General features: G+C 40.0%; 1 protein-coding gene across 3 annotated transcripts; it reads right to left on the bottom strand.

Annotated features, from left to right (window-relative positions):
• Positions 1-4396: 4396 nt before the first annotated feature.
• LOC140486450 (single-minded homolog 2) lies at positions 4397-97816 on the bottom strand. 3 transcript variants are annotated; one of them, XM_072585630.1, is made up of 11 exons: positions 97275-97816; positions 60325-60407; positions 59904-59993; positions 50651-50759; positions 33936-34021; positions 29239-29438; positions 26509-26615; positions 24388-24535; positions 15536-15701; positions 8047-8455; positions 4397-5568 (listed from the first exon to the last, which is right to left on the bottom strand). In XM_072585630.1, exons 1-11 carry the CDS (start codon positions 97447-97449, stop codon positions 4844-4846), a joined length of 2298 nt encoding a protein of 765 aa, XP_072441731.1. In that variant the 5' UTR covers positions 97450-97816; the 3' UTR covers positions 4397-4843. The 3 variants fall into 3 exon arrangements, with proteins under 3 accessions (XP_072441731.1, XP_072441734.1, XP_072441732.1); XM_072585633.1 differs by lacking the exon at positions 97275-97816 and adding an exon at positions 62446-62539; XM_072585631.1 differs by lacking the exon at positions 97275-97816 and adding an exon at positions 60830-61289.
• Between the last annotated feature and the right edge of the window lie 27483 nt (positions 97817-125299).

Here is a 125299-nt window from a genome sequence, read left to right as displayed (position 1 = left end):
CAGACTGAGAATTTCCTCCGTCATGTTCTGTGGTGCTATCACCATGATAAATGAGACAGGCCTAAAGCAGACTTAGCAACTGAAGACTGGGCATTGTGATAATATTGTGGCTTTAAGAATTATACTTTGTCCTGGTTTTATTTTGAAGAGAGGTTTTATGGCAAAGGTGGGAGCAGTCTACCAGAGCCACTAGAGTAAACAGCTTGTGAGGCTTTGGGTTTTTTTCACATAGAAGCAGCCTGAATGGGTGTGGTCAAACTCACAGAACCAGGATCTTTAGTATCAGTTTTCAGCAGTTGCTGTTGGGGTCTTGAAGAAGTGGAAGCTATTTTTCCCCTCTCAGTTACAGCCAAAAGCTTGGGGTTCTCTTCCTGCTGCTGGAGTTGTATTTGAGATAATCCGGTTTCTCTATCTGCCTTTTGCCAAGGGTATGTTGATATTGGAACACTTAGATAGTAGTAGTTAGTGTATCTATTATTCGGTTAAGTTTTCCAATAGAGTGAAGTTATTCCAATTTCTTCATTCTTTTGTTGTATTTTAACTACAATGCATGAGTAAAGTGTGTTTTGCTTTAAATCTGATAGTTCGGCCAATTGAATTGCATTTGGAATGCAACACCTTGTATTTACTTTTTTTTTTAGATTACTTACAGTGTGGAAACAGGCCCTTCGGCCCAACAAGTCCACACCGACCCGCCGAAGCGCAACCCACCCATTCCCCAACATTTACCCCTTTACCTAACACTATGGGCAATTTAGCATGACCAATTCACCTGACCTGCACATCTTTGGACTGTGGGAGGAAACCGGAGCACCCGGAGGAAACCCACGCAGACACGGGGAGAATGTGCAAACTCCACACAGTCAGTTGCCTGAGTCGGGAATTGAACCCAGGTCTCTGGCGTTGTGAGGCAGCAGTGCTAACCACTGTGCCACCATGCCGAAAACTGAGAAAAAGTTAGGATCTAGGATATCTTCTTAATACATTTTGACAGAGTTTGGTCTGATCCATAACAGCATCGAGAGGCACTGTGGGCCATTTACAACAGATTTGTACGCCAGCATAATCTGCAACCTTATAGACCAGCATAGCCCCCACTCAACCATTACTATCAAGCCACGGGATCAACCCTGATTCAATGTAGAGTGTAGGAGGGCAAGCCAGGAGCAGCACAAGACATACCTAAATACAAGATGCCAATCTGGTGAAGCTGCCAAACAGGACTACTTAAATACCAAATAACATGTGCAACTAAGTGATAGACAGAGCTAAGCAATCCTGTAACTAATGAATCAGATCTAAACTCTGCAGTTCTGTCATATCCAGGCATGAATGATGGTGGACAGTTGCTGCAAATGTTTCAGCTTTCAGCCAGAAGTGCTGCATGGTTGATCCATCTTGGCCTTCTTCAGTCATCCCCAGTATTAGAGGTAACAGTCTTCAACCAATTCAATTCACTCCACATGATATCAAGAAACAGTTGGAAGTACTGGAAGCTGCAAAGAGCTATGGGTCCATACAATATTCCAGCAAAAGAACTGATGACTTGTGCTCCAGAACGTGCTGCCTCCCTAGCCAAGCTCATCCAGTACGGTTACAACACTGGCATCTACCCACTATATCCTATACACAAAAAGGACAAATCCAACTCAGTCAATTACTGCCCCTTAAGCTACTCTCAACCAAGAGTGATGGAATGTACCATCAACAGTGCTATCAAGCAGCACCTGATCAGCAATAACCTGCTCAGTGACGCCCAGTTTGGGTTCCGCCTGGGTCACTCTGCTCCTGACATAATTACAGCCTTCGTTTAAACATGGACAAAAGAGCTGAATTCCAGAGGGGAGAATAACATCAAGGCAGCATTCTATCAAGTGTGGTATCAAGGAGCCCTTTCAAAAATGTAATCAATGGGTATCAGGGGGGCAAACTCTTTGGTTGTTGGTGTCATATCTGTTGTGGAAGATAGTTGTGGTTGTTGGAGGTCATCTCAACTCCAGAACATCCTGCAAGAGTTCCTCAGGGTAGTTCCCTAGGCCCAACCATCTTCAAGTGCTGTGTCAATAACTTTCCCTCCATCATAAGGTCAGAAGTAGGGATGTTTGCTGATGATTGCACCATGTTCAGCAGCATTTGAACTCCTCAGATAGGATTACACCCGAAACATTGACTTCTCCACCTCCTGATGCTCCTGGCTTGCTGTGTTCTTCTAGCCTCCTGCTTTTCTTCCCCAGATACTGAAGCAGTCATGCTCAAATGCAACAGGATATGAACAATGTCCAGGCTTTGGCTGACAAGTATTAAGTAACATTCACACCACACAAATGCCAGGCAATGACCATGTCCAATAAGAGACAATACAATCACTACTGCTTGATATTCAAAGGTGTTGTCATCATTGAACTCCCCCATTGTTACCATTGACTGGAAACTGAATAGACTCAACATATAAACAATGTGCTACAAGAGCAGGTCAGAAGCTAGGAATACTGCAGCGAGTAATTCACTTTCTGTCTGTCCACCATCCACAAGGCACAAGTCAGAAGTGTGATGGAATACTCCCCACTTATCTTAATGAGTACAGCCCAAACAATACTTGAAGCTTAACAACATCTAGGACAAAGCAGCCCACGTTATTGTCATCACAACCACAAATATCCACTCCCTCCATCACTACTACTCAGTAGCATCAGTGTACATGATCTACAAGATGCATTACAGAAGGGCCTTGAAGATCCTCAGAGAGTACTTTCCAAAACCCAGAACCACTTCCATCTAGGACAATGGCAGCAGATACATGGGAACAGCATCACATTCAAGTTCCCCTCCAAGCCACTCACCATCGGGACTTGGAAATATATCGCTGTTCCTCCACTGTCGCTCAGTGAAAATCCTGTAATTCCCTCCCTCAGGGCATGGGGGTCAAACTACAGCATGTGGACTGCAACAGTTCAAGAAGGCAGCTCACCACCACCTTCTGAAGGGCAACTAGGGATTGGCAATAATTGCTAGCCAGCCAATGATGCCCACGTCCCACAAGTGAATAATAATTTTTAAAAACTCACCTCTACAGCCCTTTATGTTCATAAATTCCACAGATTGACTACAGTCTAAGAGAAGAAATTTCTCCTCAGCTCTGTTTTAAATGAGTAGCTCCTTATTCTGAGATTCTGCCTCTGGACCTAGACTCCCACAAAGGGACACAACCTTTCAGCACCTACCCTGTCAAGTCTTGAGTGTTTCAAAAAGGTCATCTCTCATTATCCTAAATTCCAGACAGCACAAGCCAAACCCATTCAACCTCTCCTCATAAGAAAACCCCTTAAGAACTGGAATCAACCTAGTAAGCCTTCTCTGCACTGCCTCCAATGCCAATACATCTTTCCTTAGATAAGGGGACCAAAACTGTTCACAATATTCCAGCTGAGGTCTGACTCATGCCTTGTATACTTTTAGCAAGACCTTCCTATTTTTATACTCCATTCCATTTGAAATAAAGGCCAACAGTCTATTTGTCTTCCCTTTTTACCTGCTGAATGTGTAAGCTAGTTTTTATTTTAACAATTGATAGTCTTTTTCTATTTAAAACCAGTGGAAGAAAGGTCAAGAGGTAATTATAAGGAAGAGCAAGTGCTGTGTGCCGTCACTTGTAGACAAATCCAGTTCAATATGCTCAGGTTAAGAATCTTAATTATTTATACATAAGTATTAAGAACTTAGTGGTCCAGAGCGACCAGAACAAAAATGACTATTTAACATTGCTATTTCACTTTTAAAGTGTTCTGAGATGATTATCCACATTCCTGAATTAAATTGTTGGTGTGAATTGACATTAGTAAGGCAAATATTTGATAGCTAAAATTAAGCTTACCTTTTTTCATAAGTAGGGAAGTTAACTTGATCAGTCCATGTTTAATTCTCATTTATTTATTGGAATTAACATGAAAATTCAGGGTTCTCTCTTCTTCTGTTCAGTCTGTGAATAAGTCCTTATCGTTTACTTTCGAGTAATACTGGTGGAAAATACATCTGTATTTTAGACAGACAGCACATGTACTGTATGTTTGTTTTAGGTTTTGATCTACTGGAGACTACACTGTGAAACTGCTCAGATGCGATAAGGGTAAGCAGTGATCAATTAGCACAGCATCCTCTGCAAGTATTTTTCATACCTTGCACATACAAAGTTATTTTGTCAGGTTTATGATTTAGAAATAATTTAGCTTGACAAAGCAACTTGGATCTCATTGAATTTTGCAGAAGGAGGAGTTTGTTATTTAAAATTCTCAGATATAACTACTGAGTAATGCGTAGGTTGCGTTTATCAACTTGTACAAACTGCTGAGCAATAAAGAACCTTGCTTTTGATAATTCAAACCATTTAATATATAGTGTTATTCCTTCATGAATCTGAAATAAAACCTTACAATGCAGGCAGGAAATAATTTTCTGTTTGGCATTGATAATGTCCATTATATATAAGTCAATAAGATAATAGATTTTAGTGGGGGAAAGCATATTGTCAATAATGCAAGTGAGAAGTAATGCAACATTCTGTGAATGGTTCCATGTGCACACATTGCAGATATTGCACAAGTGATAACGATTTGTGTTTTTGACTTCTTGAGAAGATGAAGCTTCAGACTTTAAACTCCAGAAACAAAGAAAGACATCAGCAACTCAAGACACTAGAAAATGATTTTTGAGCTTCAGAATATGTTATACATGAGTTTCCAATATAGCTGCAAGTCTGGAATACTGTTGTACCCTGAAATGCAACAGAAGTTCTTGTTTAGTTACTTAGTAACAAATGTGCTCTGTATCGACATGAATAAATCCCATGTCACCTCCCATTTGTTATTATGACAGATGTTCCTATGTAATGAGGAAGGACAGGTTCTTGGTGCATATCTGGTGAAGAGTTCAATGCTGGACTTGGGTTTCTGTAGCCAAAAGAATTCTTCTCATCAGCAGCATATCCTCGGTGTTCCATGATGTAGCCTGTAACAGCACAAGGTGATCTTTGGAAGGTGTGCTTTGCAAAGAACTGGCCGTAGCTTAAGGATCCAAGCTGGGTTTGTCCTGAAGTCCCCATGCACAATGGCTCCTGCTGTTCACGTACCCTCCCTTCATTCAGTTTTGTTGTGCCCCGAACATTATTCACGCTGTCTGGGCTGGCTTTGTGAGGATTTCCACGTTCATACTGGAGCTCTTTCATACAAATCCTCCTAGTTTGTTCATATGGTGTTTGGACTGGTAAAAGCTGTTGGTTTACCCTTGCCACTGACTTGGCTGCATCACAGTCTGATTTAGCTAACAAAGAATTATTCAAAGAGGGTGAAAAACACTTCCCATCATTGCATAATTTCTCCTGAGAATTGTGTTTGAACAGTACCTTACACTCTTCCTTGACAACATGCTGTGTGGCCTGCAGTACTTCGATTTTGTTTTGCTTTACAGGATGAATGTAAGGTTCTTCCTTATATTTGTTGTTTGGTCTTGATGATGCACAATTTGAGAAGGTTGCAGATGTTCCTCCTTCACAATGCCGACTGTTAGTCAATGCACCTAAATGAAAAAGAAAGTATTAAGAAAGTGTTAAGCACAATGTGATGGGAATGCAATGGATGTTGAACGAGTACTAAATTGGTGACTGCTGTTTCTAATTAGCTTAGTTTGTTTGGTCAACGTTCAATTATTTTCAGCCTCCCATTTAGGTGCTAGCAAATCAATATTTCAAGAGTCCTAATAAGAATTCCACTTAATTTTGCAAAATGAGACAAGTGTTTGATTTATTGTTAAAACAGAAACTGTACCATATGTTGTCTCTGGTATTTTGGAACACTGGGAATAATAAAGGGAGCTACCATGCCCATTTAATCTTTATAGACAAATGTACCTTCCATCACTGTTTAAACCTAGCTTGTGAATTCCATCGACATATATAGGATAACAGATGATCTACAATCAGTTATAAACTAGTAATTAAACTGAGATGTTCTGACAATTGAAAGCAATGATGACTCTAGTAATCCATGTCAATACACAAGATTGAAAAGCAGCTATGGTATCAATTATTAGGCTTAAATTAGGCTACTGGTTTTGCAAAGTGATAGATAACATAAACAATCAGTAAACAAAGGTTATCAATTTAAATGTTTGTTGCATAATATTTAAAAAGTGCTGTAGTACCTCGTTCTGCCACAAAGAACCCAAGGGATTTTAAAAATATTTAAAATAAGTATCAAAATACTTTAAATAAATTAAATATTAAAACATTTCAAACAAACATTTTATGCATAAAATATTTTGGGAAAATTGCTTCATTTCTGGAAAGTGTCAGTTAGTTGTTAACATTAATAATACCAGAGAATGTCAGTGACACACAACACTCTGTTTAATAGCAAAGTACTTGGGCTATGCCCAGCAAGTCCAAGAATAGAGATTAATTATTGTAACTTTCTTCCACATTTGAATGCAAAGACTAAAATAGCCACTTGCAATCCTAGCAGTTATCACTTAACATTGTGTACAGTTACACAGTGGGATAATCAACAGTAGACAGCTATTCAAATCATGACATAAACTATTTTTAAACTATATTTTGAATATAAACAGGGCTAGAACAGTAAAATGCATTTTAAACTGATATTTTGTTAAATGTTGTGCGTGAGCTATTGGGGGAAGTTGAATAGACTGGAGCTATTTTCTCAGAATGTCGGAGGCTGAGGCGTGACCTGGTAGAGGTTTATAAAATCATGAGGGGCATGGATAGGATAAGTAGACAAGGTCTATCCCGCAGGTTGGGGAGAGTCCAAACTTTGAGGGCAGAGGTTTAGGTTGAGAAGGGAAAGATTTAAAAAAGACTAAAGTGACAACTTCTTCATGCAGAGAATGGTGCTTGGAGAGAATGACCTGCCAGAGGAAATGGTGGAGGCTGGTACAATTACAGCATTTAAAAGGCATTTGGATGGGTATATGAACAGGAAAAGTTTAGAGGGATATGGGCCAAATGCTGGCAAATGGGACTAGATTTATATTAGGTCAGCTGGTCGGCATGGATAAGTTAGACTACTGTGCTTTTCCACTTTAATCTCCAGCATCTCGACTTTAATCTCCAGCATCTGCTGTCCTCACTTTCGCTGAGTTGGACCAAAGAGTCTGTTTCTGTGCTGTATATCTTTATGACTCCATGGTGAGCAATTAGAGTTTTATTTAGGGATGTAGATAATCAGACATAAATTAACAGGAACATTTTGATTGTGAATCTTTTTTGACATTTCATTATCTGAACGTTTTAATGTTTTCCTTTAAAGCATTCTATTTTAATGAATTTTATAATGTACAATGTGGCTTTAAAGTAACACCATTTAATAACTTTTAGAAACTATGCTTAAGACTTTCATGAAAGCAAACTACTGACAGGAACTCGGCAGTGTAGTGACTCAGTGATTAGCACTGCAAAAGGGACCTGGGTTCAATTCCACCCTCGGGCAACTGTTTGTATGGAATTTGTACATTCTTCCCGTGTCTGCATGGGTTTCCTCCGGGTGCTCCAGTTTCCTTCCACAGTCCAAAGTCCAAAGATGTGCAGTTTAGGTGAATTGGCCACGAGAAATGTAGGGGTAGGATGGGTCTGGTTGGCATGCTCTTCAGAGGGTCAGTGTGGACTCAATGGGCCAAATAGTCTGCTTGCACACTGTAGGGATTCTAAATACAATATGCACTGTCAGATAAGAGATTATAAGAAGGGTCCATTCACCTATGGATAATCCCTTGGCATTGTTCAAAGAGCAGAGTGGAATTCTCTTTGATGTCCTGAACAGTAATCTCTCTTAACTAGCACCACTAAAAATGAATTAATTTATCACACACTGCACTTGCCATTTGTGGGATCCAGCTATATATAAAACAACTATATTAAAGCATTGCTATATTTGGCTGTACATCAGAGATTGCACCTAAAAGAAACGACTTGACAGCAAATGAAAACTCTGTGTAAAATATACATTCTTAAGTGGCTGTTAGTGGAATAGCATAACTTACACTGATAATTCTGTACAGAGCTGTACTGGGATTCACTGATAAGATGATCCTGTAGATTCTTCGAGGGAGACTGACTGTGAGCTGATGATGAGCTTGTCAGATGCCAGCAGTTGTCACTAGTTGCCTGAAATGCACCCACATAGAACCTTGCTGTTTCACAAGGTGACCTTTGACTTTGAGCTATCCGATGAGGCGTCATCTGTTTTTTGCTGGCAAGCACTTGGGGGTCCAATGGGAAGTGTCCATAGGTATAGGTGAGGGGGTGTCCATGTGACGAGGCATAAAGCAGTTCATTGTTCTCCTGGCGAGAAATGTCTTCCTGGGGTGATACAACGTTCAGCATACGGCTTCCTCCCCAACTACTGGTGTGGCCACAATCAGCTTTCTCAGTGTGGAATGAATTATATTGCTGAAAATATGAAGGAAAGAAAAGGAATGTCAATTTTAAAGGGGGTCAAAAGAGGAATTTAATTTCATTTTATAACCTTCTCTAAAGCTATATAAAAAAAGAGGATGCATACAGTTTTGTCAATATTTGTATCATCCACATTTTCATTTCCATGAAGTTGATTATATTAGATTTTCTAGAGAATATTTTTAAATGGTTCCCAGAATATTAGCCAATCTTTGTAAATTCTAATACCTACGGGAGCTCATTTCCTTCTTTCCCAAGTCCTGGTGAAATCAGAGACATTTATAATTTTTCAACATTAGTACCACACAGAAGAAAGCTTTCTTTTCATTTGTGCAAGGATCCAACAAATCATTGGCATAAATCAGCTCTGAGCTCTGCTAGAAAAGACTTTAAAACCAAGTTCTGTGATTCTAATTATTTTACTTGATTTTAAAAGGCACAAAGGGAGTCTTCATGAAATTTTAACAAATGTCCTTATTCTCCTTGCAAAATGCCATTGAATCATCCTTCTACATTGCATCTTTTCATCTGATTTTTATTTCTTTCAAGCAGTCGGCAATCTGTTGCTATGTCATTTAACGTTAAACGTGTTGCCAATGGGAAACAGCCAACACTCAATTCAAAGGATGTATGGCGTTTAGCACAGTTCAACTCTCAAAACATGCTCATTTGTATCCTTTTGCAAAAGTTGGCTTCTAGAGTATTCACAAAGTTGATTTAATTTTTTAAATTTTTATTGATACAATTTGATACTGTTATTCTGAGTAAGAAACATTAAGTCACATTTTGCTTCACTTGACTTCCACAGATATTTTAGGCCAAAACTTTGGTCCAAACAGAGGGATGACCCCACAATTGGCAGAGGAGACATTACATTAAGCCTTATTGCCTGTATGCTGGGTCCAATAATTCCATAGGCAACATTAATATATCAGATTAACTTGTTATTTATTTCATTGTTTTTGGGCCCTGGCTGAGCACAAATTGGTTGTTGCTTATGTTTATATTATAGCAGTGACTGTACTTCAGAAGTATATAAAGGAGTAGTGGTAGCATGGCAGTATTGTGGTGGACGAGCAAGCCAGAGCATTAATGATGACCAGATAATCACTATCAGTTGTTGTAAAAAAAATCCAACTGATTCATTAATATCCTTTAGGGAAGGAAATCTACCATCCTGAAGTGATTCCATGCTGTGGGCCATTAAAGGAAAGATGAACTAGCCATTGACACTCACGTCCCATTAATGAAAAAAATATTGGCTGTGATTTCCTTTGACAGACAACACAGAAAGCCAAAATCAGTTCAAGTTTGTTTGTTCTTCATTCATTGTTATGGAAGGATAAGGAGGGAAAGGGTTCAGCTACGGTCCAGTGGTGTTCTAATTGGGGTGGACTGCATCTGAGAATGCCTCGTAGGAGCAGGTTTAGGATCAGAAATTGTGCCCTCCAAAGTAAAATAGTTGGCATTCAGGATTTGAGCTTGAATATAGTGAGGTATTCGGGGACTGTTGAGGCTCATGTAATTTGTTCTACTAAGGTTCAGTGACTGGTTTGTAAGTTTACTGTGTTTAGTTTTTTCAGTTTTAGTGATAGTGGAGAACAAAACACTAGGGACATTTGAAATATTGACAGATGCTATAATGTGCAAATTGGACACAATGAACTGAATAGCCCTTTCTCTTTACTGACATCTTTGATCATCTGAAAATTCAGATTGACACATTCAATCAGAGTTTTAACATAGGTCATTATCATTGTGAGACTAAAGAATAATTTATAAGGATGAAGAGATATACCATGAGTTAAGACTTACCAATTTGCAGGACAATGAATGCTCTTCTGCCATTAGCCTGGTATAACCACTAGTTGCCACCAACCTCCCCACTAGTTTCAAAAAATGGCATTATTACACTATAATTATGAACTAAATTCACTGTAGAAAGTTAGGGAGGCTATTTCAAGGGATTAATAGCCAGTTATTGGAGTAAATTACTGGTCCTGACATATCACTTAACCCTGGAAGACCTAAACAGGAGATATTTAAATTGTGGAGTGTCACTCCCACAGGTAGCAAATTGTTTCTGTAAGTTTATAAATATTAATTTATAATTTAAAAGTTTTAAAAATATGTTTTGTATAACCTTACCTTTTTCTTTTTCAATCCAAGCTTTCCCTTCCTTCAGTTTCTCCTTCTATACCTGATTTTCATTCATTCAGCACATTTCCTTCCCCATTGTTCTCTTTATTTTTTCCCTACCTTCAATATAATTGATGAATCTCAGACCCATCATTTATCAAGGTCTCAAATGTTGATTTTGTTGTTCTATTATTAGCTCACATTTCCAGCATTGTTCACCTGTTTATTAAGGTGTTACAATTGCCCTTTGAGATCCAAATGGTGTCCACAAATCTCAATGCTATCCTTTTGATGTCTTGAAAACTTGGATCAAGTCATCTTCAAATTTCTCAATTCTAGTGAAGAGAAACTTATTTTGTGTCATTTCTCCTCACAATTTAGTTTTGGAGTCCAGGACTGAAAAATTGGGGTCGTTCTTGTCATTTTTTTGGATGCCTTTGGAGATCCAAAATGATGTCCATGATGTGCACTCACACTTAGGGTGAATAGGAACAAATGCCATGTTGGTAAGGACATTAACACATACTCATTGAATAGCTGTTGGAACTACCTGGGTCAGACAGGTTATGTTATTAATCAGCAATGCAATGCTAATGTGTTGCCAGTGTCATCCTGGAGCTCAAAGCTCAAATAAACATCTTCCATAACCTCAGACAGCTGAACACACATTCTACAGGAGGAAACTCCCCACCAAGTGCTATTGAAAGCAATCATTGACTACTTATATGTTAGCTGCCTGATTGATTTCTTCCGGCTGTTGCTACCATTCTAAAAATATTTGTGCTTTCGATAGTTTTTATACTTGCTAAATCTGACAAGGATTGGTGTGACAAGTGTAAAAGGACATTTCATTAACTGTAAGTTTTTATGCAAACCAGTTGCCCCCAGACATGGCTGAATTAGTTGACATTCTCATCGGTATAAAACACTATCTAGAATTTTTGTTTGTTTCAGCGACTGGAGAAGTGGTTACAGATCGATGTCAAGGTTAACAATCCATTCAATGGCTCCAGATACCACAGGTTGAATGGCTGTGATCTCACTGGATTCTTAGAATAGGAATTTAGCAAGAGGGCAAGCTCTGACTTGGATGACCACGATCATTAACTAGCTGTACTTTAGTGTTCACATCATCCCTGAATCATTCCCAAGCATTTTAGGGTTGTCCAGATTTCCTTTGTAAGTTTGAAACCTGGGATTCTCCACTGGGGTAGGTGACCTTTGCAGTCAGTCAGGTGGCACACCAATCTGAGGTCGAGCTGCTGACAGTTTGTGAGAGTTTGGAAGGAGTTAAAGTTGAGGCTGTGAATTTTCAAATGCGTACGTGGGGCTTCTGAAGTCCTCTGTTAATGAGAGTGATTGTGAGCTATCAGTTGGAGACATTCTTTGAATAGGATGTTGTTCTTGCTGACATTTAGAGAATGAACAGAGACAATGCAGAACAAGTCCACACTCCTCTGTCCCGAAGCACTGATCAAAGAAGAAGATTCTATCTCAAGTGGTGCAAAGGAGCCAGGTAACTTTCTCTGTTACTGATGTATCAGTACCTGCAGCTCTCGGAAACTCTGAGCTGAAACTCCTCTTGCAGCAATGTTTTCCCTGGGTCACACTAGCATCCAGAAGCTTCCATATGCGACATCACCCACCCTGCCATCCTCAATGTGATTTAATTTACTTCTTAATTATTTTATTGAATTATTTATTCTTTTAAGTATATTTTATAACCCTCATCACTATTTCCCATGCTACGTTAAATCCTTGGAATAGAATAGACCTTAACCACTTACCAGATACTCATAAAACCTCTTCTCCTTTAGGAAATTAAGAATAATGCTCAATATAAACCCCTGTGCTGAGTTGATGCCAGACGCCTCCAAGCTCCTTGATGTTGACAGTAGGTTTTCTGACAGGTTTCTATATTCTTCAAGAATTTCCAGGGTACAGGCCCATCAATTTGTTTTTACAGATTGCCTTACAGAAGTGATTATCTCAATATTCTGCAGTAGAACTGTGACTGAGCTGATAAGTTGGCACTTACTATATATAAAACGAGTACCCTAGTTTCAGACCACTTGGGCCCAATGTCTCAACAGATGCAAGAACCGCCTCTATTCTATGCTATCCTTCAATTTACATGGAGTACCAGGGTCTGGCCTGATGGCTGTTAGTGTTAAAAGGTTAAATGTACCTGCATCCTCAATATCCTATTATTCTTCCATCACTGCCTGAGTATCTTAAAGGAGAAACACATAAGGGTAAGATTAGGTTGTGGGATTGAGGTGCATAGTAGTAAAGGTGGGGAAGAGTTGCAGACTTGCATCATCTACCGCTTATCAGTCTGAAGCGTGTGTGAAATGAACAATGTTAGGATGAAAGAAATGAGCTAGGTATGAGGGTGCTGTCATTCTTGATGGTCTCAGACCTTCCATAAGTCACATCACAGTAGGGGAATGCACTGTCTCTTTCATAGGGTTTATGACGTGCAGTCATTCCTGAATCTCCTGCTGCCGTTGTTTCTCTGTCATCTTGAACTGGAATAAGAGGAAAGGGTGTCAGTGATTGTGGTGAAACTTTTTAGGTGGTGTGATGGCTATGGCTGAATAGTTGGTTTTTAGTTGTACACAAGCTGTGAGAAATAGGTGATAGGCTTGCAACAGTGCTGAGTCTATAAAGGTGAATGGAAACATATGAATGTCAGGATTGAGCCCTGATGATTGGGAATGTTGGGAGGTGAGTGATAGTGTGGGAGCAAGGCAGTGGTGAATTGAGAAGTAGCAGAGGATTGTGGTGTATCTGGAAAGATACGTCATTTGAGAATGCATCTACTAACTTTAGTCACTGAACTTCTAGATATACTGTATCCAGCTCCCTTGACTTAATTCCTAACATTAATTTTGACATATATGTGTTCTTATTGCCTTTGGACAATTTATCTGGCCTGTAGGCGCAGAGTATTTGTCCATTCCACCTCCTTTACCAAGACCTCTAATTGCAAGGTCCATGAAGCTTTGAGCCAATGCTTTCTCATGACATTTTTCAATGTCTCCTCAGTCAGATTCATTTATCACATGAGTGCCAATGTTTGGTCCAACCACAGTCTATTTGCTCTTTCTAAGGTGTAAGCTAACTTTAAACAATGCAGGCTAACTTTAACTAGTGCTGGTTAATCATGGTATTGAGCCCTGCTAACATACCCAGTGAATTAGTATTGTGGTTAACACTGGCTGGATGCAGTAATCACTGAAATGGGAGGCATCATGACATTGGCATGCTTCTTGAAATGCAATCAACAAGTTGGTTAATCATGCTTTCTGCGCATTTTCATGGGTTATTGACTTTAGTCTCCTCTAATGTTTTTGAAGCCATTACCCTGCCTGGTGAATTATTCCAATATGTAAAATTACTCACTATAAGATGACTTATGACATTATTCAAAGATTGTCATGTTACGTGGCTCTATTCAACTTACATAGTTTAACTGTTTTCTGTATTGCTTCCATCAATGTTAATTCACTGGTCCAATATAGTACCAAGTTGTAGAAGGATAATATAGTACAGGAGACCTTCAGCCACCATGTCTGCGTTTGCCAATTAGCCTGACTTACCTAGTTTTCCTATAGCCTTGCATATGTTTCCCCTTCAAGTTGTTTATGCAATTTCATTTGAAAGTTATTACTGAATCAGCTTACACCATCCTTTCTGGTGGTACTTTCCAGATCAAGACAGCTCACTAGTTAATAAACAAACACCAGGAGTTTCAGACTCTCCAGGTTTTACTTGGAAGTTTTCGATGCAACATGAGTGGAGTGCTGCTAACTGCCTCCAGGACTGAAAAGAACAAATATCATCCAGGGTTCAAGTTCCTTTATACTATCCAATGAACTACATTGCAAAATGTAGTGCCTGCTCTTTCAGTTAAAAAAAAATCCAGTCTCTAATCTAATCTCTCTATGGTTCAAAAGCCTGCAGCCTGCCAGTACACATCAGTACACACCAGTAGACGATGGACATTTAGATGAAGTAGAGTAGGTCACTTGCTGTGAATGAGTTTACTGTCTTCTGGCGAGGAGCATAAAAATGACAATAAGTATCAGAAACTTAAAATGATCAGTTTGGAAGAGTTACTGAAAAAGAACTAGGCTACTTTTCAGTTCAGTTCTCAAACCATTAAGTGTTTAATTTTACATTAAGTGGAAGTCCAATGTATGACTATAAATTGGAAATAGTTTTTCATTAAGAGATGCATATACAGTACTTCCCTTATTTGACTCTCCGGAATTATTACTGAGCTGAAAAGCAATGAGAATTTAAAAGTAAACATGTAGTCAAAATCTTGCAGATGTCATTTCCATCTCTAAATTCATGTTTGAATATGTAATAAAGAATTCAGTATGTGCTGGTTTGGATATCTTATGCTACTGTAAAACAGCACTGTGCGTGGCAATAGCCCTTTGTGTATCGTGTTCTAATATGGTCAGATGTAGGTTTGGGCTTATTACTCTCCACAGTTCTTGCCCTCGGCCAGGCTGTCAGTGAGAAGTAGAAAATACAAGCCAAGTGCATCCCCATAGGGAGTAAGTAAAAGTCAAATGAGTCATCCTGGATGATTTTTGTACACTTCCTATTGCTTTAATCAAGAAAGGCTTTGCCAGAGAGGCCCACAAACAGCTCATCTGCTTTTTTTCATCACATCCTTCAATTTGCACCACACCACATTCCAGTGGGACATGCTGCTAGGAAATGGGCCAGAGTAACTCATGGTGACCCTTCTTATAAGAAAACATCTGCCCTCTGTTCCAGACCTCTCCTTCACAACTATGCTGTGAATACATGCAGACATTAATTTTCATACTTTATGCATAGCAAGCTCAATTCTTCAACATCCTACCATATCTGCACAAATGGGTCAGGGTCATAATATTCCATAATATGCACCTGCGGATAAGGAGATGTCTTTAGTTTTGATTTCAACTTGGCAATTTTGGGCTTCAGTTGTTTTTGGCTTTCATGTGAGGTAGGCAGCAGCATCTTATATGGGAATGAGGACTTGGTGGCTGTAGTCTGGTCCAGTGACAGTTGTAGCTCTTTGTATTCAATATCCCTGCAACATAAGATTCAATAGCATTCTAATATGTGGTGATAATTTTAAAACAGCATTAAATGTTAGATTATCCAAAATAATCTTAAAAATCCAGTGATCATTTAATGCAAATTCATTGACTTTGTCTTTGAAAATAGCTCATGAAGGAAATTAAATCCACAAGTGTTCAAACAGCAGTATTAACTGTAAGTAATTGCCAGCTGTATATCCGCTTAATATCCCAATCTGTCTCTTTGTCAGGCACCAGCTGATAGACTTGTCGTGGTCATTTCCTTTTGACCAGGACTGCCTGTCAGACATCTGGAATGTGCCTGGTGTACTATTGATTTCATCAGATCAAGAGTGCTCACAAAGCCCGTTTTTGCATATTAAAAAAAATTAAACTGAAAATTTGTTGTACTTTGATGTTCAGCAGGAACTGCCTGTTGAGGAGATGACTTGTTTTATTTCCTGCTGCGTAAAATCACAAGACTGTGAATTCACAGAAAATAAAGCTTGATGAGTTGTATTATCTTATCAAGAAAAGCTTTTAATGACTTTGTCTTACACTCATTATTTGTGATTCCAGATGATTTAAAATATTACATTTTGTTAAATGCAGTTTCACTTGCAGGAGGGGGAAATAACAACTTATCATGAAACATAATCTAACAACATTTCTCAAACACTAGGTAAAACATTTAATTGGTATAGTTAATGAAAAGATGAGTAATACAGCTGCATAGTAATAGTACTGTAGATTTTATTAAATTGGCCTGTTCAGACATACTATGACACATGCTATGGAGCTGGTGGGACTTGGGTCCAGGCCTTTCAGTGCAGGCTTGCTGCAGTGGCCCAGTGAAACTCAGCACAAGCTGGAAGAACAGCATCTCATTTACTTCTTGGGAACCCCGCAGCATCAGGACTCAATATTAAGTTCAATAATTTTCAGACCTGAACACCTTCTTCCCTGTGCTTTACCCACCCCCATACCCCATTCCTGTCATCACATGAGCTGTTTTCAGCACGGCCAACCCATTTTCACCTACTTATGGTTCCCATTATCAGTTTTTCTTTCTCCCTAGTAAAATATCATCCATCCTTTTGTCTCCCTGACTATTGTCCCCCCCCCTCTCTCTCTCTCTCTCTCTCCCTCCCCTCTGGGCTCCATCTCTGTCTATCCTTCATTCCTTCCTCCCACCCTCCCATCTTGTCCTCAGCATATACGCCACCTTTTCTTAGCTACTGTCAGTTCTGAAGAAGGGTGACTGGACTCAAAAAACATTAACCCTGCTTTCTCTCAACAGATGCTATCAGAGCTGCTGAGTTTCTATGGCAATTTCTGATTTTACTTTATCTGCATTGCGTTGAAGGTGAGCAGGAAACTACCTTGGAGCTATTAGGTACCTTATTATAATATTCAACCTGGTCTTTACCTATAGTGTTACCGAACTATTCTGCTTTAACAGCCAGTGCATTGCTTTCCTCAATGATCAACAACCCACTAGGGTCACTGAAATAAGTATATTGCTTCTGAGAAACTGGCAGGCTGGGAGGGCTTTGAGTAGAAGATCTCCAGCCAGGCCTGAGGCTGCTACTCACAGCAGTCCTTCTCAAAAGATCATTTTTTAAATTCATTCATTCATGGGTTATTGGCATCGGTGATTGGGCCGTATTTATTCCCATTCCTGGTTGTCCTTGAGAAGATGACGGTGAGCTGCTTTCTTGAACCATTGCAATCCGCGTGTTGTAGGTAGACTCACCATGTTGTTAGCAAGAGAATTTGACATTGCAACAGTGAAGGAATGGTGATACATTTCCAAGTCAGGATGGTAAGTGGCTTGGAAGGGAATTTACAGGTTGTGATGTTTGCATGCATCTGCTGCTCTTGTCCTGCCAGATAGTAGTGATCATGTGTTCGGAAGGTGCTATCGAAGGAGTCTTGGTGAATGTCACCGGCTGGTCATTGCTAACTTCTTGGAACCTAATTAGTTGACTTGTCTTGTGCTTCATTCAACACTTCTCTGCTGTCATCCTTTAACAGAGTGGAGTAACTTATGCAATTCAACCTTGTATCTCTGATGAAAAACAGGAGCTGCAAAAGCAGCATCGACCACTAAGTGTCAGTAGCACCAAGAACAACATCAATAGCTGTCACTGCCTTCTGCTCATCATGTGTTGAAAAGTGACTTGGGATATCTTGAGAACATCCATGGTTTGATTTGGTGCTACATAGATGCAAGTATCTAGTCCATCATTCTTTTTTACTTCTTGCTTTCAGAATCAGTAGGTGTAGGTCTGGGGAGCAGAGCCACACAAAGGAACTCTGGTTTAGTTTAGATTAGATTAGATTAGATTAGATTCCCTACAGTGTGGAAACATGCCCTTCGGCCCAACCAGTCCACACCAACCCTCCAAACAGTAACCCACCCAGATCCATTTCCCTCTGACTAATGCACCTAACACTATGGGCAATTTAGCATGGCCAATTCACCTGACCTGCACATCTTTGTGACTGTGGGAGGAAACCGGAGCACCCGGAGGAAACCCATGCAGTCACAGGGAGAATGTGCAAACTCCACACAGACAGTCGCCCAAGGCTGGAATCGAATGATGGTGTATATGCAGTAACCTCCTACATGAGGGACGTTTATGTACAGTGAGCTTCATGTCTCCACAAGACAAGCCCCTGAACACACTAGAGATAAGGGAAAGCAGCATTTCCATTGTCTTGATAGTTGGGAGTAACTCAGGTTCATTAAAATATCACAGATCATCGAAGATCCCACATCTAAGTACCAGAGTTAAAGGGTTCAGAACATTGAGACGTCACTGTGAAGGCTCCACCACTGATGGCCCTAGAGCTTCTACATGATCCAAGATAGCCAGCAGTTTCATAACCAAAATATTGGAGTGCAGGTTGTGGAATATCTTGCAATAACCTGTCAAATTATAAAAGCTGATAAATGAAGTAGCATTACAGGTGCTAATAATTTTGGTCCCAAAAAATCCATCACCTAAACACTGCCTGTGAGATCAGGACCATACCTTCATTAATCTTACCTTCTCAATGTTTTTTTCTGCTCCTTGCATGTCACTGTCTGTCACTGATGCTATTTTGCTTCACCCGATATGCTCTCCTCAAGTTCAACTTTTGAATGCCTTGGTTGGATGGTTTATTTCCAAGGTGCACTTGAATGATGCAACATTCCAAGAGGCATATAATTGATCCTGATGGAAGGAGAAAATCTTCTTTTGTCTCCCAGATGGTGTTCAAATATCCTAGTGACATGGACCTGAAGTTCAAAGTGTGCTTCACTGTCAGTGACCACATAATTCAGTCTGGTGGAAACTAAAAGGAGGATATGTGTGATTCTAAATGAGGGGTGAGTCACCTCTACTGTCCTATTTTGTGATTTCTCTTCAAACCATCCTTTCTGTATTTGGAGATCCAACTTCTCAAAAGTGCAGCTTATACAGTTCACTTCCTGTACCCTTTTCTCCTGAAGTACTCTTGTTAACAGAAGCAGAGATTTGGCCATTACAGGCTGGCGACAATTTCCTGTCTGTCATTAATTGCCTTTGAGAAGGTCTTGGTGAGCTGTCTTCTTCAACCATTGTGGTTCATGTGATACAGACACACCCAACAATACTGTTAGGGAGGGAGTTCCAGAATTCTGAACCAGCAACAATGAAGGAGTGATTATTCAGTGTCAAGCCGGGCCAGTATATGGCTTGGAGGGGAATTTGCAAGTTGTGGTGTTCCCATTTATCTGTTGCTCTTGTCCTTCTAAATGGTTTAGGTTGTAGATTTAGAACCGCTGCCTAAGAAATTTTGTAGAGTTGTTCCTGTGTGTCTTGTTGATGGCTTACTGTGCAGCTACTATGCATTGTGTGGAGGGAATGAATGTTGATGATGTCAGATGGGACACTATCAAGCTGTTTATTCTGTCATAGATTACAATGACTGTTGTTAGAGTTGCACTCATCCAAGCAATTGGAGAATAGTTCGTCACACTCCTGACTTGTGCCTTGTGGAGGGTGGACAGGCTTTGAGGAGTCAGGATGTGAATTAATCTCCTCAGAGTATTTAACATCTGACCTGCCCTTATAGCCACAGTATTTACATAGTTGGTCCAGTTCAGTTCCTAATCAATGGTAACTGCCAGAATTGCAGAATGCAGTTATTGCCTTATTCAGCAATGGTAATGATATTGAATGTTGAGGAACAATGTTTAGATTCTCTTGGTGGAACTGGCATTAAGCTGCGGGTGTTATTGTCATTGTGTCTACTAAAACCTTTATATCATAGTGCTATCCTTAAGTGTTGGGAAGATGTGAAAGTGCATCACGAAAGTGCTGTATCTGAAGAAACAGAGTTCTACAGTTGAGGGTTTAACTGAATTTTACTAGCAATAGGAGATGACACACATTGAAAAGTGCAGTCGAATCTACAACTGTAAAAACCTAGTTAAACATTATAACAACTGGTCACTAGTAGAGAACAGTCCATGAGTTTAATCGTTAGAGTGTTATATCAAATAGTTATGAAGTTACCCCATGGACCCTTACCTTGCCAGTCTGCCATTCATAGAAAGACAGAGCTTATATTTATATAGCACCATTCACAACGCAAGACATCCTAAAATGCTTTACAGCCAATGAAGTGCAGACACTATTGTAATTCACGTGAGCAGCCACCTCCTTCCAAAGATTGTGATCCACCTTTGATTTGATCGAATCATTGTTCAGGAGGGGAAGAAGCCAAACAGCATGGAAACAATTGTACTACATTTGCTCCAGCATGTTTTGTGTGGCAATTCTTTGAAATGTGTGGCCTGAGGCTACCATAACCTGCTCAGTGATATTTTTCATGTTTTCTGGAAAAAAGTCTCTATTTTAATTCCGCTGTTTCCATAATTTCTGTTGTCCTTTCTGGGGTGGGTCATTTCTTTGGCTTTATTATAACACCAGCATTTCTTTGCTTTTAGATTTGTTTGGAGGAAAGACCATTATTATGTTGTCATGATACTACATATGTAGTGGGACTTGACTGGATTACAGTTTATTTCATAGTGATATGTACAGCAGAGAGATACCTCCATTTCCCAGGCTCAACCGATATATCAATAACCTGACTAAAATTGCTCAGGTAATGTTGACTCGGTTTTGAAGCTAACTGATGCTACCCAAGCTTTCTTTATCGGAAAGCTATTTCAATCAGTGTAAATTGAATTTTAATCCTTAATATTAAAAGATGAATTTCTAATCCACTTATATTATCCAACTCAACCATGTCTCTACTATCACCTTACCACCAACTCAGTGCAAGTTATCACTCTGTGAATGAATATTTTACATCCAAATAGAACTAACATTGAGTTCAACTAATTTTTTACCTTATGTTTCCCTCAATACCTTTTGCATTGAACAGTCTATGCCACTACTGAACATCAAGCTCTTAGTTCCTGGACTGTCACTGAACTCATCTCCTCTGGAGATCTCCATTCCATAACTTCCCATCTCACACTTCCCATAGCCCATTTCTAATTGCTTCCCAAAATTCGCAAATGGGACTGCCCTAGTTTGTTCATATCCCATTCAACTTAGTTCCTCCTATCTTGTCTCAACATTCCCCTCTTTCTTCAGTCTCTCCCCACTTACAAGAGTGATTCTGCAACTTCCAGTTTTCTGGCCCTAGCTACCTCCTCTTCAGCATGGATATGCAATCTCTCCATGCATCCATCCATCTGAAGGATCTCCACTTTTCCTCAAAAAGGGGTTTCAACAGCTCTGATCCACCCTCCTTCACCTGGCTGAGCTTGTTCTCACTTTGAGCAAATTTTCCTTTAACTCATCTCACTTTGTCCAAGTCAAAGACTGTGGATACCCTTATGGTTTCCAGCTATGCCTGTCTCCTTGTGGGGTATGTGGAATATTCCTGAGACTCCTATACATAACTCTTTCTTTGATACATCGGTGTTGCTCCATGCTGTAATTCGTAATTGGAAAAATATGTCAGTTTTACTTTCAATTTCTATTCTTCTCTCACCTTCAACTCTGCTCCAACTCTGAATTTTCCCTTCCCTTTCTTGACTTCATTGTTTCCATTTCTGAGATTGCCCATCAATATCCATTACAAACCCACTGATTCCCACAGTTACCTTGGCTATTCATCCTCACATCCGGCTTCCAGCAAGATTCCATTGCATTTCCGAGTTTCTCCAGCTTCATCATGTGTTCTGATGATGCTACCATCCGCTGGGATCCTCCAACATAATCTCCTTTATCCTCAACCGAGGATTTGTCACCACTGTTGCTGTCAGGTCCCTCACCTATGTCCCACCTAGTTCCCACATTTCTGTCCACATCTCCTCCCCTCCCTTCCATAATGATTATAGGGTTCTCCTTCTCCTCGCTTACCATCCTACCAGTCTCTGCATTCAAAGAATTATCCTCAATCATTTCTGCCCCTTCCAGTGGGATGCCAGCACCAAACACATCTTTCCCTCGCTCCACTGTCAGCGTTCTCCAGAGACCTTTCTAGTTGCAACACCTTTGTCACCCCTTCATCCCTTCATCACCCATGCAATTGCATAATGTGTAACACTTGACCATTCACCTCCTCATTGTCCAATGCCCCAAACACACATTCAAGGTGGTACAGTGCTTTACTTGTACTTCTTTCAATGTAATCTCCTGTATTTGCTGGTCACGATGCGGTCTCCTTTACACTACACCAGGTTAGTCCAACAGGTTTAATTGGAAGCATGAGCTTTTGGAGCGCTGCTCCTCCATCAGGGGGTTGTGGAGGACACAATTGTAAGACACAGAATTTATAGCAAAAGTTTACAGTGTGATGTAACTGAAATTATGCATTGAAAAATACCCTGATTGTTTGCTAAGTCTCTCACCTGTTAGAATGACCATGTTAGTTTCACTTCTTTCATATGTAAATCACAAAACTCTTTTTAAAACTAAAAAAAGGCTTTGTGATTTACATATGGTCATTCTAACAGATGAGAGACTTAACAAACAAACAATTTTTCAATGTATAATTTCAGTTACATCACACTGTAAACTTTTGCTATAAATTCTGTGTCTTACAACTGTGTACTCCACAACCACCTGATGAAGGAGCAGTGCTCGGAAAGCTAGTGCTTCCAATTAAACCTGTTGGACTATAATCTGGTGTTGTGTGATTTTTAACTTTGTACACCCCAGTCCAATATTGGCATTTCCAAATCCTTTACATTATTGAGACCAAATGGAGACTGGTTGACTGCTTAGTAGAACACCTCCATTCTGTCCAGGGGAATAACCCCCATCGTCCAGTTTACTGCCATTTTAATTAACCATCTTGGTTTGCATCTTGCACCTACTACAGCAGATTTTCCAAAGCAAATTCCATTTCTGAGTAATTCTGAGGCTTTTGATGCTTAAGGACTTTAACTTGTGTATTTTCTCCTGCTAGACTCCTAGGTGGAGGTCAGCGAGCCAGTAAAAATACTTAACAGAGCTAGAGGTTAGAAAATTGGGCAAGGAAAGGGTTTGGATTTCTCTGGTGTGCAGAAATCATGTCACATTGAAGGCGTACCAAATTCATACAATCATACAATTTCCATACAAGCTGGCAGCACAGGAGGACATCATTTGGTCCACCATATCTATTCCAGCTATTTGAAAGAGCTATTCAATTCATCCACTTCTCAATTTTCTCTATGACATGAAAATTGTTCGTTTATCTGTGAAGTGTTATTTGTCCAATTCCCTTTTGGAAGTTATTATTGAAGCTGGGAGAAAGTGAGGACTGCAGATGCTGGAGATCAGAGCTGAAAATGTGTTGCTGGAAAAGCGCAGCAGGTCAGGCAGCATTCAAGGAGCAGGAGAATCGATGTTTTGGGCATGAGCCCTTCTTCAGGAATCTTCCTAAAGAAGGGCCCATGCCCGAAACGTCGCTTCTCCTGCTCCTTGGATGCTGCCTGACCTGCTGCGCTTTTCCAGCAACACATTTTCAGCTTATTATTGAAGCTGCTCAACATTCTACACTCTAAGGAGAACAAACCTGATTTCCACAGTCTGTCTAGAATCTACAATCTACTCTAAGATTAAAGCAGATGGTTCTCAGTAAAATGCCACACCAATCTGATCATTTTTACCTGATGTTTTAGGATATGCTGATTGGAAATGCCTGTTTCCTTTTTCAAAAATTACATAATAGTATCGATTGATGTTATATGTCCAAAACGGAATTAAGAATTATAAAGACATTTAACAAGATTAAATGAAAAACACTGCAGAACCTGGAAATCTGAAACAAACGCAGAGAATTCTGGGGAAACAGAGCAAGTCTGGCAGCATCCGCAGAGGGAGAAACAGAGTTAACATTTCAAGTCCGGTATAACTTCTTCTGAATGTCTCACCCCACAGATGCAGCCAGACCAGCTGAATTTCTCCAGCATTCTTCATGTACGTTCAACAACAATAACTGGTGCTTTACAATAACGGGGCAAGTAACATTTTCAAGAGTAAAAATATCAACAGATAGGTTAGGAAGGACTTCATGACAGAATAATCTAACAGGAAATTGTATATTGAGTGAATTTGATTGACCGTTTCAAGTTCTGGATTTTCTTACACATCCTACTTCTTTCATATGCTATTACGACTTTTTGTCAATGAACACATGTATGTATATACTTACGTTAGGACATAATTGACGCTCACAATGCAATGGGGTCTGGATGAACGACTATTATGAACAATGGTAGCATAGCTCTGAACCCACACCCAGCCTCCATGTTTTGACAGCAGTCTGTAGTACTTTGTTGTGACTTGTCCTTTGACCAGCACTTCCAGAATAATTAAAAACAAAATTACTTGGTATTTTTCCAGCATTATTTCAGATGAATATTAAAACATTTTGTAGCATTTCCTCAAATTGGACAACATTTTGAAACATATGACTACTTGAAACCATATTATTAATTTAAAAAATAATGTTACCAGTGTTAACTGATTTATGCTTTATATATTCATCAATCTTTCTTCTGTCAGTACATTGTGGGGTGGCATGGTGGCTCAGTGGTTAGCACTGCTGCCTCACAGCACCAGGGATGCAGGCTCAATTCCAGCCTTAGGCAACTGTCTGTATGGAATTTGTACACCCTCCCTGTATCTGCTTGGGTTTCTTTCCACAGTCCAAAGATATGCAGGCTAGGTGGATCAGCCATGGAGTTACAGGCAGAGGGTAGGAGTCTGGATGAGATGCTCTTTGGAGTATCAGTATGGACTTGATCGGCTGAATGGCTGGCTTCCACACTGCAGGGATTCTATGATTTGATTAGATTACTTACAGTGTGGAAACAGGCCCTTCGGCCCAACAAGTCCACACCGCCCCGCCGAAGTGCAACCCACCCCTACCCCTACATTTACCCCTTACCTAACACTACGGGCAATTTCACATGGCCAACTCACCTAACCTGCACATCTTTGGACTGTGGGAGGAAACCGGAGCACCCGGAGGAAACCCACGCTGACACGGAGAGAACATGCAAACTCCACACAGTCAGTCGCCGGAGGCGGGAATTGAACCCGGGTCTCTGGCGCTATGAGGCAGCGGTGCTAACCACTGTGCCACCGTGCCGCCCACTAGATTTAACAGAGATGCTAATCTTTCTAAAATAAAGTCACCCATTATTTAAAAGAACTCGTCCTTATCCAAGAAACATTTATAGCGTTGGTTTAAATACTCATGATTTTCTGTCTATTCTAATGCAATCATTTACAGGAGGGTGGTTTGCATGTCACAGAGGGTGTTTCACGTGTCAAATAAACTTCCTGTGGAAGTGGTAGATGCAGGTACAATTACAACATTTAAAGACATTTCAATGGATACATGAATAGGAAAGGTTTGGAGGGATATGGGCCATGAGCAGCCAGAAGGGACTAGTTTAGTTTGGGATTATGCTCGGCATGGACTGGTTGGACTGAAGGGTCTGTTTCCATGCAGTATGGTTGTATGATTCTAAGACCCCAAAATTGTGGAATTCCTTAACGAATTAGGTTTTCTCAGTCCCACTGTTACGTTCCAAGAAGGATCAGAAGGCAGAAGTGTTAACAGAGGGAGCTTTATTGAGGTGTTCACTCTACAAGCAGCGAAATTAGAGAGGGAGAGAGAGCTGTTTGTCCTCCTAAATTGCTGATAATGTAATAATTGTCACATGATCAGACTCTTAAAGTGACAGTCTACCATACATCACAAATACATGCCATCTACAAACTTCAGACTTTTAAATTGTAAGTTGAGCCAGTTCCAAAAACTACCTGCTGATTTGCCTCATACATTGTATTTTTTTTCCAATGAGCTATTTTGTGTTGTGAGGCTTAGTCTATTCTTTTGGTTTCTCACCAAAAGATGATTGACTTGGAGAGGAACTTGATATGTTTAGCATATGCTTTATGACACATGCCTGAAATGTTTTCTTTTCATTATGTTATTTTCAGAACATATACTGTGAGAGTCATGATTATTTTGTTCACACTTCATTTCATAATGACAACGAACAATAATATGCCCAACATATCCACATTGCTAACTACTTCTGTTCTTGAAGAGTAATAATGTTGAATATCGATAGCTATGCCATGATTACTGTCAACAATTGAGTGATAATCCGCAGTCAAATCGTCCTATCAGCTACAAATCTAGAAGCATAGACTAGATTAAATTAAGTAGTTTTAACTGATATGCCATGTGTAATAATTGATCTGCATGAAGTGTTCTTGAATGAGTACCATTTCAGGTGAGCAGCTTGTTACTCACAGAGGTGATGTGCATATCTTAAATGGAAAACATCACACCCATGCACGTGATGATACAATGTCCTTTCTATCAGATCCTGAGGTTCATATCCAGTTAACTCCGCAACCCTGATAATAAAGACAAATAAAATTGGAAATTACTTGCAATGACAGAAGTAATGGTGTAGTCGTATAATTATTAGACTAACAATCCAGGCTAATATTCTCTGACATAGGTTCAGATCCCACCAGGATTGAGTTGAAAGTTGAATTTAGTACAAAGCAGCAATAACGTGAATGGCAGCTATTGTCAATCATTGTACAAACCCATCTGCTTCACTCATTTCCTTTTGGAGAAACAAGTATGCTGTCTTTACCTGGCCTGCTCGATATATGATTCCAGATACTGGACATCATAGTTGGCATTTAACAGCCCTCTGTACAATTATGGATGGCCAATAAATGCTAGACTAGCCGGTGATGCCCATATCCCATGAATGAATCTTAAAAATGAAATAAAGTTGGCTGTTTCATGTGTACCAAGATTTTGAATTTACAGAAATAAAGTAGATAAAAGGAATGTATTGTTAAACAATTGGAGCAATTTATGGTGGGAATTAGAATATTGTGTGTCTTTTTTGGTGTCTTATTTCTTGAAGTGGTTTAGATTATAGTGGAAAAGAAAACATGGACAAAACCAGATTTTTGAGGTTGGGGCCTTAGTGAGAAACAACAGAGGAAGGTTTTGTTTCATTAGAGCAGAAAAAGAGCAAATCTGCTCAAAGTTCCCAAGAAATAGGACAAAGTGGTTAGCTTTTCTAAGAAGTTGCCTCCAGTGCTATGGAATAGATCCATTGTAAGGGAATCCATGGACTCTTGCAATTACCACCATTAATAAACATAGTGTGGGGTTCATATAAAGTTTATAATGTCATTCACTGTAAGTTTGGTTCTTGGGTTCTAGGTTCATGAGAGATATGAGTTTTTCTGTGTGTCTGAAGTTAATAACTAACTTGTAAGTATTTCTGGCCATAGGGATCTCTTTTAAAACAGTTTTTAGAGCCTAGTTTTAGAATTAATGGATGTTACTATCAAACAAGAGAAACTAGCTCCAATTTTGAAAGTCAGGAGAGGATTTTTTTTCAGCCTAAGGGAAACACTGATAGTTTAGAGGGATGTTTTACTGAGAAATTTGAGCAGTTCTTCAAAGGCCTTGGATTAAGATGTCAGTATAGATCAGATCTACCGATAAGGGACAGCTATAATGAAACCAGATTGCCTACAGTAAAGAGTTAATGATAATCCCACCAGATGTATTGGGATACAACCCTGAAGATATTACTTAAAGATGCATCCATTTAGGTTTAGATGTATCATAACGCCAGGTAGAAGCTATCAGAAGTTCCAGTCTATAGTTAAAGTCACAAGTGTCTTAAAACTACTAGGTGTTAGAGACAGGGATGAAGACAGTACAGTGAGTGCTGTATGGGTGGTGTTTTGGGGTATTATACAAGGTGTATTTTGGGTACTGTACAAAAGCTGTTGTTTTTCTTTTCAATTTATAAAAGATCATTTGGGGGATTAATAGTATCATGCTTTACTGTATGTTTAAAAATCTTTGAACTTGTGTTATAAGTAGATAGTTTAATTTATTCTATTTTACCTTCATTTTTCTGTTAATAAACTTGTTATATCGTTAAAAAAACATGCTTATGTTTCAGTGAAAGACCACTACACTAAAATCAAACCAAAATAAAGTATAATCTATCAAACCAAGTTTCAGTCTGATCTTGTCGTATAATGACATCACCTAAGATCATTACAACAGCAAACACTTCAATAAAAGGCCATTATCCTTAATACATCCACTCCCTTAACACAGATCTCTTATATTTTTCTTTCTATCGAAGTGTATCCAACTGATCCAGCTGCAAAGATGATTTTGAATATCTTATTATTACAAATCTAGAGTTTGTATAATTGACAATGTTCTATGAATGGTGAACCTGATGTGCACTGCGAGCAAAGGCTGTTTATCGACAGGACCAATTGTGGTCTGGCCTGGCACTCTACATAAGGGACTGTTATCACTGGGCTAGTAATCCAGATTAATCCAGCCACATGTGTTAGGGACATTGATTCAAATTGCACTGCCTGGAATTTGAATCAATGGGAAAACCTGAAATTAAAAATCTAGTCTAATAGTGACCAGGTAATTGCTATTAAAAGACTATCAGTTTCATTAAAGTCCTTTAGGGAAGGAAATCTGTAAACCTTATCTGGTCTGGCCTACATGTGACTGCAGCCACACAGTAATATGGTTTACTCTTAACTGTCCTCTGAAACTTAGCTCAAGGGCAATAAATGCTGGCCCAGACAACATCCAATGAATAAAGGAAATAAATTCTCAGGCTAAACCTATCAGCCAGGTCTGAGCAATTGATTTGCTGTTATGTTTCTTTTGGAGGACCTAAAGCCTTTCTCAACAATTATCTTTTTCTCCTTGCATCAGTTTCCTTCAGTTGTGGGTAAGCTGTTCTCCGAAAATGCAATCTTCACTTAGAGGCAAAATCTCAATAACCTTGTTTAATCTTCCCTTCTCCTGTGTAATTTGAAGGAAAGCATTAGAAACTGGGGACTCACTGAAGTGAAACCCCTTGGCACATGTGCGACGGAAATTCTAACCCTTTAAGTGCTCAATCTCTGAAACTATCAGTTGCTGTTAAATCATTTTACCAGTTAAAGGTCTTACCTTGCATCTAGGAAAATTAGTTTGAGATCCAGACTGGCTCTGAACATGAACATATTGCTGTGAAGTTTGATTTCTGTGATAGCACTGGGTGGTAATGAATGTCCCACTGCCACTAGTCCCACAATCTGGTAACAGCCATCATAGAGAGTGACATCAAATACATACTGGCGGATTTTCAAATAGCCACTGCAGTGGATTACCTATGGAGAAGGATAATTTCAGTTGATTTATGCATGGTGAAAATATTTTCTAAACACACAGAAGAGGCTAAGCAAATAAAACTGCTCAAGGAAGCTAAAAGTGGGAACTTTATTAAAGAATACTAAACTGTACACTTACTTTCACACTAACTTGTCCCACAATCTATTTAGCAACAGAAAACTGCCAAAAAAAAGGGCAGTCCAGGTGCTGAAGTGCATTGTCGTGGCAATATGGTTCAGTATGGACAGAACACAATGTACATTTACAATTATAATTGCCAGCCATGTCTTTGGGAGGAGATTTCTGTTCAACATTTGAGTTTACGATGATCTGTAGCAGGGAGATGGAGAGATACCAAAAAGACAGATATCTAACTCATGATCTTTATGTTGTTGTTAGTGAAAAAATGTTGATCCCTCCTACCCATTACTAGGGATATCCCTTATTTTGATCAATAGAAATTAGAAAAAAAACAATCAAAATTGGATAAATGGTAAGCAAAAAGAATTTAGTGCATTAAATAATTTTCAGCTTACTTGTTGAATTAGGCTTTTAAAATATCTGATGCACCTTTGACTTAATGCAATTAAAAGTTGCTTGGGAAAGCCAGGCAAATGGTTGGATGATACCTGCTGACTAATGGTTGCTGAGCTGCTCATGGTAGGGGAATGTCATGCTAAGGTCAGCAACCTGGTCAGGATCAATAATGTTGAACATAAGTTAAATAGACACTTCGGAGTTCTGCCTTCTGAGAACAGAACAAGATTAGCAGAAACTCTGCAGAAAATTGATTATATTGGCTCCATGGTAATGAACTTGCATTTATATGCCATTTTAACATAGCTCTCAAATCATTTCAAAGTGTGTCATATAGAATGAATTATATTGTGCAGTTACTCTTGCTTTATGCCTAAAATAGATTGCACATGAACTGTGAAAGGAATAGACTTGATGGCTCAATGGCCTTCTCTCTATCCTTTTTGGTTTATTCCATATTATTCTCAGATGTAATTGAACTTTTAAGGTAACATTTGTGCCTCATTGGTGCCAGGTGATGACCATCTCCATTAAGAGGGAATCTAGCAATCACCTCTTGATTTTCATTGGCACTACCATTGCTCAAAATCCTACTATTACCCTGGGTTACCATTGACTAGAACAGAACAGAACTGAACCAACCACATCAATGCTATAGCTACATAGCTCTTCGCAGTCTAGGAATTGTGTGATGAATAACACACCTCCTGTCTCCCCAGTGCCTTTCCATCATTGACAAGACACAAGTCAGGAGTGTGATGGAATACTCTCCATTTCCCTGAATGAGTGGAGCTCCAATACTCAAGTGGTTTAAAACCATCCAGGACAAAAAAAAATGCTTGTTGGCACCCCATTCACCACCTTCACCATTCACTCTGTGCACCATGATGTGTAGGAACAGCAGTGTACGCCATCTACAAAATGCACTGCACGTGACTCACCATAGCTACTTTGACACCAATTTCCCAACCCATAATCACTGCTTTCTGGAAAGACAAGGGCAGTACATGGGAACACCATCTCATGCAAGTTCTCCTCTAAGCCATTCACCATCCTTCAGTTTGGCCAGGTCAAATCATGGAACTTCCAAACAGAACTGTGGGTGTTCCTACACTCCAGGACTGCAGTGTTCCAAGGAGGCAGATCTCCATCATCTTCTCTAGTACAATTCACATCCTGTGAATGAATTTTTTTAAAATATGCAGGGATTTTTGCATAAAATCAAATATTTAACCAAATGATCATCTTAGAATTGTCTGATTCGCAGTTAAGTTAATCTATTTTCTGAATAGCACAAGTCTAATGTCACATCTGATTTATTCTTTTGCGGCTTCCTGTTTCACCTCCACATACCTTTGAGACAGTATGTCCACAATAATTCCTTCTTAGTTATCTTAATTTTCTCCCTTCTCTGTTTATTAATTTTCCTTCAAAATAATTTTGATTGGTCTTCTTTGTTATCTGTCAGTTTTCTTTATTTGTGGACATTGAGGTCAGCATGTTGCTGAGAAAGATTTCCAGAATAGGTTTGAATCGCCTTCCTTGTAAATCAGACTTCCTGACTGACTTATTTTGCAGGATTCCACCTTCCTGCTATGGATGGAATGCTGACATTGAAAAATTCACTTACCCAAAAAGAAAAGTCAATAAAAGAGAATAATCCTTTAAGATACAAAAACTTCATTGTAACAGAAAGTCTAAGCCTGTACTATGGTATAGTATATAAACAATTTAAGTTGTCAGATGGTTTCCATTTAGCTATTGATATTCAAACATATTTGTTTGAACTGTCAATTATTCCTATTCATAAGGGGAACTTTCCAAGATCCCTGTTGGCTCTGTTGTTTAATGCACTGCCTAAAGTGAAATTGAACCACACAAAGGATCAGTTTCCATCCTGACATTTACTGAGTTAACTAATTCAACTCGGGAGTTGGCAGGCATACTACAATCGGCATTCATTGTCTTTGCCTAAATTAGCCACAATACCAATTATTGATTGGCATTCAGTGATCCTTGATGGAAAATGTGTGTGGTCACAAAACAAAATTGCCATAGACCATGCGGAGCTCTGCAACATTGGGTTCAGTAAAAGTTATAGTCAGGTCCAATGCATAGCATCACTTGGTTTTTCAGCCCTGTTTTGCATGCTGCAGTTACTCATCTCAAACAAATGAAGTTTGATGATAACAAAAACTGAGTCATTGTCTGTTTCAATTCTATTCTCTCATTGAAGTTCATCTCAAAAGGCAGAGATGAAATTATAAACTACAAAAGCATAAAGCACATATCTCCCTTGTTATTGAAGTTCCTTAGCTTATTATTCTGAATAACATATAGAAATGTTATGATTTTGTTTTTTACGAACAGGAACATCATAGCAGTATCCATTGGCAGCTGTCTGTCATTGAGCTGCATAATATAACAAGCTGTGATCTTGGCATTTGTGTATTGACTGTTGCAAATACCACTGACCAACTTTATTAAACATATTTATGAAAAAGTCTGGGCATATGGCATATGCTGGAGATTCCATCCATTTTGTAGCTAGAATAAAGACTGACGAACATGAGGAATGTAATAATTTTACCTCACAACCATTATAGTGAACCATGAAAGAGAGTGCAAAATTAAATTAAGAGTGACAGAGATCAAAGGTCTGACAAGTTCCATATTGGTAGGAGAGAAATTTGTTGGAAGTTAAGTTTTTTTTTAATGCTTTCAAGGTAGGTGAGCAGTAATTTACTAAATTGAACAGATGTATAAAAAATCTTCATAATCTTTGCTGAAGTTGTGTCTGATAGGATATTCCATCACCATTAATCCTGTCAAGAATGGAAGAATGGTTCCCCTTAGATTAACCTTCAAGCTTCTAAGTACTCATCCTTTCAGTAAATAGCCCAGGTTCTTAATTTTTCTTCTTATCAATCGTGATCAGTATGTTGTCATTAAATGTCATTGATATAGATAAAAATCAGTATTAAGATTCAAAATGTGCCAAGCTTTCTGACTTCAGCAACAATATAACTGATGGAGGGGAGGCTGGAGAAATAATCCTTTTACATGTGTGAGGCTGGTGTGGTAATTCAGAAGACTTTCTGGCATTTTCCTCTGATTTTCTGTTTCTTATTAACTTCTGAAGAGTCAAACATTTGCCATAATTTAAACTCAACAGTCCAACTTCACCTAAGTGGCAATTCTGCATGCATTCCCCAGTCAGTTACTTTGATAAGAGGAGCCTTACAGCTGGACACAATCCCTTTCATACTTTCATTTTCAGACTGGATGGTAACAAGGTACATGACCCAAAGCTGATCTTCCACAGGCTAGATACTAGGGTTCAAGGTAAACAGCTAAAACCGTGCTGAGAAAAGAATCAAACCTGGGGCTTTCAATGGCTCAAGGCCACATAAAAGGAGATATCACTCCACTGAAACATCCAGAGAGAAAATGGAGAAAAGTATCAGATTACATTACTGACCATGGCATTTACAATCCTTAAAATTCAACTGAAGGATAAATTCACAATGAATATTCCTGCTTATTTCGTATTAGCAGTTGTGCCTTCAAATGCTCTAGGAATTGTGAGATTTCTCTGCCTCTGTGTCTCTTTCTTCTTCTGAGACTCCTTATCATTCCTAATATCTTCTGATGTGACCCAATATTAAATGTTATTTACTAATGCTCACGTGATATGCCTCAGAGCATTTTAATAATGGAAAGCACCATATAAATGCAAGTTTATTGCTGTTGTAGCTTAAAGCACTAAGCAAAGATATTGTGATAATTCGTTGCCTTATTCCTTGAAAAAAAGATTTGGAGCTGCAGCATGAGACAGCCAAATTGTCATCTCAAATATCCCAAAAGGAAGACTCATATACTTATAAATTAGGCTATGAGAAGTCTGAATGTCAGAATTTGAGTACAATTTTTTTCAATGATTGTTTACATTTACTTACCTTGTAACCACCACAAGTCAAACCTGCATTTCTTTTGGCCAGAACACATTTCATCCGTAGAAAGAAAGAACGCTCAGTTTCATATTCTGAAAAGAACATCAAACAATGTTATTGTACCTGAGCTTTAATAACCTCATAAACCATGCTGTGTTACTATACAAGATGCCCAGGACTATTGTAGCCAAGTGAAAAAAAAGAACCAAACTGTCTTTTAACATAATATTCATTACTTATTCTGGGATGTGACTAATGGCCAGATTTATTGCCCATCTTTAGTTCTGCTGAGAAGTGCTGCTGGGCTTCTTCTTGAAATATGCAACTGAAAAGAGTCTTCCTAGAGAAGGTATTCAAAATTGTGTTGCTCAGGGATTATATTTCACCTTTGGGAGAAACACTTGGAGTTATTCTTTGATGTTGTAAATACATATTATGTTTTATTAGGTTCTGAATCCTTTACATATCTAAAATTAGATTAAATATTTTAAAAATTAAAACATTAGAACCACAAACCAATTAGAATGTAGCTGGAGTGTACGACTATGGTGTGTTGTGGTGAAGGCTGAGCATTTGATATGTGCAGGAGATTGTGTCCATTCAGTAACTAGAAAAAGAAACTGTGCTTATGTGGAAGGTGGTAATTTTATTTCATCGCCCTTACAGTGAACCATGGAACTGGGTACTGCAGGGATTGTAACAAGGGTGGCCGGGTGGACCTTGTAGAATATTAGTCCCCTGATTCGGACTATTAATCTGGAGCAATCAGGGACTCTTGGCTGACAGGAAAAAAACACATCTGCCTGACATCCCTACACTCTGAAAGCTGTCTCTGAGGGAGCTGGGTCAATGTCAAAGACTTTCCACATGTAAATAAAGGGTGACTTGGTGACTGGATACCGGCTTCTGAGGAGTTAGATTAGATTCCCTATAGTATGGAAACAGGCCCTTCAGCCCAAGTCCACACCAACCTTCCAAACAGCAACCCACCCAGACCCATTCCCCTACCCTATACATACCCCTGACTAATGCACCTAACACTATAGGCAAATAAGCATGGCCAATTCACTCGACCTGCACATCTTTGGATTATGGGAGGAAACTGGAGCATCTGGAGGAAACCCACACAGACACAGGAAGAATGTGCAAACTCCACACAGTCACCTGATGTGGGAATCGAGCACGGGTCCCTGGCGCTGTGAGGCTGCGGTGCTAACCACTGAGCCACCGTACTACCTTGTTACTTGAGGTACAAAGGGTCAATTAATTGATAGAGATTATTGAGTTGAGCATTTTCAAAGGTTTGGTACATTTTAGTTGGAGAGAAATTTGTTGGAAGTAAGTTTTTAAAAATTCTTTCACAGTATGTTAGCATCACTGTCAAGGTAGGATTAGGTACCTACCCCTAAATGCTATTGAACTGAACTGGGAGGTGGTTAGTTCTGGATACAGAGTCAAAGGATCTGGTGACCGTTCACACTGATGAAAATGAACAGCTCTCAGTCATGCATTACTCACCAGGTAATCACCACTTTTAAATAGTTCACTAGAAGATTATACTTAGCAAAGAAGAAATTATTTCAAAACCTTTTCACTGACTGGCGTAACTTCTCACAGCTTCAGGTTTGTAGATATGTAATAGAAAATTATTATCTTTGCTTTAATGGTGATTATATTTTAAATGTTCTAGTTGAGGTGTTAGAAATAACTTATCACCACAGCACAGATCATGTTTTTCATTTTCAGTAATTATTGCTTTTTCAATTGGAAAACAAAACAAAATCTTGATTTTTCAAAAAGAGGAAAGAATAGATATCTGACACCAATTGGGTAGCTCAACAAAGATGTGATGGGTTTACTGATCTTAATTTTATATTTTGCCATTCTAGGATTGTTTTTGCTAAAATGAATTTCAAGGATTTAGCATATTTTTATCTCTCTTTTTTTCTTCTCCAAGGTCTTGATCTCTGATCTTGGCAAGAATGGACCATTTAGGTGTTTTCTAAGCTTTATTTTTCAGAATTTACATTACAGTTCTTTGTTTCTTTAACAAATTTGCTATCGATTTATTTGTTGTTCTTTCTCACATCATGGTAGTTTACCAATGATGACAAACTATTCATATCACCAACTTCCCTATAGCTGCTGTGCAACTGGGTAACAAATGGCTGGCAAAGAGTAATTCTGACGTAAGACCATATGTCGTTTCCAGCCTGACTGACCAAATTCATTCAGGAAGGAGCAAGGAGTCTGATGATCAGCAAATGCAAGATATTCAGATATCTAGAATGCCTTGATTGGCAGTCACTTTGTTTTTAATTTTATTCTTATTGGTTCGAAGACTACACCTTGATCCTCTGACTTGTGGCTCCAAACAGTTGTTAGCTCTTACTAAAGCTGCACTATTTGAATTTTCTGGTTCTTGTGTTTAAAGATGCCCTTGTGTTTTTATCAATTTTTCTGTTCCCCATTTCAATTTCTAAGCAAATTCATATTTGTATTCCTGAGGTCTATTATTTTTATTTAGATAATTTCCTCTGTAGTTTGGATGTGAGAGATGTTAATATAAATATTGAAGATTTGACTACCAAGTGCAGAATAATCTGACAGGTAACTTTATGATAAAGGCTGAAAGAGAATTGGACAATTAGTATTTAAATTACTTCAGCAAAATGAGTATATACTTGCATCCTAATTAGATGTACTCTTTCTTGGTTTCAATCAAAAATACAATTAGCATTACAGATGTTTAATGTTTGTCTTTGCTGATACAATCACAAGTGTACATCAGGGCAAACAATCATATTTACGTCAGCATTACATCATTGACAATATCAAGTTTAAATCTGAATGAGACATGGAAGTCATCAAAATATAGTGACTGCATGATAGGATTAAAAATAATCAAAACTGGTGAAGGATGATTTTTGTGAGAGTAATATTTAACTGATATTCCTGTCCCGTTAGTAATGTCAACCAGTGACATTTTGTTCTAGTTGAGTAGGACATTGTATTTTTTAACTCCACAGGCTTATTCCAATTTCATTATCAGGAATCTATTCTATTTTGTATTTTTATTTAGGGGGAAATTACTAGGGGGCAATTTGCTCTCATGATAATTATATTTACATCTACACAGTTAATGAAAATGGCAGAAAATACAGCTGAGTTGGTAAACGCTCGGTAAGTTGCATTTAATGAAAGTTGAAACTGCATTGCAAGTTGTTTTTGTGTTACAACAGTGGTTTATTAAATCAGAGTGTAATGTGTAAAATCAGAGTGAGAGTAATGTTAGGAGCTAAGTAGGCCATTCAGCCCATTGAGCCTATGATTATGGCTGATCAAACACTTCAGTGCCTTTTATCCACACTATCCCTATAACTATTTACACCATTGATAATCAAAACTGTATCAACTGTTGTTTTAAATATGTTCAAAGACTGAACTTTCACAACATTCTGGGAAGAGCATTACAAGTATTTACTGCTTTCTGAGTGAAGAAATATCTCATTATCTCTGTCCTAATGACTTCCCACTTATTTTACAGAATTCTGTAAATATTTTGTAAGTTTGAATGAGATCACCTCTCATTCTTCAACACTGTAGAAAATACAGGCCCAGTTTCCCAATCGCTCTTCATAGGACAGTCATGCCATCCTGGGAACAAGTCTGGCGAACTTTTGTTGCACTCCCTGTCTGGCATTATATGTTTCCTGAGGTAAAGAGACCAAAACTGTATGCAGTACTCCAGGTGCAATCTAAATAGGCTCACCTACAATTGAAGCAAGACTTCACTACTCAAATCCTCTTGTAATAACATTCAATTAGCCTTCCTAACAGATTACTGCACCTGCGTGTTAGCTCTCAGCCACTTATTGGTAAGAACACCAACATCTCTCACTTTTTAAGAAATATTTGGCACATCAGTGTTCTTCCTACCAAAGTGGATAACCTCACATTTTTTCGCACTTTATTTCATTCGTCATGATCCTGTCAACTCACTAAACCTGTCGAAATCCTCCTGAAAATATTTTATATCTTCCTCCCAACAAGCATTCCTGCTTAGCTTTGTAATAGTTACAAATTTAGAAATGTTATATTTGGTGCCCCCATGACGTTATAGAGATTTATAAAATCATGAAGGACATGGATAAGAGTAAATAGACTAGGTCTTTTCCCTGGGGTGGGGGAGTCCAGAACCAGAGGGCATAGGTTTAGGGTGAGAGGGGAAAGATATAAAAGAGACATACTTTTCCACACAGAGGGTAGTATGTCTATTGAATGAGCTGCCAGAGGAAGTGGTGGAGCCTGATACAATTGCAACATTTAAAAGACATCTGGATGGATATATGAATAGGAAGGGTTTGGAACGAAATGGGTCAGGTGCTGGCAAGTGGGACTAGATTAGGTTGGGATATCTGGTCAGCATGGATGAGTTAGACCGAAGGGCCTGTTTCCATGCTGTACATCTCTATTACTCTATGATTCTATGAATGGCTTCCCACTATATTTCAAAAACAAATAGGAAATCCTGTTAGATAACTGCTTTTAACTGATGGCCTATGCTGTACCACCAAAAGCAATAATCAGGGTACTAGAGTGTCACATTTTAAGTTGAAGTATCAAGTACATTTATTTTATTAAACTATAGAAGTAAAAGAAGTCAATGTTCAAAACCATAGTTTTGTATTTAAAAGAGGACCTTTCGCCTGTCCCCATAATACTAATAAAAGGTTAAATTATGAGGACAAATTGAATAATTTTACTTGTTTGCCTTTAAATTTAGAAAGCTGACTAATGATTAAACTGAGAACTGGAAAATTATAGAAATACTTCTGTAGGTTTGCTCGCTGAGCTGGATGTTTCGTTTTCAGAAGGTTCATCACCATACTAGATAGCATCATCAGTGAGCCTCCGGATGAAGCACTGGTGGTATGGCCCGCTTTCTACTTATGCGTTTAGCTTTCCTTGGGTTGGTGACGTCATTTCCTGTGGTGATGTCATTTCCTGCTCTTTTTCTCAGGGGGTAGTAAATGAGATCCAATTCAATGTGTTAATAGAGTTCCAGTTGGAATGCCATGCTTCTAGGAATTTTTGTGTGTGTCTCTGTTTGGCTGTCCAAGGGTGGGTGTGTGTCCCAGTCAAACTACTTCATATGGTGAAAATGAACAAACTAGATTTTATCAGGGGGTGATATCCAATACAAAGATTGTAATCTCAAAGTTGGTGATGAGCCAGTTATGAGTAAAATCAAGAATCATTTTTGAACACAAAGGTTAATATAAATGTTGGATACTTTCATAAAAGATTGCAGATTCTGGAACTGAAATGGTTCATAATGAGATTTTTTTATTGCATAAGTGTATAAAGAATATGGAACAAACGTGGGTAAAAAGGAATTAAATATGGATCAACCAATTATACAATGTGATGATAACACAGGTTTGAGTGGTTGAATAGTCTGCATGTGTTTCTGATATGATTCCAACACTTTGAACTGAGCTTCCTTTCCGTAAATAAATTTAAATGTTTCTTTGCTTTGGATTTCTTAATGTTAAGTTATCTAACACAAAAGCAAAATACTGCAAATACTGGAAATCTGAAATAGAAACAAAAAATGTTGGGAATACTCAGCAAGTCAGGCTATATCTGTGGAGAGAAAAACATGTTTAATGTTTAAGGTTGATGATCTTTTATCAGAACTGGGAAGTGTTAGAAATATAATAGGTAGTAAACAAGTCAAAAGGTGCAAGTCTAACGTGTGTATTCCTGTGACGAGTAAAGAAACAAAACATATGTGCAGAAGAGGTATGAATGGCAGGATGATGAAAGCAACACAAAAAGGAGAAGAAAACATGAAAGTAAAATCAAAACCAGCCTGATAGGGAAACTAAATGGGGTCAAAGGTTATGGTCTCAAATTGTTGAACTCATTGCTTGAAAGATTGTAAAATACCTAATTGAAAGATAAAGTATATTACTTGCATTTGTAATGAACTTCATTGGAGCATTGCAGGAATCCATGGATTGAAGAGATCATCATGATAGAAAGATTGAGAATTAAAATGACAGGCCTGGATTCTTATGTTTTGTTTTTCTCTTCTTTTCTCTTGCTGCTGCCATATGTTCATGACTGTGCCACGCACACTTCTTTTAGACTTTATATTTTTGCTGGTTTCGCTACCTGCACTGCCAACTAATTTGTCTTTAATCACTCCTTTCTTCCACTCTATCTTAGGCTTTCTGTTTTGTTCATATCCCACCCTCCTCCTTTCACTTGCTTAAGATTTATTACAGTTCAAACTCTTCACAACTCTGATGAAAGGTTACTAAACTAAAAATACTAACTGTTTTCCTTTTCACTGACCTGATCTACTACTTCCAGCATTTTCTGTTTTAACTTCTAGTTTGTTTCCTGTAAAAACAGATTTTCTTAAAAAATCTCTTTTCAAGAATTTCAAGCTAGTTAGACCCAGAGATATTCATACTAACACCAAATTCAGACTAAATCAGTTCTTTGAATATTCCATGAAATTAGAAGTGTGTGTACACTTTTCAATCTCTTTAATGCTCATCTTTTTCATCATCTTTTTGACTGTGTCTATTCCTGAGGAGACACTGCTGGGGTTTTAGTTCCATTAACTTAGTGTGACTGTACTATTTTCTTTACTATTAGCACGAAGATTTGACCTGCAACAATATCATTGTTATAAAATGCCATCAGGTGATTGCCAGCATAAGTGCCATATAATGTATGAAAAATAACTTCAATGCGATTACAGTTTATTGTGCCTTTGTTGTATTATAAATTTCATGCCTCAGAGATCATAAATATGGCAAGAAAATCAAAAGTACCATTTTATAAGCATCAAAATCCAAGCTGTGCCCTGCTTGTTCTGCTTTCATGGAATCATAAGATCCCTACAGTGTGAAAGCAGGCCATTCAACACATCGAGTTGACACTGACCCCCTGAAAAGCACCCCACCCAGACCCATACCCCAACCCTATAATTCTGCATTTTCCATCACTAACCCACCCAGTCTGCACATTCCTGGACACTATGGACAATATAGCATAACCAATCCACCAAACCTGTACATTTTTACTGAAATTAAAATCAAGATATTGTATTGGACATAACTGTGGCTCCAATGTAGCCTAAGCTGGCTAAATGTCTTACAGGCCGATTTGTAAACTTGCATTTAAGGCAGCACAAATATATCTGTAAGTGTTCAACTTGACTGACACTATTAAGCTCTGTTGAATAATAATAGTCTAATCAGTGGGACTTCTGCCAGTTACAAGAGCATTTGAAAAGCTTGAAATTTCATTGAGCTGAAATTTTGATTTTCCAATGCAAAGAGTTGTCTATCGCCAAGTACAGGCTGACACTGTGTAACATCCCAGACTCTGCGTTGAGCAATACATTAAAGCTTGGAACAGCTGCTGCAGGGGCACAGTGGGGTAAGGCCACTGAATTAAACTATGATAAACACTTCAAGTTATATGCTTGATGTGCATTGAACATTGTAAATATTGAATGAAATTGTATATGAGTACCATACAATATTGAATGAAAGTGATTTGTTTGGCATTTTATGTAATGTCAACTTTGAATGGTCACGTAATGCATTTTTATGAATTTTATGAATAAATAATTATTTTTTAAAAATGTACAATGTATTTATGTACAATGAAATAGTAAGCCAGTACTTTATAAGAAGATTTGCAATTTTATACTGTGGACCACATACATTTTTTATTGAATATTGTTTATATAAATAGTTTTTTTAAAATTTTGAGGCAAGATATATATTGAAGAAATAAGACAAATCTAGGCTGTATATAATCTGACACAAAAGGCCAAAAGGGATTTGAAGGGATGCTAGATAAGTACCAGAGAATAGAAGGAATATTCTTTTAAGGTGAGACAAAATGGAGCTGGAGATGACTGGAAGCATAAATACTAGTGAGACTGAATGACCTGTTACTATACAATACTCTGTATGTAATTATATTCATTCAATATCTACCTGACACAAACAACTTGCCATTTGGTTACTTGGCTCATTCATATAAGAATGTTGTTCATCTATGTTATGTATTACATGAATGTTGCCAAGGTGCAAATGTACCATTTCCTTGTTTAACATAATGCCTCTTTTATAGAGTCATAGAGATGTACAGCACAGAAACAGACCCTTCGGTCCAACTCGCCTATGCCGACCAGATATCCCAACCAATCTAGTCCCACCTGCCAGTACCTGGCCCATATCCCTCCAAACCCTTCCTATTTATGTACTCATCCAGATGCCTTTTAAATGTTGCAATTGTACTAGCCTCCATCACTTCCTCTGGCAGCTCATTCCATACATGTACCACCCTCTGATTGAAAATGTTGTCTCTTAGGTCTCTTTTATATCTTTCCCATCTCACCCTAACCCTATGCCCTCTAGTTCTGAACTCCCCCATCCCAGGGAAAAGACTTTGTCTATTTATCCTATCCATGCCCCTCATGATTTTATAAACCTCTATAAAGTCACCCCTCAGCCTCCAACGCTCCAGGGAAAACAGCCCAAGCCTATTGAACCTCTCCCTAAAGCTCAAATCCTCCAACCCTGGCAACATCCTTGTAAATCTTTTCTGAACCCTTTCATGTTTCACAACATCTTTCCAATAGGAAGGATACCAGAATTGCACGCAATATTCAACAGTGGCCTAACCAATGTCCTGTATAGCCACAACATAACCTCCCAACTCCTGTACTCAATACTTTGACCAATAAAGGAAAGCATACCAAACGCCTTCTTCACTATTCTATCTACCTGCGACTCCACTTTCAATGAATTATGAACCTGCATTCCAAGGTCTCTTTGTTCAGCAACACTCCCTAGGCCCTTACCATTAAGCATATAAGTCCTGCTAAGATTTCCTTTCCCAAAATGCAGCACCTCGCATTTAATTAAATTAAACTCCATCTGCCACTCCTCAGCCCATTGGCCCATCTGATCAAGATCCCATTGTAATCTGAGGTAACCTTCTTCACTGTCTACTACACCTCCAAATTTGGTGTTATCAGCAGACTTACTAACTACACCTCTTATGCTCACATCCAAATCATTTATATAAATGACAAAAAGTAGTGGACCCAGCACCGATCCTTGTGGCACTCCACTGGTCACAGGCCTCCAGTCTGAAAAACAATCCTCCACCACCACCCTCTGTCTTCTACCTTTGAGCCAGTTCTGTATCCAAATGGTGACATGGGCATCAAATTTGAGGGAGCTATACATTAGAGCTCTTTTGTTTTTTTAAGGCCTGCAAGTAACTTATTTTGTATGAGCTATACATGTTGCACTTAAATTTTATTCATGTTAGAATCATTTAGATTCCAATTTAACTTGGAAGAACATAAAACACCATGGATGATTGAAATTAAAAATCGGAACAGAAAGTGCTGGAGAAACTCAGCAGGAATGGCAACATCTACAGAGAGAGAGAGACAGAAAGAAAGAGTTTATGATGTCCAATATGACTTCTTCAGAAGGTGGAAATATGATAGGTTTTATACCATAGAAAAGGGTAGAAGGATTGAGTGGAACAGAAGGAAACATTAAGAGAAGGTTAGAGGGTTAGAGATCACAGATGCCACAGAACAAAAAGCAAAGGGAGTGGTAATGGTCTCCTCTACCTTCACTGTGGTGAGACAGGATCTACAATTGTGTGTAACCCATTTCCTACACTTTTTGCCTTAGTCTCCCAGGACAATAATATGGTTCCCTTTGTCCTCACTTTTCACCCAATCAGCATCCTAATTCAAAGGATCATCTTTCATCTTTTCTGCCACTTTCAACAGGATACCATCTTCCTCCTCTTTCTCTGTCAGTCTTCCAAAGGGACATCCTAGTTCACTCTGATACCAACACATTATCCCCCTCCTTTTCCCACTTAACACTTGCCTTTCAACCTCCTATGACCTCTCTGTCCAAAAGCCCAAACATTCCTCCCAGGTGAAGCAATGATTTACTTGTACTTCTTTAATCCAGTCTACTGTATTCACTGCTCGCAATGTAGTCTCCTCTCCACTGGCAAGACCAAATGCAGACTTAGTGATTGTTTTGTGGAACACCTCCACTCTGCCTGCAATAATGACTTCAACCCTTCCAGTTGCTTGCCATTTTTATACATCATCTTGCTTGAATGCTAACATTTATATGATATATCTGTTGCAGTGTTTCTATGCAGCCCAACATAGACTGGAGAAACAACACTTCATTTGTCAGTGAGGCACTTATAGCCTTTTGGAAACAATATTGCATTCAACAACTTTAGAGACCATGAACTCAATCTCCATTTTATTTTTCCTATACACACCCTAATCCTCACAAGAATCTGATTTTTTTGGTTTTTGCTTCCAGCAGACCTGACCTATGTTCTTCTATTACCATTTACCCTAGACTTACCTCCCTTCTCTACAATCTTCACCACTCCTTTTGCCTTTTGGCATGAGATGCCATTGGTCTCTAATCTACCTCAATCTCTTCCATTCTGTTTCACTTGTTGCTTCCTACCCTTCTCCACAGTATACATTCCATCATGTTTTCACCTCTTCCTTATTATTTTTAAAGAATAACCATTTTGGACTGGAAATTTTAACTCTGTTTTTCTCTCCACAGATGCTGCCAGACCTGCTGAGTTTCTCCAGCAATATCTGTTTTTGTTTTAATATAACTTTGTCTTTAGTCTCTCACATATCAGCCTTCATCCAATCTGCTTGTTTGAATAAAGTTATCTAAGTTAGCACAGGGTACAGCCTTTATGGGTTTGTTGGCTCATATTTTACCAAGCCTTCACAAAGTTATTTTCAATGTTTCACAATTACAGTTAGACATGTTAAATCTCTTTAGTCTTTTCTGTTCTCCACTGCTTAAGTAGAGTTTATTTGTGGAAGCACAGCTACATCAAAGAGTAAATTTACTGTTGCTTGTTTATTCAACTGTGTTTTTCTTATGGTCAATGTTGGGGACTGCAATAAAACTTTAAATTAGACCCACAATGCCACAATATTAATATATTGAAATAAGCAGTTACATGTGTTTATTGGTTGAGTTACCTAAGGGGACATTTTGTTGTTAATTTGATTGATTCTAATTGGCACTAAAAAGAGAAGGAACAGGTGCTGAAGATTGGCTCTGTTCACTGACCAAATTTATTAACTGTTTCTGGCATTTTACTGTTTGGACTCCAATTGGAGACTTGTTACTCAAATGCTCAGGTCAATTTGACCCAGTTCTCACTTTCTCTTGCACCTTTTCCACAAGTATTTTCCCTTCTTTTCAAAGAACTTCTGTGAGAAAAATAACCAAAGTTGCTGCTGAATTAGGATTCAAAGTGACGAGAGCTGTGCTCGTTACTGAGTAGATTTGTAAATCTAGGTGAAAGTGAGGACTGCAAATGCTGGAGATTAGAGTTGAGAGCGTGGTGCTGGAAAAGCACAGCAGGTCAAGTAGCATCCGAGGAGCAGGAGGGTTGATGTTTCGGGTAAAAGCCCTTCATCAGGAATGAGGCTGTGAGCTGAAGGGGTAGTGAGATAAATAGGAAGGGGTGGGGCCAGGGCAAGGTAGCTGAGAGTGCACTAGCACTTCCCATAACCACAACTGCAAATGTGAAAAAAAGGACAATACTCAGTTTTGGTCTGATAAGTGGCAAGTAACATATATGTCACGCAAGTGCTGAGCAATAGTCACCTACAACCACAAAGAATCTAAATATCTCCCCTTGATGTTCAATAGCATTACCATCACTGGATCCCCCATTCTCAACAATCTTACTATTGATCAGAAACTAAACTAGACCAGCCATATCAATATTGTGCCTTCAAACTCAGGTCAGATATTAGACTCCTTGTCATCCAAATGCCTATTGACCATCTATAAAGCACGTCAGGCATGTGATGGAATACACTTTGTCATAAGATGCATCCTCACTACTGCTCATCATGTTGTATGAGCTATCTAGTACATTTGATTCTACCATTTTTTGGGTAGGGGTTGATAGGGTCTTGTTGCTTTAGTGTGCTAAACGAAAACTGCTCAGTATTCTGAGAAGAAGATCTTGTTTTAAACAAAATATTGTGCAAGTTACATTAACCTGAAAGACATCATTATAAAGTTTATAAGGAAGACCCAAATGGTAGGTCTTACTCCTTTGAGATTCTAAGCTGTTCTCCCGGCAAGTCTGTATGTATCATAATAGTGCAAGGTGCTTAAGGAACTCCTCAGTATTAACCCTTTCAGAACCCTCTGCCCTTAAAAAAAATCTCCCCCAAGTTGTTTTTTTTCAATATTAATATTGTACAAATGTGTATATAATTGCATCTACCACTACTCCCTCTACCCTGCAAGTCTCTGGCTTCAGAATCTGTGCAGTCTAAGTGTTTCACTATTCTCCCAGAACATGCTCTCTTCACACTTGGAATCTTGTATGTCTGTGTTGAAGACTGTTGATTTTGATAGTGTTCCTTACAATGGGAGGGCTGAAAGTTCCTTTAGACTGGAGGATGCTTGATGTCTTGGATTCCCTTCGCAAACAACTGCTGTCCTGTTGAAACTGGCACCTTATTTTTTGCTATATCCTGGATCACCAAATCAGGCGATTTCTCCTTCACTGTGTCCTGAATCTGTGGACATTGGTTAATCCATCTCAACGGTGACTTCCACAGAATTGTATGCACAACATCTTCAACTGCCATGGTGGAAGCCAGGCAACGGGACACTTGGGACAGCAGTGTCCTAACTACGTTGCTGCTATTCCACAGCCTCTGTTTCAGGCCTAGTGCCCCTGACAAGCCAGTACGCTGATGTTCCTGAGTTTGCTTGTGCATTGGTTTGAAGTCATTAATTGCCAATGCCATGTGATCGTCTCCTGCCTAGATGTCTTGCCTTTGGCAGTCTTTCAAGTGGCTTGAGATAAGAAGGGACTTCCTCACTTATAGAATGGTGAATCTTCGGAATTCTCTACACCGGAGGGCATTGGAGCTCAATCATTAAGTATAAGCTTTAAATTAGAGACTGACAGATTTTTAGTTTCTAATGACATCAAGTGATATGGAGATAGTGTGGAAAAATGGAATTGAGGTAGATGCTCAACCATGATGTAGAATGGTGGAGCAACCTTGAGGGGCTAGATGTCCTAGTCCTGCTCCTACATTTATATGATTCTGTGCTGCATCTCCATGCCCTAGATGGCCCAAATAATCAGTACCTTCTTCGCATGCTGAATAAATTGGTATCCCTTTTTTTCCTGATGAAGGGCTTTTGCCTGAAATGTCGATTTTTCCTGCTCCTCGGATGCTGCCTGGCCTGCTGTGCTTTTCCAGTACCACTCTAATCTTGTCCCTTTTTCAAGTCTGTTTCTCGATTCCAAGTCTTAATGAGTGTAAGATGAAAGCTTCAACCTTGTGTCTCCTTTAAGCAATGTTTTAAGAAAAGGCAGTAAGACAGAATTGTACAGAGATCTGAGTGTAATGGACTATGGTGAGATTTGTAGCAGAATGGGATAAGAGGTCCAGGAAGGCTGCCCTCAACACTGGGACTAACTTGCTGCATCTTGCTTTTCACAAGTGACTTGGTGAGTTTCTTACTCAGTAAGTGATGACTTGTCACTCAAGGGGGATTATTGTTTGCTAAACGTCTCATTGACAGCACAACTTGCCTCATTATTATCTAGCTTCCTATAATACCAAACTTGCTAAATAAGCTAAACATTGAGAAAACTTGGCATCAGTGGGTACCTGTTGAATTCAGCTTGCCACTTGCTTCAAAGTACCTTGTTATTGGACACAGGGTATCAACATCTCAGAACACACTCCATGTGTATCCGTTACATGCACCTGTCATCCACTGACATTAGCTTCCGATATGTGCCAGCCCCAAAGAACCATCATGACACATCACAATCCCGTCAGTGTGGAAACAGGCCATTTGGCCCAACAAGTCCATACCGACCCTCTGAACAGTAACCAATCCAGAGCAGTTCCAGAACCCTATTACTCTACATTTACCCCTAACTAATACATCTAACCTGCACTATAGAATACTTCTGTAATTCAATGCTGCACCTCGGGCTGCACTGGAAACTGTCTTTGTAATGTTGGAACCAGGACATAATGCATTTAGGGGGCACACAACCATCCCAGTGATTGAACCAGGCTGCATCTCTGGGTTCTGCACATGCTGGCATAACACACACACACTTGAAGCCTATCTGAATGTTTGCAACAGCCCTGCCTTTTCTTCGTCTTGCCTTATTTTTTACACTTTGCCCCCTCAGGCAAAAATACAAGGTTCATATTACTTCTGTCTTGCCTTGTCATATTCACTCACAGGCATCACTGACTAGGCCAGCATTTATTACCTATCATTAATTGCCCAGAGGGCAGTTAAGAGTCAACCACATTGCTGTGAGTCTGGAGTGACATGTAGGCCAGACAAGACAAGGACAATAGTTTCCTTCCCTCAAGGACATTAATGAACCAGATGGGTTTTCCCACCAACAGCAATGGCTTCCTGGTCATCACTGGATTCTTAATTCCAGATTTGAACTTGGGTCCCCAGGACATTACCTGGGTCTGTGGGTTAATAGCTCAGCGATAATACCACTAGGCCATTGCCCCCACAGTGTAGCATGGACACAAAGGAAAGAAGCTTGTCATGGCTGTCAGCAGGCTTCAGTCAAGTGAAGGGAGATAGCTTTTGCACGGGAGTCCCAGCACAAGTTAAAGACAGACTCTGATTCCAATCTAAGGACTTGGACACAGTTGGTCAGCGACTCAGAGCAGTCACAGTCAGGAGGGTCTCCATGTAAGAGTTGACAGACTAAATGTCAGACAGCCCACCACGACTGTGACTCTCTCTGTCTTATTGTGAGCTGTTTTCCTCTTGGAATGAGAGACAGGGAGGTACTAATAGTGATGAAAGTGTGAGACACGTGTGTTAGTGTTGATGTAGGTGGGACGGAACCCTGATCAAATGAATAGACAGCACAGAGGGCATACAGGATGAGTATGATCAGAGGTTAGAGTGGGTGGCAGTGAGTAAGAGAAGATGTTGCAGCCATCATGAGAGTGGTGGAGCATGAGCCTTGGTGGGAGAAGGCAGAGACAAAGTAAGTGTGAGGTATCAGAGAGAATATAGTGGCATTTATGTTTGTAGAGTAGAGAAGATCATTGATCATATTCCTAAATTGCTGCACTTTACTCCAGATGGCTGGGACTGGATGGGAACCTTGACCAGACTGGCATGATTTGAAGTCATTGCCTGAAATCTCAAATCTTACATCAGTCTTGAAAGTTCCAAAACTTGCAGTGTTCACATCCTTTTGGAACAAAGTAGCCCAGATTTTCTAGTAGGAGAAATACTTTCTGATTTCCCTCTTAAATGGCATAGATTATGTAATTTGGAAGAGCAGTAAACTCCTCACTGTGAGGAAGTTAGTTTTTCCATTCTTGAAGCATCCCTAGGTCAAGTCAAATGCAGGCTGATGCAGTAAACCTCCTTGTTGGCAAAACCACAACAATGTTTCTCGTTTTCCCTGACTTGCCCCCAATGAAAAATCAAAATCAACACAATATTAGAAGAAAGTTTGCAATCTCACATGCAGCATTAGCAAAAATGTAAAATAGCCAATTTGATTTGAATTGTGCGAAGTCATAAGTGGTATAGACCACAGAACAGTGAAAAAACTATCCTGAATTTTATTACCTGACAGGTGTCTGGTGAAATAAAACCTTATTCTGACAATATGGGCTGAATTTGAACCTTAGGCTCAGATTTGAAAGATGTTATCTATCATTCTGAAGTGTGTTGCATGGATATGTTTGCCTTAGCATGAAGCACATTTTCATGTGTGGAACTTTTATTCAATTTTTAAAATCAATCTTCTCAGCTTACAAATGCCTGAAATACTAAGGCGTACTTTCCTTGTATATCTGTGAAAGAAACGATTTGGATGTTTTTAATATCATATTTGATCTTTCAGAAGTGTCCAAAAATGCTTCATGTACAATTACTTTGAAATACAAAGGCTGTAATGTGTAGGAAAATAATGATTACTTACAAAATTGTTAATTTATGCAAATAACACTTGGATCTATACCTGGGGAAATTTCCTGACCACACCATGAGGAAAGCTCTTTGCTCTGCTTTGAGGAGTTTCACAAGGTCTTCAATTTATGTCTAAATCATTCAGGGGGCAGCAAGTCTATTAAAGCAGTCTGCACTCAGAATTATGCTGCAGTATCCACTTTGTTTGTGTGCTGATGTTTTGTAATAGACTTAAAGTCACAGGTTTCTCAGACAAGAAAGCTACTGATTGAACCAAAGTAATTTATTCTGACAATAAGACCTCCTGCTGGAAATTCATAAACATTTTTGATATTGTTGTAAAAAGAGAGCCTACTGAGTTTCAAGATGGTTGATCAAAGTTCAGCAATACCAGGTGCTAGTAAAAGTTTGAATATGGTACTAAAAAGGGAACACATGTTTGTTAAGCTTTGATTATATTGTTCCTACCAGTCTCTTTGATTTCTCTTATAGCATTTGCAAAGTCTTTGATAAATAGATTAGAATCATGAGCAGCTGAAAACTGTGATTGTACCTCACCCTGTTTCGGCATTGATTTTAATTAAATACAGTTTATAGAGATTGTTGATGAGATGATACCTTGCAGTAGATGAGGATGGAGAGGCTGGTGAGCTGTGAGGACAGCTGTCATCTCATCATGATCAGAGGGATGAATGTATTCATAAATGCTGTTTCCTGTTAGTTCCACCTGGTAATGAAAATATGCCAGACCTTATTAAACACACATAACAATATGTTGCATGTAATGCCCATCACTCTACCTACTTTAATTATAAAATAAAAATGGAAACCAGATGAACAAGCAGGTAAAATTTCTGAGGTCATTTACCCATCCTGGAATCAGTCCCATTATTACTGACTTTTTTGGACAGTAGCAGGACATCTGTCCAAAGTGGATAGATTTCCAGTTTAACACATGTCCCTTCGGGACTTGACTCTAATTTCTATGACAACAATTCACAAGCAAAGTCCTGCGGATGCTGAAGATAGAACATAGAACATGGAACATTACAGTGCAATACAGGCCCTTCATCCCTCAATGTTGTCCCGCCCTGTGAAACCAATCTGAAGCCCATCTAACCTACACTATTCCATCCTTGTCCATATGCCTATCCAATAAGCATTTAAATGCCTGTTGCAGCCAGTGTGTTCCACTTCCCAACTACTCTCTGAGGAAAAAAAACACTTCTGACATTTGAAGCTATGCCCCCTCGTGCTAGCCATCACCATCACCATTCTAGGAAAAAGGGTCTCACTGTCCACCTGATCTAACCCTCTTATTATCTTTATGTCTCAATTAAGTCACCTTTCAACCTTCTTCTCTCTGACGAAAACAGCTTCAAATCCCTCAACCTTTCCTCGTAAGACCATCCCTCCATACCAGGCAACATCCTTGTAAATCTCCTCTAAAGCCTTTCCAAAGCTTCCACATCCTTTCTATAATGCGGTGACCAGAACTGTACGCAATATTTCAAGTGTGGCCGCACTAGAGTTTTGTACAGCTGCAGCATGACCTCATGGTTCAGAAACTTGATCCCTCTACTACTAAAAGTGAACACACTGTATGCATTCTTAACAGCCCTATCAACCTGGGTGGCAACTTTCAAGGATCTATGCACCTGGACACCGAAATCTCTCTGCTCACCTACACGACCAAGAATCTTACCATTCGTCCAGTACTCTACACTCCTGTTACTCCTTCCAAAGTGAATCACCTCACACTTTTCTGCATTAAATTCCATTTGCTACCTCTCAGCCCAGCTCTACAGCTTATCTATGTCCCTCTGTAACCTAAAACACCCTTTGGCATTGTCCACAACTCCACCAACCTTAGTGTCACCCACAAATATACCAACCCATCCTTCTACGCCCTCATTCAGGTCGTTTATAAAAATGACAAACAGCAGTGGACCCAAAAGAGATCCTTGTGGTACACCACTAGTAACTGAACACCAGGATGAAAATTTCCCATCAACAACCACACTCTGTCTTCTTTCAGCTAGCCAATGTTTGATCCAAACCACTAAATCACCCTCAATCCCGTACCTCTGTATTTTGTGCAGGAGTATTCCATGGGGAACCTTATCAAATGCCTTACTGAAATCTGAAATCAAAACAAAAATGCTGGAATACCTCAGCAGGTTAAAAAACATTTTTGACAAGAACAGACATTCTGAAGAAAAATCACCCAAGCTGAAGTGATTATTTTCTCTCTGCAAATGCAGTCTAACCTGTTGACTTCTTCCAGCATATTCTGCTGGCTGTTTGTCAGTTCTCCTTAATCGTATCAGTGGGGCACAGAATCAGTTTCTTGCCAGGCATTCTAGTGGGGGTGAGCCAGGAGCCGAAGAAGGTGAACAATAGGTTAGTTTAAATTGTTTTCTTCACTTGCCCTGTGAGCTAGGAAAAGTAGAATTTCTCCTCCAGGCTCAGTAGAAAGCATAGTCCATTCCTGTCATACTCTTATTGTCCCTAATCCAATGGCAGTAAAGCTGATGATGGTACGTGAATTGCAACAGCAGCAGAGATCAGTTAGCTGAGCACACACAGAGAATGGAACCTTAAACCTTCAGCCAATTTCACAATCCATAATCATTTAGGGAAATTGAAACAACCCTTTTAATGAAGTTGAGTGTATATTCTCTTTCAGAATTACATATAGTTTCACATCTAGGATGGATTAGTGCTATACTGGGCATAATTACAATTAGCAATTCTGAAGAAAGGTCACTGGACTTGAAATGTTAACTTTGATCTCTCTTTACAGATGCTGCCAGACATGCTGAGCCTTTCCAGCAACTTCTGTTTTTGTTTATAATTTCTTTCAGGCTTTGAAAAATATATAATAGGTATGAGCTGAAGAAGGTTTGAATTAAAGGTTTGAATAGCAAATACAGGGTATTTCATCATAATGGATATTATAAAAATAAATCTATTAAGCTTATTGCTATTTTCTCATTAGATTATTTCAACCAATAGATATATGGGACTGTTACAATTTAGGGCTTAAAACATGCTAAAGCAAACACAGAGTAATGTGTAAGACATTAAAATCTCAGCTTGTGTAACAATTTCTACAATTCATAGAAACAGCTCATTATATTCAGTTCAGCTAACACTATACATATTTTAAATCATTGATGTAAACAACTTGTTTCCAAATATGTTTCATAGCATGGGAGGTGATCTAATAAATGGCCAAAGTTTGCAATCATAAGAAGATTAAATAGTTTTCCTGATATACTCATTTACCAGTCAATTTAACACATTTATTAACATATGTTAAAATTATAATCTATAAAAATATCTTCAAATTTAAAATATCTCACAATTTTATAGTAGTCTCAAAATCTTCTTGGAGCTATGACTTACTGTATAATATAACGAGCTCTTTAGCTAATTTGTTGGCAAAACTTTCACCCATACCTTTGCCACCTCCATTATTTCAATTTTATCAAGGCTGACCTCCCACCCTCCATAAACTTTAGCATAGTCAACTGCTCATATCTGATGCAGCAGCAAATCCCATTCACTGTTCTCACCAAGCCCATTCGTTCCCAGTCTCCAGCATGTCAAATTCAAACTTCATATCCTAATGTTTAAATATCTGCACGCCCTCACCCTTTCTTGTGACTGTAATTTTAATCAAATCTACCACTCTCTGAGAATTCCATGTTCATGCAATTTTGGCTGCTTGTGTATCTATTTTTTTCTTTTCCTCCTGCATTAATAGTTGTGCCTGGAGAGTTTTAGACCCTAAGTTCAGGAATTAATGCAATAAATCACTTCTCTCCTTTCCCTCTAAATCTGATGTATTTGAGCAAAGTTTAGTGATGCCACCTAATGCCACCTTTGACTCAACATCAGCCTCTGGTTATGTCTCTGTGATAAACCTTTGGCTCAACAATGTGTCTCAACCACATCTCAGATGAACATCTCTGATACAGCAGTAAGTTTCTATTCCCAGAAGAATCATTATATTCTACTTTTGAGCAAGGTTACTTGAACAATAAATGTTCTGTGCCCTGAACGTGCATCACCATTAATAAAGCCTCTAAATAGGTTCAGTAACTTTCTCTTGAAGTGAAAGAATATCATTTATCAAGGCCTCTTACAAATCAAAATAAATTGTCTTCCAGCTAACACATAAAGTTTGGTTTGATGATCTCCACAGTGATCAATAACTCCAAAAATAGGTTTTAAGTCCTAGTTAATAGCAGAAAGACTAACATTTCAAAATGTCATATTTGATAAAACAAATAACTAAAAAAATTAGTATTAACTAGACACTATCCTTGTAGGCAACTTGAAGTGTTTTATATCATAGAATAGAATATTTTTCCTTTCTTAGCCCAACGAATAAAAGATGTACTTTTAACTTATTTGTGTCCATTCAGTTTTCCCAGAAACAATAAAAAAATTTTTTTAGCTTCCAAGATTTTAGTCCTGTTCTTTCTTTACCAAACCTGGTAACTTGCAATCTTAAAATTTTATTTTGCATGAGATTTTCTGTTCTCTGATATATCCAGCCAGCTCAAAATAGGCAACTCTCAGCCTCATTTTAACTCTCCGCAAATTTGTCCCTTTCATTCTAAATCTCCCTCCATAAGGCTCTTTTTGGTCTCTAGCAGCTCTCTCTCCTCTGATTCAAAAACAAAACAAACTGTCTCTGTTATTTGGTAGTATTCTAGCAAATATTGCAGCCTGATCTTAAAATTGTTTCCACTACATCCATGGTAATATGAATCACCTGCACCCCAGATCACAGTATTTAGCCAACCTTGAGTGCCAAATAATCTTTCATCTTAGAACTAAATTGACACTTTAAAGTGCAACTGTTCACAATTAGAAGTTCTCGACAGTTTTCTGGGACCTTGGAAAGTCAACTTCCACTGGTAACAGATAGCTTTCTGCCATTGTTTCTAAGCCTAAATGCATTGCACCTTCACCTAGTAAAACAATCTAAGCCTTTGATTGATTTCTAACAATCAAAACACCTAGGTATACTGTCAGGTAGACTTCAGAAGAGATGATATGATACCCTTAGTTCCAAACTCATAACAATCTCATAAATAGTTATAAACAAACTTTCAAATAACCATGTTACAATGTTTAGCAGATTGATATTGTTCAGAAGGTGACTGGCAAGCAGTTTGTCATAATGCACTTACATCAAAATGGTGGATCCCCAGGTTTGGAGTTTAATCATTATGCAAGTGTGTTGCACGGGGCCACCTAGACTATGGTTGAAGCTGTCATAACCATAAGTAAAATCATGAAAAATTTGTAATATATGGAATTTCAGTTAATTTCTGAAATGTAAGTTCTAAGACAACATCATCTTCCAAATGAATAAATGTGCAGAGTATTAGAAATGTTGAAGTGTCAGCTCCCAGTTTCCAATGTGTTTACATTTCCCATTTTGCTGAGTAACAACTTTCAGTGAATGCCTTCCCTAGATAAATCCCCTGGAGTACCAAGATGGCTTTGCTCCCACATCCATTTATCATAGTTCACAATGTCTTCTGTCTGCTGACCACATAAAATTGCTGTCTGCTTTAGGGAAGTCTGTAACCTGATCTCAAAAATGACTTCCCCTGCACTCTTCCCCATGGTCTCATGAAAGGTAATGGCCTTGCATCCAGGTAACACAACTATTCTTGACCACAACTCTCTTTCAACTTCAAGCTAACTGGGCCATTTATAGTACAACTGTTTACACCTTTTGGAGACTTTGGGACTTTCGTCATTGTTAATACATAGACTGCTGTCATTCTCTCCAAATATAAATACCTTGCACCTCTTTCCCAGTGAAATAATCTAGGCTTTTATTTAACCTCAGGAATCAAACCAGCCAAACTTCCTGTCATGCAGACTGAAGAAGAGGTTACATTACTTCCTTCCTTTCACCTTTAATTTCAGCTCATGGTCATGAAACACAGCAATTTTATAAACCTCTGAACTCTAACAATACATTTTTTGTCTTATCTCAGTCCTGACATTTCTTGTTGCTCTAGCATTTTGGTGAAATGATTTGGAAGTTAACTATCCTTAGTGGGAACAATGCTTTATTACTTTTTTTCTGCAAGTCTGGAGCTCTATTTTAAAATCTGTTCTTTATTCCCATGTCAGCGAAATTAGTTTCTCAGTGTCTAGAATATCACACCTTTTAAACATTTTACACCCTCGGGTCAGATCATCCTTAATCTTTTATAATCAAGGGGCTACCAAGCAAGACCTTGAAAACTGTCTCACAATGTAACTACCTAAGCTCTGGTATCGTTCTGGTCAATGGGCTGTGGTCATCCTTCAGAAGAATATATCCTTCTGGGATGCACTCTTATCAAAAGCTGAAAGAAGTTGTCCGGGTGGGGCCTATCAATGGTCTGTACAATGATTTTTGTGTGTTAACCGGGATGAGAAGGGAGAATATGGGGAACGATTTTAATGACTTCTGAGGGAGCGAAAATTATATGATGCGCTATTATTCAAATTTGCATTGGAACATGCCATTGGGAAGCAAATGATGAAACATGCGCGTTCCATTACACCAGAGAGGGCCAGGTTATGTGGGTGAGGAACAAGTGCAAGTGTGACCGACTGGCTGAAGACGGTTAGATTTCTCCCAGACAGAGGGGCTGAGAAAGGGTTGCGTTTGGAACTAAATTAACATCTGAAAAGTAAAGGAACACTTTGATCCTTTATTTCAAAATTTGAGGGTCAGAATAGAGATTGGGTAGGTCGCGGCTTAGCACCTCGTGTACAAATTGTTTTGTTCAGCGGGTCAACTGATCAGATTGGGAACCAACTTGTTTTTTAACGCGTAAAAATAATGAAGCCACAAGAACCGCGAAGGGGAAAACAATCTATATGCACTTCTGTAACTACATTGTACGATTATAGGACGTAACCTTGTAGGGTTCTTTTTGTAAAATATCAAGACACCGTTTGAGCGTGTAAAACGGCAGTGTGTTTAATGGTAACTGAGCAACATATCTAAAGCAAAACATGCCATACTTGAGCGAAATTTGCACCATCACAGAAATTTAGCGAAAGCTCACAATTAAGTCTAGTTTAGTGTGTTCCATCAACCCATGGCCCTCAACGAGTTTATTCATATTATTTATAACCAACCTGAGTAAATCTCAGTTCATGTTGTGGGACGCATGCTTTAATTGGTTAATCTTAAAGGCTATTTTCATGTCCTTTTCCTCAAAGATTGAGGGTGAGATAAATGCAGACAATACCTGCCAGCGCGAGAAGGGGGAGGGGGAAATTGATAACATGGGGATTGACAAAGTTAGAGACGGGGACTTCTTTAAAGGACAAAGCTGAATTGACGTTTTCCTTTCGTAAAAAAAGGCCACATTCTCAAATTGGGGCGGTTCCAATTAACTTCCTCCTCACAGCGATCCGTTCCCCAACAAAAAGGGCAACTTGCATTTATATGGCGCCGTTCAACTAGTAAACTGTCCAAAGCGCTTTGCAGAACATTACCAAATAAAATTCGACCAATTGATATCAGAAAATATGAGGGCAGATGACCAAAGCGGGCCTTAAATGAGAGTAGAAAGATAGGCGGAGGTAAACCAAGTTTTGAGGGAAATCCAGAGAAAGAAAGTTGCTATCTTTCGAGATTTTCTATTTTTCTTCTTTATGTCTCCTTTTCTTTTTCACACTGTCAACAATAACAAAACAATGCTTTTATGAGACACCAGGGCGCTATAAGTTGACTTCTAACCATTGAACGATGTATAAGATCTGCTTCTCCACATTAACCTTTTTCCTTGTCTGCTGCACTTTCGCAAACCAGGTGAAGGCTTCAGCCTTTTCCCTGGCGTTGTGATTTATTCTCTTCTTAATTGTGCTACAGTCACCTATCCTTGTCGGTTATCAAGCATTCAGCTACTCTAATCCCATGTACCAGTGTTTGGCCGAAACCCCTGCACATTGTGGCATTTCAAGTATTCACCTAAATACTTCTTAACTATGGTGATGGTTTTGCACCTTCACCACACTGTTGAGCAGTAAGCTTCAGGTACTCACCAGCCTTTGGTTTAAAAAGCAAACCTTCCTGAAATCGGATAAAAGCAAATTACTGCGGATGCTGGAATCTGAAACCAACAGAGAAAACGCTGGAAAATCTCAGCAGGTCTGGCAGCATCTGTAAGGAGAGAAAAGAGCCGACGTTTCGAGTCTAACTGACCCTTGGTCAAAGCTTTGACCAAGGGTCAGTTAGACTCGAAACGTCAGCTCTTTTCTCTCCTTACAGATGCTGCCAGATCTGCTGAGATTTTCCAGCGTTTTCTCTGTTGGCTTCCTGAAATTGTCTGTAAACCTTAATGCTGTGCCCCTTGGTTATGGGCTCCTTGACCAAGGAGAAAGATCTAAACCCATCTAGTCCTATCTCTGTTTCTCAATATTTCCTCCAACCAATCACCTCAACCCGCTCCCCCCAAGCCTTTCTCTGCTGTAAGGGAAACAGCCCCACCCTATCTTCATACCCAAACATTCAAAGATCCTTAGACAGCAGCTTCCAAACCTACGACCACATCTAATTAGAAGGACAGAGGCAGCAAATACCTGAATATAGCACCATCGGCAAATTCCCCTCCAAGTCACTCACCATCCTGACTTGGAATATATCTCTGTTCCTTCACCGTCGCTGCGTCAACATCCTGGAATTCCCTCTCTATGGGATTGTGGGTCAACCCACAGCAGGTGGACTGCAGTGGTTCACAAAGGCAACTCACCTCCCACCTTCTCAAGGGCATCTGGGGACAATAAATGCTGACCTCGTCAGCGAAACCCACTTCCCACCAGGGGTTAAAAAAAAACGCTGCAGCCCAGGCAACCACCCAATGAAATAAAATTTTAAAATCTGCCAATGCTCGGGATCTGAAACAAACAAAAACTGACATTGGTGGAGGAACTGAGCAGATCTGGCAGCATCTGTGGAGAGGAAACGGAGTTAAAGTGGTCCTTCTTGATGAATCTCTTCTCCAGGTCGGTCACACCCTTCCGATAGTGCGGCGACCAGAACTGCACACAATACTCAAGCCGTGGCCTCTCACAGCAGTGCCTCAACTTTAAAGACAGGTTTCCCATATACTTTCTTAACCACCTTATCCTCCTGCTCTACTGCCTTATACCAAGTTTCCTCTGATGTTATAGAATCATAGAGTCATACAGCATGGAAACAGACCCTTCGGTCCAATCTGTCCATGCTGAACATAATCCCAAACTGGGCCCACTGTCTCTACACTTGGCCCATATCCCTCTAAACATTACTTATTCATGTACTTATCCAAATGCCTTTTCAACTGTGCCCGCATCAATTTCTCTGGCAACTCATTCCACACAAGAATCACTCTCTGTGTTAAAAAAGTTGTCCTTCATTTCCTTTTTAAATCTTTCTCCTCTCGCCTTAAAAATATGCACGCTAGTCTTAACATTCCCTACCCGATGGAAAAGTTACCTGTCATTCACCTTATTTACACCGCTCATGATTTTAAAACAGAACCCTCAACCTCCTATGCTCCAGTGAAAAAGTTCTAGTCCACCCAGCCTCCCCGTAGAACTCAAACCCAGGTCCTACTGTTCACCTTACTCCCCTGTCTCACAAAAAAGGTGGTTTATACGCTGACCCAAAACGATTTTACACTTGCTGTTTGGACGCACATTTGACTTCTTTCAAATTTCTTACTAAAAGCATGTCGTTGGAAGTCATGGAGTCATTACAGTCACAGATAGATGCCACTCGACCTATCGAGTCCATGCTGGACGTGGGTACGATACATTTCAAAGAGGTTCTGAAGATTTGACTCCTTACCTGGGACAAGCCCAAATGGACGGATGCAGTTTCCGAAATGTACATGATTTTACCGTCGGACGCGACTACAAAAACAAATCCGTCTAGAGTCTGAAAACGGAACAGAAAAAAATGAAGGAAAACATCCGTAAGTCCGTCTATTTTACGATAGTGGCAATTACTTCCGTTACTGCAACGGTACACAATTCCCTGAACTTTTATGTTCACCAGGTTACCCAGACGTTGCCGTAATCCAAAGCATTTCATTGCAGCAAAAAGGGATTGGAAACGAGAGGGAAGGAACGCTGTATTGAATGGAGTTTGGGGGAGGGGGGCTTTGAGCAAGGGATAGTGAAACGATCTCTCCCTTACTCTGCTGCACTTCTTATCGCATCATTCTCTACCTAGAATCGGTATGCGTCTGTGTGTTAAGTTCCATTACCTGAAGTAAGTGGGATCCCAATTCTCTTGCCATATTGTCCAAAGGACTTAGGCGACTGGACTGTCCCCAGGCGTCTCCCAGACCTGAATAAGAAACACCAAGTACATGAGCAAATCCCAAAACCATGTCAGTTATTAACTGCTGATACGAACGAACGACTGCATTAACCTGACAAGACAGTTTAAAGTTTCAACAAGTCGATGGCTGATCTCTGGCAATAACCAGTGAATTCCTCTCCGTCTTGAATGTAACAACGCTTCAAAGTGTTTCTCCACCGGTTTATATTGTTTGCTGACACCCCCCCTTCCCCCGCAGAACATTGGGTTTCGTACTCTCCACAGTTTCTTTTCATTCCCTAACAACTGTCACTTTGCGGCTGTCTCTGAGCCTGCGACACTGTGGTGAGGTTTGAGTGATATGTTTGTTGGTGTGGTCGCCGTGTGCACTATGTGTTCTATCGGTGATTAGCATTTAAAGTTGGCAATGACTCAAAGGTAGCACTCACCTTTCAGAAGCTTGAGAATTCAAGTCTCTCTCCAGACACTTGGGCCAGAATATAACTTAAATCGACAGTTCTATGCAGTTTTAGGAGGGAGTGTGCTGCATTGTCTGAGGCAAAAATGCCTATTTGGTGTGGTCGGTAAGGTTCCTGTCCCCGTATTCGGAATGATAGCACAGCAATTATTCCGTGGCGCCTGTGTTTTCATCCCTCAATCACTTTCACAACAGGCAAACTATCTGATCGTTACCACACCGTTGTTTGAGAAAGCGTGCGGTGCAAACTCACTGACTAGTTTCTTTCATTTACAACAAGTAAACTTATTTTAAAAAGAATCGATTCTTTTTGTGATATTCAGAGGTCGTGAAAGGCGCTACGCAAGGGCAAGTTTTTGTGAGTGCCGTATATATTTGATGGTGTGGAGGAGCCGGTGTTGGACTGGGGTGGACAAAGTTAAGAATCACGCAACACCAGGTTATTGTCCAACAGGTGGATTTGGAAGCACTAGCTTTCGGAGCGTCGCTCCTTCATCAGGTCATCATCTTCTTCAGGGGCAGCGCTCCGAAAGTGAGTGCTTCCAAATCAACCTGTTGGACTATAACCTGATGTTGTGTGATTTTTAATTCTGTATCTGTTTGAGTTAGTGCCCTGCCTTACGTGTTGCTGTGCACGCATGCATTTAAGCTTTTAGTACATATGTTGTATTTGTGTGAATATGGATAGAAGCGATGTAACAAGCTGAATATATGTTATCTGCAGATATACACCATTCCGATGTAGTTGTGACGATGAGACATGCTAATGTATATTTACATGATTTTACCACTACCCATGGGATGCGTATGGGATGTACACTTGTTTTATGTGGGCCAAGAATTATAGTCACATCTGACACCAAATTCACTCTGATTTGTGAATAAAAATAGATGACAGTTGACTGACGTGGAGCAGCGATAGAATGGCCCGTTTCACTTCCTTACACGCCCCTTTGCCCTTTGATACACTTCCACCACAAATCCTATCAGACTGATTGCAACATGTAATTCCGATCTCCAGGTTGGTCAGTCCCCTGAGCTGTGTGGTAGCAGAGAAAAAGAAATCACACCTAAATCACCACCTCTCCTCCAAATAAACTCCGAACGGATTACCTTAGATTCCGAATCTAACTGATTTATTAGAGATGAATCCTATCAAAAACAGGCTTACTCATACACGTGTGACTGCGACTACAGTAATGTATGGGAACACTGTGTGCTTCACAGCAACTGAATAAGGGAAATTCTGAGGTGAAATCTTTCTCCAACACAGAGCGTCCGTCGCCTCTTAACCTCCGATACCAACTCCCTACCTCACACCCTTGCAATTTAGAAATATTAGCAGAGCTTCCTTTAATAATTTGAGCAGTCTTCTTTACTCTGAAAACATCCAGGTCCACACACAGTCCTCCAAGTGCCTATTTTTTCTTTGTCAGAAGTCACACGACACTAGGTTATAGTCCAACGGGTTTATTTGAAATGTCAAGCTTTCCGACTGATTTTAAGTAAACCTGGTGTCGTGTGACTTCTGACTTTTTCCATCCCAGACCGACACCGGCACCTCTACATCATATTCAAAAACCAAACCGTGTTGCTGGAAAAGCTCAGCATGTCTGGCAGCATCTGTGAAGAGATATCGAAGGTGACGTATCGGTTCTGGTGACCTTTCCTCAGAAGATCAGATTTGTCCTTTGCACTTGCTGGTCGGCGAAATGCTGAGCTGCTGCCTGCTACCGCTTGCAGACGGAAGCCCGATGAAGACCAGTGTCAAATCTCCGCGTGTTTCCGGGAGGTTTCTGATAGGTTGAGAGAAGTTGTAAAGTGCAGGAAGATAACAGTCGGTATGCACTTGAAGAAGTTATATATATGTAGACCCGTGGGTGCTATAGTGATGTATGTTTACAGATGGGATGGACAATCTCATCCATGTTTTTATGGAGTATATCCGTTTGGTTGCCCACTGACAGCACAGAATGTTTAATGGGCGTCTTCTGTTTAGCCTGGTGCTGTTTATCTGCATTTGTATGCAGTCTATGGTTTGTACATCTTGCCGGTCACATTTACACTCACGATTGTGTGTGTGTGTATGTGTATGTGTATATGTATGTGTGTGTATGTGTGCGAGTGTGTGTACTCTAGGTTCGCACATGTATGTATGTGTGTGGGAGTGGGTGTGCGTGTGTGTATGTGTGCGTGTGTGTATACTCTAGGTTTACACATGTATGTGTGTATGTATGTGTGTGTATGTTTGTGTGTGTATGTATGGTGTGTGGGTGTGCGTGCATGTGTATGTGTATTTATGTGTGTGTATGTGGGTGTGTGTGTGTATGTGGGTGTGTGTGTATGTGTGTGTATGTGTGTGGGTGTGTTTATGTGTGTGTATGTGGGTGTGTGTGGGTGTATACTCTAGGTTTACACATATTTCCCATCTCCAGTTCGATAGCGTTGGTCTTTATTAGTTAACCCACAGCCAGGGAGCAGGCAACCCTCTTCACATAGGGCATTGAGCTTGATGACTGAAATGACTGCTCGATAGCCTTACTGCTTTACAAAAGATGCAGTGGCTCGCTCTACGTCAAGTTAATGAGTATTTATTTACAAAGTTGATGTTTCTTCTTATCGTTACTGTGGGGTCAGAAGAATTCTCACCATCCAGACAGGTTAACTGTACCCCCCTCCCCACCCCACCCTCGTAAAGCTCCTGCCAGACCTGCTGAGGAATGCCAGTATTTGCTGGTGTTCTTCCAGAACTTCAGTCTCTTGTTGCCACGAGATGTGTGTGTTTATCGGTGTTTTTCTAACTGTTTGGCTTATGGGGATTCAGTTACATCCTGCTCATAATGCTTCTTCAGGATTGATGGGATTTCTTAGTAATAATAAAAGGCATACTATTAGAAAGACCGTACGCTGTGTGATGCTCTATCTGAATCTTAAATGGATTGGGATTCAAGATTTTACTTTGCAACAAAAACTAAGATTATCCAATGCAGGCTTTCCCCCTGTCAGTCCTTCCTCTATCCAAGTTTAAAATAGACATAGCTTTGAATTAAATGTAAAAATACAAGCCGTGAAAATTTAATGACGGGTAGGCGTCGGGTGCAGGGAACATTTGAAGTCTGTCAATAGACAAGATTTGTGATAGATGAAAATGTCAGCGATTTTCCTGTTATTGCTGCTTCTTCAGAATGAGTCCAGCACTTATTACAAACTGGAAGGTGAGTAATTAATTTTGGGACATTCTATTCATAACGCTGTATGGATTATTGCTCCAATATAACCTCTGGGTCTTTCCATTACAGGCGTCTAGATTAGCTGCATTTGGTGGTCCAATAATTTGAAACACTTCTCTGAAAAACTTGTCTGGCTAATAAGATTTTAGAATCGATCAGGATGCGAGTAGACTTTTAATAATTGACAGCTGCTTTGCGTGACACTTACAGCAATGTGGATTTTTCCACTGTTACAGGGACAGAGGTGCTGTATTCTATACTGGGAGGTGGATCCTCGGCTCCAAGCCGCCCTGCAACACCAGAATTGTCTGTGGTTCATTGCCAACTCTCCTGTGCAAACGTGGGGCCTCCACTTGCATTATTGCGCATCGCTAGCATTCAGTATGTTCCCATCAGAATGTTAAAACAAAATACAAACAAAGCCGAAAATAGAGAATTGAGTCTATGTATCATTACATACCTTCAAAGAATTACAAAACAACCACCTAATCTTACTTTACAGCTGATGATTATAAACTAGTGTTGATTTTTGCATTTTGTAAGATCTGCTTCCCCCTGCCCTCACCAGATGAACATTCACCATCCACCCTCACCAAGACCAATCAATTCTTTCTGAGGTGCAGTGTCCAGAATTGGATGCAGTTTTTTTGGCTTCATGTGGGCTTCATTGGGTGAGCAATTGTTGCCCATCTTTAGTTGCAGTTGAAATGATTAGATTCCCTACAGTATGAAAACAGGCCCTTTGGCCCAACAAATCCACACTGACCCTCCAAACAGTAACCCAGCCAGACCCATTCCCCTACCCTGTATTTACTCCTGAATAATGCACCTATCACTACAGGCAATTTAGCATGGCCAATTCACCTGACCTGCACACCTTTGGATTGAGGGCGGAAACTGGAGTACCCAGACAAAACTCACACAGACATGGGGAGAATGTGCAAACTCCGCACAGAGAGTCGCCCAAGGTGGGAATTGAACCCAAGTCCCCGGTGCTGCAATGCAGCACTGCTAACCACTGAGTCACCATGCCACCATGGCGCTGGTGAGCTGCCTTTTTGAACTGCTGCAGTCCATTTGGTGTAGATAGAGCCAAAGGGAGGAAGTTCCAGGATTTTGACCTAGGCACAGTGAAAGAACAATAATATATTGTTCCCAAGATGGGAGTGGCTTAGGTGAGAACTTGCAGGTGGTAGTGTTCCCATTTACTTGTGCCCTTGTTGTTTTAGATGGTAATGGTCATGGAACAAATACAGAGAATGCTACAGAAACTCAGCAGGTCTGTCAGCATCTGCGGAAAGAGAAACAGATAACATTTCAAGTTTGATATGAATCTTCTTCAGAAATGTTGCAGTTATGGATTTGGAAGGTGCTGTCAAAGAAGCCTGGTGAGTTTCTGCAGTGCATCTTGTAGATGGTGTTCACTGTTGTTATCATGCGTGAATGAAGGAGGGAATGAATGTATCGTGTGTGGTTGAAGGAGGGAATGAATGTTTGAGGTGTGTTGCCAATCAAGGTGCTTTGTCCTGGATGGTATGAAGCCTCTTGAGTGCTGTTGGAGTTGCACTCATTTAGGTAGGTGGGACTATTCAAGCACACCCCTGACATGTACTGTGAAGGTTGTGAACAGACTTTGGGAAGTCAAGAGTTGAGTTAGTTACTGCATGATTCCAAGCTTATTACTAGCTTTTGCTAGACCTGCTGAGTTTCTCAAGAATAATTTGTTTTAATTTCATATTTCCAGTATCCATGCTACTTTGCTTTTATGTGTATTTTAGTGGTCTAACAAGGCCCAGATGCCAAATTGTCATTACATTGCTCCATTTATATTGTGCCATAGTTAACAGTCCAAGAAGGCTGATAATTATGAGTGGCAGACAGAAACAGTAACTCCTCAATTATCCTGTGATAGAAAAATTACTAACAAATAATTACCAGTGAATAAAATTTGTATTGTCATATATTTTTATTAATAGGTCTTAATAGCTACATTTAAAAAATAATTTCTGTGCAAATCAACCAGACTCTGAGAATGAAAGAGAAAAGTTGTTTCCCACTATTTCTTGTCAGTCATGATTATCCTTGCATAGAGAATGCACATATATGGTAATGATTGGGATACTGTATGTTTTAAATAAGGTGAAGATTGTGCAACACTATATTGTCTTAGAGTGAGAGGTCAAGCTTAGGAAAATCCAATCAAATTAAGCATTACCCACATTCATAGCATAACTTTTAACTTAAGAGAGGGTTACAGTAAGGGTTCCAGGAACCATGTTTTGAGAACTCCAAGTATCCTGAGGGGAGATGAAGTAAGGTATGAAGTACCCCTGACTGGGTTTAGAATGATGTGTAGGGGCTATAGTTAGCCAGGGATTTCTGTGTGAGTTTTGTCAGTTTTCAGGGCTAGTTCACCAGTAACTTTGTCAGCATGAAAACTTGAGGTGTTTTGATTTGAGAAATGAAGAGGTTTCCTGTCCAAAGATTAGGTTCTGGATTCAGTTTGAAGTCCATCTTGTATTTCAGTTAAGTATAATTTTTGTGTCTTTTGTTTGTTTCTTAATTAGTTTTTAGTTGTTAGATGAAACTTGATTAAACTTTTAAAGAGTATACATAATTAGTTAACCCAGTCATCTTGCTGCTGGAACTGTTAAGTTTCTTGCAAAATTTCTGTTTCTTGCCTTGGCTGATGTTATATCTCTGTTGAACCTGGAATATTTAAACTATAGAATTTGAAGAGGTTACTTTGAAATTTGGTAATTCAGTGTACTCAAACAAATTGAACAACTCTAAAATTATCCAAAATTAATTTAAAACTTACAATAGATCAAAAGTTCTCACAGTTTACAAGTATTTTAATGTATTTTTGGGTGCAACATCGGTGGTTGCATATTTTTCTACACTGAACCCATCTATTGCAGTTTTAGTCATTCGATTAATCTATCAAAGTTCATTGCAACTTTCTGCTCCTGCCCACTTTATTTACTGTGCCACCTAATTCAATGTCATCAACAAAGTTAGATTTTTAGCTCACTATTCCTTCATTCAACTAAGTTGTAATTGCTGTGAAAAGCCACAACTCCGGAAACGTCCTGTTATTTTGAAAAATACACGTCATGCTTATTCACTGTTATCTAGCTCCAAATGAATTCCCCAGTTTAGCCAATTAATTGTCTCCAAATCTGATGGTACACATTGAAATATAAGTTTATGACATAGTAGGAAATCATTGGATCCACTGTGTTGGACAAGAAGTGCTATCCAGTCTAATCCCACCCTGCAGCTCTTGTCCACATCTTAGTGGACTATTACACCTCAAGTATATATCAAACTTATTTTTTAATCCAATGAGACTTTCTGTCTCTACTATAATTTCTGACCTCTACCACTGTCTGGGTAACAAAAAAAAATTACACCTCAATTCATATCCTGTCCTTTCACCAATTATTTGAATTCATTTCCTGGGTATTAATTTCGCTGCTAACTAAAATTAGTCCTTCCTATCTAGGCCCCTCATAAATATATCAGCCATTTTAAATCTCCCCTCAACTTTCTCTGTTTTAAAGAAATCAAACACAGCCTACCCAAACTTTCCATCTGAACAAAAGCCATATTTCTGACAACATACTCACAAATTTCCTTTGTACCATCTCTTCTGTGATCAGACCCCTTCCCTGATGCAATGAACCAAACTGTACAAAGTATTCTAACTGTGTCGACACAAGAATACACGGGATATATAGAACAAAAACAGTCCATTTTGAAGCAATAGATCCATGCTACATTTGTGCTCCCATGTTACCTCATTTAAATCTATCTAACTATATCATTGAAATGGCCCATGAAACCGTCAGTTGTAGGTACCCCCAGCAATATCTGCACAATGCTACTTAGAGATGAGAAATAAATTAGACTTTTAATAAAATCTATAAGCCTACTTGTCAATTCCCTTTTTTTCATTTACTTGTTTGCCTATCTCCTAAATACATCCATACAGTTTGCAACATCCACTCTTGATTGCAGTGATCTCTACATATTCATCATTCTTTGTATAAAAACGTTTCTCCTCAATTTGCAATTGGATTTTTCATGAACTATTTTATTTTGGTTTTATCCAAACATTTCAGTGCCTTTCCTAATTTAAAACCCTCTATTAGGTCACCCATTTTTGAGAAAATTGACTTTAAAGAAAATTTTATTCCTTTCCTCATGCTTCTGTTACAATGACTTAAATTTATATAGTTAATTTAACAAAATATGTCAAGGTGCATGGCAGCAGCAGTATAAAACAAATTATGAAACTAAACTATGTACGCACCCATTAATTCAAATAAACTAAAAGCTTAGTCAGAAAGATAACTTATAAAGAATGTCTTAAAGGAAGTAAGTAAGGCAGAGAGATGTAGCAATGGAGAGGTATAGGGAGGGAAAAAGCTGATACAAAAACTCTCTGAAACTCTCTACTGACAGGAGCTTCTACAAATTGTTCAAATCGCTGCCACACATCTTTTAAACTATTTGCTTTGAGTGTAAACACCTTAATGGTAAGGCAGAAGGAGAGGAAAGGAAGAAAATCCTGCAGTCCAGGTCCCATCACCATGTGAGGTGTCCTGCTCCATATATCCAAATATCTGCAGGTCGAGAGCATCATGTTCAGTCTCATGATGCCATAGTTCAGACCCATAACCCTGAATTGACTGGATGGACAGCAGATGACAGAAGGTAATCTAGAGCAGGGGGCCACACCAACTGAAGGCATGGCCAACAAGAGTGCAGCAATCACAAATGGAAATGCACGAGAGGCCAGAATTAGTTGAGAGCAAACATGTTAGAGGTTTGTTGGGTTGGAGGAAATAGAGATAGGCAAGGGCAAAGACTAGGCCTGGGATGCAACTGAAAATAAGAATAAGAATTTGAAAAATCAAGAAATTGCTTTCCTAGAAGTCAATGTAGGTCTTCAAACACAAGGTGATAAGTAAACATGACTTCCTGTGAGTCAAAACACAACCACAATGACCTCACATTTATGGATAGTGGAATATGGGAGCCCAGCTAAGTGTGCACTGGAATAGCTGAGCTTGAGATAATGAAAGTATCTCCAGCATCATCTTTGGAAATCTTCCCTACACCCTCTCCAACTTCCTAGTGATGACCAAATATGTGCACAGTACTCTAAATATAGTTTAACTAAAGTATAACTTACCTACTTTTCAATTCTTTTGCTCTTGAAAGGCTCTTCTATTGCTTGGCTTGCTCATGTATGGCCTCATTAACCTTGATGTAGCATTTAGTGATTAGTGCCTTTATACTTCAAAATTCCTTTGTCCCACTAGACTCACAATTCACCATCTTCCTTCTCAAAATGCTATGCTATACATTTATCTGCACTGAGCTCCATTTGCGAATTATTTGGCAATTTTTCATTTTTTACCTGTCTTCCTGTAATTTGTTACTGTCGTCCTCAGTATTGACCAATGCTTCTAAATTGATAGTCATTCACACATTTAGAAATTCAATTCCTAATTCTAAATTACATCTACTGCATTGCTACCGTCCCTTTTCACTATCATCTCTTCTAAAATAAATAAGATTGGACACATAAGATGCTTCCTTTTTGAAAACTGTGCTATTGATTATTATATTTTTCTTTCTAATTGTTTTCTTGATTAGCTTCCTTAGCAGGGATTCAGGCATTTTACCTGTCACTGATTTTAAACTGACTAGTCATTATTCCATTAGTATATCCTGCTCTCCTTCTTAGGTATAGGAATTATGTTAACTGTCAGTCCTCTGGCACTACAAATATTGTGTAATAATGCCTCTGTTATTGCTTGCCAAGATTATTTTAAAATGCATGGATATAATCCCTATAGACCAGCTGGTGATTTCTTGTGGAGTTTGATTATTTTCATATTTATTTCACATGCACTTATCTCATTATTCATCTCATCACCTAATGTCTACCTGTTCTATTGCCCTGGTAATTACCAAAGAAGAAGAATTATTTAATTTGCTTGCTATTTCTTTACCAAAGTCTTCTGTGTTATTTTGATTATCTCTTAATGGTCATGTTCCCATCTCAATCTTGCTTTATGATCCTTGGTAATTTAATTCCAGATTTCCTTTTTGTTTTCTTTTAAAAATTTCTCTGCTAATGTCTCTGCATTCTCTCTTCTCTTCATATCTCGCTATGTATATCTCTTTCCTTAACTAAAATTCTTTCATTATGTCTTTATTCATCCATGCAGTGTCTTTAATATTTAGTTTTTTCTTCCCCTTTCAGTCAATACATTTTCCTGAACTCTATTAAATACCATTTTGTTTGCCATTGTTCTACATTATTGTTTGCTAATGTATTGCACATTTTATTTCCCAAGTTATATTCTCAGCCACTCAAAATCAGCTATTTTCCATTCTACTATTTTGTATTTTTGCTGTTTATATGTCCTTCCCTGTCATTATCTTAAAACATACTGTGTTTTGGACAATAACTTCTAGATGTTTAATTCGTTCTGAACTGTTCGAACTAACCCTTGCAGACCTGGATTCAAATCTCCTCATGATAGATGGTGAGGTTTGAATTTATTCAAAATTTAAAAATCTAGATTCAAAACAAAACAGCTAGTATAATAATGACTATATAACCACTGTCAATTTCTGTAAAAGAAAAACCCATTTGGTTCACTTAAGTCCTTTAGGGAAAGAAATCTGACATCTATAGCTGTATATCCACTTTGATAAGAATAACGGCAAAATGGACCATTATTTAAAGGGTGAAAAATTGCAGCAAGCTGTTCTGCAGAGGGACCTGGGTATTCTGTGCATGAATCACAAAAAATTGGTTTTTTGGTGTGGCAGGTAATTAAGAAGGCAAATGGAATGTTGTTCTTCATTGCTAGAGGGATGGAGTTTAAACATAGAGAGCTTATGCTGCAGCTGTATCGGGTGCTGATGAGTCCACACCTGGTGTACTGTGTACAGTTTTGGTCTCCTTACTTGAGAAAGGATGTACTGGCACTGGAGGGGGTGCAGAGGTGGTTCACTGGATTGATTCCAGAGTTGAGAGTGTTGATTTAGGAGGAGAGATTGAGTAGACTGGGACTGTACTCAATAGAAGAAAGAGGAGGGATCTTAAAGAAAAATATAAAATTATGTAGAGAAAAGATAAGATAGAAGCAGGGAGGTTGCTTCCACTGACAGATGAAACTAGACCTAGTAAACATACCCTTAAAATAAAGGGGAGCAAATTTGGGACTGAATTGAGGAGGAATTTCTTCACCCAAGGGTTTTGAATCTGTGGAATTTCCTGCCCTGTGAAGGAGTTGAAGCTACCTCAATGAATGTTTTTAAGGCAAAGATAGAGTTTTGAACAGTAAAGGATTTAAGGGTTACATTGAACGAGTGGCTAAGTGGAACTAAGTCCATGAAAAGATCAGTCAAGTTCTTATTGAAAGGCAGAGCAGGCTCGACAGTCCAGATGGCCTACTCCTGTTCCTGTTCCTTATATTCTTATGTCCCTATGTACTGATATAACCTCACAGAGGCTGGTATCCTGACACCCTTTACTTATATGTGTATAGCACTCGACACTGGTCTGGTTTCCTCAGAGCCAGCTCTCAATGCGAACAGAACCTCTGACACTCCTGTTTACATCTGGCAGTCATGGCTCCATGATTGGACCAGAACAACAGCCCCAATCAGGGACCTCATATTATATATGAGCAACAAATATTCGCCCAACCAGTGCCACTGAATAAATGAAAAAAAAATCAACAAATCTTCTCTGGGTGACCTTTTTACATATTATTTACATATTCCCTTATCCCCTTTACCCATCCCATCTATTCAATTATTACCAGGATATTTCAAATTCTCCATGATTATTATCCTGCAGGTTTTATTAAATTCATTAATATGGCATTATATTTCTTTCCCTGCCTTCCTTCTGCTATTAGGTGAACTTTAATGAGATTAATCTATCATGACCATTTATTCCTGCTTGAATGGATTCTGCTTCTATGTTCCTGATTGTTGTACCCCTTTTTTACTATGACCAAAGTGAGTTAGTGCTATAGTGGAATTTCACTCGGCTAATAATCCAGAGACCTGGATTAATACTTCTGTGATCATGGGCTCAAGGTTCACCTTGGCAGCTGGGGATTTGCCTCTGGTTTAAAAACGCATGCAGGAGGACAAACCAGGTAGACCAAAGCATATGGTCACAACCTGGTACAATACGTGGAATGTCAAAGTGTAGAAACATGATTCGACAAATAGAGATATGGGATCCCACAGCCAACAGTTCAGAACTAAATTCTGTAGTCCTGCTAATTCTAGTCATGAATGATGGTGGACAATTAAACAATCCTCTGACAGAGAAGCCTCCACAAATATCCCCATCCTCAAAGTTTGGGGACACAGAGCATCAGTGCAAAAAAAACAAAGCATTTGCAACCATCTTCAGTCAAAGGGATCAAATGGATGATTCATATCGCCCTTCTCTGGAGGCTGTCAGCATCACATGTGCCTGTGTTCAAATAATTTAATTCACTTTACAAGATATTAGTAAAGAGATGAAGGCACTGGACACTGCAAAGGCTCAGAGACCATGCTCCAGAACGAACCAAAGCTCTCGCCAGTTGTTACAGTGTAGTTACAATAATGGAATCTAACTGGAGTCTGGAAAATGCCCAGGTGTTTCCAGCCCACAAAAAGGACAACAGATCCAACTCAACCAATTACTGCCTAATTGTTAACCTTTGGTCATCAGCAAACTAATGGAAGGGATCAATGACAGTACCATTAAGTAGCACTTCCACAGCCATAAGCAGCCCAATGACACACAGGGTGCTACAGCGCTACTAAACCCCTGACCTCATTACAGGCCTGTTCCAAACATAGATAAAATACCTGAACTCCCGAGATGAGGTAAAAGTGCAGATTGCAGCTTGCAGACCAAGAGCAGACTAACTACCAAAAAAAATCTCAATATTGTTTACATGCATTTCAGGAATACATGAAGGGTGAGCTCCTTTAAATGTGAGATATACATATAACATCTTCCTTTCCAAATAAAATTGGTCTGTGCATTATCAATTAAGCTTTACAGTCCCTACAATGTCTAGGTAATTTGTTGATACACTCAGATTTTGTAATGGTAACTTTATCTGGAAGTACAATTGATTTCCACAGTAATGAATGATATAGTTTGTCATTTGTGTTATCAAATTTTTCTTTCATGGACAGTAAATGCCATTCCAGAATTATGCTTACCTTGAAGAACTACAGCTAAGATTTGCTCCAGATTAATCACTGACTGATTGCAGTTCTCAAGCTGTTCACATCTCCATGGAATGTATTGCTTTCCTTCTTAAGATCTTTCAGTTAATTTTGAGGCTTCTGTTTTTACACTCTGGATTCTGCTAATTCAATCAAAATTTTCACCTTTTGTTGGTCCAGAATATTTATTTTTTACAACCTCCTTTAATAACTGTCCAACTTCTTTTTTCTCTTTAGTGTTTTTAGTAAGCCTGGACCTCTTCCATTTCAGTGGTTATTCAGTTTCCTCTTTGACCCTGCTTGAGTTTTTTTTCCCACTAGAACATCATTATTGGCATATATTCTAAGAGGACTGTCTCATAACTCATTTTCTGCTCCTTGTTTTAAGTGCAGTCCACATCTACCTGTTTTTATTTCAGCCTGTCATCTTCTCCAGTATTGCTTTGAATGTAAGCTGATATTTCTGTTGCTGCTTCTGCTGAGTTTGATCTATTGTATGTGTGAGTCACTCAAGATCTTCGAGTAACCTGACATTATTTTGATTGGATTGATGATACAGAGCTTCTGGTTAATTCGGGTTACTTTCTTTCTCTTTCAGCTTTTCCTTCGCCTTTGTTAATTGAGCAGAGTATCTCCTCAATACTTCATCATCTCAGAGATATTATACTCAAGAATTAAAAACCACACAACACCAGGTTATAGTTCAATAGGTTTATTTGGAAGCACTAGCTTTCAGAGCACTGCTCCTTCATCAGGTGGTCAACCACCTGATGAAGGAGCGATGCTCCGAAAGCTAGTGCTTCCAAATAAACTACTTGGACTATAACCTGGTGTCATGTGATTTTGAATTTTGTCCACCCCAGTCCAACACCAGCACCTCCAAGTCAAACTCAAGAATGGATTTATTCAGAGCTGTTCAGCATTTTCCTCTTGAATTTCCATTTTTCTCTCCTCAGGAGAAAGCTGAGACTTTAACTCCACTAATTTAGAAGAAAGCCAAGTGTAATTGATGGTCAAGCAGTGTCAACGATCCATGAGATTTGCAAGGACCAAATGGATTGATTGTATTTGCACTCCAGTACCATTGATCCTGCAAATGAAATTGACTAAACTGCTGTATGCCAAAAATTTGTAGACTTCTTCATGACGTCCCGTGTCTGTTGGACACATGCATATTAGAATTTGGTTGGCTTGCATATTGGTATTTGACCCTGTGTGAAACATGTATTCACTACATTATGTACATTATCACTTTCTAGTTTGTTGATCACTTCATGTATATACCTCAGTGGGATACCAGATGGTTTTTACTGTAGCTTGGATGTATTCCTTATGGGCAATCTGTGTGGAATAATGCTTGGCTTTTTGTGAATGCATCAACCATTGGTCTTGTGCCTTGTCTGAAAGTGTTTTTTCTGCCACATGCCTTGTAAAATTGTTGAAAATTGCCTTGGTGCATGCAGAAGACTACACCTTCCACATGTTTTTTACTGACCCCTCCCCCCCCCCCCCCCCCCCCCGCCCCCCATCTAGCGTTCCAAACACAGCTTCCAGGTGAAGCTGTGGTTTACTTGTACTTCCTACAACCTCCTGTATTCACTTTTCACAATGCCGTCTCCTCTACACTTGTAAGAACAAATGTAGTTTGGGTGACCTCTTTATGTAACATTGCTGCTCTGTCTCTAAGAATGACTCTAATAGTTAAGTTCCTTGCCATTTCAAAATAGTATCCTGCTGTCATACTGACATTTCTGTCCTAGGCCTGCTGCAGTGCCCCAGTGCAAATTACAGGATCAGGACCTTATTTTCTGCTCCGGTACTTTGCAATGTTCTGGACTTAACATTGGGCTCAACAATTTCAGACACTGAACACTGCCCTCCCTGTTCATTCCACCCCACCTTCCCATCTAATTCAGCAAAGCTAACCTAATTTTTGTGATGAACACACCTATCATTAACATCAACTCTCCCCTGCTAATACGCAGTACCCTTTAACTTTTGCTTTGGATACTCTCACCACCTGTCCTACTTGCTCCTTCTTCTTGTTGTTAACAGTTTAAAAAATATGATTTTCCAGCAGTTTTGGAAAAAGGAGGAATGTTGGCTTCAAACATTAACTCCAGCATTTTCTATATTTACTGCTTCCACATGTTTTATATACTTTCATGATTGTGTCAATATTGTACTTCGGACTTGTAAGATTTGTTGATTTTCAAGAATGTTGATCTGACAATTTGTAGTTCAGTAACTCTTTGGCATGATAAGTTTCAAGTTTGTCCAGCAAATCTTTCTAGAAAGCTTTCATGGGAGTTGGATATGATCACCAACTCAACAATTTTGTTTACTAGTTCCCACCTGAAAAAAAAATCACATGATTAGCTCTTTTCTCTGCATCTGCTCAAGAGTTTCTTGAAGCTTCTCTCTAAATTACATGAATCCTTTCCACTGAATATGGAAATTGAATCTAAGTCTGAATTGATCTCTTAATGTGGTCTATATCTTTTGGGGATATTTTGCTCTTTGACTGTTAATCCTGATGTGTTAGGCCTGTGTAGCTCTCCATTCTCAATTACTTAGCAAATCTTGACGGCTTGTTTTTCTGCATCACATACACTTGACTCGAGAAACAATACCTCTGAATGCTATATAAACATTCTGAATTTTGGGAGAAGAGGTGCTGTATTCCAATAAGAACATTTTGTGGAAAATGTTCTGCCAATGCACCTTTGACCTTTCTTTGCTCGCTATTGATCTGGCACACGCCCTGATTAATTGCCAATCTCAAATGAGTTAAACTGACCCTTTGATAAGGATTTGTCTACTTATTAGCAAAAGATATTTTTATCACTTTTCAATGCTGCAAAAAGAAATGTATTGAGGGTCATTTCGTACACTTTAATAAAATTTATGATTGCCAACCAGGAGCGTTACCTAAAGATTAAATTACTTGCTGTGTGTTCAAACATTATAGGCCATATCAGCATGATATTTTATTTGGAGCATCACCACTGTTCGCCATGACATGTTAATGACAATGGTCTAATGATTATTGTCCTGTTAGAAATTGGTTATCTGCATCAGTTGGTCTGTTTAAACAGTAAAACACTTTATAAGCTCTGAAGTATACATTATAGCAATACTAACTGATTGTATGTATGCAATTTGCAGATGTATAGCAGACTGACTGTCAGGAAGAGTTGCAATGTAAACAATACATAATACAGGGAGTCCTTAAAGGTAAGCTTTCTTAAATACAAAGTATAGATATTACATTAACCATTGTCCCCTAGCATTCAATGGAATTACCATTGCTCAGTCCTCCATCTTCAGGGTTACCATGGAATAGGAACTGGACTGGTTTAGTCAGATAAATAGTGTGGTCACAAGAATAGGTCACAAGATTAAAATGTTACCTCCGATCTCCACAAAGCCTGTCCACCACCTACAAGGCAATTATTAGAGTGTGACAACATATTCACTATTTTTTTAAAATGAGTGCAGCACCAAAACATACAAGAAGCTCTCATTAACCAGAAAAAAATCCCACTTGATTGGAATCCCATCCACCACATTCAATATTCATTCCCTCCACCACTGATGCACAGTGGTAACATTATATATCACATAGAGGATAGATTACGGCAACTCACCAAGGCTTCTTTGAAAGCAACTTTCAAACACACCACCTCTACTGTCCTAAAGCACATGGAAACATAGAATGATTCAAAATAAAAGCAGGATAGGTCCACCATTCAATATCATCATGGTTGATCATCCAGCTCAATATCCTGTTACCGCTTTTTCCCTATACTCTTTGCTCACTTCAGCCCTAGGGTCTACATCTAAATTGTCCTTGAAAGCATTCAATGTTTTAGCCCCAAACACTTTCTGTGGCAGGGAATTCCACAGGCTAATTACTTATTGGGTGAAGAAATTCCATCTCATTTCAGTCCTAAATGGCCTATCCTGTATCATTAAACTGTGAGCCTTGGGTGTGGATTTTCCAGTCACTGGGAACATCCTTCCTGCATTTATCCTGTCTAGTACTGTTAGAATTTTTATAGGTCTTTTTAAAATTCACTTATGCGACATGGGTGTCGCTGGCTGCCCCAGAAATTATTGCCTGTACCTAGTTGCCCTAAAGGGTAGTGAGCTGTCTACTTGAACTGCTGTGGTCCGTGTACCATAGATAATGCTGTTGGAAACAGAATTCCAGGATAACCCCATATTCTTCTAAACCAATGAATATAGTCTTAACTGATCCAATCGCTCTTCATTTGTCAGTCCTGCCATCTCAGGAATTAATCTGGTAAATCCTTGTTGCACTCTTTCCTCAGCGAGGACATCCTTCCTCAAAGAAGAAAGTCAAAACTGCACACAATGCTTCAAGCGTGGTCTCAAAAAGCCCTGTACAATGAGGGCAAGTCACCTCTGTTCCTGTACTCAAATCCACTCACTATGAAGACTATTTCTCACTAGGAAGGTCCATCAGGGGTGGCACAGTGGCTCAGTGGTTAGCACTGTTGCCTCATGGCAGCAGGAACCTAGGTTCAATTCTAGCCTAGTCTGTGTGGAGTTTACATGTTCTCCCTATGTCTGTGTGGGTATCTTCTGGGTGCTGGCCTTTCCTTCCACAGTCAAAGATATGCAGGTTAGTTTGATTGGCCATGCTAAAATGCCAAGAGTGTCCAAGGATGTGTAGATTAGATGAATTAGCCATGGGAAATGCAGGGTTGCAAGGATTGGATAGGGGGTGGGTTGTTCTTCAGGTGTGGACTTGTTGGGCTGAATGTCCTGTTTCCATACTGTAGGAATTTGATGATTTGCCTGCTTACTTTCAGCAACAGATGTATGAAAACATGCAGGTCTCAATGCACTTTCCTGTTTTATTAACAACGTGGATATTCTGACATTTATCAACATTATATCTACCATGCATTTGCCCACTCACTCATCTTGTCCAAATCACACTGAAGCATCTTCACAATTCACCCTGCTAACCAGCTTTGTTTTGTTTGGAGATGTTATATTTAGTTCCCTCATCTAAATCGTTAATATATATTGTGAATAGCTGGGGTCCAGTCTCTTCCCTGTGGTACTGTACCAGTCATACTTGCCACTTGGAAAATGATCTATGTATGCCTTTGTTTGCTGTCTGCAAAGTGGTTCTCTGTCTGTGATAGTCCACTACCCCTATTCCTGTGTGCTTTAATTTTACATGCTGTCATCTTATCTAGTACCTTACTGATAGCTTTCAAAAAATCCAAATAAACTACCTTCACTGGCTACTTCTAATCAATGTAACTGGTTACTTCCTCAAAAAATTTGATTAGATTTGTCAAGCATGACTTCCCTTTTGTAAATCCATGCTGACTACATCCAATCCTGAGTCAAAAAGTGTGGTGCTGGAAAAGCACAGCAGGTCAGCAGCATCCGAGGAGCAGAAGAGACAACATTTCGGGCATTAGCCCTTCATCAGGAATGTGGGGGCAGCCCAAGGGGCCTCAGAGATAAATAGGAGGAGGTGGGGCTGGGGGTAAGGGAGCTTGGAAGGCAATAGATGAAGGTCGGGGATGATGGTGATAGTCCAGAGGGGAGGGTGGAGCAGACAGGTGGGAAGAAAGATGGACAAATAGCATAATTCAAGAGGGCAGTGCTGTTAGCAGATTGGATCTGGGATAGATTGGGGGGGAGAGAGATGAAGTAAGTGGTGAAATCAACATTGATGCTGTGTGATTGGAAGGTCCTATGGTGGAAGATGGGGCGTTCTTCTTCCAGGCAATGGGTGGCTTGGATTTGGCAGTGGAGGAGACCCAGGACTTTCATGTTCTTGGCGGACTGGGAGGGGGAGTTGAAGTGGTCGACCACAGGGTAGTGGGGTTGTTGGGTGTGTGTGTCCCGGAATGTTCCCTGAACCATTCCACAAGTTGACGGCCTGTCACCTCAATGTAGAGGAGACCACATCGAGTGCAACTGACACAGTAGATGAGAATTTTGGAGGAGCAGGAAAATCTCTGTTAGATGTGGAAGGATCCTTTGGGGCCTTGGATGGAGGTGAGGGGGGAAGTTGTGGGCGCAGGTTTTACACCTATTGCAGTGGCAAAGGAAGGTGCCAGGAGTGGAGGATGGGTTGGTGGGGTGGGTGGAGGGGGACCTAACAAGGGAATCATGGAGGGAATGGTCTCTACAGAATGCTGAAAAAGATGGAGAGGGAAATATATCTCTGGTAGTGGGGTCTGACTGGAGGTGGCAGAAAGGGTGGAGGATGATGTGTTGGATGCAGATGTTTGTGGGTGGAAGGTGAGGATCATAGGGGCTCTATCCTTGTTACAGTTGGAGAGATGGGGTTCGGGGCGGGGTTGTGTGAAATGGAGGAGATATGCTGGGGGGCATTGTTGACCACATGGCAGGGGAAATTGCAGTTCTCGAAATGGGAGGCCATCTGTTCTGGAGTGGAATTGCTCCTCCTGGGAGCAGATAGGGTGGAGGCAGAGGAACTGGAAGTTAGGGATAGTGTTTTGGGGGGAATGGTGAAGTGGGGGGTTTGGAGGAGGTATAGTCCAGGTAGTTGTGGGAGTTAGTGAGCTTGAATTAGATGTCTGTGTTGAATCGGTTACCAGAAGTGGAGATGGAGAGGTCCAGGAGGGGGAGGGAGTTGTCCAAGATGTTCCAGGTGAACTTGAGGTCAGGGTGAAGGTGTTCATGAAGTTGATGAACTTCAGTCCTCACTTTCTCCTATATCCAATCCTGACATTTTTCAAGTGCTCTGCTACAATATTTTTTAATATAATGGACTCTAGAAATTTCCCTATACTGATGTCAGACTCACTGGTCTATAATTCCCTGTTTTCTCTCTAAATAGTGGGGTTACATTAACTCCCCTCCAAACCATAATGGTCCCAGAATCTATAGATCTTGAACGATGTCCACCAACATATCCGTTATTTCTAGGGCCATTTCCTTAAGTAACTTGGGATACAGATTATTGTGCTGTTGGGGTTTAACAGTCTTTAATGGCATCGATTTCCCCAAAAGCATTGATGCTGATTTCCTTCAGTTCCTCACTCTCAGACCCTGTGGTCACCATCTTTTATTTGTTTCCTCCCTTTGGAAGACAGAACAAAAATATGCATTCAATCGGTCTTTGTTCTCCACTATAACTTCCCTTGTTTCTGATTGTAAGAGATCTACATTTGATCAAGGCAGCAGAAGCACAGTCATACCACCATGTGTAAATTTCTTTAAAGCCAAGCTGACCTGGAAGTACATTGCCATTCCTTCACTGTCACTGGTTTTAGGTCTTGCAACTTCCTTCCAAACAGTGCTGTGGGTGTCCCTGTACACCACAGGGTGCAGAGGTTCAAGACGGCAGTGCGCCACCATCTTCTCATGGACATTCAGGATTCGGCTGGTCTCATCAGTGATTCTCAAACCTCAAGAAAGAAGTGTTACAAAAAGCCCTTTTCACATAAATGAAGCCATTCCTCCTTTGCCTTTCCCTTTGCTACTTTTAAAATAAACATTACAGCCTTAAATGTTTAATTCTCAGTCCTCAATTTTCTGTCACCAAGACTCATTAATCCCAATGTCTGTTTCCCTGCTCTACATGATTGCCTTTTGTTTTATTATCGACATTTATTGTCCAGTTTAATTCATTATAAAATTGTCGCCAGTTTAAGTTTCACCATCTTTTAAAACCAATATTTTTGATCAATCCATTCCCATCAATGACCTCCATAGTTTTATTTTCCTTTTGTTTGCATTTCGATTGTTAATGTGTCTGTCATACATATCCACTCTCTTCTTCCAAACAGTTCTGCTATTTTAAATCCTCTTCTCCTCCTAATTTCCCTCTAAGCCACTGGGCCCCTCCAAACTTGAAGTGGAGCCCATCCTAGGCCAGTGTCAGGGAGAACTCTCCGTCACTTGCCATTGAATCACGTGTTGTTTCCTGAGCTGGCAGGTTCTCGGCCAAGCTACAGTGGTTTGGACAATACTCCAGAGCCTTTTTGCCCCGAGGTTCTTGCTTTCTAGTCTGGTGCCTAGATACTCTGACTTATTTCGAACTCCTGTTTTGATCATTCAGTGTGTCACATGCATGACATCTGTTCAATACCGGAAACAGGCTGCGATATTAGAGCCGGTGGCAAGTAGGGTATAACTGTCGCACTAAAACAGAAATTGCTGGAGAAACTCAGCATCTGTGGAGAGAGAAACAGAGTTAACGTTTCGAGTCCAGTGACCATTCTTTAGTTCGGACACTACTCGAAATGTTAACTGTTCAACATTTCTTTAAAATACTGTATTACTGGAGAAAGTTGCGACGTTTGTATTGTTTAATGTAGCTCTATGAACTATTTGATTGGATGCCCGTGCATCCAATGTCCTCTTATACACATGAGATAAGGAATTTCCTTGAAAATAGGCTTCAGTGTTTTAATACATAGCAATTTAATACATGGTGTTGTCATTACAAAACCTCTTCAAAGTCATCAAGCGGTGCAAATTGAACGCCACTATGAATTACCAATAAAATTGATTCCATTTGGTGAGACCAAGACTGGAATTATTTTGCACTCTGCACGATTTCTGACCGATGTGCAATGATCCTAATACAGCGGATAGTCTGCCTTTCCTGTGCTGCTGTGCGTCATTTTTTTTTCTTTGTTTCGATGCGTAAGTATCAGTATAACTATAAAGTACAAATTTGTGTAACCAGATAATGAGGCAGTAGCAACCACCTTCAGTTTCATCCTGGACTTTACGACAGTCGTAAACGAATTTTCTTAGGCTGTGCTCTGACCTTTGGGTTAAATTATCGTTTTATTAATCGCCAAACGTTCAGAGTATGATGTAAACTTTAATCTTTCAGTAAAGATGTCTGCTCTTCCCCGTGTAAAGACGCCGAGCGCTCAAAGAACTCTACAATTAAAAGCATATTCTTTGTGGATTGTTGGAGGGTAAGGTGATGTCGATACAATGGAGTTGTAACTACAAAGTTTGACATTTATTTCACGTGTCGAATTTCTGATCAGGAACGCTGTGAAAACAATATTATGGTCTGACATTGCCGAATGGATACGGCTAGCAGGTAGAGTTCAGCATACTCCTGGTAACCCTCCTTGTAAAAGAATAGATATGGTGTTGTTTCCGACTGAGTAATTGTTTGTCATTTCCTTAATCATTTTCGAATAGATTGATTGCTGCAAAAGCTAGTGAACCAGCAACAAGCAATGAATGTCCAGTCTTTTGGGTAGAATTCATTCTTGTTTTATTGATGTACATTGAGATTCCATTAGGAAGTTAAGACAGAAATTGCACTCATCCGCAGAAGCTCGACCCGATGCAATAACGATAATTTACATACTTTTAAAAAAAACGCTAAGCCTTAAACCTGGAAATATATTGCTGGTTGAAGGTTTGTGACCAGCATGGACAAGGATGCAGTTTATAGGTTGTGAAACTCGCAGCCGCATCCCAAATGTGTGGTGAGAGACTTTAAACCCACCATTATTAACACGCTACAGGGTTCACAAATTCAAGATCAAACAGTAACACCTCCCCCCCCCCCCCCCTCAACCTTGCTTTCTGGAACAGAAGTCCCTTTCCTAACAACCATCCATCAGTTTCACATTCTAGTCGTAAATTGAAAAGCTCCAAACAATGCATCTGAGCTGTAGGAACTGGAAGGTTGCCATTGGAATGAATTGTTTGAAACCGTAGCTGAATGATTTACATCCAGGAATCCATACCAAAGAACCTATTAATCTCCATATTGCGTTGAGCAGGTGTGGATTAGTGTTCAGACCACATTCGGTCCTGAGATAGGCCGAGATTGTACTGCATATCCATTGCAAACTTAAGTCTATTTTAACTGAAAGAATTCAGATAGATTCTCAACATTAAAAGTAAGGCCATTGACTAAACACGCTCGGGTAGAAAGAACAAGAATTCTGCCCAAATACATAATAATGTCAAATCAAATTGTTGCTAATTATCTGAAGTCTCCATTGTATATTTTCTGGTACAAAACAATTTGTCAAGGGGGGGAAAAAACTAAAGGACATTTTCAATCGTGTCTAAAGAACAGATATGGAACTGAGTTTTACAGTGGTCTTGTCAAAACGCACATATGTATGCAAATAAGACGAAAGAACTAAATAAGTACATTGGAAATAAAGACGACAATGATCGTGGGCTAAGAATGGGAATCATTTAAATAGAAGAGGAGAAAGATGCAAGTTAAATGTTCCTACATTTCACATTGTATGCAAAAGGAGAAGATAATTTATGGTGTGTAAAAAATTAAAGTTACAATGGCATGTCAAGTCTACAAATAATAACTCAAAACAAATCTGAGTGCAGAGACTAAGGAGTACGAGCAAAGTGAGATTAAAAAGCTAAGAAAGAAAATAAAGAACGATTAGCAGGTGACATAAAGGGAAATAATGTAAAATAAAATCATTGCTTTGATTAGAGATGGTGAAGTAATAAAGAAGGGCTCTTCATGAATACATTATCTTCACTATTATGATCAATTATAATGCACAGAAACATAAAAAAAAGGAGCTGAAGTCGCCAGTTGAGTTTACTTCACCAGTCAAACAGATTAAGGCAGATCATCTACTTTCAACTAGTTTTTCCACCATTCACATATCTCTTGATGTCATTTGTACCCAGAAATCTATCAACTTCTGTCTTAACATGTCCGGTGACTGAACTTCCATATGGTCAAGCTATGGTGAGAATGAAAATGAAGCTATTGGAAAAAAAAGGATGGCACTGTTAGATAGGACACTACAAGTAAAGAAGCAAGAAAAGAAATAATGGGGCTCAGTGATTGTGTCATGGGGACATCTCAAGGTGTAGTGTACAGGCTGATGACATTCATCTCAGAATGCTGAAAAAAGTCAAAGAATTAATAGAACCCTTGCCTGTAAGCTTCTAAGTCTCTGTGCCAGAGAACTATAAGGTTATAAGAATATTTCCTCTAATGTGACAAAGGTATAAGCATGGAAACCATTTCTGAGTTTGTTACATAATAGACAGGCCGGTAAAATCATAATATAAAGCAAAGTTCTGTGCTCACCAAGAAACCCTGGATGGATGCATAACAGCTAACTAAGAGCTCTCTGCCAAATTGGAAATATTTCTTGGAGAACTTAACAGAAAATGTTGATGAAGGAAAAAACAATGCATGCGAATATGTGAATATTTAATTTTGAGAAAACATTTGGATATTATTCTGTAAGAATGGTTTGTTCTTAGTGTTAATGTGCATTGTGTTAAATGAATATGTCAGAATGAATGGTAACTTGATGAGACAACAAAAATAGAGGGATAGGAAATGCTTTTTGTGACTGGAGTGATGTAATTAGCAGTGTTCCACAGGAGGAATATTAAAATAATTTTTTTTCACTACATGTATCATTTGTACTTGGATATAATATGAGCGTTTGTTGATGATTTTATGAAAGAGCACAGTTAACTGTAAAAATGACTGCAAGCGACTTTGCAAAGCCTTAGGTTAATGAAATAGGTTAAACTATATCACTTAGAATTGGATGCAGAGAACTGAATTGTATGGAAATATTTGAAAATGCTCATACGGTTTTGTTAATAAGGACATTGGGTATAAAGGCAAATTTGATGCTAACTTTACACAAATGTGATTTCATCAATACCTTGTAAGAACATTTATGGATTAATGGGCACAATAATTAAGGAAGGATGTAAATACATAAAAACTAGTTCAGAGTTGATTTATTAGACTATTACCTGGAATCAGTGGATTGACATATGAGGCAAAGTTGGACTGGCTAGGTTTGTAGACCATAAGGCCATAAGATATAGGAGTAGAAATAAAGCCATTTGGCCCATGGAGACTGCTCTGCCATTCAATCATGGCTGATAACTTTCTCAACCCCATTCTCCTGCTTCCTCCCCATAGTCTTTGATCCCCTTGACAATCAATAATTTATCTATCTCTGTCTTAAATATACTCAATTCCCTGGTCTCCACAGCCTTCTGTGGTAATGAATTCCACAGATTTACCATCATCTGGCTGAAGAAGTTTCTCTTCTTGGTTCTAAAGAGTCTTCCCTTTACTCTAAAGCTGTGCCCTTTGGTCCTAGTCTCTCCTGCTAATGGAAATATCTTTCCAATGTCCACTCTGTCCAGGCCATTCAATATTCTATAAGTTTCAATTAGATGCCCTCTCATTTTTCTAAATTCCACCGGGTATTGACCTGAAATGGCCTTGAACCTTTGAAGTAAAAGGTATGGAGGTGGGCGCTGAGATGGCAATGTGGGGTAATCAGATCAGTTATGTTCTTATTGAATGGTGGAGCAGGGTCCGGGGATGAGTGGCCTATTCCTGCTCCTAATTTGTGTGTTGATATGTTCATAGCTCATTGCTCCTTCATGTAATACCCATTTTGGATATTCAGCACATGGAATTATATTTCAAGCAATGAAGAATGCTCAGAAGAGATTCACTAAAACACTGTCAGATGAGAAACTTTACCTATGGGATAAATCGAAAAAAAAAGAGGTTTTAGAAGAAGGAAAAAAAAGAAACGATCAAGATCTTCAAACATTATGAAAGTTTGACGAGGTTGGCAACATCACTTCCAATATCTAGAGGGTGTTTTGGTAAAAGGAAGGGCATTACAATAGCACCTTCTATCCCCATGACTTGTATCAGCTAAAGGCAAGCAGGTACATGAGGAATGCTACCACCTGCAAGTTCCCCTCCAAACCACTCACCATCCTGACTTGGAACAGATATATCACCATTCCTTCACTGTCACTGGATCAAAATCCAGGGACTCCTTCCCCAGCAGCATTGCACGTTCCACAGTGCTTCATGAAAGCAACTCCACATCACAGTTTAGGGATGGGAATAAATGCTGGCCGGGCCAGCTACGCCCGAAAAACTAATGCGCTTGAAAATCATCACCGAAAGAGCAAAGTTATTGTTTACGGGGCAGGCTTATTAGAAGTGCAATGTCCTCAAAGCAACAATAGTTGAACCAGAATACATCATAGTTTTTTATTAAAGGGAAGTGAATCAATGTTCAAGAATGTAAAATGCTGTGGGAATAGGACGGGGGAATGGAACTAAATGGATCCCTCTTCCCGTTAACTCATAGTCAAGTGCTGAATGGCTTCCTTCTGCAGTCTAAAATTCTACACTCGACCCAGTAGAATCGGTGCTTTGTTGTGAAGTACTTTGAGTATCCTCGTCCTTGAGAAAATATTATTTGAACTCAACCTCATTAAAAATGAAACTCGACGCTGAGAGCAGGGGCTCCGCGGTCCGTGTTTTCTAAGGGCTGGCGTGACCCCCTTACCCAGCACCTCCCAAAATCGGTTGGCATTGACACAATAAGGAAATCCAGTTCCAAAAGACGACAACCCACCACCGAGGTTCTCGGAAAACATAAATTTGAGACACATCAAATATTTAAAAGGAGCTTTGATCATTGTGGACAGTTTATTTTCTTTAGTTTAAATGCAGTAACGCTGCTTTTCACCTAAATCTCCGTTAGACTAAATTAGATTCGATTAGATTTTCTACAGTGTGGAAACAGGCCCTTCGGCCCAACAAGTCCACACCGACCCTCCGAAGAGCAACCCACCCAGACCCATTCCCCTAAACTTACCCTGACTAATTGACATGATGCTTGCTCGGAAGACCATGGTTGTTTTTAAAATAGCCTCGCTGTTCGAAATCTCGAAATAACGCTTGATTTTGTGCTTCAACTTGTGTTACTGTAACAAGTTCACGTTTTTATGTGGCTTTATCTCTCCAAAAGCATAAAGATTACTTAACCCTTATTTTGGAAGACGATAAAGACGCGTTGGCTTTGGGGCATTCGGCCTGATTGTTTTTTTGGAACTTGGAAAGGTCTTTTAATCTCGTGTCTATCGACAGAAGCAAAACGAGGAAATGGGCGAGGTTAGGTGTGTTTTCATTTGAACTGGATTGCAGTTTGGAGCTTAAGGGTAGACACATGATATCAGTAAGTATATCAAATTCGAATTCGGTGCGGAGTGTGAGAGGTACACTTAGATTTCATAAACATTGCCTGGAGAAGTCGTCCTTTAAATTGGCTTCAAACCCGTTGAAGTGCGATGGAGAGGAGGACAAACTGAAAGTCACCTGTGCTAAGGCTGTAAATCTCTTGTTGCTAGGTCTTTTGGTCATGATTGATGGATTACCAGAGACCTGTCGAGATAGTCTTACTGAATTAAAGACGTGAATTATGATGAAAGGATTGCTCGATAGAAAAAAAAGTCCAGAAACGAAATCGAGGGTCGCTTTATACCAAGTTTCTATTCATTCCAACCCCCTTCCCTCCCATGGGATGGCCTAAAAAGTTGTCGTTTTCTGATAAGCAGTTTGCTGTCATTGTCTTGACATGTTCGAATTGGTATTAAATCCCTTTGTCCTTCAGTCAGTAATGAAGTCCAATATCTAATCTGGCCGTACTCAGCATTCATTACACCTCCTGACAATATTGCAAGTAATAGGATGAGGCAGAACTAAGCGCAGTACAAATAAACTGTCCCGGTATTTCAGACAGGCGTGAATCTTCCAGACAACACGTGTGAATATGTCAAAGGCCATTGCTGATGTATTGATGGGCTGTAAAATAATAAATGACCGTATCGGATACTCAATCTATGTATGTACAGTGTTTGATTCTCTCGCTTCGCCATTTATTTTATCTCATGCAAACAGTCTAGGAAGGTGTTGGAGGCAAACCGGGCGTTCAAACGCTGCCGCAGTTGAGTCCCATATATGATTGAGCTGTTGTGTTTTTCTGCCCGTTCCCTTACTTCCTTTTTTTCACGTTCCAAAGGTTAAAACGCAAGGCTGATTGTCCCCCCCCTCCCCACCTTTCTGTTTTCCAAGTTAGCTTCAAGAGCTCTGTGCTGTGAGATTCCCCCGACGGAGTCAGCCTTAATTGTTCACTCCTGCAGCAACAGCTACAGGTTCAGAGAAAGCGAGGACTCTCGGAAGGTGTAACATTCCTAAATCTGTCACTTAACTTCATCGACTATGACAATTTAATTCCAGGAAACACAGAAAGTAAAAGATTCGACATTTCCTTATATTTTCTTTGAAAACATCATAACGATCACACCCCCAACCTACTGTGGAAAGTGTCCACGGAAATAAAAAGCACACTGTTTTTTAGGATCAGGAAATCTGCCACTTGACCTTTAGTTTGTTCCTATGTTTTTTTTTCTGACATGTAAACGCCATAGTAAAGAGCAGCGTGTATTTAAGCGAGTGTTCGGGCATGTGGAGAAAGCGGCGATAGCGGCGAACGGATCAGTTACTGTGGTCACCTCTGCTTCACCAATACCTCTTCGTCGAAGCGCCGTCGAAGGCAAAAGTGAGGACTGCAGATGCTGGAAACCAGAGTTTAGATCAGAGTGGTGCTGGAAAAGCACAGGAGGTTAGGCAGCATCTGAGGAGCAGGAAAATCGACGTTTCGGGCAAAAGCCCTTCATCAGGAATGCCCGTGTCAGTCTGTGGAACGTTCGCTCTGACACTGTTTCGCTCTGAACGTTCGCTGTTTCTCTCTCCACAGGCGCGACCTGACTTACTGAATCTCCCGAACAGATTCCCCCTTGTACTTTTAACATTGCATAACCCACTCAGAATCTTTCTACGAATAAACATTTTTTCTCATCATGTGACATGTTAAAAATCACACAACACCAGGTTTATTTGGAAGCACTAGCTTCGAAAGCTAACCTGGTATTGTGTGATTTTTAACTTTGCACACCCCAGTCCAACATCGGCACTCCACATCATTTTAAATAATGTTGTTACTCATGTAACTCGCTCACAGGCACTCAGAACGGGGGATCTCATTGCTTCTTGATGCTAGTGTGATTATCATCATTCTCTCTTTTTGTTAACTTATACCCGCATTCATTCTTTTTAGTCATGGCAGAACAAAACCGGATTGTGCCATCGAGTTGCAAGCTCACTCACAGAGCAACGACAAGGGCCCGCACCTTGCCGTTCATTATTACTGAAGAAGGTTAAAGCTATGCAGCTAATAACAGGCAGACCCAGAATATTCCAAACACGTCTCCCAGTGTTACAAATACCACACACTGCTCTGCACACCCACTCAGACATCAATGGTGATCGCGCTGACCGTCACTTTGATTCATGAAGACAGAATTTAAATTTTAATAAGTTACTTCAGGATATATCATCTTTCAAATGCCAAATAACCTGCAAAAACAGCATTTTCTTTCAGTTCAGATTGCTGCATGTGCCCGTCCTTTTCGCAGTTGTGTATATTTAACCCGTTCGGTATTACATGGTTGCAACATAGAGTTTCAATCACATCAATTACGATTAAAATAACTGTCACAGCAGAGATTTTTTTCTTCTGAATATTGCCTCTAAGTTTGTGTTAGTTTATTAAGATCTTACTATAATAATTGCAGGTAGATCGGCAAATTGCAAAGTAATTCAATCCGGAAATTGGGACTTTTTTTTCTTCGTTCGGCAATCTTTTACTTCATATTAAAAAAAACCTTGGAAAAACGGGATTGGATTATTTCACGCTGGCCACATTATTTATCACTTCAACTCACACCCAAACTACAGTTGGCGTTAGAAAACTATTCAAAATTCGCGAAAGCAAAGAACAAGATTCTTTGCAATAAATACTTTGTGGAGAAAGTTCGCGTTGTACTCTCATATTACAAAATTCTTGCTGCTTAACCACAACAGCGAACATCCTTTTGACCAACACTGTCTCACCATGAACCAGCATCTGCCTTTTAACAGGCTCCCTGACGAATCAGAAACTACCAAAACCAGAGAAATAAATTTGTAAAATCAATATTCAATATGCTGGATCATTGGAGGTACCCTTTGTGTGGAAGGTTTTCTGAAAGATTTTGTATTCAAGGACTACATTGATTGTTGCCTTAATGAATTCGGCGGGAGTGAACTCGTGCGTAGATTCTCATACACTCATTCGTATCAATATAAACACAACCGTCCCCTCCAGGCATTTCACATAATGGATTACGAACGCACTTTAAAGTAGTTAGGCAAATTTATCACTCAGTTAAATTCTGTACAGGACTCAGTGTTGATAGGTCCGCGTCGGTGCAGAAAGGTATAATCCCAGATTTAGTGATAGTGTCTCTGTGTATTCGAAAGAGATTTACAATAAGAATTTATTGTATGCCGTTTTCTGCCTTGCAGGTTCATGCTGCACTTTCGATGACAGTGTTCCCATAAGGAATTCAGAGATGCCAATTTCCATCATCAACCAAAACAAAGAGCAGTAAAAATGAGACTTCATCTTAATGATCTGAATTTTGGGTTATAATTAACAGCTCTAAAAAGGGTTTCGGCTCATCATTTTAAAGCAATATTCTTTTTCGCGACTTAAAGGTACACAGGACAGCGAAAATATGTGATCATGTTTAACCTATACGTATGTGTGGTCAGTACAGGCATTGGACGCAGATCTTTATTTAAGGATTGGGTGGAGGGAGCGCGGAAGGGGAGCAGAAAGCAGGAAGGTAATGGTGACATTGCTGAATCTCTGTTGATATCTGCAGACAAGGATTCGAATCCCATCATAGCCAATGGAATCGAATTTAATATTGCGGTGGACTATATAAACAAACTTTCATTTAAAACTTAATTTTAAAAATGGTCTGATGGCGATGAATGTAATCATTATCCGGTTTACTAAACCCTTTAGAGAAGGAAATCTATCCTCCTTGCCTGGTCTGGCCTCCATGTGACTCTAGACACAGAGCAATGCGGTTGACTGTTTACTACCCATTGAACAACTAGAGATGAGCAATAAATACTGGTTTAGACAGGTGCGCACATCCCATAAGCGAATTAAAGAAGTCTGGTGGCTGGTGTGTTTGTGCTTCAAAACATATGTACATATTTGTCCCTGCCTTCACGTGTGTAATTTTATGTTGCTAGCATATACCAGCATTTTAAAAAATTCTTATATAAAAGGCAAACCGCTGTATTAATAATTTTAAACATCATTTTCATGACACCACGATGTCCTTCAAAGTGAAATAAAATAAATAATTAATGTTGAAATCCAATCCATGTTGTGATGTTGCAACTACATAACAGTTTCTCACTCACGCAATGAGCGGATCACCTATTTTTGCTGATGTTAACTCAGGGTTAGATATTGACTACAACCGCGGGGATAACGCCATGGGTGTCCCGGTGCCAACAGATGACACTTTGTTCAATGCATCCCCTCCGTAGCTGGAGGCATGTGTACATCCGTGGGCCCAACAGGCATCACTTGTCGCAATTCCTGCACATTAAAGCAGCAAGCTTTGCCCTATCGGGATTGTATCAAGGGTGCATTTGTATTGCAGTTTCGCGCTAATGCCAAGTATTTCCATTTTACTCTTCTGCTAATCTCGAATGCAAATCCAACGCAGTGTTAAACCTCATTTACCAAGCCCCCTGGGCACCATTAAATCTGCCTGGCCTAAACTTAAGTAGTTAATATTTACATTTTTAATAGTTGGGTAGGGCACTGGGCAAGATAAATATGATTCCCGTCATACAGAGGCCAAGAAATGTAAGCACTGTGTTAAACGAACGGTTTTAGACTGGTTCGACGTCCGAAAGTAGGAATAAATTACTGGAGATGCTGGAATCTGTACTGAAAACAACAAATACTGGAGATCACAGCGGGTCAGACAGCATCCACGGAGAGAGAGCAAGTGAATGTTTCGAGTTTAGATACTCTTCTTCATCAGAGCTGATGATCAATGTCTGAGAGTGTCTGCAGAACCAATGTGTCTTAGACATTCTGCTTTTGTAAAGCCGAATGACTGTATGGGCACATCACACGGAGTCTGCAGTTATACCACACTTGGTGGCAAATTCAAACAGAGAGGAGCCCAGTTAGCCCAGCTTTTCACTCCATTTAGTTTAAAGTGCAGCGGAAAAGCAAACGGCGGCTTGAACCCCAACAAGACCCCCACTTCCCGACTCAGATGAAGGCCACCTGCAATTCCTTTATATGAATTGGAGGTTGGCAGTATTACTGCTCTTTGAGTCCTCCCCGAAAAGTGGAATTAAACAACAAAATCAAATGTTTAGTCTAATGTGACCACATCCCTGTCAGCCTCCTCACCGGCCTGAGAGCTGTTAACTTTGATCGATGCCCACATGAACAGTCCCATGCAAAGGAAGGTTGAGACCTTCCATCTGATCGGGGCTTATGCATGGACAGGTGATTATTTGTCTATGTTGCGACCCATCAATCCATGCCAGACTTATGGGTGAGTGGGAACTTGTCAACTGCATTCTGAAAGCAGCTCAAACCCAACCCCGGAAAACCAGGGGCATTGAAGTGTCACATTGAAATAAGGAGCAACTGCATCCATACAACACACTAACTTCACGAAATAAAAACCAAAAGATCCGCGGATGCTGGAAATCAGAAACTGACGCAGAAATTGCTGGAGAAACTCAGCTGCTCTGGCAGCATCAGTGGAGAGAAATCAGAGTTAATGTTTCCAGTCCAGTGATCCTACCTCAGAACTGTAACCGAAACGTTAATTCTCATTTCTCCCAACAGGTGCTGCCAAACCTGCTGAGCGTCGCCAGAGATTTCTGATTAGGTACACTGACTTCACACCAGCTCCCTGGCACCATCATTGCAATGACACCGTGTTGTATTTTACCAGAGAGTGCAGGGCCATTGGCGAAGAACCCGCAAGCTGCCTGGAGTGAAAGTTGAGGGTGGTCCCACAGTCCCTGGCGTCTAACCCTAAAATTTATATTGGAGTGACTTCATAGACACCTCACTAGAGTAGGGATTCTGTTGATGCCATCTGTACTTTCAGGTTAAAACGGACGAAATGAACGTTTCAAAGACGCCAAGCAATTTTAAATGATTTCACTCGACACTGCAATGCAATGTATCCTGTCAAAATTGGCCTGGTCAGACCTGTTATAAATTCCAGTTACTAATTGAACAGAAGGAAACGAGCGAAGGATTGATTGGAGCAGATGCTCCGAGAAATCTCACAGAGGCCACTTTCTGTGCGGTTACAGCTCCTTTGGAAAAGGTGGTTTCACTTGACACTGATCGTCTCAGATTCCTCCCTGAGTGTACTGCCTGGTTTTAAATGAAATGATCTGATTAAAGTAGTGCTCGGTTGTGTTGTATTGTTTGCAACTTATATGTGGCCAATTATAAAAGCTAGCCTACCTCTATGCAAAGTATAGTTGATATAGCTGCTGTATTGATTTATAGGGTCCTTCCGCGGCGCCTTTCTGTCACAAAAAAGAGTGCATCAGAATGCAAATTGCAGCGGCACATTCGTCTCAAATAAACTGAGAATAGCTATCTTATAGATATTACATCTCTCTTTAGATTACAAAGCGGGTTAAATATCTACATGAAATCGATGTAACTGCCGCTCTCTTTTTATTTTGCAAAACTGTACGTTTTGTAGTGGTTTAACGAAGGTGTGTGAAGAATAGGCTCGGCGAACGAAACAGACTGCTGGGAATGGAGTGGAGGAAATGCCTTCTTAACAAAGGACTGCAGCAATAGCAGACCGCTGTCCTGACCGTACAGTTTTGTGGGTCGAAATACCGCTGGTTTAATCATTTAATAATCTACCTGTGAATCTAGCCACAGACCTAAGCAGAAGATCTTCGATGTTTAATGAAATAAGGAAGAACACGAATAGCCCTACAAAAGGCGGAAACGTGGTTTCTCTCTGAGATAATCAATCAAATGATCTGAGACGAAGATGAGCCAATTTTGGTCGGTGTTCATACCTTAGGAAAGATGCATTTGATCTGTCTTGTTTTTGCATTACACTTTGCAGTGCCTGCCATTATCTTTTCCAAGGTGCTATTTCACAATAAATGTTTGGCATTGTTGCTCCACATTTTAAGGGGAAAGGCTGTCAGACAGAAAGGGTACACCAGAAGGGACATTGTCGATTGTTAAAACCTATATAAAGAGGTATTGTTAGGAATGATGCACATAACGTCAAACCTAAACAAAATTATTTTACTTAATTCTTCTATCACGGAAACCTACATTAAATATGGGTTATTTTCAGGGTTAAATCGCAGTTATAGATTAGTAGATAGTTTAACATGGACTTGGAAACACTCTTTTAGTCATTACCTCCATGTTGCCCCCAAGTTCAACAATTACTGTCGACGACACGACTCTCTGAAATTTTTTTTCCCTTAAAAAAATATTTAATGGGATATGAGCGTCGGTGGCGAGGCCAGAGTTTGTTGCCCATCTCGAATTGCGCTTAAGTATGGGGAAATTGTGTGTGTAAAGGCGATCAGTTGAAACGCTGCACACGAAGTTACCCTGGCCGCGCCCAGCGGTTAGACTGCACCTCTCAGGAAAGGCGAGGGCAAGATTTAACGGAGTTCCAATACAACGCCGTTTTACATCTTAATTTAGCAGGAAACCCGATGGGATACATACAAAGTGCGGGTTATGCAAAATCATGTTATAAAACACATATAAATGTGTCACTATCTCATGTTAAACACGGCTTTACGGAACAGATATGCCGACAGAATTACGTCTAAATACACATCCAGCGCTTGTACATAAATATGCTTGAACGTCTGAGAACAATGCTGGCTTTTAATAATTGCTCAACATGCAACATATAACTCAGATTAAATAACTGCTTTTAGTAAGGTTGGGATTGTCTATAACGTTTTATCCGGCCTATAAAGATGTTTAATTCTTTTTAAATATCACGATGATTGTAAAATATACTCAGAATAATGATTCTTTCTGACACTGTGCTGGTGTGATGGAGGTCTCCCAATCTCTATTGTGTATCTGAAATGACGGCTGTGGTTTTACCTTTACTTGGTCCACTGCATCCTGTCATTTAGGAGCCTCTATTTCACACTGAGCAAAATCGGTCACATATATCACCGAGCGGGCCCTGTCAGTTTATTTAGTTATTCATCGAACATTAACCAGGATTTAATGAAAATTTTAGGGCGCAGGATTTTATTGCGATGTCAGTGTACACAATGACTCGGTAACAAATCAGCACCTGATCCTATTTGAGATTAGCCGTATCCGACCTCTGATTCCTATATATTGCAAAATGTTGAGTTTCTATATCATGATGTGGCGACTCTAACTGTAGAATTCCAAATGCATGGGAGACATACAGAGACAAACTTGATTCCATTTAAATCAGGGCATAATTCCAGGTTTTGCTCCCTTGTGCTTTGCAGAATATCACTTTTGTTTTAACGGAAGAATAGAACATGCTTTCTGATATGAAATATATCACCGGTATTTTCCATAGAGATATCATTCAATCTAGGGAAAGATATAAATAGAAACTAATATATGTATACAAGTATGTATACATATGTATATGTACTTATATATGTTACATATGTAGTTATACATATATAAGTTTCTATTTATATATTTCCCGAGACTGAACGATATTTCTTCAGAAAATACCGGTGACATATTTCACGTTGCTTAAATCGTAATTCTGAACGGTGTTCACAATCTCGCTGAGCTCGCTCCATTCTCCTCCGGTAAAGATTGCTATTTCGTTTTTGGTTAGTGCATGTTTCCCGCTGAAGGAAGTGCACCTGTATGGTGTGGTTGCTCAGAGACTGCGGTGCCTAACTCTGCAGGCCGAGAGCAAAGCATCTGTTCTGGGATGGTGTGGAGGTCGGCGATGCTCGCTCTTTCTGACCATCGTAAGGGCTTTCAAAAGGAATACTGAATCACGTGCATTCTTTTATACAAACATCTGAGCGGACTACACCAAGCGAACAAAGCAATTCACCTCCACAGCGCGTTTGCGTGACACGAGTAAGTGCTTAATTTGTATCTGTCCCAATACGTACTTCTATTAAAGTGCTGTAGGTGATTTCTGGAAGAAATTGAAATATTTATTTGGGGAGAAAATTTAAAATCTAAGCGGACGAAAATATGCAGGAACACACAGACGCAATTCGCCAATCATCAAGAATCCTTCAGGTTTCACTCTGCAGCCCCAAAATAAAATTGAAACCCGAATGAGCCCGAGATTGGAAGCCGAGATCTTCATGGATACGGAGACATCCTGGGAGTTGTCCATCTTTCTCTATTTCAGGCCCATTCACACACGACAATCACGCGGCTCTGTGCACAGCCCACGAATTGTTTGCAAGCTGAATTCTACGCAGCATTCACACACGCACATACAGACACACGAAGTGAGAGCGATCGCAAAAAATTAGATTTGGTTAGATAAGCACAATCATTAATGACACACTACGGTAGCCAGCATGTTAAGGGATGAGAATGGTGCAGAATATATTGAAAGACTGTTTCACTATGAAATTACACATGACATTATTCACGTGCCATCAGTACATACTGTGAACTTGGAAAATATTGGATGGATTACACAATCAGGATAAACTCAGGCAGAACCGCACAGTGTACAGAAAAAAATGAATTTTAAGTAGAAAATGATTCATAATCTATAACAATCGCAATACGGTAGTACTTCGATCTCTAGTATATAATTAGAAGAGGTCGATGTTTTTATATCCATATTTTTAAAATATTAATTCCTAGATTGTCCCTGACAGCTTTAATGTATCCTGAAACACGGCTGTAGTTTGAATGAGAACATGCTCAACTTCCGCTGAAAATTGAACTTTTGCAACAGTTAATTTTAAAACAAAATGAGTTCCTTTTTAACAGAAAGGCCGTGGTTTCAACGAGAAAAGTCACTTTAAAGCAGAATACACCGGCAAGCAAGGTGAGCAGGCAGACCCTTTGACAAACTGTTTGCTTTCGTGTTCTCTCAGCCATTACTTACCCTCGGGGAAGACAGCTCTCATCTTGAGGTAGCTGGTGGTCAGTCTGATGATTGAGGCTTTGTCCAGCTGGGAGGTGATGGCCGACGGTAGAGGCAGCAACTTAGCCAGCTCGTAAAATTCCCCATTTTCCTTTTCTCTTCTCGTCTTCGCGGCATTTTTGGACTTTTCCTTCATCTCGCCTATTTGACTGGACTGTTACTGACATAATAAATACACTTGCCCTGTCGCTCCGAAAACATCCGTCAGGGTCTCTTTTATTGTTGCTTTTTTAAAAAAATGTGTGTCTGAGAAAGTTTGTCTTCCTCTCTCTATGCGTTGGTTAAACAAAAAACACTTTAGACGTTTCAAAGTCTTTCTGTAAATAATGGTCTTTGAGACCTGCACACTTCTTCCTTCTGGGAGAGCTGGAGATTTCAATCTTGTCTGTTCTCGCTCTGAGACTCCGTTTCCGGGCTAATTCCCAGTGAAATTGTAGCGTTAACTTCCCACTCAGGTTGGGCGAGTGCTGACTGCCCCTTTCGTCCTGCCGTGAGTTCCTTTCACGGTGATTTCCCACCCCCCACCACCCCCCCCCCCCCCTCCCCTTCCCCTCCTGATTCAACCTGCCCTTAGCTCCGAGCGAATGCCTCGGGGGCAGATCGAGCGGGAGGGTGCCGCTGCCTGTCGGCTGATTCCGGGCGGCGGGGACGGAGGGTGAGTCGCCGGAGCCGTGGGGCCAGCTCCGACAATCCGACGCTGAACATGAGAGCACGGTAGGGGGAAGGCGGCAGCGCTCAGAGGGGAGCTCTGGGTCCGCTGAGCGAACTGGTCGAGATGAGATGCCAGACTGCGCCGCGCTGATCTCCGGTCACCATCCCCAATCGGCAGCTTCCTGCTGCGTAACAGGCGAAGGATGTTGCTGCTGGATTTGGGGGTGGGTGCTATCTGTGATCTGCTCTGTTCTCTGGCTGAATGAATAAATTGTCATCCGCGCTGACCCTGTCCTGTTGCTGAGCTTGTTGGATCTAGAGAGGAATCTTGCTCTTTCCCGGTTCCGTTGCCGACAGTCAGGATAGACAAACTCAGTCACCACCCTGGGAGATTCTCGTTGAGTTCCTATGACCTTATTTTCGCTTGGGATTCTCAGACCGTTCTTTCTGCTGACTCTCAGATCTCTCAGTTCTGGACTGCAATCTTGTCCTCCCTTTCCGTGTGATGTCAACTCTCATAAATAACGTGTTTCTAATGTTGTGGGCAGCGTTTCAGAAGTTTCTGATTGCGTTGGCGCATGAGAGGGGTTAGACCCCCACCCCAGCTCCCCGGGTTCCACAGATGCTCCCCATGTTCCCACGCTTCTTAGAAACAGTCAGCGACTCCAAGAGCATCTGCAGAGAGAAGTAGAGTAAGCATTTCTGACCAAATCTTTAAATCTGCTCGGCTCTCCACGGGTACTCAGATCTCCTTTATTTTCGTTCATGGGATATGGCAGTCACTGGCTAGACCAGCTGCCCATCGCTAATTGCCCAGAGGGCACTTAAGAGTCAATCAGCTTGCTGTAGGTCTGAAGTCACATGTAGGCCAGACCGGGCAAGGATGGCAGATTTCCTTTCCTAAAGGACATAAGTGAATATGGTGGTTTTTCTTCAATGAAAATCGGCATTGATTGCATGGTCAACATTATTACTGAATTCAAATTCTGCAATGTGCCGCTGTGGGCTTTGGACTCAAGTCCCCAGAACATCACCCGATTGATAGTCTCACCACAATACCACAAGGCCATCACCTACTGCCTACCTGATGACTGTTTTTACCCTCCGTTTTTACCCTCTGTTTTTCCCCTGGTACTTGGCATCCGCATCACATACTCAGCCCTACTCACCTCACCATAATCTCCCTCAGTACCAAGTATCTCCCTGCCCCTTTCACCTCTTCTCACTAATTCAGAGCCTCTCCCTCCCAGTCAGATTATTACAGGTCTCGCTCACTCGCGGCCTCACCTACTCACTGCCTCCTTTATTAAATCGCAGCATCACTCACTCACTCACTCACTTATTTCACGATCACACTCAGAGCCCCACTCACGGTCTTCCTCACTCAGTCTGACGTCACCCAATCACACTCACTCTGTCTCATTCAAACACACCTTCACTCATTCACAACAGCCCTCCCTCTCTCACACTCACAGCCTCATTTACCATGTCTCACTCACCTACATCCTCACTCAATGATTCATCCACTCAGAGGTTCACTCATCCCTTACTCACGTTGCCTCATTCACTGATGGCGTCATGAATCTAATAATTTGCTGTTTGGTCTATTCAGAATTTCACATCCACGATTCAATGCTTTTTTCAGTAGTCTCATTGTCTCATTCCAATAATCTCTCATTTTCTCGGTGTCTCTTCATTTTATCATCCTCCTGATCTAATGCGCTCTGTCTCATTCACAGACTGGTTCTTACACGACCCTCAGATTTATTTGCCAGCTCACTTTCACACTCCTTGTCTCATTCACTGACTCGTTTCCACACTCATTCGTTACAAACTCATCACAAGCGTGAAGCCAGTGATTGAAATCAGCGCAGCCACCGCAGTGTGGGCCATGTGGCTTTCCAGTGAAAGCCCAGATTACAACAGCCCTACCCACGGAAGAATGTGGCTTCTTAATATCACTGCCTCATACTGTACGTTCAGTTTAAAACTCAATTTTTGTTGGACTCCTTTTTAAAATCTATTAAGATAATTGGTCGACAGATAGTAAGGTGTGTAATAAAAAGGAATATATTGTGCAAGCATGCAAGTCCTACCTGTGCGGAATAAAGCGATTAGCGAACCATTGAGTGAGTGGAATACCGACAGAATAGCATTATGTGACTGAAATTAGTCTATGTAGACCATGCAACCCCGGTTTCCATCTGAAAGAAATGTAACACATTGATCATCACCATTGAAATTCCAAAACCCAATATTTGGTCATATATGACAAACATAATTTTAACAATAAATGATGATTCAATCTTTTTTCATTACAATGTAAGTCGTTATTTATTAAACTGAATTTAGCTGATTAGCATCATGGACCTTCGAGCATTGATACACCGTGGTTACCTAACATTCTATTTCCATTATGAGGCTGACATTATTTTGCTGAATGATATTATCTTGTAATCATATCTGACGTATTTATGTTGTGCTTACATACTGTGGCGATATAAACATGTAGCTGTGTGGCTCATACATTCGCGTTATGGGATTGACGCTACTTTGATTATGTGATTGGCATAGTTCAGTTACCTTAGGCATAGAGAGATGACTGGCGGTGGTGCTACCATGCCATTGGTAGGGAAAAGATCAAGAAGGAGAGCCCCTTCATGGGGAGCTCAGTTGGAACTGAACCCAGGGTTGGTAGGTATAGGACAGATGTTAGGGGTAGATTCTTTACTCAGCGAGTCGTGAGTTCATGGAATGCCCCGCCAGTAGCAGTGGTGGACTCTCCCTCTTTATGGGCATTTAAACGGGCATTGGATAGGCATATGGAGGATAGTGGGCTAGTGTAGGTTAGGTGGGCTTGGGTTGGTGCAATATCGAGGGCCAAAGGGCCTGTACTGCGCTGTATTGTTCTATGTTCACATTTTCTATGTGCACTGTTGGTCTCATTCCGCATTACTAATGAGCAGTCCAGTCAGCTGAGCCGCCGATTATGTAGTGAGACTAGAAAATCCTTATTGTAGAGAAGATCAAAGGGAGATTTAATAGTAGTATTCAAAATCATGAGGGTTTGATGGACAGCATTTTTCATATAGGAGAATATCCAAATGTGCTTCACAGGAGAACTATCGTGTTCTCTTAAACTAAAAAGACAGATTTTAATGAGCTTCTTAGAGGAGGAGACAAAGGTAGAAATACAGTGTGGCACTGGGAGATAATTTGTGAACCTCGGCCCAGTCAACTGCAGGCGCAGCCGCTAATGTTGGATTGAAGAAAACTGGGGATTGTTTTAAGTGGCCAATTTAGAACAGCACAGATATCTCAATTAGTCTAGTTCTGCATCTATATGTTATGGTCTTATGGTCATTGCCTCCATGTTTGCTAGAGCTCATTGATACCTCACTTGTTCAAATGTTGTCTGATGTTAAGGGCAGACACCCTTCCCTTTTGTATTACGATCCTTTGTTGCCATAAGGTTCAGAGTTGAGTGACTCTGGTGTTACGCAAAGTGAGCATCAGTGAGTAGGTTAACGTTGATTAAATGCTGCTTACCAATAACAGTTTTCATCACTTTGCTGATTGTTTAGAGTTAAAAATCACACAACACCAGGTTATAGTCCAACAGGTTTAATTGGAAGCACACTTCCAATTTGGACTATAACCTGGTATTGTGTGATTTTTAACTTTGTACACCCCAGTCCAACACCGGCGTCTCCAAATCCTGATTGTTTAGGGTAGCCGGAAAGGATGGTCATTGACTGAATTTAGATTGTCCTGCTCTTTGTGAACAAGATAAAGCTGAATAATTTTCCATAATGCTAGCTTAATGACAGTATGGCTCTTGCCTAAGGGTGGGGCTAGTTCTGGAGCACAGGTTTTTGGATTTGTTCACCTAAAAAGCGTGATGACGGAATGATCTTCTTGTGCACTGTAACAATCCTGTGATTCCAAGGACAAAAAAGTGGGAAGTCGTCAGCGCCCATAACGTTTTCTGCATCCAGAGCCCTGAGCCATTTTTTTTTCCCTTTGTTGTTTTATGGGCTGTTGATGTTAATATTGATGGTAAGGCTAGCATTTAATCTCCTTTGATAAACACCCTTGAGAGCAGTTAAGATTCAATTATGTTGATGTGGCTTTGCACTTAGAAGTCAACCAGACCAGGTAAGGATGGCAGCTTTCTTTTCCCAAAGAATATTAACGTACTAGATGGGTTTTTATAACAATCAATGATGGTTTCATGATCACAATTAGGTTTTCAGTTCCAGACAAGCAGATTTAATTTAATTTCCATCATCTGTCATGGTGGAAGTTGAACCTATTTATCCAAAGAATAACCTGGGCCTCTGAATTCTTTCTCCAATGCAATTGCAACCATAACACTGTCTCCCTCATTTGTTGATACATGAACTAGCTGATGCCTGGCAATCTTGTTGCTGGGGACTTCAGGAGGTGGCTGAGATGACTCTTCTACTCAGCACTCCTTGCTAAAGATGGTTGCAAATGTTTTAACCACGTCTTCTTCGTTGGCATGCTGGACCGCACTAAAAGTAAGGAGTGTCAACTTCTCTTAATTGTTCTGTTGCTTACCGCAATTCACAATCGGGCGTGACAAGATTGCAGAGTTTTGGTCTGATCTGTTGGCATGGAACTATTTTGTTTTGTCAATTACATACTGCGCTGACTGTTTAATATAAGTATAGTCCTGTGTTTGTGGTTCATTGTTAGATATCAGATTCCTGATGAAGGGCTTTTGCCCGAAACGTCGATTTTACTGCTCCTCGGATGCTGCCTGAACTGCTGTGCTTTTCCAGCACCACTAATCCAGAATCTGGCTTCCAGCATCTGCAGTCATTGTTTTTACCTCACTGTTAGATATACCTGGTGCTGCTCCTGGTATGCTGTCATGAAATTTATAGAACCAAGAATGGAAATGACAGAGTAATTGAAAAAATAGATAATGGTAGAGTTGTAGATGCAATATATTTAGGTTTAGAGAAGTGAAAGATTAATCACCTTGGTCAGAGAGTGTAGATTTAGGAGGCAAATACTACAATGGATTATAAATTTGATGCAAACTAGAAAAGAGAGAGCAAGATTAAATATGATATTAACTGAAATTAGTAAAAAGGGGCAAGAGATGTTCCATTTGGGTCATTGCTGGGATCATTTAAGTACATGACTTTGACTTGGGAATTGTAAGTGCAACTACAAAATTTGCAGACAACACAAAATTTGAAGAATTGTCAATTAGAAAATCCCAATAAACTTCCAAAACAGGTTGGTGATTCATAAATGATTTGCAATGTAGAGATGTGAAAGATGATATATTTTACTTGGAAAATAATAAGATCACATACTCTGTGCAAGTATTTAAAAGAATAGGTGAGCAAAGAAGTGCTGCTGAACAAAGAGACCTTGGACTGCAGGTTCACAGTTCCTTGAAAGTAAAGTCACAGGTTGACAAGATAGTGAAGAAGGCATTTGATATGCTTGCTTTTATTAGTCAGTGCATTAAGTATAGGAATTGGGAGGTCATGTTGCAGCTGTACATGACATTGGTTTGGCCACATTTGGAATACTGCATTCAGTTCTGGTCTTCCTGCTATAAGAAGGTTGTTGTAAAATTTGAAAGGGTTCGGAAAAGATTTACAAGGATATTACCAGCGTTGGAGGATTTGAGTTATAGGGAGAGGCTGAATAGGCTGAGGCTGTTTTCCTAATGCTTTGGAAATGCCAATGTCTTTTTTCTAGGATAGCAGACTCCAAAACTAGAGGGCATAGGTTTAGGGTGATAGGGGAAAGTTTTAAAAGAGATCTAAGGGGCAACTTATTTACACAGAAGGTGATGTATGTATGGAATGAGTGGCTAGAGGAAGTGATAGAGGCTGGTACGTTACAACATTTGAAAAGATACCTGGACAGGTACATGAATAGGGATGGTTTAGAGGGATATGAGCCATTGTGGTTCTATTTGCCGAGCTGGAAATTTGTGTTGCAGACATTTTGTCCCCTGTCTAGGTGACATCCTCAGTGCTTGGGAGCCTCCTGTGAAGTGCTTCTGTGATGTTTTCTCTGGCATTTATAGTGATTTGTACCTGCCACTTCCAGTTGTCAGGGATATGAGCCAAATGCTGGCAAATGGAGCTAGATTAATTTAGGATATCTGGTTGGTATGGATGAATTAGAGTGAAGTGTCTGTTTCGATGCTGAGCAGCTCTGACTCTGTGACTGTGCAGTTACAGATACATGAATCAATGAAAAACAATGATGTAGGTAACTCCATTAAGATAAAAGAAACAAAATATTTGCATTTATTTCTAAAGGGTAGGACTGGAAAGCAGAGATGTCATGTTAAAGTTTCATTACTTCAACTACATTTGGTAGAGGTGTGGTCAGTTCTGGTCTTCATTTTATAAGAAAGATGCAGAGGCACTGGAGGAGCTGCACTTCTGTTGTACACTTTTTGTTGGAAGAATAGAGGAGTTTGCTAGTTTCTAAGTGGAGGAAAGTTTCAGAAATCTGGAGCACAAAGGAATTATAGTTTAGGATTCTCTTAAGATATTCATGCAGGTTCAGTTGACAATTAGGAAGGCAAATGCAATGTTAGCATTCATTTTGAGAGAGCTAGGATGTAAGAGCAGAACTGTACTGCTGACGCAATACAACTGTGATGTAAAAGTGCCAGTGTTGGACAAATTCAAAATTCACACACCAGGTTATGGCCCAACAATTTTATTTGAAACCATAAGCTTTCAGAGCCCCCGCTCCTTCCTGATGAGGGAGCAAGTTCTCTGAAAGCTTGTAGTTTCAAATAAAGCTAGTAGACTATAATCTGGCATTGTGTGATTTTTGAGGCTCTGATCAGACCAGATTTGGAATATTGCATGCAATTTTATGCTCTGTACCTAAGGAAGGATGTGTTAGCCTTGAAGGGGGTCCAGAGGAGGTTTACAGAATGATCCCAGGGATAAAAGGCTTGTCACATGAGGAGCAGTTCAGGACTCTGTGTCTGTACTCAATGGAGTTTAGAAGGATGCGGTATGAGTGGGAGGTGATCTGATTGAAGCTTACAGAATACTGAGAGGCCTGGACAGAGTGAACATGAAGATGTTTCCACCTGTAAGAGAGATTAGGACCCAAGCGCACATGAGGAGGAATTTCTTCAGTCAGAAGGTGGTTAATCTTTTGAACTCATTGCTCAGCGGGCTGTAGAGGCCAAATCATTTAGTATACTTAATGCAGAGGGAGGTATGTTCTTGCTGAATCTGGTGCTCACTGGTTATGGGGAGAAGGCGGGAGAATGGAGTTGAGAAGCATATCAACCATGATCGAATGGCAGACCAGACTCAATCAGCCAAATGGTCAAATTCTGCTCCTATGTCATATATTTAATAATGACCTGATAGAAGACTATGTCTAAGGGTTTGCTAGAATACATTTAGGAGGCATATTTCTAAATGCAGAGATGCCCAGAATTAGGGTTACAAAATTGAAAATAAACTTATGCATCCAGTAGGAAATTTAGAAGTAATTTATTTGAAAGCAGTAGCTAGTGCATGGAGTCACTGTAACAACTAGAATAGTTAACTGAGATAGATGCATTGAAGGGAAACTAGAAAAGCTCATAGGGAAGAAAAAGAATCGAAGAATTGTATGTTAAGGAGATTGATGAAGAATGTGTAGTGGAGGCTGATATACAGAATGATCATTTAAATGAATAGTTGGGCTGAATGGCCTATTCCTGTGCCCTAACTACCTACTAAGATTACACAAGCTGTTGTGTCATTTCGATTACTTCATTCTAGACATGTGCTTTACATTATATTGAATAACTGGCAATAACATATTGCTCAAAGACTGCATTTCTGTCTGTATTTTTGCTAAAGCTATCTGTTCCGTTTTAAGAAAGGATTGTTCAGGTGATTTCTCAAAAAAAAAACAGGTTAATCTATTTGTGCTGTAGTAAAGCGAGCCTCTCTGCTTAGTACATACATGAGCGATAAGTTGATTTGTAATACGAATGCAAAGGATAGGTCTGGAGGAATTTTATGACAAGCAGGACAGTTTCTACTGTGAACGCGGGACATCTGCAGAATCGCTTGCTCATTGAAGGGAGAAAGATGCCGTGTGAGTGTCCTTTTGGTTTTGAGTTGTGTGCAGGCCGAGCTCATCCTTTTTAATACTTTTACCTAAAAACCATACAATCATCTCACATCAGCGGCACATTGTCCCGGAATTAAGCAACTTTCGATTGGTGCCCTTCAGACTATTTTTCTAAACGATGGTATTCGATAACAGAAGTTCAGTTCTAATATAAAAGATACATCAAGTGGAATAAATTTGTGTCGGTCTAACATGTAATAACCATGCCCTGGCTCAGTTATGTTCTAGGCTGAAGTGTACAGTAGACTGAATTTTAAAATGCGAGAAGTTCCATTAAGTGGTATGAAAATTAAAACGAGTAGCTGCAGGAAATTCGAAATTCAAGCAGAACATTTTGCAATCGCCACCCGGCGTCGGAAATAGCCGGACGGAACTAATACCAAGTCCCGTTTGAAACATTAGAGCATCTTTGTGGATCAGATGGTAGCCTGGCGTTCTGCTCCTCTCTGCTCTGTTCTGATTTAAGCCGAGACCTGGGTGTTGGATATTGAGTGAAATGCATATCGTCGCGACTTGTTACCCAATCTGTTTAACCGCTGGCACCTCGGTTGCGCGAAGATAACTGACGGATTATTTTCACATCTATCATTTCGAAGACAAGAGTCAAAATCCAACGTCTTGAGGAAATACTGATGGCGCAATGCCATTTATTAAATCTGAACCTAAAAAGGAACGCGATAACTCAATAATAAGTGCCAATATTTGTGTCCACATTTGAAAACTGTAATTATAATTATCCCTTATATAATGCTTATGCTATTTAGCCGCCCATTTGAGCAAACACAAAAGTATCGCCTTGAATGAACGCTTGGGTTTTATTTCCCACTCCTTATTGTTTCCATTAATCAATTCTAGAGGGTGCTGCAAATTAAATAATACCACAATGATCTCCAAGTTTCTATTTGTTTTATTAAATCAAACGTAGCAGTTTTATTTAGTTACAGTAAACACCAAAATGCATTGATAAAGTATAATCGTTTTGCAATATTTATTAATCATTAATATATTGCGTTGAATAAACACCGCGGGAACGAGATTTACGAATGATGAAAATGACCAGTTTCCTGGCTCGTTATCCTGCTGGAATTTATATTGTCCGGAATTCCTCAGTTATCCGAGATGGTTTCTTGGTGTGTGTAGGCGATAACCTACAAACAGCTAAAGCTTATATTTGTCTACAATAATTTATTTCCACCTGCACATATATATCTAAAAGTATTAATGAAAAGCACTTTTCACACTTACCTTAATTGTGATTCCCCCCCCACCCCTCTCCCCCAGAATACATATCCCCTCAGCACTAAGGCAGGACCTCGAGCAGCTTTCTTGAATTGCGGGACATTGTTGAGTTCATGTTTGGACCAGGCATGAAAGACTGAATAGTCTAATTTCTGACTATTGCTGGAGAGCTCCCCTCTCTGCATATTTCTACATTTACCGGTTCACTTTTCTTATTTTTTATCAAACTAAAAGAACCCAATGGTATATACATTGTTGGGGCCTCTTTGGAAAAGGGAAATTCCAGCTGATCTAATGCAGCCTCAAGGGTAATAGTGAATGCGCCGCTCTAATCCAAAGAATCACTGCCCATGTTGCAAAATGAAGAACCCCTTTTATCGACATTCGATCATTTTAAACCAGACTTCAATTGATACATACCCCAGTGTGGAGATTAATCGGCGAAATTGCTGGGGATTACCCTTGGTGGAGTTTTAAACATTAACTGTAATGTCAGTTACCCCTTCATTCTCACCAATGCACAACCTGCATTAACATCCTTCGGTCTATTGCAGTCAGGCCGTGTGTACAGCGTCCCGTGGCTCAGTGGTCAGCACTGCTGCCTCGCAGTACTAGGGTTGGGTTCGATTCCAAATAAACCGATTGGACTATAGCCTGGTCCCGCATGACTTCTGACCTAGTTATAGAACCTGACCGAAGTGCCGCAGACATGTCATATTTTCAGAATATTCCATTCCAGTCCTCTGTGCTCTCATCCTGTTGACTAGTTTAGGCAACTGTCTGTGTGGATTTTGCACATTCTCGCCGTGTCTGCTGGGGTTTCCTCCCACAGTCCAACGATGTGCAGCTTTGGTGAAATTGCCTATAGGGTTCAGGGATGAACAGTGGTCAAGATAAATGTAGAATAATAGGCTGGGTGGGTTGCTCTTCGGAGGGTCGGTGTGGATTTGTTGGACCGAATGGCGTGTTTCCACACTATTCTATTCTATGATGATAGAATTTGTGAATTAATTATTTGTCCCTTCTGCGGAAGGATTCCCACGTTGAGTGAAAGCTAGCTAGATATTAACTTCTCCACATCAGTCACCCACTTCATTTTATTCCTTGACAAATACAAGGTGTATATTACGAAGGAAAGTTTCCCCCCTAAATATTAATGATTCCTCTGATGATACACGGGTGGCTGAGATATGCTGTGGAGACCTGTAAGGAGTTAACTCTGAAATACAACGTGCACTTTGCAGCAAAAGACATGAATTGATTGGGAGACTGAGTGATTTGATGATATAAATATTGTGACATAGCGAAAGTATTTCTTGTTTCCAGTTAAGAGGTACTGAGATTTTTTGACACAGAAGGGGCGGCTATTTTCAGCTGCATTGCTGCTTGAGATTTATTTTGCCTGAACTAGTCAACAGGATGAGAGCACAGAGGACTGGAATGGAATATTCTGAAAATATGACATGTCTGCGGCACTTCGGTCAGGTTCTATAACTAGGTCAGAAGTCATGCGGGACCAGGCTATAGTCCAATAGGTTTATTTGGAATCACCGCGTTGCTTCGAAAGCTTTTGATTTCCAATAAACCTGTTGGACTATAACCCGATGTCGTGTGATTCCTGACTTTAGTCCACCTCTGACCAACGCTGGCACTTCCACATTGGTTATATAACCAGCAAATAATTGATTATGTGGATCTCTTTGTGAAAGTTTCTTAAAAGTTTGAGAAAATTTTCGAAATGCAAATTACAGGAGTTAATCTGATTTTGTCAGTTTCACATTAACTAGGCCCGATAGATCGAAAAAAATCTGCAAAAAAAAATTAACCGAGTTGGAGTAGTATATTAGCAAGACTAATTTAAAATTAATTCGGATAATCGAGTTAAAAAAAAACTGTTGTTGCCCAATTGTCAGTGATTTGTCCAGTGTATTTACTGATTGGAATTTTTGACTAACGTGTTACAGTCCATTGCTTCGGGGTTGTCTCCAGCGAGTGCTGTGAGGGAATGACAGGCAGAGAGTGACTGGTGGAGAAAACCTGAACTGCGGAAGGAGCGCTCTTGTGATCTAATCAGTTAATGTATTCTTTGGTTTCACTTGCTGCAATGTTCGCCATCACTTTCTCCCAGCCTGCCATCTCTGATGGATTCGTGCTCGTGGCCGAAATAAAATAGTTGAAATAAAAGGCCACTCGCAGATGCTGACTGGAGCAGCTCAGTGCACGCACCCATTTCCCGTAGCTGGTTAGAAATTCGGCGCGGATCACATTTAGCTCACTTTCAGAAAAGTACAAACACACAGTCCACATTGAAACGGATTCCCCATAAACATGTTATCTTTGTCGGTAATTAACGTGGACGCGGTCAATATCCAAGCGCAGAGCCTCCACTTTGGGACCGGTTAATTTACAGCTATTTTAGTTTGTTAATTCTTAGTTTTCAAAAGTTACTTAACGATCATTTTAAAGCACGCGCCTTTCACTTTCCTGTCTCACTCCCGGGTTCTGCACCTTCGCTTTCACTTCGAAAATTAGCAATTGGTGACAAATCCATTTGCGTTTAGAAGTGACATTACATCTGAATGAATCTCTTTGAGAGATCAGGCGACCGAGAGGAATTCCAGGAGTTAGTACAAGTGACTGATCGATCCTTGTGAGTTAAAACCAGACCCTTCCTGTTGCTTTTCCCTCTCTGGTGCCTAGATAAAAAAAACCCCTGTGCCTGAGGGATATTCCCACACGCTGTGCGCGTGTTTGGTGGACATTTTGTTGAAGGGTGAAAGTTTACAATGTGCTGTGCACACGGCGGAGTTCAGACTCGCTGAGAACTGTCAAATCGCGATCGGAAAGAGTTTGTTACAAATCTGTTATAAAAGAATAAGCCAGGGACGATAGCAAATGGTCAAGAAGGCTTTTAAATGGACTACGGTTGCCTTTTTATAATTTGCAGGGAGATGCGGAAGTATCCCCGTCCCACCCCATACTACTCACCTTGTGCAGAGATTGGGATCAAACTCATGGCTAGACTTGGGTAACATCACCACAACAACATGAAGGCAAGCATTGAGCGCCTCAGCTTTCAGGCTTTACACTCACTGACCTGAATAGGGGTTTAAGAAGGAATCCGTCATTAACAGGGTGAGTGACGCTGACATTAATGAAACCTCACGATTCCCAGTGCATGGCATTTTGCCAGGTCTGTATGCAACTCCATATGTACCATGTGATGATCAGATAGGACGTCTTGTGATTCAGCCTGGGGTGACTGGCTCAGTAATAAGAGATGCAATTGGGCAAGGCTGGGGTTTTTTTTCCAAGTAATTCTGTAGAATATTTACTATTTAACTCCCCCTTCCTTCCACAAGAAGTTTCCTTCCAACACATGTTCCACCCCTGACTTGGAAACAGATCACCCGTCTTGCTCTGTCCTTGGATGAATGGATGAAAATCCACGAATTCCCCCCCCCCCCCCCCCCCCAAGTCGCTGTACCCACACCACAATAACTGCTGCGGTTCAAAAGGTACCATCTGTGTGCCAATTAAGGATGGATAACCAGCCACACCCACATCCCATGGAAAAACAAAATTAAAAACAAACTAAAAGGTGACTCAATGCAGTGTTTCTGAGAATTTAGGATGGATGCATCTGATTTCATAGCAGTTGAAAAAAAGAAATATGAATTTGAAAAAGAAAGTTAATACAGGAGCCCACACTGAAACATCAAGCAACCCTCATCATGTGGGAGCTCCTGGTTGTGGGAGGCTGCCTATAGGAAGCGCTCTACAAAAAAATAACTCCAGGGATCCCAAGCAACTCACATGTGTGCTAATGCAAAGGGATACTAATGCAAATGAATGATTTATGTAATTGAACTCAGCTGCATGTTGCTGTTTCATATTGTTTTTCTGAAGCTGTCGGCAGATCCGCTCATTGTGAATCTTGTCCCCATTCAATAAAGTGAAGCAAACAAAACCAAACCTAAAGTTATAGGCCAGCAATATTTCATTGCGCTGACCCAAGTGTTTGCAGGTTAGTATACCGTCTCCATTGGTGCTGTACTACATACAGTTGTCGAATCTGAATGTCATCGATGGTTATAATAGGCGGCACTGATGTCAGAAACAAAATTGCACTTTTACATACAAGGGGCCTTCTCGAGCATGTAACGTGAGCAAAAACAGGAATGGCTGGTGCAACTCAAGAGGCCTGGCCAGAAAGGAGAGTTAACTTTTCATGTCCAGTGACCGTTCTTCAGAACTGATGGTAGTTAGGAAAATGGAAAACTAGGTTTTATTTTAAGGTGAGCAGGCGGATGAGTGTGCTTTTGGACAGCTTTAAAACATTGGGAACTAAGTTTGGAAAACGCTAACCTGTTGCAAAGGATCTCTGGAGACCTTCTAAGATAGGTCGAGCTAGACTTTGCAAATGATTCAAATCCATGGCAAATAAGCCCCGCGGGGACACTTTTCAAAATACAGTATTGATCTTGTGGTGGTACAAGTCCCTTGACTCCCAGATCAGTTTGCTGTTGCTACGTGTCCAAAGCCATTTTCCAGCAATCTGCTCGTGCCAGCAGACCGGCTGCTCAAACACAGAGCGAGTCCGTTTGGAAGGGTTATACTGTGATTTGGAATATTTGGTTAACTAAATCAAATTAGATTGAGTGAAACTGTCAGGGCAGTGTTCCACTGGTTCTGCTTCACATCGGTTGTTATATAACGATAGCGATACAAAGAGAAGTTTTATACGTTTCTAGGTGGTCGAAACTACTGCTTCGAAAATTAACATTTCATTTTAATGCTAATATTAAATAATACTGGAAGTAGGATTCAATTAGCCCTGACTGGAGCACATAGCACAATGCAGATCTATATTTTCCCTTGCTTTATGTGGCAGAGTTGGCAGTGTACAGCTTGCCTCTGTACACGTGTGGAAATACAGTATAACTGTGTTCATGTAAATTGATAAAAAGGATCAAGGAACAGTTCAGATATTCATTCAGTACTGAAGAAGGATTAAGTGGGTAGGAAATATGACAATCCACTTTTGAGATGTCCTGAGTTTTTAGTCTGTACCATGATACAATGTAATTTTCTAGAATTGTATTTTCCTGAAGTACTTTCAGGATATAGGGTATATCACTTTACATTCTAATTACTGGATCTATTTTTCTTTCACAATTTGAAGAGGATATTCATAATGTAAACATTCTAATGCACATTACCAGACCATCGCTCAATTAGTATTCTCAATTATTCCAGCTGTACCAGGACAAAATTGCAAAGGAATTTCATGCTCCATTTGATACAATTTCTCTGACCTCTTTGTCCAATGAAGTTTTTAAAAAAAAAATTGTACAAACATTATAAAACCCTTTGGCAATGGTTTATATTTAAGTCATTGTGGTGCTGGTCATAACTTACCCATATTGTCATGTTTAGCAGCTCCATTTCCATCAAAGGTGGGGATGTTCACTGATGATTGCAAAATATTCAGTATCATCATAACTCTGCAAGTAATGAAGTAGTTTTGTCAATATGCAGCAAGACCTAAGCATCAGTCAGGTTTATGTCCAGTCCCACATACGTGCCAGGCAATGAGTAGCTCTGACAACAGAGAATTGAACTCTCTTTTCTTGACATCAAATGGCCCTGGCATCACTGAACCTCTCACTATCAAAGTCCAGGGGCTCACCACTAATTAAAATCTGAAATGAACCATAAAGAATTAGACAATGAGAGGAGGGAATTCTGAAGTGAGCAACTGACGTCCTGATTACACACCATGTAAATGAGACAAGTGAAAAGGAATACTGTTTTCTTACCTTGTTGAATATAGCTATAATAACACTCAAGCTCTTCATTATTCAACACAAGGCAGCTTGCTTGGTTGGCACCCCATCTACACCCCATGTAGATATTCATCCCGTCCGCCATTGCCACACAATAGCAGTAGTCTATTCTATACATCAAGGCAAAAACAATGATTGCAGATGCTGAAAATCGAACACTGGATTAGTGGTGCTGGAAGAGCACAGCAGTTCAGGCAGCATCCAACGAGCAGCGAAATCAAGGTTTCGGGCAAAAGCCCTTCATCAGGAATAAAGGCAGTGAGCCTGAAGCATGGAGAGATAAGCTAGAGGAGGGTGGGGGTGGGGAGAGAGTAGCACAGAGTACAATGGGTGAGTGGGGGAGGAGATGAAGGTGACAGGTCAAGGAGGAGAGGGTGGAGTGAATAGGTGGAAAAGAAGATAGGCAGGTCGGACAAGTCAAGGAGTTAGTAACTGAGCTGCAAGTTTGAAACTAGGATGAGGTGGGGGAAGGGGAAATGAGGAAGCTGTTGAAGTCCACATTGATGCCCTGGGGTTGAAGTGTTCCGAGGCGGAAGATGAGGCGTTCTTCGTCCAGTCGTCTGGTGGTGAGGGAGCGGCGGTGAAGGAGGCCCAGGACCTCCATGTCCTCGGCAGAGTGGGAGGGGGAGTTGAAATGTTGGGCCACGGGGCGGTTTGGTTGATTGGTGCGGGTGTCTCGGAGATGTTCCCTAAAGCGCTCTGCTAGGAGGCACCCAGTCTCCCCAATGTAGAGGAGACCACATCGGGAGCAATGGATACGGGCTTTTGCCCGAAACGTTGATTTCGCTGCTCGTTGGATGCTGCTGTGCTCTTCCAGCACCACTAATCCAGTATTCTATACATCAGTTGTACTGCAGCAACTCACCAAGGTTCTTTCAAACACATCGTCTAATTTTGCAATCTCCACCACCTAGAAGGACAAGGACATATGAGAACGCTATCACCTGAAAATTGCCAAATGCTTTCATATTGAAGATTGTTGTGACACCCCCTCCTTCCTCAGTAAGAACTGAGAATTGAGTAGGGGGTCTGAGAGAGCCAAAGCACAGATGTTAAAACTCCGTTTGAGCTCATGCCTGCAATTGTTGATTCAGAGCTCAGAACCTGAAATTCTCACTTGTCACCCCACTAGGGGCCCCATCCCTATGTTGGGAAGCCCTGTCCAATTGCTTTCTGCATTCATTTGTTGAATCAAAATGATGAATCGTATCACTATAAAGCTATAATTAGCCAGTACTTAAAAGGCAAATATATTTTATATAAATGTTTTGGAATTCATTTTCTTTACATGTTCTTCAAAATCTATCGAGAAAATCAAACTGAGAACATTTAATTTCAATAGATCATTGTAGAAAAATCCAATGTGCAGTTTTAAAATGGTCCAAATTGTACAACAGAAGAATGTTGATGAATTCTATCTGATACATTATTACATATTTTTATTGCTGCAATAGAAATATTGCAAAATAATGCATTTCATCTTGTCCAAAATACTTTTTGTTTAGATACAGATTCTTATTTCAGGTTGACTGTTATTTATATATAACTCTCCTTGCTTGGATAAAGCAAGAAATCAAATTATATTGAGATAAAATGCACAGAAAACAAAATCAAATTTGGGAAACGTAAATGGGCTTATTGAAGAGAGAGAAATAAATGACAAAACTGGACAGAAAGTAGTGAAAAAAAAGCATATGGTTTAAATGCTTTTATCACTAAGTTTTCTCTGAGGGAATAGGACTCTCCAATTATAAAATTAACTTTCCAGAGCCTGAGATTTTGTTTATGGATAATTATCAAGTATCTCAACAATAAAGATTTACTTATTTCAGTATTTGTCCTACCTTTTTCAACTACTTTTACTGAGGAACTATTGGATGAGTCACTACATTCGTGCAGTTGAGGCCATTTCAGAGCTGAGGCAGTGGGAGTTGATTACTTCCCAAGTATAGCAACAGGTATCTTTCATAATAACTTTTGGAATTCTCCCTATAATCAGATTTCTTCCACATTGATTAGATTACTTACAGTGTGGAAACAGGCCCTTCGGCCCAACAAGTCCACACCGACCCACCGAAGCGTAATCCACCCATTCCCCTACGTTTACCCCTTTACCCAACACTATGGGCAATTTAGCATGGCCAATTCACCTGACGTGCACATCTTTGGACTGTGAGCGCCAATGCCTCAACATTATGATCGTTGCAAAACCTGGGGTTTTTGACTTCAATTAAGTCCCCTTGTATCAGGCATAGATGTGAATGTGGAATTTAGAATATGAACAGATCAGCCATAATCTTATTGAATGGTGGAGCAGGTTTGAAAGGCTAAAGGACCAATGTTTGCTTTTAATCTACATGTAGACAAGCAGGTGGTTGGAAGAAAATAGCAAGCCAGGCAGAATCAGGAGCTGGAGAAGTCAGTGTTTCAGGTATAATCCTTCTTCAGGACGGCATGCTCATACATTGATAAAATTATAGCTGTGAGTCTCACTTTCAGCTGTTCAATCTCTGTTACAGTAGTCAAAACCAAAGAGTATACTTTGGCAAATAGAATTAAGGAGAATCCAAAATGCTTTTACAAATATATTAAGGACAAAAAGGTAACTAGGGAGAAAATAGGGCCCCTCAAAGATCAGCAAGGCGGCCTTTGTGTGCAGCCACAGATAATGGGGGAGATACTAAATTAATATTTTGCATCAGTATTTACTGTCGAAAAAGATATGGAAGATATAGACTGTAGGGAAATAGATGGTGACATCTTGCAAAATGTCCAGATTACAGAGGAGGAAGTGCTAGATGTCATGAAATGGTTAAAAGTGGATAAAGCCCCAGGACCTGATCAGGTGTACCCGAGAACTCTGTGGGAAGCTAGAGAAGTGATTGCTGGGCCTCTTGCTGAGATATTTGAATCGTCGATAGTCACAGGTGAGGTGCTGGAAGACTGGAGGTTAGCAAATGTGGTGCCACTATTTAAGAAGGCTCGTAAAGGCAAGCCAGGGAACTATAGACCGGTGAGCCTGACCTTGGTGGTGGGAAAGTTGTTGGAGGGAATCCTAAGGGATAGGATGTACATGTATTTGATTCGGGATAGTCAACATGGCTTTGTGCGTGGAAAATCATGTCTCACAAACTTGATTGAGCTTTTTGAAGAAGTAACAAAGAAGATTGATGAGGGCAGAGTAGTAGATATGATCTATACGGACTTCAGTAAGGCATTCGACAAGGTTTCCCATGGGAGACTGATTAGCCAGGTTAGATCTCATGGAATACAGGGAGAACTAGCCATTTGGGTACAGAAGAGGCTCAAAGGTAGAAGACAGAGGGTGGTGGTGGAGGGTTGTTTTTCAGACTGGAGGACTGTGATCAGTGGAGTGCCATAAGGATCGGTGCTGGGCCCTCTACTTTTTGTCATTTACATAAATGATTTGGATGCGAGCATAAGAGTTACAGTTAGTAAGTTTGCAGATGACACCAAAATTGGAGGTGTATTGGATAGCGAAGAGGGTTACCTCAGATTACAACAGGATCTGGACCAGATGGGCCAATGGGCTGAGAAGTGGCAGATGGAGTTTAATTCAGATAAATGCAAGGTGCTGCATGTTGGGAAAGCAAGTCTTAGCAGGACTTATACACTTAATGGTAAGGTCCTAGGGAGTGTTGCTGAACAAAGAGACCTTGGAGTGTAGGTTCATAGCTCCTTGAAAGTGGAGTTGCAGGTAGATAGGATAGTGAAGAAGGCGTTTGGTATGCTTTCCTTTATTGGTCAGAGTATTGAGTACAGGAGTTGGGAGGTCATGTTGCGGCTGTATAGGACATTGGTTAGGCCACTGTTGGAATATTGTGTGCAATTCTGGTTTCCTTCCTATCGGAAGGATGTTGTGAAACTTGAAAGGGTTCAGAAAAGATTTACATGGATGTTGCCAGGTTTGGAGGATCTGAGCTACAGGGAGAGGCTGAATAGGCTGGGGCTGTTTTCCCTGGAGCGTCAGAGGCTGAGGGGTGACCTTACGGAGGTTTACAAAATTATGAGGGGCATGGATTGGATAAATAGATAATGTATTTTCCCTGAGGTCAGGGAGTCCAGAACTAGAGGGCATAGGTTTAGGGTGAGAGGGGAAAGATATAAAAAAGACGTAAGGGGCAACGTTTTCACGCAGAGGGTGGTACGTGTATGGAATGAGCTGCCAGAGGGTGTGGTGGAGGCTGGTACAATTGCAACATTTAAGAGGCATTTGGATGGGTATACGAATAGGAAAGGTTTGGAGGGATATGGGCCAGGTGCTGGCAGGTGGGACTAAATTGGGTTGGGATATCTGGTCGGAATGGACGGGGTTGGATCGAAGGGTCTGTTTCCATGCTGTACATCTCTATGACTCTATGACACAGAAGCCATACAAAAATTACAAATGATTACTTTTGTTTATGAGGCGAAATAAAAGCAATTGAGTCTTGTATTAATTTAGGTGACTTGGTTTCTTGCACTATAACTGAATTGGTGTCTTAGTTGGCTTATTGATTTCTAAATTTTGACACAAGACTGTCAATTGGTCATAAATTAAAGTGCAACTACTAAGGGACAAGCTTCAGGTATATTAGGACAAAGCCAAATTGATGAAATGCAAGGCTTTATCAATGACACAATTGAGAACAATATCACTGGCAAGAACCAAATTAAAAATAAAATAGTATGAAGCTTTCAAACAGCTTGAGGGAGGAATTGCACAGTAAAGATAAAGGAGGGCCAAGTCCTTATTCCTGGCATCTAAAGGGAAAACTGGAAATATACTTTCCCCTTTAATCTATAAACAAAATGCTTGTGTATGTTCAACAGCAGTTTTATTTATTAAAGATGCAATTAGTGAAACAAAATCTGAAAAACATTCACTCCGGTGCACCTGTTGTCCTAATTCTTCACAAGCAGTTCAGCAGCTATTTAACAGATTTGGGTTAAATGTAATAATTCCCATTTGATACTGTTGTGGACCAGACCATAACTCCTGCAAAAATATCAAGGGGATGGCCCAGACCTTAACTTTGATCTTATTTAAAGGCAAGTGTAAAATGCTGTGTTCCAGATGGAATTCGATTGATCACACTACTCAGCTTTAAACAAAACACACTTCATTCTTACCCCCAGTTAAAATACAAAGGAGAATTGGTATAACTTTAATGCCAGTGGAAAACTTAACAGAATAAGTATGAAACAGTAACTTTTCCAATACCAGCATCCCATAAACACACCTCTGGCAAACACAAATTCAGTAAAATAGATTATCTCACATATGATTCTGGCAGCAGAAAGGGAACCCAATCTTTTGGCTATAACAGATGGAAGAATAATAGTTTCCACAGCCAACTTCAAACCTTAACACCTGCTGAAAGCTAAACTAAAACTTTGATTCTGTGGGAGGCTGACTCCACGTATTCATGCTGCTTCTATTAGTGCAAGCTTTAAAAGAAAACCAAGGCCTCACAAGCTATTTACTTTATTGGCCTTGACCAGGCCACTGTCGCCCATGGTTCAAAACCTCTTTTCAGAAAAATGGACAAAATATACCTCTTAAAGCAAGCATAGTATGCATGGTTGCTGAGTGGGAATGTTCACATTTAGGTTCATGGTTCTGCATATGGAAAGAATTTTCATAGAGACACAACAGAGATGACCAAGCACTGATAGATACATTTAATCTGAATTAATCAAGGCACCAAGAAAGGGAATATGTAGCTTTACACATAATAGAAATTTTAAAAAAACAATGCCGATTTTCTTCTTCACTGACCATGCTATACAGGCAATCCGTGGTTATGAATGGGGTTACTATATAAGTTAATTTGTTTGAAAGTTGGAACACAATTCATTAATGGTACAACATAAAAGAGTCATTTGGAGGTATGAGTGAACATTTCCCTGTCAGACCTTTAACATCAATATACAATTTTTTTCGAAGTACAAACATTCGTAAGTTATCTGATTTCTTTCACATTGATGGTGAGCACCGAATGCCTCAACATTATGATCGTTGCAAAATCTGGGGTTTTTGACTTCAATTAAGTTCCCTTGTATCAGGCATAGTGGAGTTTAGAATATGAACAAATCAGCCATAACCTGATTGAATGGATGTTTGTAAATAGGGAATGACACCAGTGAACTCTTAAACAGGACATATTTAGAGTCATAGCATCATAGAGCTGTACAGCATGGAAACAGACCCTCAGTCCAACTTTTCCACTTCAACCAGATATCCTAAGTTAATCTAGTTTCCATTTGCCAGCATTTTGCTCATATCCCTCTAAACCTATTCATGTACCCATCCAGATGCCATTTAAATGTTGTAATTGTACCAGCCTTCACCACTTCCTCTGGCAGCTCATTCCATACATGCACCATCCTTTGTGTGAAAGAAGTGCCCCATAGGTCCTTTTAAATCTTTCCCCTCTCACCTTAAACCTATTCTATTCACTCTACACATGCCCCTTCTGATTTTATAACCCTCTACAAGGTCACCCCTCAGCCTCCGACCCTCCAGGGAAAATCGTCCCAGCCTATTCAACCTCTCCCTATAGCTCAAACTCTCCAACCTTGTAAATCTTTTCTGAACCCTTTCCAGTTTCATAACATCCTTCCTGTAGCAGGGAGACCAGAATTGCATGCAATACTCTAAAAGGGATTGAACTCAATGTCCTGTACAACCGCAACACTACCTCCCAACTCCTGTATTCTATGCACTGACCAATGACCAATGAAGTTTAGATCAGAGTGGTGCAGGAAAGGCACAGCAAGTCAGGCAGCATCCGAGGAGCAGGAAAATTGACATTTCTGGCAAAAGCCCTTTGACAGGAATAGAGACAGGGAGCCTTCAGGGTGGAGAGATAAATGGGGGTGGGGCTGGGGAGAAGGTTACAAAGAGTACAATAGATGAATGGGGTGAATAGGTGAAACTCTGGTTTCCAGCATCTGCAGTCCTCATTTTTGCCCAATGACCAATGAAGGCAAGCATACCCAATGCTGCCTTCACTATCCTATCTACCTATGACTCCACTTTCAAGGAACTATGAACCTGCACTCCATGGTCTCTTTGTTCAGTAACACTCTCCAGGACCTTACCATTAAGTGTATACGTCCTGCCCTGATTTGTCTTTCCAAACTGCAGCATCTCACGGCACATCCAAATCATTTATATAAATAATGAAAAGCAGTGGACATAACAACAACCCTTGTGGCATGCTGCTGGTCACAGGCCTCCAGTCAGAAAAGCAACCCTCCATCACATCCTCTATCTTCTACATATGAGCCAGTTCTGTATCCAAATGGCTCGTTCTCCCTTTATTCCATGTGACCTAACCTTACTAACCAGTCTATCATGGAGAAGCTTGTTAAATGCCTTACTGAAGTCTGTATAGATCATGAACACAGCTCTGCCCTCATCAATCCTCTTCAAAAATTTCAATCAAGTTAGTGAGACATGATTTCCCGAGCACAAAGCCATGTAGACCTATCCCTCATCAGTCTTTGCCTTTCCAAATACATGTAAATCCTATCCCTCAAGATTCCCTCCCAACAACGTGCCCAGCACGGATATCAGGCTCACTGGCCTGTAGTTCCCTGGCTTTTCCTTACCAACTTAGCCAACATCCAGTCTTCTGGCACCTCATCTCTGGCTGTAGATGATGCAAATATCTCAGCAATGGGCCCAGCAATCACTTCCCTCCCTTCCCACAGAGTTCTAGCATACATCTGATCAGGTCCAGGGGATTTATCCACCTTTATGCGTTTTAAGACATCCGGCAGCTCCTTGTCTGTAATATGGGAATTTTCACGATGTCACTATTATTTCACCATGTTCTCTATCTTTCATATCCTTCTCCACAAAAACACTGACGGAAAGTACTCATTTAGTATCTCTTGTGGTTCCACACATAGGAGGCCTTGCTCATCTTTAAGGGGTCCTATTCTCTCCCTTGTTACTCTTTTGTCCTTAATGTATTTGTAGAGTTCCTATGAGTTCTCCTTAATCCTATTTGACAAAGTGATGTTATGTCCCCTTCGAGCTCTCCTGATTTCCCTCTTAAGTGTACTCCTACTGCCTTTATACTCTTTGAGGATTCACTCAATCCCTGCTGTCTATAACTGACAAAAGCTTCTTTTTTTTTTGGCCAAAACCTCAATTTCTGTAGTTATCCAGCATTCCCTACATCAACCAGCCTTGCCATTAACCCTACATACTGTCTCTGGATTCTCGTTCTCATTTTTGAAGGCTTCCCATTTTCCAGCTGTCCCTTTACATGTGAACATCGGTCCCCAATCAACTTTTGAAAGTTTTTGCCTAATGTTGTCAAAATTAGCCTTCTTCCAATTTAGAATTTTAACTTTTAGATATGGTCTATCCTTTTCCATCACTATTTTAAAACTAATAGAATTATGGCCACTATCCCCAAAGTGCACCCCCAATGACACCTCAATCACCTGCCCTACCTTATTTCCCAAGTGTAGATCAGGTTTTGTGCACGTTCTGTGGTAAAATTTTATTGTGCACACTTAACAAATTCCTATCCATCAAAGCCCTTCATTAACGAGGCTTTAGAAGTGCAAAGTTAAGTCGATATAGTTAGGAACAAATCAATCGAACAAAACTTGACATGAGTTAGCGAAAGGCTGTCACCTGCTTTAATCCTTTAGGATATATGTTCCGAAATTATTTATTTAAGGATAAAAGAAAAGATGCAATAAAAGATTTTTCAGAAATATGCATAGTTTGATGAGGTGAATAGGGAAAGACTATTTCCTTTGGCTGTTCAACCAGTGGTGAGGGAGTCATTATTGAAAATTGTTACCAACCAACTTAGGTGAGAAGTTGGGAGAAATTTCATTTAGTGAAGAGTTTTAGTGAAGAGTGAAAAAAAAAGGCTTGTATTTATATAGTGCTCTTCATGGTCTTTGGATATCTAAAGGTGCTCTATGTTTATTGATTAGTTTTGAAGTGTTTTGAATGTGTTGTAACAGAGAAAACACGGCACCGAATTTGTGCACAGCAAGGTCCCATATGTCATGGACTAATAGCCATATCATCCACTTTTGTGAAGCTAGGTGAGGGAAAAATATGTCCAGAGATTGGAGAAAATGAGATCTTCATCACAGGTGGAATTGTAACAGTGGTCTTTGGCAATCCTTTGAGAAAAGTAGATGAATAGTAGAAGGATGGGTTCATACAGGGCTATGAGACAGCACAAAAACATTAAAATTGGTTTTGAATTACTGTAGTAAAGAGCTGGCACCACATAGATGATGTTCTAAATAACTTCCTTCTGTGCTGAGAACTTGCATGGCTCTGTGGTTCGACATGTAATTGGACTGGCATCAAAAACCATCATCTATGCAAGGTTAAAGAAAGGAAACCAAATTACTGCCAGCATTTCTATTATCCCGAGGGACTGTATTCCTAATTTTTTGAGGTGTGATTTTACAGTTAACATGTTACAAAAGGGAAATGCAGTGGATTGTTTAATGACCACACAGTTCATGTAACAAAGACAAAGGATAGAGAGCAGTCTTTAAATTATGCATTATATATTATGAATGGTGCACTACTTGATTAGGATAGCATCCTACACGTGCACTACTCACTTCAGTTTTAGTTTTAATACTTAGTTTCACTTTTAAGAAAGAAAGTGTCTGAAAAGAAAACCTACACTCTCTCATACCTTAGAACACTTGCCAAAATGCAATTTCCTTTAACACCATCATTCGTTTTGAAATCAATTCTTGACATTGAAACTTGGTCAATATGTAAAACAAATCCAGCAAATCATAGAATTGTTGCAGAATCCTTATCCTCACTCTCATTTCAATTTAGACGTTAACACTTTAAACCAGCAGTGGATAACTAAAAAAAGCAGTGGAAATAGGGTGTGGGGTGGGGGTGAAGATTAAATTGGAGTGTAAACTAGCCAATAATATAAAAGAATATAAAAGGTAAGAACCCAACAAGAGTAGACATTGGACTCCTGGACAATGAGGCTGGAGAAGTAGTAATGGGGAACAAAGAAATGGCAGAGGAACTAAATAGGTACTTTGCAACAACTTTCTCAGGAAGACATCAGCAGCATACTGGATCTTCAAGAGAATGTGTGTAGAGGCCATCACTAAGGAGAAAGTGCAAGGGAAGCTGAAAGGTGTGAAGGTGGATAAGTCACCCAGACCAGATTGACTACACCCAAGGTTCTGATGGAAATAGCTGAGGAGATTATAGAGGCATTGGGGTTGAGTCAGAGAGGATGCCAGACAGCTGGAAAATGGCAAATGCAATACCCCTACTTAAGAAGGGAGGGAAGCAGAATACAGGACTGTCGGCCAATTAGCCTGACCTCAATCATTGGTAAGATTTTGGAGTCTTTTATTAAGGATGAGATTGTGGAGTACTTGGAAGTGCATGGTAAAATAGGGCTGAGTCAGCACAGCTGTGTCAAGGGGAGTTTGTGCCTGACAAATCTGTTAGAATTCTTTGAGGAAGTAACAAGAAAGTTAGACAAAAGAGAGCCAGTGATTTCTATTTGCATTTCCAGAAGGCCTTTGACAAGATGCTGCATAGGAGTCTTCGAAATAAGATAAGAGCCTATGGTGCTAGATACTGGCAAGGATAGAGGATTGGCTGACTGGCAGAAGGCAGAGAGTGAGGATAAAGGAATCTTTTTCAGGTTGGCAGCCGGTGACTATGGGAGTTCTGCAGGGGTCAGTGTTGAAACTACAACTATTCATGTTATACATTAACGATATGGATGAAGAAACTGAGGGCATTGTGGTTAGGTTTTCAGATAACACACAAATAGATGGAAGAAAGATAGCATGGTGGCTCAGTGGTTAACATTGCTGCCTCACAATGCCAGGGATCCGGGTTCGATTCCACCTCGGGCACCTGTCTGTGTGGAGTTTGCACGTTCTTCCCCAGGTCTGCATCGGTTTCTTCTGGGCATTCTGGTTTCCTCCTACATATCAAAAATGTGCAGGTGGATTGGCCGTGCTAAATTGTCCATAATGTCCAGGGATGTGCAGGCTAGGTGGATTAGCAATGAGAAATGCAGAGTTACATGGATAGAGTAGGGGGTCTGGTTATAGGTGGGATGCTTTTCGGTGGGTTGGTGTGGACTTGATGAGTTAAATGGCCTGTATCCACATTGTGGGGATTCTATGACAGGTCCTGTTGAGGAAGCAGGAGGTTGCAGAAGGACATGGACAGCCTGGGAGAGTGGGCAAAGGAGTGGCACATTGAATACAATGTGGGAAAATGTGAGATTATACACTTTGGTCAGAAGAATAGAGGCATAGACTATTTTTTAAAAAGGGAAAAGCTTGGGAAATCTGAAGCACAAAAAAACTTGAGAATCCGAATACAGGATCCTCTTAATGTTAACATGTGGGTTCACTTGGCAGCGAGGAAGACAAATGCCATGCTAGCATTCATCACAAGGGGGTTAGAGTACAAGAGCAGAGATGTACTCTGAGGCTGTATAAACTTCTGATCAGACTGTGTTTGGAACATTGTATGCAGTTTTGGCCTCTGTATCTAAGGAAGGATGTGCAGGCAGAGGAGGGAGTCCAGAGGACACTTACAAGAATGATCCTGGGGATGAAGGGCTTGTCATAGGAAGAGTGGTTGAGGATTCTGAGTCTGTACTCAGTGGAGTTTAAAGGAATGAGGGGAGATCTGATTGAAACTTATAGAATACTGAGAGGCCTGGATAGAGTGGATGCTGAGAAGATGTTTCCACTAGTAGGAGAGGCTAGGACCAGAGGGCACAGCCTTAGAGGGAAGGGAAGACATCTTGGAACTGAGATGAGGAGGAATTTCTTCAGCCAGAGTGTGGTTAGTCTATGGAACTCATTGCCACAGAAGGCTGTGGAGACCAAGTCACTGAGAACATTTCATTCAAACATAGCTTAGGTTCTTATTGGTAAGGGGATCAAAAGTTATGGGGAGAAGGCAGGAGAATGAGGTATGAGAAACATGCAGCTATGATCCAATGGTGGTATGGACTTGATGGGCCAAATGGCTTAATTTTGTTCCTATACCTTATGGTTTTATGGGAAAGC

The sequence above is a fragment of the Chiloscyllium punctatum genome, chromosome 15 (genome assembly GCF_047496795.1).
Source record: "Chiloscyllium punctatum isolate Juve2018m chromosome 15, sChiPun1.3, whole genome shotgun sequence".
NCBI classification, from domain to species: Eukaryota; Metazoa; Chordata; class Chondrichthyes; order Orectolobiformes; family Hemiscylliidae; genus Chiloscyllium; species Chiloscyllium punctatum.
This window is presented reverse-complemented; position numbering and strand designations above follow the sequence as displayed.

Coding starts and splice junctions, on each gene's coding strand:
- LOC140486450 (XM_072585630.1), bottom strand. CDS start 97,449: ATGAAGGAAAAGTCCAAAAATGCCGCGAAGACGAGAAGAGAAAAGGAA. Junction 29,439..33,935: donor TGACTTGTGGTGGTTACAAG/GTAAGTAAATGT, acceptor CCTTCTCCATAG/GTAATCCACTGCAGTGGCTA. Junction 8,456..15,535: donor AGACATCTCCTTATCCGCAG/GTGCATATTATG, acceptor TCATATTTTCAG/CAATATAATTCATTCCACAC.